This window comes from Periophthalmus magnuspinnatus, chromosome 8, assembly GCF_009829125.3.
Source record: "Periophthalmus magnuspinnatus isolate fPerMag1 chromosome 8, fPerMag1.2.pri, whole genome shotgun sequence".
Taxonomy (NCBI): Eukaryota; Metazoa; Chordata; class Actinopteri; order Gobiiformes; family Gobiidae; genus Periophthalmus; species Periophthalmus magnuspinnatus.
The window spans coordinates 1218035-1357421 of NC_047133.1; the positions used below are offsets into that span (position 1 = coordinate 1218035).

At 44.4% G+C, this 139387-nt stretch overlaps 4 protein-coding genes across 5 annotated transcripts; 3 read left to right on the forward strand and 1 right to left on the reverse strand.

The window, feature by feature from the left end:
- Positions 1-18602: 18602 nt before the first annotated feature.
- grin2ba (glutamate receptor, ionotropic, N-methyl D-aspartate 2B, genome duplicate a) lies at positions 18603-93931 on the forward strand. Its single transcript, XM_055223464.1, has 15 exons — positions 18603-18797; positions 51487-51630; positions 53081-53351; positions 57566-57758; positions 69989-70103; positions 74024-74232; positions 74709-74880; positions 78627-78780; positions 79207-79332; positions 80410-80639; positions 80724-80884; positions 82066-82253; positions 84757-84995; positions 91736-92619; positions 92701-93931. Exons 1-15 carry the CDS (start codon positions 18603-18605, stop codon positions 93923-93925), a joined length of 4506 nt encoding a protein of 1501 aa, XP_055079439.1. The 3' UTR covers positions 93926-93931.
- A 14920-nt stretch (positions 93932-108851) lies between these two features.
- Positions 108852-122139, forward strand: tcf20 (transcription factor 20). Of its 2 annotated transcripts, none has more exons than XM_033971509.2 (6): positions 108852-109395; positions 110836-118461; positions 118542-118635; positions 118748-118811; positions 118898-118998; positions 120920-122139. In XM_033971509.2, the coding sequence occupies exons 2-6, from the start codon at positions 111772-111774 to the stop codon at positions 120949-120951; spliced, it is 6981 nt and encodes a 2326-aa protein (XP_033827400.1). In that variant the 5' UTR covers positions 108852-109395; positions 110836-111771; the 3' UTR covers positions 120952-122139. The 2 variants fall into 2 exon arrangements, with proteins under 2 accessions (XP_033827400.1, XP_033827401.1); XM_033971510.2 differs by having other exon boundaries at positions 118748-118797.
- Positions 122140-124541: 2402 nt separating this feature from the next.
- Positions 124542-127799, forward strand: LOC117374630 (germ cell-specific gene 1-like protein). The gene is made up of 6 exons (XM_055223762.1): positions 124542-124584; positions 125327-125623; positions 126739-126786; positions 126855-127019; positions 127090-127201; positions 127340-127799. The coding sequence occupies exons 2-6, from the start codon at positions 125329-125331 to the stop codon at positions 127797-127799; spliced, it is 1080 nt and encodes a 359-aa protein (XP_055079737.1). The 5' UTR covers positions 124542-124584; positions 125327-125328.
- A 542-nt stretch (positions 127800-128341) lies between these two features.
- LOC117375272 (epithelial membrane protein 2-like) lies at positions 128342-132256 on the reverse strand. The gene is made up of 5 exons (XM_033971563.2): positions 132112-132256; positions 130666-130753; positions 130107-130215; positions 129188-129328; positions 128342-129113 (listed from the first exon to the last, which is right to left on the reverse strand). The coding sequence occupies exons 2-5, from the start codon at positions 130741-130743 to the stop codon at positions 128953-128955; spliced, it is 489 nt and encodes a 162-aa protein (XP_033827454.1). The 5' UTR covers positions 130744-130753; positions 132112-132256; the 3' UTR covers positions 128342-128952.
- Positions 132257-139387: the final 7131 nt, after the last annotated feature.

Sequence of the window (139387 nt, forward strand, 5' to 3'; positions counted from 1 at the left end):
GTCTACCTCAATCCTAAATCAATACTGTTGTAAATATCCTCCAGTAAATCACTTTAGAGCCCGGACGTCACGTGACCACATTAGACATGGACGCCATGTTGGCAGGAAGAGTTAGCGCCAAAGAAACGGCAACAGGTCGTCAGCTTTTGGTGTTTATTGTTAAGAGAAATGTAGATCATCGGGTTAACTAAGATTGTGATTTTATTTTCTACAATCAACATTTCCAAGCAGTCAATTACGCCAACAGTGTTTTTTGAAAAGCGTTCTCTTCAAACCGCTCAAATGAACAGACTAATGGGTCGTACTCGAGCCTGAGTCAGTCTGTGAACTGATATGAGACAAAGGTTTAACGATTCTCCAAATAAACTCTGGGGGATCTGTGTTTGTTGATGGAATCGTAGGAGCCGTATCTGTCGACGAGCCTCTCACATCTGACGTGTTTTGATGAGATTGTCCCGGAGAGTCGAGCACACGTCCCCCGTCTCAGAGCATCGGCGTCGTTAATGTTCCACGTGTTTGCGAACGCTCTCGGCCCATTAGAGCACGGACACGAGCTTACGTCGAAGTGCGTCCATTTTATTGGCAACAAATCCACTTGAATCAATGTGAAAATGGGCCATGATCAGATATAAAAGGGCCTTTCAATAATTCATTGGCTCTGATTAGCGCGGCCTGAGCTCAGTGTGTATCAAAAAACCCTGAGAAAGTCGTCTCTTCAGAAGTGATAGAAGTCTGTGTTTGGGAACAAGCGCTCGGCGATGAGGTTAGCTCTGTCAATGTTGTGTGTAAAGCCCACCAGTCAATTAAATATGAAAATTACAATCTGTTACCCCACAGAGAACACTTAATTATTCAACATATTTTAATTAATCATTTACGTCGAGTATGAGCAGCACTAATATGCCACACTGAGCTGCCCTCTGCACTCCTACAGTTCATAGAGAAGTTTAATAATCCAGTTTGGGGACAGACCTAAGGACACGGTGTTGGTCCTGTTTTTTATCGGTTCTTTTAAATCACGCTCGTTAGATGTAATGAATGGACTGTGCTGGGCCTGGACAGAGGTCACGTGCGGCGCTGAAGGCCAGGGCGCTTTTATTTGAGCTCGGCCGATCCAGATCCCGGTGTAACTCTGTGTCCACTGTGTCCCCCTTTTGCACAGAGCAGCCCACATCACAAACGCAAACAGCTCGTGTCTGTGAGGAGGAGAATCAGAGCGAGCAGCACTGCCACGTCCAAAGAGCTGCGTTACCCTCCTGACCCTCGAGGATTTTTACCTGAAGCTGTGAGTCTCAACACTTTCTTGATTAACGACATCAATTACAGGTCAAAACTGAGATGAATGTTTAACCCTTGAGTGTTTCCTCCCAGTAAAGTTATGCAAAGTTCCTCTGGGCTCAATTTGACCCAGTCTTTTTCTCTTATAACTCATAAAAGCCATAAAATAACATACTTTTTATATAATTTGGGGTTTATTTCAGCCTGACTTCAGACTAATGTACTGATACCAAAACATTTTATCTATTTTTTTGTTAATTTTGGCTAGTAGGCCGCATTTTAGTAAAAAAAATGTGCATGTTTGTACCTCAAAATCTCCTGTAACTCTTAATTTCCATCACTGTACTGTGTTTGTCAAGTGTTTGTCAAGTGGTGGAAATCAAGTTGAACTGAGTTATAAGTGGAAAAAAAGTTGTAAATTTGAACTTCCAGGTAACTTTTTTTAGACAATTCCTATTATACAATCAACTTTTTTTTTTTTTTTGTGGATAGAAATCATCAAAATGAACAAATGCCCCAATTTTCAACCCATTTTGATGAAGAAATGACCGAGTTCTGCTGAGACAGAGCTGCTTTTGGGCTCATAAATTACCCCAGGACGACACGAGGACTAAAAGCGTCTCTCATTCTTAATCTGAGACGCTCTTTTTCACAACATCTGTATTTCCTGCAAATCCAGCGTGCACGACTAATGAGGTTTGCACGTAGAAAGGTGCAATTCAATTAATCATAAAGAAGAAAAGGCATCTCTTTGATAAATCACGGTTGGTCAGAGTAAACAAACTGCTGCACAGGTGACGTCTGCGGATGATAAAGACTGACGTTATTCCCAGGACACTTGACTCCGGTGCTCCCAGCTGATTACTCTCATACATCTGTAAACTCATTTTGAGGATATACTTTGCGGAGTTTGTCTACTTTGGGCCATCTGTTTGTTAAAGGGTCTTGGTCAGAGCGTAGGAAAGCGTCTGTGCAGTGGACTCGGTCAAATACAGACGAATAAATAAGACGAATAAATAAATAAATCAAATGTGTCGAGATGAGAGGCGCAGAGTGCAGTTTTTTAGACACGAAGAGAAGGAAAAACAGTTGATTTTGTTAGAACACAGCCCGTTATACAACACATTTACAGGATATTAGGTGATGAACACACTAACGACTCTCATTTGAACGTTTAAATGTGCTTTTTCTCGTGTTTGCAGTGGCGCCTTCCTCAGTCTGAGGCTATGAGAGGGAGAGAGGAGTCCCAGGCTGCACCATCATGCTACTTCTGAGACGCTGGGATGAGACTTTGGCCGGCATATCACGAGGTAGGACCGCGCCGAGGTTTACGCAGCTCGCCGATCCCGGTCCAACAGTCCAACGCCTTATCTTCTCACACCACGCACCTTTTCTCTGCGCCGTGATGAACGATCGGAAACTCTCTGAGCCTATTTGCTTTCTATCTCGTGCCAGGTTTTCGCTCGGGGGTCAGGGCGGTGGTTCAAGGTTGGCGCTCGCTTAAGAACGGTTTAATCCCGGCTCTTTAGCTCAGTTCGCGGTTTGATCAATGGCGTGCGTGGTGCGTGGACGCTCGACCCGGCCCGGCCCTCATCGACTATCGGCTTCATTTGCATGGCTTTACGGGCATCGATCAGGCAATTAAAGGATTTGTCCAGGGAGATGTTTGCGACCGTTTGGGTGCAGATGTCCGCTCGTTATCTTTGAGGAGGAGTCGGACGAGATGAAGAACGCGCTCATCTTCGTATCGGCCGTCGAGCTCATCCTTCTCTCGCGCGTTTATCTCCCACTTCTCCACGTCCCGCTCTCACAAAAATAGCACTTCTCCACAATCTTTCATCCCCGAGTCCCATTTATCAGAAGCGACTTTTAAGAACTTTGGCGCAGAGGAGCAGGAATGAGAAACTAATTTTCCCTTTTTTTGTTTGGGTTTTTTTTGATGGACGCGGGCGATGGGGAGGCAGCGATAGGCGTCGAGCTGCAGCAGCGTTACAGGGGCACAATGCGGCCCGGGAGTGTGCAGCCTGGTAATGAAGTGTCTGCGCCTCAAAGTCACACAGGGCCTCACTCACGGAGCTGCTGCTGCTGCTGACTCCGCACATTCACCGCTACGGCCTGACGTCACGAGGCATTACCATATAGATGAATTAACAGAGGCCCTGAATCTCATTAGCTGTTCCTCCCTTTTAAAACCAAGCATTTTACTTACTATTCAGGTCCTGTCTTCAGTTAAAAAGCACTGCGTAATAGGTGTAATCATTAAAAAAGACATATTAGAATATTAATGTCTCGCGAGCAGTTTAAAGGCTTTATCTCCAACCTCTGTGTACCTTTCTAAATGGGTTTTTGACCTCTCATTATATCATTTGGCCTGTGCTTCTATTCAGTCTTATTAATTAAACGCAGCGTGGCTTTTCTACTCCATTTTCTGTCAAATCCAATGAACAGGCTTGGAAAAAAACACGTTAGAAAAAAAAACATCAGTCACTTTTTCCCTGTTTTTCAACGCGTTATGGAAAGAAAACTTCAGAATTTTCTTAAACCTTTACACAGAATGTTCTTGTGTCGGAGTCGTCGTCGTTTGGAGTTAAAGTCGGACGCTTCTACTTTTCTTGACTTTTTTCTTGGATTCAGGCCGTTGCTGTTTGGTTAAACCCGCAGCGTGTCATTCAAAACTCGAGGTTTTTTCCACAGAGGGAACTTTAAACTGCCCCTGCCTCGTCCCGGGCCGTGTTTAGTGCTTGGCCGCTGTCCCCATTCACAAATAAGAACAAGTTGTGAATACTTGAGCTGATACTGTTCCAAATGCGTCTCTCTGCTCCGCTACGTTTGTCCTCGTCAGCATTTCATACCCTGCCTTTCATTTTTATCAGTGTTTTCCGGGAGTTCTGAAGCTTGTCCAAGTAGATTTGAGCTAAATAGAGGCAGGATACTGTTGAAAGAGACTTGTAAGACTGTGGAAGAATGTGTGTTTTTTCTGTAAATTAGGTTGTTATGGATCCTAGATGGAGAACGGAGGGATTACACAGACATATAGACACACGTAAAAAAATAAATGCAGGATAAATATGTGTATCCTCCTGGACCTGGTGTCTTCACATGTGGACAACACATTTTGGGTTGTCTAGGCCACAATGCAAATGGAAGAACAGCAACAATGCAAACATGTTCAATTATGTTCAATTATCAAATTTTTTTAGAGTTTAGAATGTTCAGAATATTTATTATTATTATTATTATTATTATTATTATTATTATTATTTATTTTTATTTTTATTTTTATTATTATTATTATTATTATTATTATTATTATTATTATTATTATTTAGTTATTTTTTTGTTAGTTATTTTATTTTATTTTTTTATTATTAGATATTTTTTGTTTGTTTTGTAAAGGTACATGTCTCCTGCTCCTCTCAGCAGCAAAAGGCACAATTGTTGTTTCTCATTTTGTTTTTACTCAGGACAAATGTTGTTGTTTCAGGCTCTTAATAAACACTTTTTGCAAATCATTATTCAAATGTTTTATCAAAATAATTAAAACGTGGAACGAATGTCCTCATCTGTGGACAGTCTCAGAAATGACATAATGTAAAAAGATAATTCTTAGTTTTCACCTCATCAGCCCAAATAACAACGTGAATAAACCCATGAAAGAGTTTGGGTCTCAGGAGGTTATTGTAATAATGTGGAACATAAAAAGCAAAAAAACTCTCCGTGTGCTGCCTGTTCTCACAGTGAACCCCGATTAGAAAGTTACATGTTTAATTTTATGTTTTATATGACGTTAAAATGTAAAACTTCTTTCCTCCATGTTTAAAGTAGCAGCATTAGGACGTGTTGGACGTGTTTATTTCATACGGGACATTCCCAGGGGCCTCTGAGCACATGGCATCACATGTTTGACTCTGAAACCTCACGCGGGTCCTGTGTTCAGGTCCCATGTGCAGGTCCTGTGTTCAGGTCCCGCGTTCAGGTCCCGTGTGCAAGTCCCGTGTGCAGGTCCCGTGTGCAGGTCCTGTGTGCAGGTCCCGTGTGCAGGTCCTGTGTGCAGGTCCCGCGTTCAGGTCCCGTGTGCAAGTCCCGTGTGCAGGTCCCGTGTGCAGGTCCTGTGTGCAGATCCCGCGTTCAGGTCCCGTGTGCAAGTCCCGTGTGCAGGTCCCGTGTTCAGGTCCCGTGTTCAGGTCCTGTGTTCAGGTCCTGTGTTCAGGTCCTTTGTTCAGGTCCTGTGTTCAGGTCCTTTGTTCAGGTCCTGTGTGCAGGTCCCATGTTCAGGTCCCTTGTTCAGTTCCCGTGTTCAGGTCCCGTGTTCAGGTCCTGTGTTCAGGTCCCGTGTTCAGGTCCTGTGTTCAGGTCCTGTGCAGTGGCATCGATCGCGTTGCAAACAGCTGATCAATATGTCTTCACTCTTCTGGAGCCACAGCGCGGGGACATAAGTCACCTGACTCTGGCCCTCGCTCTCGCTCTGCACTTCCAGCGTTTGCTTTGGTGGCGTCTGTTGTTTCTTGGCTTGTCGTCGCTCGCGGCTCCGAGAAACAGATCGCGGCGAGTGATCACTTGATTAGTTGATTGACAAAATGTATCTGACAGCTGCTTTTTAATTGATGGGCTGGAGTCTGTGGAGGTGAAATATCGGCCCGTGAGCTTTTAAGACGGCGTTTTCAACAGGGGACATGTAAACGTGAGGATGTCGTGTCGCGGGTTCACGTGTCACAGTGTGTATAATCTTTATTCTCTCATTTATTTCCCTCGCACTTGTATTTTATGTGTGCGACTTTACGAGGCGGTGTAGTGTAGTGTGTAAAACCCTCACATAAACGTTCACATCTGTGCAGCTCGAGCAGGTAAAACGACCGCGGGCCCGTGAGCTCCACTCTCATCCCGGGCTACACCTAAAGGTTGTGTCGTGTTGTGAGCGCGCTGAGTGATTTGTTTCGCCGCATATGCCACAGGTCAGCACATTCGAATCCGCTCCCCTCCCAGTCGACCGGAAACTCTCGTGCCTCGCGGACAAACCCGTGTCAGAGAAGCAGAGAAATCAGGATTTGAAAACACACCGCAATGTATCGAGCAGAGAGAGAAGAGGTGGGAGAAGTACTGAAACATTTATGACACTGCAACGGTTGTTTTTTCAATCTTTCAAAAGAGAATTACGTTATATTTGCAGGTGATTCCATCCGTTTGTGGCCACATTTTAGCACTTTTCATTATCTTACCATCAGATAATCCAAAAATATACATGGATACTTCTTTTTTTTGTCATTTTTCCTCCTCGTGTTGGTCTGTTTTTTGTAATATCTTTCGTGTCCTTGTCCGTGATAATTGCTCCAGTTTCTTGCAGATTTGCTCTTTGTGGAAAGTTCCATTTGTGCAAAGGAAACTTGATGTAGAGTCTGTTCTAACCTTCAGTTTTTCTGCACCGCTCCAGTGGACACAGCCTTAGGTCTAGATTCTATATTGTGTTTGAGAAAAAGAAGGAGTCGGTGTCACATAGTCGTCTTCCAGGGGCTGGTCGGACCTTGAACTGTGAGTCTGTGAGTGTTTTGTCAGCGTCTGTACAGGTGAAAGGTCAGATCTGGGCGCAGACCCTGTACAGTTCTGGAGTTTGTTCTGGAGTTTGCTCTTTCAGTCTCTTCGTTCCCAGATGTTTCCTCTGAGCGTTTGTCTTTCTTCCTTTGACATGACGCCTCTCACTCACTTTTCTCACACAGTATTAAAAGTTATTGATCATCTCGTTTTAAGGAAAAATGTCCTCCAGGAGACGTCCCAACGGGAACCTAATGCCTCCCTCAGGGACTTTATCCAGGGGCTGTCACAGTGTTTGATGTGCAGAGACGGAGCAAACTGTCCCACAAACAGATACAAACACAGAGGACAGTAGTTTTTTAAAAGTCCTCCGTGCTCATGGACTGTGCTCAGGGAAACGTCTGTAAAGATAAAGTTTTCACACATGTGTTTATGGATCGACAGGAGCTTTGGTTCTGCAGAGTTTTCATGTTTCTCCTCATGTCGGGGTGGGTTTTCTTACACAAAATCTCACACAGATGGTCCCTGGGCTCTGCGTCGGGCACGTTGCTCCTCACAGGTCGGTGCTGGTGGTGGTGGTGGTGGTGGTGGTGGTGGTGGTGGAGGTGGAGGTGGAGGACGGGTCAAATCCAGGAGACACATTTTCCTACAAAGACCATAAATTATATCTTAAATATCTGTGCCGTAGACACACACACATATATATTTCATGGACATGTCTGATGTGTGTGTGGGTGTGTGTGTGTGTGTGTGTGTGTGTGTGTGTGTGTGTGGGTGTGTGTGGGTGTGTGTGTGTGTGTGTGATGTGGCCGATGTGACGGTGACGGTTTGTCTCACAGAACGTGCTCAGGTTCATATTGTGCCGCTGCTTCATAATTAAACTCCTGAGAGGTTTTGTGATTTAAACATGAATCGTATCGTTTCATCTGCAGATGAATCATTTAAATGAGTCGATTCTGCAAAATGTACGAACAGGACGAGGTCGTCACAGGCCACGCCCCTCCCAACGAGAGACTTAGACCAAGACACAAGAGGAGAGAGGAGGAGAGGAGGAGCAGAGAGGAAGAGAGAGGAGGAGAGAGGAGGAGGAGAGAGGAGGAGGAGAGAGGAGCAGAGAGGAGGAGGAGCATCCCAACAAGAGACTTAGACCAAGACACAAGAGGAGAGAGGAGGAGAGGAGGAGCAGAGGACAGAGAGGAGGAGCAGAGGACAGAGAGGAGGAGAGAGGAGGAGCAGAGAGGAGGAGAGAGGAGGAGCAGAGAGGAGGAGAGAGGAGGAGCAGAGAGGAGGAGAGAGGAGGAGAGAGGAGGACAAAGGAGGAGAGGAGGAGCAGAGAGGAGAAAGGAGGAGGACAAAGGAGGAGAGAAGGAATCTGAGGAGCAGAGAGGAGGAGCAGAGAGGAGGAGAGAGGAGGAGGAGAGAGGAGGAGGAGAGAGGAGGAGCAGAGAGGAAGAGAGGAGGAGGAGGAGAGAGGAGGAGAGAGGAGGAGGAGCAGAGGAGCAGGAGAGAGGAGGAGCAGAGAGGAGGAGGAGCATCCCAACGAGAGACTGAGACCAAGACACAAGAGGAGAGAGGAGGAGAGGAGGAGCAGAGAGGAGGAGAGAGGAGGAGCAGAGAGGAGGAGAGAGGAGGAGAGAGGAGGAGCAGAGAGGAGGAGGAGCATCCCAACGAGAGATTTAGACCTGAACGAAATACACGAGAGGAGGAGAGAGGAGGAGAGGAGGAGGAGAGGACAGAGAGGAGGAGAGAGGAGGAGAGGAGGAGCAGAGAGGAGGAGAGAGGAGGAGAGAGGAGGAGAGAGGAGGAGCAGAGAGGAGGAGGAGCATCCCAACGAGAGATTTAGACCTGAACGAAATACACAAGAGGAGGAGAGGAGGAGAGAGGAGGAGCAGAGGACAGAGTAGAGGAGCAGAGGAGAAGAGGAGGAGCAGAGGACAGGATAGAGGAGTAGAGGAGGAGCAGAGGACAGAGGAGGAGCAGAGGAGGAGGCTGGTGCTGTTGCTGCTGCAGTAAAACCTCAAAAAGACGACAGGAGAAGTGGAGGCAGAACAGACTCGCTCTCGGTGCTTATCTTGTTGAAGTCTCTGCTGTAGTCGCTCCTCCTCTCTCGCTCCTCCTTTCTCACTCCTCCTCTCTCGCTCCTCTCTCTGTCCTCACTGTTACATCTCCTTCTCCTCTTCGTTTATTTCCTCCTTCCATCCTCGTCTTAATTAAACTCCTTCTATCATTCTGTGTCTGATTTAAAAGGCTCACATGGCCCTAATGTCACTGTCAGACCAGGCTAATTTTGCAGCACTGGCCGTTTTCCAAGAGCTTTTCTGTCCTTCAGCCAATATCTCTCCAGCTTTTATCCATCACCGATATTTCCCGATGGAACCTCCTCCTTTTTCAGAACATCATGTATCACGGCGTCGACCCGCTGCAGACAGAGCCCAACCCTGGACGCAGCGCTCATTTTCAGCAGCGCGTCTTCTGCTCGTTGCTGCTGAGACATCGGTGCTTTCTCCATGTCGTTTTGGTCAGTACAAAGCTCCGCCCACAGTGTCTTTAGAACGCGCTGGACTGGCCCCTCCCCCCTCGGCTGGACCCGCTCCTTTTTCGTGGATGAGGCTGCGGCGGGTCGTCATAAATCAACACGCTTCCACTGGCGCTATAAGGCTGGTTTTTAATTAAAACTGTGAATCAGTCGAGTCTGATTATGAATTGTACTCCTTCTGAATAAAATATACAGCGCTCACTCCCTTTTGTCCGACGGCTCCTCTTCTCCGCTCGTTTCTATTTGCAAATTCGCACCAGAAGTTTGGGAAAAGGCCTCGGTCGTCCACTGTCGCTGAAGGTTTTGTGCCACGGGGTTAGCGCTTTTTTTATTAATAACCAAAGCTACAAAGTTTTAGCGCTAACGTTAAATGATCAGACGCCTCTTAACGTCTCTCAATCCCTCGTTTGCATCTTTTCGTAGCCTGAGACGTGAATGTTCTGATCAGTTTTGTGGAGAAACACGTTGAAAATGTGACCCAGAGCAAAACTAGAGACTGTCAAAGGAAATAGATCGACTTATCAACAGGTAATGTGCAAACACTTTGACTTAAACGTTGCTCTTAAAAGTATTACGAGGCTATTTCTCATTATTATGGCCTTTGTATCGCGCAAGTAGGAGCGACACGGCGGTGGAGGATACGGGACGAGCCGAGTCTGTGGAGCCGCGGCGCAGGAGCAGGAAAGACTAACAGAACAGAAATTCAATCTTCCGGCTTTGCACAAACAAACTCATGAATGATAATGGCTCGTTAATTGAAGCTTCTCTTCGCTGACTGTGGCGCGGCAAATGGAGTCCTCCGGGTCGTCATGGCGACAGGCGCGGTCTCCTGACCCGAGCCCGAGTCAGATCGTCTTTTACGCGCGCTCCCCGCCGCCGCCGTTTGGTTATATTTGCGCTCATGAATATTCAGCGGTAAACATTTGGCAGATACTGTCAGTAAACCTGGCCGTGTTTGCACCAAGCGCCGTTTTGATACACATTTATTTGTTATTCAAGAGAGTTCACTCTGATAGAGCTTTTGTGTGTAATTATCCACGTTATTCCACTTGCGAGTCATTAGTTCAGACTAATGGATTGGAATGCTGTTAATAATGTAATTTAGTGTATTATGTAAATGCAGGTAATCTTTTCACTCAAAGACACTGTATAGATGTTGGATTTGCCCTTTAGAGGAGACGCTTTAAAACAGACGGGATTCTTTTGTGTTGGACGACACACACTCACACACACACTCACACACACTCACACACACTCACACACACTCACACACACTCACACACACTCACACACACTCACACACACTCTGTGCAGACCAGACTTTTGTATCTGCTGCTGTCGGAGCCTGATGTGCTGCTTTGTGTGAAACAGTTGATTGACGGACTGTGATTTTATTATAAAGTTGTACAAACGTAGAAGCAGTTACTGTCTAAAGATTTACTTTGACTTTGAAAGATAAAATTCTCTTTAATACAGAGAGAGCAGCTTGAATTTACAAGTTATGATCTGTTTGATCCTGAACAAGGTCCTTTACTTTTAAGAGTATGTGCATTATGTAATATATTATGCATCGCTGCGCCTCTTAAAGCCTGTTTGCTCCAGAGTCATATTAAAGTGTATCGTATGAGAGCGTTTCATATCAGAACGAATCGTATCAGAGCCTTTCACGTTAGAGCCCGTCGTGTCGGAGCAGCCGGGGTGAGCTCGATGCTTTGGGGTCGGCTCCTCTCTCAGGATGAGTGTTTTGTGGGATTAAATCCAGGGGACATTCACTGGAGAGACTCTCTTAGATGTCATTATCTCTATAGGGAGTCTCATCATCATCTGCTGCACAAACACACACTGCTCTGGAGCCGTGACAGCCTGACGTCAGCAGGAAAATAGTGATGAGAACGCAAAAAAACACCCGGATTCAGTCTCTGTGAGCTGTGAGCGTCCAAACTGTTGCTGCGTGTTTCAGCATCGCGTCATGTATAATACACATAAATCATAAATGTCATAGAGCTGTTCCTGCAGAAACACTTTAAAATAATTAAAATGTGTAAATTTAGTAACAAAAATCAATGATCATGACTTTGAGGAGCAGTGAGATCATGATTGTTCTGGATCGCTGAGTTTGTCGACTCAGATCATTTTCTGTGTGTGAAGAAACAAATCTATTTTAGTGTGAAGCTTCTCAGCTTTGGTGCAGACTGACCATGTGTTTGAAAGTATTTATATGAAACACTTTCACTGTAATCCTGTTAAACACAGAATCCAAATGTGAACACATGGCCAGAACGGACGATTCAAGACTTTATGGACCCAACATTTAGACAAAGCTCTGCAGATAAATGATTGTGGCGGGTTCATAAACAGTGATGCAGTTTGTCTGCTGTATAGACCAGACTCGCTCCTTTAATAAACTCTGCACAGAGAGAGCTGCAGCTCGGCCACAGTCGCGTGTTGTTTTAGGGAAACATACAGACCAGCCTAACCTCGCACACACTTGCACACCCACTAATCCAAAAAGGCAGACCTCTGTGCCAAAAATAACAGCTTGGAATGAGATTGACGGAGGTGGACAGATTATTGTGGCTCTAATCTGTGAAAAGCTGACAATAAAACACATTGAAAGTGATTACAGAGCAGTTATTGGCAGTGAGGTCACCCGATATATGCTTTCCGTCGCATACGTGCATTCTCCAGGAGACGGCCCCGTAAACTGTGTATCACACACAAACATGAGAGATGTGAAATAAGGATGCAGAGAAAAGAGAGTGACAGATGGATTTTTGCGCTGAAGCTGCAAATGATCCAAAGCTTAAGCATCTGCAGTGTGCGTTGGTGTAGGTATAAATAAAACATATCCCTTTGAGACATCGTGTCCAAGCGTTTATCTCCCAAACTGTTGTCACTACAAATTAGTTAATGTCACATGTTTCAGAGTCTTCATGTGCACGGATGATTTTTGTTCATTTGTCCTCTCCTGATGAGAGGGTTCAGTGTGAGGCGGGGACGAGCTTTGTCTTCATGTCTAAATCTCTGCAGCACCAGTGCATCCTCCGACAGCCGCAGGCGCTCGCCACCGCTCAACAGCTGCCACGTTTGGGAAACGACAAGAAGCACTTCTCATGGCGACTTGTCTCAACAGTCATTTAGCCGAGAGTGTGGGGCTCTGGCAGAGAACGCTCTTCCTTTGAGTTGTGTCCTGTTGGAGCGTCCATGGATGGACCAAATGCTGCTCAGGACATCTGTCCTCCACATGGACAGAATGTGTGTGCTGTGCTTACTCACAAGGAGCTAATCACCAGAGGAACATGTGACGTCATTCAGATCTACTGCAATTCACAAAGAGCACGGAGGGAACTGGGAACAAAGAATGACCCTCAGACTTTGTAAAATGAAAACTTTGGTGTTAAGAGTTGCAGTAAACTCATTTTCATTTCACATCTTGCGTGTTTAGACGACGTGCTGCTAACGGGTCACTAGCAAAACAGGCTGCGTTTGACCAAAGTAAGACCCTGTATCAAAATATAAAAGATAATATCATCTCATAAAATGGCTCCTTAACTTGGGCCATATCCCTATAAACAACAGAAAAAATATATAAAGACTTGTTTTTTGTGTATCATTTCCCAGACTAAAGTTGAGATGACAATGTTAATCTATTCCCCTTAAAACAAGAGCATGTTCTCAGTTTAGAGAGCTGTCGGAGGATGTCACTGCTGCAGGAGACGGGTCAAAGACGACTCCGGGTGTTCATCATGGAGGCAGACACTTGACATATAAATAAAGCAGAAGATGTTGTGTGCAGAGGCGTAATCACAGCCCTGCACAGGAAGTGTCTGTGCCCCTCTGGGCTGTGCTCCCGCTGCTCCAGCTGTAATTATCCCATACAGGACAAACATCTGCGCATCAAATCTTCACCAAAGCTCAGGTCATATGCATCACCGTGTGTCTGAGTCTACGTCCAGAGCAGGTGATATCTGCCCCCGCTGTCCAGGTGACGCCGTTTATCACCTGTCAGGACACGCTCAGGGACAAACGACGAGCCTGAGCCGTGCAGCCTTAGGTCGTTTGGTTTCGGACGGTTCTGATTTAAATAAAAGGATCTTTATTTACTATAAAAGTGCAGCTGGGTCAAATAATCTGTCAATCTCACCTTAATTTATCTTTATCTTTATCTTAATTCCACTGGGTACAATTTAAGAGAAAACCACATACATTTATTTGCAGATGATGCTGTTTTAGGTGCAAAATGACACAGTTTATAGTGAAATCCTGCTGAAGTTAAACTCCAAAGGCTCCTGTGTAATGTAGTACACACCAGGACAGGAAAAGACGTGAGATTTCATCCTTCAGGGAGAACGTCAGTGCAGCCTGGGCACACGTGGGCTTTTCCTGAGTTTTGTTCATTTCTGTTGCTTTTAATGAAGTTGAGCTCAGTTAATTTTTGTAAGTGACTATTATTTTTCCCACGTTTGACCACAGTGATTTGAAATAAATTGTGGATTGTAAATTGCGTCGTACTTCAGACCAAACTGGCCAGCGTCCCCACACTTGTCATAGTTGTTTCTTCTCATTTACTCTCTTGAAGTTGTTCTTGGAATAATTCGTGCAGGTCTGAGCAATTTTTAATCTCATATTGGCGATAAATCCCTTGTTTTCACTTCATAAATGCAAAAGTAAAGGGTTTAGTTGTGTCTATGTTTACTCCATGATCAGTGCATGAGGAGCGAGCACATCGGAGGCTTTTTAAATACATTCTGTCTGCACCGAGCTCTTTTATCTCAACTGATACAGCAGAGCAACTCATTGTGACATTTTCATTTCAATTAGAAAGAGAAATGAGAGCTGTGCTGGCTTAGCACTTAAGATAATGTACATGGCCCATAAAGTGTTTAAAGTCGTCCAAAGAGGTACAGAGACAGTCTCTTTCACTACAATCTCCTTCTGTCCTCCTAAATATCAAGCCAAGCCGTAAATGTGAGAAATTGCCAGTTGCCTTTGTCCTCCAGTTTCCATGCAAATAGCACCATTGACAAACCTGACACTTGGCACATAATGAGAGGGTGCGAGCACGCCAGAGAGACAAGTGGGAGAATTGAGCGGAAGTGTTGTTCTGAGAGACAAAATGATAACATGGAGACTTCTGCTACAGTCCAGACCCATGGAAGGATTCGGAGAGAAAGAGCAGATCACAAACCTCTGGTCAAACCTCCGTGGAAGGTGTTTAAAGGGACCGGCGCGTTGGTTTTTACGCCACAGTTTAGTCGTGGCTCCTCTTTTCACCGGTGAATCAGACACAGAATAAACAGATGATCACGTCAGTCTGTCCGGAGCATCAGGTGCATCTGCTGGTCCACTTGTTTCCGTCGTGTAAATGAGTGTCAGCGTGTGCACGTACGACACATCCAAACAACCCCAGCACCTTCCTCCACAGACGGCGGCCCTCGTCATCACCTTTATTTATTCGATCTCCTCAAACGCACTCACATATCACTCCACCTTTTCTGCTGCACGTCTCTTATTTCTGAGTAACGCTGCTTTTCCAGACTCCGTGTCCAGCTCGTCTCATCAGTATGCTGCGCACTGACCTGTGCTGTGGCCGGTCACGTCTCCAGGGCACAGGGGCTCGCTGTCTTCAAACGGTACCACGGACTAAAAATGTTTTTAATTTCACTACGGGCAGTCGGTTCAATCTGCTTCAAAATGAAACCTGCAGTGAAACAAATATTAGCCCTTTAAGGTTATGGTTTTTTTTCTGCTTTCAAGACCTAAAAACACACAAAGAAGAACCTCAGTGAGCGCGGTTTGCAAACATGAACGCACACACTGTTCTGTTGAGCTTCAGAGTTTGAGCTGTAGAGTTACAAAGCCGTTGCGTTACATAATTTGAGTTGTTGCATTACCTAGCTGTTGAGTTACAAGGCCATTGCTTTACATAGTTTGAGCCGTTGTGTTACTTAACTGTTGTGTTACATAGGCGTTGAGTTACATAGTTTGAGCTCCTGAGTTACATACATGTAGCCGGCGAGTCACATAGTTTGAGTCGTTGAGTTACCTAGCCGTTGAGTTACAAGGCCATTGCGTTACATAGTTTGAGCTCCTGAGTTACATATGCATAGCTGTTGAGTTACAAAGCCGTTGAGTTACATAGTTTGAGCCGTTGTGTTACATAACTCTTGCGTTACATAAGCGTTGAGTTACATAGTTTGAGCTCCTGAGTTACATATGTGTAGCTGTTGTGTTACATAGTCTGAGCCGTTGTGTTACATAACTGTTGTGTTACATAGCTGTTGAGTTCCAAAGCCGTTGTGTTACATAGTTTGAGCTCCTGAGTTACATATGTGTAGCTGTAGAGTTACATAGTTTGAGCCGTTGCTTTACATAACTGTTGAGTTCCAAAGCCGTTGTGTTACATAGCTGTTGTGTTACATAACTGTTGTGTTACATAGTTTGAGCTCCTGAGTTTCATAATTCAAACATTTCTCAGTTCAACACTTTTATTTCTTCTCAGCGTTCACGTGTCTAAACGCTGTGGCGTGTATTTGACACACACTGTCCACGCCTTAATTCCACAGAGTGATTTATGGCGAGTCGACATTAAAATACTAAGAGGAGAGTTTATTACGGGGCCATACCGGGCGCTTCATGCCTCATATCGCCTGCTCCATCAACTTTTCACTACAACAGTAAGAGCTCGCCTTGACGTTCATTAATGGCTGTTCCGCCGTTTATCGTCCATTAGGGCCCACTCAAACTTGGCGTTGTTTGGCGGTGCAGCTAACTACCTGTAACAACATGTTCTTACATTAAGTGGCTGCATCTCGTTGCATCGGTCGCACACATTATTTAAAATAAAAAAAACATTTAATGAACCTGTTTAATTCCGTTTGGTTTAGATGTTGCTTGGTATCTAGCGTGCGTGGCGGCGGCGGCGGTCTTCTGGGTGATCTGTAGTCCGCTCATGTGTAACTGATATGGATGCTACGTGCGCTAGTGCGGCTAATGGAGCAAATGGTGGGTGAGACGTGGAGGCGAGTGATGGGAGAAACGGGGTCGGTTTGTGTCGTAACCTTTTACTTTCCGACGCACCTTTCTCTGGTTTCCTGTTTGAATCTGTGAGACTTCTGATTGGACGTAAGGCGGCGTCTGTAGTTTCATCCTGCGGGGGGCGAGAGCCGTGTTATGACGGGCGGCGAGATTGTAGATGAAGTGTTTGTGTTCACGGAGTCCGCTCTACAGAACACCAAGTCGCCCCATTTGCTTGATCGATGCTTATTGCTCTGTAAGTGTATCGTTCTGTCCGTCTCTGCGCGTGCGTCTACGTCTATTTTAATTGTTGCCATGGAAACAGAGTGCTGCCACAGTCCAGAATCAATGAGGGCAACGCTCTCGCTCCGCCATGTCCTGAACTCACTCTTCTCCAATGTTTCATGTCACACTTACATCAAACCTTTCTCCACAGACATATTCAGGTTCAAGTCAGTCAGTTCTGCGGTTACAAAAACATATAAACAGATTCAAATGTTGTACTTTTCTGTTCTGCATCAGTGTTATTCTGGGAAAAGTTAAAAGTTTATACATCAGTAATGAAAAACTGTAGGTTTTTAAAAGAGGAACATGACTTTAAATGGGCGTCTTTGTAAAATGAACCATCTGAACACTCCAACAGGATTATTTTTAATAGAATTATATTGTATTTCGTTTTGTTATATATTTAGCTTTTAGCCAGCCTGATTAATCATTTTGTCTATTCCCCACTGCAAAGGACAAACTCTCTGAGAGTCTGATCTCATTATAGAAGTGGAATTCTCCTTTGACCTCAGAGACGAACAAAATGTCCCAGAGTCTGAAGAGGTTTTTAGAAGGAAAGGCCCAATCCTTCACCTCCATTTTCCTGATGAATTTAAAGCTATTTGTTTTCCCCAAACAGCAGTTTTGTCTTTGCTGCGGCACAGACCGTCTCATAAAAGTGATGGTCATATTCAAATACTGGTTTATCATTAAAACACTGTGAGGTTCTGAACAGCAGCACCTCGTCTTTCTCTCCTCACACAAACTCTGCTCCTACTGAGTGAACTCCTACACAAACTATATGCTTTTAAATTGAGCAGGACATGCACCCGCCCACTCTTCACATAAGAATAAAGCCCTGCTCATGTGGTTTACGTTTGGTCAGCAGTCAGTGTTTGTGAACTGCCTGTAGTGGAGAGAGTACCCGAGCCCGGCGTATTACTCCAAGCACCTTCACCGTCACTTATTTAATCAGTTTGATGGTCCGTCAGTTTGTCTGTGTCACTCATCTGACTCCAAACTGTTTGTCAGTCAGGCGGCGCTGCACACAGCTGACGCTCGTTTCATTCGCTTGGATTTCTGCGCTCTGAGCTCCCTCCACTCCCTTCTCTCTTGACAAGGAGCCAGTTCCTCATCTACAGGGAGAGTTTACATCCTCCATAATATATAGTCATTTTGCTGCTAGCAAACGTTCACTTGAATTATTGATCCATGTGGGATTGTACATAAACTGTATGCATCATACTACGTTACACTGGATGTGCTAATGCACTATTCATGTGAGTCATGTGTGACCTCCACTCTCATTCTTTACATCGGCTCTAACTACGTCTTGTCCTCAGTTTCCTCTTTCTTCATTTTCTCCTTATGTTTATTTATGTTTGACAACAATTCACAACATGCATGAAGATTCTTCATGCATCATTATTATTATTATTATTATTATTATTATTATTATTATTATTATTATTATTATTATTATTATTATTATTATTATTATTATTATTATTATTATTTCTATCTAATCTACATGAGCCTGTGTTAAGTTGTGTGTTTCTGTTCTGTGCAGGAACTCCTTTCCCGACACATCATGCCCGTGTGTGGCAGCCTCTGCCCTTTGCCCCAGGACGGAGAGAAGAATGGGGACCACAGCTCGGACCGCTCTGTCCAGGAGCACCCCCCACGGAGGCTCTGGGCCCAGCGCTGCTCCCGCACCCTGCTCCACCTTTCTCTGCTGCTGCTGCTGCTACAGCTGCCTTCTGCCTGCTCTTCTCGAAGAGAGAAGGGCGGAGGAGGCGGCGGCGGTGCCCAGTACATCCCTATTCCCCAGCCTCCGCCACACCACATGGCTCTGCCCAACATCCTGCGCGGCCTCAGCATCGCTGTGGTGCTCGTGGGCAATTCCAGTGAGGTGGCGCTGGCCGGGGCTCGGGAGAAGGAGGATTTCCTCCACCTGGCTCCTAATGTGGAGGTGCTCACCATGAACGAGACCGACCCCAAAAGCATCATCAAAAGCATCTGTGATCTGATGACGGAGCACTGGCTGCAGGGCGTGGTGTTTGGAGACGACACAGACCAGGAGGCCATCGCTCAGATCTTGGACTTCATCTCGGCCCAGACGCACATTCCCATCCTCGGGGTCCGCGGAGGCTCCTCCATGATCATGGCCGCCAAGGTAGGCTCATCTCTCCCCCCGAGCTCAGCTGTGTCTCACATTTACACCTCACAGGGTTTGTCTGCACAGTATTAAGCACCATCGTTTCTCTGGAACCAACTGTGTCTAAAGCTTCTGTGCGGAACATTTACATAATAATCATAATGCTGAGTTTTTCAGAAGAGCTACACAACCTCACATCACAATCACATTTATGTACAAAGTCATGTGTGCGATTTCTGCAGATTAGAAAAGACACTGTGGTTGTTTCTTCTTCGTCGTGTTGTTGTGTTTTCTTTTCTGCTTTGGACATAGATGTGTAGAAAAAAACACATTAAAAGGACCATTTATGCAAAAATGGCACAAAATCATCACAAAACTTGGCCTCATGCACAATCTCCAGGTTTTAATCAGGTCGTTATGTAAAAATGCTGTTTGCTCATCATCAGCTGTTGTATTTGTATTGATCCATGTTTGAGTCACTCTGTTCTGTATTTAAGGCTCATTTATATTTAACCTACTAATTTAAGTCCTAGACTAGACTATTCCTAGACTTTGGTGTTTTATAAAAGGACTAAAAGTGCAGAGTATGGGCCCTTTTTGCTGTGAGTCCCTCCCTTTATAAATACATTTTGGTCAGAATAGCAGCCTCCTCGCTGCAGCACATTCATTCACTGACAGAGGCAGAATAACACCGGGCTGTGCTGACGCCAGGGGCAGGATCAGCTGGAGATTGAAGCAGAATTCCGAGCTCAGTTCTGGCTGTTGACGAGGCCTTGTCTAATGGGATAAAACAATCTGCTGCTGCTTTATCAGTGTCGCTGTGAGACTGGGCCTCTTTCCACAAAAGCATCTCATGTTTGAGACTTTTCACACAAAATGCATTTGAACGCCGCGTGTGCGTGTGAGTAAACGCATCAGCCTGAGTCCTGTATGAGCAGTTTGCCTGAGACACGCTGGTGTCAACAGGTCGTGGGCCCCGCACAGACAGGAGTCGATCTGACAGAGAGGAGCCAGCGGCGATCACTGCTGCTCCTCTCTCTGTTCTGTCTCATCAAAGCTCTAAGAGCAGTGTGACCACAAGTCCTCCTCCTCTGAACGCACACGCCAAGTCTGCACCGTGCGCTCTGTGCTCCAGTGTGGGACAGATATGGACAAACATGGTGTAGTTTTACTCATGTGTCACGTGTAAACTTCAGAACAGGGTGGGTCTGTCAGGATAATTATTATATCGACTTATCGCTCGGTGGCAGATGTGGGGACAGTTTTTATTGCAGGTCATTTTTCTTTGTTTTAATGTTGGACTTTGTGTCATTTTTCTGTAGTGTGAGATTTGAGCTGTGGAGAGCTGCATAAATAACTTGTATGACTCATTATAAATAAGTGTTTCATTCTGCTCTTTATTTATTGTAGCATAAATTAGTTTCAGTATTATCGTTTATCGTCTGTGTTTTCTGGAGTAATACATCACACTTCAGAGTGTGTTATCGTGACGGGCCGAGTGTGTTGGCTCAGTCAGATGAAACTGAATTTGTCCTGTAGCTGTTAGAAAAGATGTTGAGTTGTTGGTTAGAGGAAAAGTACTCGCTGCTGTCAAACACAAAATCACACAAAATCACACAAAATCACACAGAATGACACAGATCAGCGTCGTTCAGCCTCACACACTCGTGACTTTCACCTGTATTTGTGGGCCACAGCCCCACGAGCCGTGAGTCCTTAAAGGTAAAGTATAAATCTGCCCCTGCTCCTCGTTCATGGCAAACATTATGTGTAAAATTTATGTTTGTATTTTATCGCCGGGTTCGCCGCATTGACGTGGGACGAGGTGCGAGGGAAACGCGGGGGCGGCTCAACAGTATCGTTCATTAAGTGCACGTGGGCCCGTCGTGTGGCACAGGTTTAAATGGATTTCCCCCCAGCGCAGCCCGGAGCCCACCTCCCCAGAGAGCCCCCACCCCCCGCCGCCCGCACCACGACCCACCAGGGCCGGGCTGCGCTCTCCAAACGGATTTGTGTCCGCCTAATGGGCTGAGACGGTGGAGTGGCGAGAATACGATAGAGTGGGATCACACGAAGAGGGAGGGACAGAGACGGGAGGAAACTGTGGATGTTTTAGCTCCAATAAAAGCGCAGAGGAAGTAGAGACTGTAGGATTAAACTGAGCAATTATAGATTAGATGCAAACTGTAATGACGACAGGGCACGGCTTCTGTACAGAGGTTTAGCAAAAAAAGAAGCGACGACAAAGGATTCAAATCAGCGGAGGTGCTAGAATGTTCAGGTGATGTTTAGATGTCAAAATGATTCAACAGAAGCAAATACAGACGTTTTGATTGAACATTTTGCAATTTTTATTTAATATTTTTTCTCTCTTTGTTGTAGATTTTGAGGTTTGACACTAGAATTACACACAGATGATAGAACCAGACAAGTGCTTCAGATTTGACTAATTATTTGCATTTAAAACGTCAGATCTCAGAAGGTAAATTTATCCACACCAGTTTGTGATGTAAATCCTTTTTTTATAGTACGACATAAGATTCAGAGCTTTTTTTTTTTTTACGTACCTCCACTTTAACCCAAGAGTTAAGATTTTAAAGATTTTTTTTTTACACTGAAGAGTTAAATTAGATAAAAAGGCTCCAGGAAGTCAGAGCGCTCCAGTCCTGTAGGAAGATGGATGATGGCAAAGATCACAGGCATCTGTCTCAATGAATGAAGGGTAAATAAGAAGCGAGTGAGTGCACAGCAGTGTGACGGAGGAAGAGGAACGTCAGGGCTGGAGTGGAGGAAAAAGCTCAGTGACGTACAGCCTGTGTTTGAGGAGAACATCTCCCAGTGAAGGATGTGAAAGAGAAGCCTCCACTTTGCCCAGGAAATCACACACTAAATACAAGTGGAATGGAGGAGGAGAGAGATGGATCCAGCTGTAAGCACATCTGTACGGCCGAGGAGGATAAAGAGCGGGAAGAGGAGGCAGGAAATGCAACCTTTTCACCGGACTGTGAATGTGTGCGAGAAAACCACACAAATCCACTGGAAGTCGGACTGAAATGTGACTTGATGGAGCCAGAATTCTCGTCATGATCTTATTTTGTGTCTGATTTATTTCACGTTCAGGATCCACCAAAATAATTCATCTCGGCTCAGCGTTGGTTTTAACGTAACGGCGACATCCAGAGTCTTTTGAAAACCTCAGGACTTTCTGCCTTAACGTTTATTTGTACAGTTAAGGCCAGAATGTTTAAGTTTTGCTCAGTGTTTACCCGACGTGACTGAAGCCTTTGGACGCTGTTTTTGCGAAGGCCATAATCAGCTCCATCTAAAGCTCCGGCTAATGCTCACATTATGGAGACACGGACAGCCTTTTTCCTCCGCGGCTCTTTAAGGTTGGGCTTTGTCGTGGTACAAATAGCTGTAGTTGTCGCTGATCACCCCAGGGCCGCTACATAATATGAGCAGTGAGCTAATCCAGGAGCGGAGGTTTCACCGCCGCAGATTAGGACACAGATAGCATCCACTTGGAGAGGGGCTTAATTGTGAGATTGCCAGCAATTAATGAAAAAAGGAGAAGGCGGCGGCTCGATGACCTGAGGGAATAATGTGCAGCTGTACGTAAAACACACACACCGCCCACGAGCTCACACACACTTTATAAAGAGGAAGGTCAATGGATGTATGAAGAAGAGGAGTGTGTGAGAGGAGTGTGTGTGAGAGGAGTGTGTGAGAGGAGTGTGTGAGAGGAGTGTGTGAGAGGAGTGTGTGTGAGAGGAGTGTGTGTGAGGAGTGTGTGTGTGTGAGGAGTGTGTGAGAGGTGTGTGTGAGAGGAGTGTGTGAGAGGAGTGTGTGTGTGTGAGGAGTGTGTGTGAGAGGTGTGTGTGTGAGGAGTGTGTGAGAGGAGTGTGTGAGAGGAGTGTGTGAGAGGAGTGTGTGTGAGAGGAGTGTGTGAGAGGAGTGTGTGTGAGGAGTGTGTGTGAGAGGAGTGTGTGTGAGAGGAGTGTGTGAGAGGAGTGTGTGTGTGAGGAGTGTGTGAGAGGAGTGTGTGTGTGAGGAGTGTGTGTGTGAGGAGTGTGTGAGAGGAGTGTGTGAGAGGAGTGTGTGTGTGAGGAGTGTGTGAGAGGAGTGTGTGAGAGGAGTGTGTGTGAGAGGAGTGTGTGAGAGGAGTGTGTGTGAGAGGAGTGTGTGAGAGGAGTGTGTGTGAGGAGTGTGTGTGAGAGGAGTGTGTGTGAGAGGAGTGTGTGAGAGGAGTGTGTGTGAGAGGAGTGTGTGAGAGGAGTGTGTGTGAGAGGAGTGTGTGAGAGGAGTGTGTGAGAGAGGTGTGTGTGAGAGGAGTGTGTGAGAGAGGTGTGTGTGTGAGGAGTGTGTGTGAGAGGAGTGTGTGTGAGAGGAGTGTGTGAGAGGAGTGTGTGAGAGGAGTGTGTGAGAGAGGTGTGTGTGTGAGGAGTGTGTGAGAGGAGTGTGTGTGAGGAGTGTGTGTGAGAGGAGTGTGTGTGAGAGGAGTGTGTGAGAGAGGAGTGTGTGAGAGGAGTGTGTGTGAGAGGAGTGTGTGTGTGAGAGGAGTGTGTGTGTGAGAGGAGTGTGTGTGAGGAGTGTGTGTGAGAGGAGTGTGTGAGAGGAGTGTGTGAGAGAGGAGTGTGTGTGAGAGGAGTGTGTGAGAGGAGTGTGTGAGAGAGGAGTGTGTGTGAGAGGAGTGTGTGAGAGGAGTGTGTGTGAGAGGAGTGTGTGAGAGGAGTGTGTGAGAGGAGTGTGTGTGTGAGGTGTGTATGAGAGGAGTGTGTGAGAGGAGTGTGTGTGTGAGTGTGTGAGAGAGGTGTGTGTGAGAGGAGTGTGTGAGAGGAGTGTGTGTGTGAGGTGTGTATGAGAGGAGTGTGTGAGAGGAGTGTGTGTGTGAGTGTGTGAGAGGAGTGTGTGTGTGAGGTGTGTATGAGAGGAGTGTGTGTGTGAGTGTGTGAGAGAGGTGTGTGTGAGAGGAGTGTGTGAGAGGTGTGTATGAGAGGAGTGTGTGATGTGTGTGTGAGAGGAGTGTGTGTGTGAGAGGAGTGTGTGATGTGTGTGTGAGAGGAGTGTGTGTGTGAGAGGAGTGTGTGATGTGTGTGTGAGAGGAGTGTGTGTGTGAGAGGAGTGTGTGTGTGAGAGGAGTGTGTGTGAGGAGTGTGTGTGAGGAGTGTGTGTGTGAGAGGAGTGTGTGTGTGAGAGGAGTGTGTGTGAGAGGAGTGTGTGTGAGAGGAGTGTGTGTGAGGAGTGTGTATGTGAGAGGAGTGTGTGTCCGAGGTGTGTGTGTGTGTGTGTGAAGTGTGTGTGGCATCAGCACAGCCCCACACACACTTTGTCTCTATATTCCGTGTCTCTGGACACACAGATCAGCTGAAGTGCTGGACTTGGTCTTATGTCCAAACAGTTTGTGTTTTTTCACTGTTCAAACTCGTCCATGTCCTGAGCCTCAGACGAGGGGGACACTTTAGGGACACTTTAGGGACACTTTGGGGACACTTTAGGGACACTTTAGGGACACTTTGGGGACACTTTGGGGACACTTTAGGGACACTTTGGGGACACTTTAGGGACACTTTAGGGACACTTTGGGGACACTTTAGGGACACTTTAGTCCTTTGTGTGCTGCATTATGAACATGCAGAGTCTCCCTCTCATGTTGAATTACTTTTGAACAGTGTCCAAGGAGAATTGTTGGTAATTACTACATCAGTTTGATTTAAGCTGAGTAATTAAAGCTCGGTCTTCGTTTGGGAGGAGTGTGTCGTCTTTGTGCGCGTCGTCTTTGTGGGGACGTTTCTGTGCACTGGTCTGTGCAGGTGTCATTATGTTTGAGGTTCGCTCATCGTCCTGTGGGGTTTGTGCACAGACAGAGCTCACGTCCAAGAGTCACACACGACCCGGACACACAAACAGGAAGTGCTCCAGTCCAACGTTATAATGTGAGAGGCCGAGGCAGAAAACAACCAGGACGAGCTCCAGAACAACGGAATGTCATAACATGGAATTTGGCACAGAAACAAAATTTTATATGGGGAGATTTTTTTTTCCTGAATTTTTTGAAATTTTGCATGAAATTCAATAATGGGAAACTGATCAAAACATTGACCCCTGAGCCGTTTGTGTGAAGAGGAGCAGGACGTCACATGTTCTCCATCGTTTATACACGTCTCACTGCACAAAATGTTGAACTTAAAAAAAATACCAATCAAAACATTTATATATGGATTTTATTTGAAGTTTGATAAAATAATCAACATCATGGAAATATGACAAGATTCAGACGTTTTATGTCATTTGTGTAAAACAGTGAAACTCTGCACTGGTCTGAGGACGAGTGGGACACGCCTGACGCCCCGTGATGCTCTATGACCTACAGAACACGCTAAAGTATCCACACAACACGCTAAAGTATCCACATGAGTACCACATGGACATATCCACATGGACATATCCTTATTCCTTATTGTCCCTATCCTCGTCTCACCTGATGTCACGAGCTTCTGTTTGTCCCAGATTAGAACAGGACGGCTCAGTGTGTCCCCCTTTTCCTGGAGAATGAAAAAAAAGCAGCGAGAGAAGAGAGAGAAGAGAGAGAAGAGAGAGAAGAGAGAGGGAGGACAGAGAAAGTGTGAGGGAGTGAGAGGCTTAAATTTATGTGTCCCAGTCTCCGTCCCTTTTTAAACTCGGCTCATAACTTTATGTCTGACCCTCGGCTGCAGAAAGGCTTAAAGTTCATCCTCACATGTGATGAAATCTAAAGTAAAGTTTGTGTTTCGTTTGTGTTTCATCTTTGTTTCGCTCACACTCTCTGTCCCGATGGGGCGTGTCCCACATCAGAGCTGCTTCAACACCTTTTCCACGTCTCAGTGTCGGGTTTTATCCCCAGTACGACTCTGTCCTTTGGTCTATTTAAACACGGGCCTTGTCTGCGTCTCCTCCGTCTCCTCCGTCTCTCCTCGTGGACCGTACCTCTCCTCTTTGGCGACACCCTTATTAGCTCCGCCCTAATTTACACGGAGCGGACAGAGCTTTCCCTTTGCGGCCCCAGATCCTCCGTCTCCTCGTGATTTCCCGGCCCCGTTGTGAAGCGGCGTCCATCTTGTGGTGACGGGTGCTGACTATGTCCTGTAAACAAACTGTCACAGCTCCAGCCTTTTCGACACTCTCTCTGTGTTCCTGCGAAATTATCATCGAGCCAGACACACACACTCACCGCACGGCCTCCAGAATCCTCCAGAATCCTCCAGAATCCTCCAGAATCCTCCAGCATCAGAGCAGCGTCCCACGATAAACAATCTTCATATTATTCTTCTCAAAGTTTCTATTTTACATTGAAATTCTCGCTACCGTCTGAGTGTGTGTTAATAACAAACACACACTTTTAATTTGAGTTTGTGCCAGAACATAAAGGAAAAATCCAGGTGAAATGTAGAACAAGCTCCTCTTTGTTAAGACCTTCAGATAAATATTGCTGTTTTGTGGTTTGTGTTCTGTTCTTCACATAAAAGGCTTCAGGTTTTGCTTTTATTTTGTTTTATTTGTGCTTTTTTTCCTCGTCTTGTTTGTGTTTTTTGCCCTTTCTTTGTTCGGAGTTTTCTCAGCTGTGGCCTTGTGTTTGGGATTCTGTTTAAAAGCAAAAAAAAAGAGCGGGTGAAGGTGAGACTCAATGAAGCGTCGCACGGGCAGGTGAGATGGAAGGATGTGGGAAAGGAAAAGGAAAGACTGAAGACCAGAGCGTGTCCCGAACCTCAGACGGGATGAGCTGAGGTAAAAAAACACACGTCGAATCTGCAGATGATGAGCAGGCGAAAAGACGATCCAGTTCTTAAACGTTTCCGTGGCGCTCGTGTTTGTGATTGTTGACGTTCGGTGTGTGTGTTCAGCTCCAGGAGGGTCACACACCAGGACGCGCGTGTTCATCTGAAAATAACTAAGGATTTTACACAAAAATCCACCGTAGCAATGAAGTGGAGAAAAGATGGTTTTCCACAACCTCATTCTGTCTGGCTGCGTCTCAAAGAACCTATTTTTTGTCTCAGCTGTTCTTTCTGGTTCTGGCGTTCTCCCCCCCGCTCGCTCTTTCCCACGTCATGTGAGTCGAGCTCCTGTGATGAATGTAAATGTTTGCCCTCCCTTCGCTTGTTCCTCTAAATTACAGCAAATACCACCTCCTCTTTATCCTGCATTTAGCCCCCCCACACACACACACACACACACACACGTTCTGAGAGACACCACAGACACAGACGTGACTCATACGTGACAATAACTCAGACGCTTCCAGCAGCGTTCATCCTATACATACTTTTGGCCCACTTGGCTCCATCCTGGACGCACCGCCGCCGTTTAAGGACGACGTTTACAGGACGACGTTTACAGGACGACGTTTACAGGACGTCCACACTGCACAGTCAGAAAACTGGACGTGTTTCTGTCACGGCCTTAAGTTCTTTTCATTGTTTGTGTTTGTCTGTTACACTGTTTGGAAAAAAAAAAAAGTCTCCACCTGGATTTAACTGAGCGAATAGGTACGAGTCAGGTCTATGTTCAGCAGAGTGAGGTCAGCTGACACCTGAATAAACTGAATGACCAGGTTATTACATCAGGGGATTTTTGGGCAGATTCCAAGATGAAAATGACACGATTCAACGAGATTAAAGTGTGAAAGAGAGAGACAGAGAGAGAGGGAGAAGAAGGGAGAGGGAGAGAGGGAGAGAGAGAGAGAGAAGCAGAGAGAGAGGGAGAAGAAGGGAGAAGAAGGGAGGCTGAGGGGGAGAGGGGAGAGAGAAAGAGAAGCAGAGAGAGACAGGGAGAGAGGGAGAAGAAGGGAGAGGAAGGGAGGGAGAGAGAGAGAGATGGAGAGTGAAATCGTGAAGGAAGAGATTGCAGACCAGAGAGTTGAAAGAAGTTTATCTGATCAGATGAATGAAGTTACAGAGCAGCACATGTGTTGTGTTTCAGAGGAGTTTTCCAAAACTTAAAGCCTTTTCCAGGTACTTTCTATAGGAGGCAGGTCTTATAAGGACTTAACTCATTTTACACACTGTCCGTACAAGGTCACAAAGGGATGTATGGTTAGCTGTTTACAGAGAGGGAGAATACGTCACTGAGAGACGCCTCCAGTCACTAAAAAGATGTATTGCTACGCCTCTTGTCAACCTGAAGAGGAAAACCAGTATCATGTGACCGAAGCGAAGTGGAGACATCCTAAAATAAGTTTTGTGTCACATTCCTACAGAGAAACAAGTTCACCTCAGTGCTTAAGACACAAAATAATCAACACAAGGTTTAAAAGTAAAAATCATGCTTTCAGAGAGAGAGAGAGAAAGAGAGAGAGAGAGAGAGAGAGAGAGAAAGCAGAGAGAGAGAGACAGGGAGAAACAGAGGCAGGGAGAGAGATGTGCAGGAAGAGAAAGAGGGAGAGGGAGGGAGAAAGAGAAGCAGAGAGAGAGAGAGACACAGAGAGAGAGCTGCACAGAGAGAGACAGAGACGTCATTTTCACACATGGATCGTCCACCACAGAGTCCAGACCTTAACCCCAGTGAGAATCTTTGTGCTGAAGCTTTGAGCAGCGTCAGACTCGACCATCATCAATGAAACAGGAGAAACATTAATGCAACACTGGATGGAAATAAATCTGTGACGATGAAGAAGACGGAACAACCAAATATTAGAGTGTGAGACCTTTTTTTTTTTTTGTCCAGACAGTGTATGTTTCATGTTTGTCCCTGAATCTGAGCCCTCGCTGATGATTGGACGACTGTTCCTGAGCCTGGCCAATCACAGAGCTCACCTGCAGCCGCCTCCCTCCATTTAAACAGATTCAGTTCACCTGTCCAGTCTGATGTCCAGTGTGTGTCCAGTGTGTGTCCAGTCCGCTGTCCTGTGTGTGTCCTGTGTGTGTCCAGTCCGCTGTCCTGTGTGTGTCCAGTCCGCTGTCCAGTGTGTGTCCTGTGTGTGTCCAGTCCGCTGTCCTGTGTGTGTCCAGTCTGCTGTTTTGTGTGTCCAGTCTGCTGTTTTGTGTGTTTGTGTCTCTTTTGTTATGTCATTAATGTGAAAGTGACTTTGTTTTGAGACACTTGACTCTGTGTTTATTTGTTTGTATTAAACTAGTTTCTTCGTTAAATTTAACCTTTGTTTCTTTTATTTAAACTTTCCACGTACTTTCTGTTTAAGTATTTTAGATTCTACAGCCCTGCTCATTAAATTACTTTTTACTTTACCATTTTCCATCCTTATTTTTTGTTTCCTGACCCTGAATGAGGCGTAACAACTATTCAGCTCACACATGAACATCTGCTTGTGCGTGCGCAGTACACAACAGAACAGTCTGTTCTATATTTACAGCTTTGTCCTTCTTTTTGGTCATAGTCCTCGATTAATACTGCGTTAAAATAATATCCTAGAACAAAAACATAAAAAACGTTATAAATTCCCCAAATTATCAGTAGAATGTGCCACTTTCTTAGTTTTTTCTGTCAGTATCGTCTTACATTTTGTCAGAGTCGTACATATTGTCGTTAAAAGGTTGTAATATATAACGCGGCCATAAAGTTTGCATAAATGTACACACAATTTATCTCTAATGGTTATTTAAATGAAGCCAAACTCTCCTCCAGGCAGAAATAAACTGTTAAAACTCTTAAAAATAGCAGATAGTTGTGCGTCTTTGTGCGTCTTTGTGCGTCTTTGTGCGTCTTTGTGCTCCATACATACAGATGGATCACAGTGAGTCTAAAAATACTGTGTGTGATGATTGTTGTGTGCAGTTGTACCTCTGGAGATATTGTAATCATCAGTCATGTGTTGTGTATCACTATGCTAACTATCAGGGGTCATTATCATCAGCGTCAGGAGCCCCCCCACCCGCCGCCGGGCCCCCGCCGCCGCCGGGCCCGGGGTTGTGTGTTTGTGTCACATCAGTCCTGTGTCACACACTTTTGTCGACCGGACACAAAGTCAAACAGACGGAATGGACTTTACTGGACTGAAGTGACCGGAGTCCACAGAGAAACAAAGAGTTAAACAGATGAACAGAAGTGTGTCGTTTATTTTGACTGTGCAGACGCCTCACCACACACTTTACACACTTTACACACTTTACACACTTTATACACTTTATACACTTTACACACTTTACACACTTTATACACTTTACACACTTTACACACTTTATACACTTTACACACTTTACACACTTTATACACTTTACACACTTTACACACTTTATACACTTTACACACTTTACACACTTTATACACTTTACACACTTTACACACTTTATACACTTTACACACTTTATACACTTTACACACTTTACACACTTTATACACTTTATACACTTTACACACTTTATACACTTTACACACTTTATACACTTTACACACTTTATACACTTTATACACTTTACACACTTTACACACTTTATACACTTTACACACTTTATACACTTTACACACTTTATACACTTTATACACTTTACACACTTTATACACTTTACACACTTTATACACTTTACACACTTTATACACTTTACACACTTTATACACTTTACACACTTTATACACTTTACACACTTTACACACTTTATACACTTTACACACTTTACACACTTTACACACTTTATACACTTTACACACTTTATACACTTTACACACTTTACACACTTTATACACTTTACACACTTTACACACTTTATACACTTTATACACTTTACACACTTTACACACTTTTGTCACACAGAAATCAAACCACCACTTTCTTCACATCCACTGCTGTGCACGTGTTATTTTCTTTAGCGTGTTATTTTCTTTAGCGTGTTATTTTCTTTAGCGTGTTATTTACTTTAGCGTCTTATTTTCTTTAGCGTGTCATTTTCTTTAGCGTTAGTAAATCGAGACATGAGTTTTCTGCGCTGCGAGAAAACACCTCACGTTACTTCTTTATATTCATGGCGATACTGTACGTCTTCAGTGTTTACACGTTAAAGCCATGGCGAGCGTCGCACACTTTGTAACACAAGACCACACCCACTGCGCCGTTCTTTCACCCTCCCGCCGTCCGCACAACGACACAAAACTCTCCGAGGCGACAGAGCGCTGCGCAAAACCATCTGATCCACGCAAACTGTAAACCATGTCCTTCTGTTCGCTCCAGACCGTGTATTTCTTGCTCGTTTTATCGTGATTTGTGATCGATTTGTTCTTTTGCGCGTCTTTTAAAACAAATTTACCCGCGCGGACTCGTCTGTTAATGGGACAGACAGGTTTTCGCCCGATTAATTCTGCAAATTTCCACTTTTTTTGACTAAACGCGTTCGATAATCTGACTCAAAACCTGCGCGATGTCACACAACGTCTTCGCTGTTCGATCTCGCATTGTTCCCCAAACGGTGCCAAGGTCGCCGCGTTAGATAAGAAATAAAAACAGCGACAGAACCGACCTGCGGCGGATCTCACCTGGTTGTGGATGAGCTCCGCCGCCGCTGCCGCCGCCACCTCCAGCGCCGCACATCTGATCAGAACCACAACATACAGAAGTGTAGCTGGGGCTTTATCTCGCCGCGCTGCCAGCCTCTGAGATAAGTGTCCTGAAAAAGAGAAGTGAATTTGTATCTGCGTGTGCGATTAGATTTTGTGCGCTCTCCGGCATGATTTATACGACCACACAAAGCCAAAACGCAGGCTGTACATTATACTCCTCGGACTAAAAAGGCAGCGCCGAGCCACATGAGCTTAGCATATTATTAACCGTATTATGATGTTGTGTGGTGTCAGCGCTGTGCCCGGATTCTCCTTTTTATACTTCATTTTGTGTGGATATTTGTTAGTTCGGATACATACTGTGTGTAGAAGTTCGTTCAGTCCCTGCGTTTATTCCATTTTATGTAATTTTGATGAGTAAACAAAGATTTCTTCTTGCACAGATGCTCTTATGGATGATAAACCCGCCTCAGACCGATATAAAGACTGTAAAATTAAATAAAATGAGTGTTACAAAGCGGACGAGCGAGTGTAACGTGGGCTGATGTGAGACAATTTTTATTTATTTTTTAATCGTTTGGTAAAGTGCAAAGTGCTTCAAACCTCCGTGTGTCTCTCATTTGCTCTTTAAAACACTTAAACCTCCATAAAATCCATAAATCTAATAAAAAAATAAACAATAAATATATTTAAAACACATAAACTCTTTAAAAATGACCGACATGCCTCCTCTACGGCGCAGGAAACAAGCAAAATAACATGTTTCTAGGAACAAGAACGTGCGTAAACGTGTTCGGATTTTCATTTATCTGCTCATTTTCAAGTGACATTGTGGAGAAGCTGCGCCGATTAGGAGGCAAACTCAGAAAAAATCCCAATTAATACGATTTATTACAGCTCACCGTGGTCCGACGTGTTCAAATAATTCATATTTGTGCTCAACTTAAGCAAAAGAAACTGAGGAAAACGTTTCGGCAGGACTTTGCTGCATCAGTTTAGCGTCATTTGTTGCAGCTTCTCTAACACAGGAGACGTGCAGCCTGCAGGAGATTTTGTCATCTCCGCCCTCACTCCCCTGTATCTGTTTGTGTCACAGACGTTTCTCCTCATCCTCTTTTCCCCACATTACCTACAGCATCAACAGCAGTGACAGTGTTTGCCCGTGTGCAGGTCTGGAGCGCGCCGGAGCACCTGACCTAAATGCATGTGAACAGGTTGCTATTCGCAGCGTTCACCCTGCCCTGGAGCAGCGCCTTGGGAAAGTAATGATACGCTCTCCAAAGCTGCTGGCGACGCTCAACACCTCAATTAGAAACTCTAACAGCAGCGTTTGAGCAAGTCTTCAAACATTTTATCTGCAAGTTACACAGAAAACGAACTGTCCTCACGCTAATCATCGTAAGAACAGAGAAATGTACAGTGTGGAGCGTTTGAGCCCCGCAGTGGAAAGTGGGTTATCGTCTCAAATTGCCTGGAGCAGCAGAGTGAGAGCAACATGCCTCCTGCCTACAGTAATATCAACACGCCGTCTGTGAGACCGAGCCCTCACACGTCGAATAAGAACCGCACCGCCGCCGTAGAGAGACAGAATAAGTGTATTAGCTGTTTAAAGACGTTATTATTATTCAGTGAACTCAGTCTCGTCTCCTTTGTGCTCTCAGACAAAATAAGTCCTCATAAAACGCTCTCCTTCTGCTTCTCTCTAAACACGAATCCTTGAAGCGTTCGCCTCTCTCCTCGCCGTCGCTCTGACCTTCAACAATCTGCACTTCTGACTAGCTTGGCGCGTTATTGATTTACAGTTTTCCCTTTTCACCCGTGGCCATATGCATGTGCTCCTGTTCACGGGGCGTCCCGCTGGTTTCTCAAATGTAAATGTTGAGCTTTAGCGTAGACGGAGCAGAGCGGCAGGTGCCAGACACATTATCCATGATATAGACTGTGTGGGCAGTGGGTGGTGCTGCTGGTGGTGGTGCTGCTGCTGCTGGTGGTGGCTGGATGCTGAATAGCTGGGCAGGAGCACTGTGTAGGAGGCAGTGAGGGTGTGTAGTTGATGTGCAGCGTCTGTGAGTGTTTGTGACTTGTGTTTTTGTGCACCCGCTCCATATACAAGCTCTGAGTGGCGTTCTTTTTTTGTTCCGCGCTAATAGCATCCTTAGCAGGTCTGTTACGATGAAACCATGTTGCCAAGGAAACGCAGCCCGTCTATGTGGAGCTGGAGTGTTTCACAGCATCAGCATCAGCAGCAGCAGCATCTCCTCACCCTCCGTCTCCTCGTGTGTGTGTGTGTGTGTGTCAGTGGACGTATGTGCCATATATGTCCACTGTCCTGTCCATCCCGACGAACACCAAACACCGACAGGACAGCGGCGAGGACGTGTGGAGTGAGAGGCGGCCCGGAGAACAGCGAGCCACGCGGCGCCGCACGTTGAATCCGAGTGTGGGAGTTGAATATTTAGTGGTAAAAAGTGAGTGCAAAGAGATGGTGGGTGGAGGGATGGATGTACGGATGTGTCAAAAGCACCGCGACAGGAACCGGCAGTGGATTTAAGTGCAGCGAGCAGCGAGGCAGAGTGCGGTTTGAATGTCAGAGTTATGTGTTCAGACTCATCCTTTCAGCTCAATATTACATAACTAACAAATTAACACGGACGTACGCAAATACAAACATGTGCAGACGCTGTTCATCTGGATCTACGAGGTTGTTTAGTGTTTTTTGAGATTATTTTTCAGACCAAACTTTAGTTTCTTCTTCGGGAAAACTGCACCAAAACCTGCTGCGTCAGCTCTCCTCCTACAAAAAAGCATATTACTTCTACCGTTTAAGAAGTATTAAACCGTAAACGTTACAAATATTTCTACAAACGCATGACGAAGTGACTCTATGAACATGAATCCTGGCGGAAAAATCACCTGCAGACAGTTTACAGTGAAAGAATCCTTAAATAATACCATAAATTTCAGACTATAAGCCGCGACTTTTCCCCCACGCGTTGAACTGTGCGGCTTATTTATAGAATTTTACCGGATAACGGCCACCGGGGGGCGCTCTCTAGCTGTAAACATAAAAGTGAGACAGACGTGGGGAAAGATTCTGCGTCTAAAGAATTCACTAGTTTTGATTTTGAACGGTCATTTTGCGCATCATGGAAAACACACGAAGAAATGGATATGACGCAGTTTTTAAGATAAAGAAGGAAATAGAGCCACTGCACGTAAGTTTGACCGACAAAGAAGGAAATAGAGCCACTTCACGTGAGCTCGGCGTCAATGAATCCAACTCGGTCGATGTAAAAAAACGACAAAAGGAATAAAAGCAGACGTCCGTGTTGGTACAGATTTATTTTCTAAACCTGCAGGTGTGTTCATCCCGTGTTGATGTCGTGTCGATGCCAATTTTCAGGCACAGTTTTTAAAAAAGTGTGTCCGTGTATCGTCTTTCCGTGTAAATATCTCACGTTACAATATGAAAACCTGCGGCTCATATTCAGGTGTGGCTCATATATGAACAAAATTGATTTTCTTTCAAATTTAGCTGGTGCATCTTATATTCAGGTGCGGCTCTATAGTCCCAAATTTAAAACGCAGTTAAAAAGTCGTATAGTCCATGCTAAAAAAAGCAGAGAGAATGCAAAAACTGGGTGAGAAAAGAAAAAGCAAAGAAAGAGAGAAAGCGTCGGGAAGATTGATTATGTTCCGCTAAGTGCTTTTGGCGTTATTGGAACCACACTGTCCTCCCAAAGCAACGCAATCTGAATTAACTTTGGAGAAGGAGAGTGATTGAGGAGGAGAGACGGAGATGGCAGGAACGAGAGAAGACGGGAAGGAGAACAGCAGGACGAAGGGAACGAAGGGAACGAAGGGAGGGAGCGGCTTCCACCAGACGGAGGAGAGAGAAAGAGTCGAAAGAGTCGCAGTCTGGAGGAAGAGCACGAGATGGAGGGAATAAGAGGGTTCAGAAGTAGGACAGATGTTAGGACAGTGTGAGACAAAGGGAAATGTGACTTGTTAGATAACGGTTTGATCGTCTTTATGGACCAATCAGGAGGAAGGATTGAGTCACTAACAGGTGTCGTTGAAGAGGAGGAGGAAAGATGAGACGTAGAGACAGAAACTACAGACAAAACCACCATCTTCTCTGGAGGATTTTTATCTGCAGACGTTAAAGGGACATAACTTTTTTCCTGGTTTATCGCAGGGTTTATGTTCTAAAAATAACCCGCAACAGGCGAAATCCGCGAAGTATCAGCTTTATTTTTTACATTATTCTCTCTGTTTTTGTCTGTAAAACCCCTCACCACACACTTTATACACTTTTCTCACACAGGCGTTAACATTTTCTCACATTTCTCTCTCGTTTAAACTCTCTCAAAGTTCAAACCTTCGTAGGCGTCTTTGTCGGTGCAGAACGTTTCATCGACGTTGTGGGTTTTGTCGGGGAGAAAACAAATTGCAAACGTACAGCACTTCAGAGTCACACAACACTTTAACCCTCTGGTGCACAGTGGTCACAGATACTAAAACAGAACTTTCTCTTTAATGCGTTGGTTTAAATGGTGAAACTGCACATCAGCCTCTAGAGTGCTCTCTGCTGCCACACTCCATTGAGCTTAATTCAGTGGTCAGTTGGTGTAACTGCAAGTAAATGTCCTCTGGTTTTCTTATTCAGGCCTAAACTGTGTTGAAATTTCCCCCCAAAAAATGTTGAAATGTTTTTCAAAGCATAAAAAGAAACATGTGTGTGTATATTTACAATAGAACACAAGTTAACTCATTTTTACAGGCAGTTCACAATGTTGTTTCATGTCCTGAGAAGAATAAAAACACTTCAGAAAAAAATCTTGACCAAGGCTTTAATAATTCATACATCAGAGGATTAAAATGATTTTATGGCTAAAAAAAGAACAAAAGTCTGAGTCATTAAAGGGTTAAACTGAACCTGTGCTGTTTTTTCACATTTTAATAGAGTAAAAATGAGGTTCAGTGTCTTTAAACTCGGATCATTTAAGCTGAATTGACCCGTCGATGTTAAACTCAGCGACACTCCACCCACTGACGGGTCTCGTGCCGTTTATTGCGATTGGAGAGGAGCGACCCCTGACCTATCGACCGCACGCCACAAACACATAAAGCAAACATTATGTCACGCTTCCCCGTGCGTGCCGAGCGCATTACACTGAAGAGGATGAGGCCTGATGGAAATGAAATGCCACTGATGGAGCACCTGCCTCTTTAGTCTAATGAGGGCTCAGCTGATCCTTTATATCGCTCAAAGATAAGACCAGAGCAGGAAGAACCTCCACAGATTCGCCGATAAAACCATTTATCATTTAGTTTAAGCGTGACATTATGTAGCTTCTTTTACGTCACATGTTTCCGAGCGCGTGACTCCGGTGCGTTTTGCCTCAGCTGTTTTACTTTCACCTTGGCGAAGCTTTTTTTTTTTGGTAAACGCACCTGAACCGTGGACACAGATGCGCCGTTTTCTCCGAGTTTAACACAAACGTCTTTTATCAAACAGATCTGAAAACGCGACGGGACGAAGGAGAAGTGCTTTTCATTTGTGTGACACGTTTCTCCATGCATTAAAAAAAGTATTTGTAGTATTTGTTACCGGCTACAATGTAATCCTAACATCACAAAGCCTATTGGACTGATAAACCTACAAATCTTCTTTCTTTTTTTTTTACTCGGAGGAAAAAAAAAACAAAACACGGATTACCTCGTGCGGCTGAAAACATAACTCTAAATGAAACAACACGACTCGACAGCGACAGATTATGGTCTGATCCACTGATTGTTGCTTCAGTTAATTGAGTTATGCAAAGTTAAAGAGATAATTTGACTTTCATTAAAGCAAATGTTTGGAGTCTGTCAATGTTACGCTGCATCGTTCAAACAAGTGGCTGGTAATAACACTCAGAACTCTTCATTTGACCTTTCACCAGTGCACCTGCCACATTAACAGTAACAGTTTTTTATTATATTACATTTCAGCTACAATAATATATTTGAAGTGTGATGAGACGACACAATAACCACAGCCTGATAATCCCATAAACTAAATAAAACACTAATGAACCTCAGAGTAAATAAAACACTAATGAACCTCAGAGTAAATAAAACACTAATGAACCTCAGAGTAAATAAAACACGTGTCGCTCTAATAAAGATCGTGACGTCTGATTATTTAAACTCCAAACGACAGAGTCAAACTGAACATTTAGACTAAAGTGTCGCCTTAAAAGCGGCGGATGACCCCGTTCTTTCGCTGTAGGACACTTGTTGTAGGACACTTGTTGTAGGACACTTGTTGTAGGACACTTGTGTTGTAGGACACTTGTTGTAGGACACTTGTGTTGTAGGACACTTGTTGTAGGACACTTGTGTTGTAGGACACTTGTGGTAGGACACTTGTTGTAGGACACTTGTGTTGTAGGACACTTGTTGTAGGACACTTGTAGGACACTTGTGGTAGGACACTTGTGGTAGGACACTTGTGTTGTAGGACACTTGTTGTAGGACACTTTGGTCTGGTGCAGTCTAATCCCATCTTCATGTCCCCTCACTCACTGGACGGGGGCCAGGCCGCTCCATAAACAGCGTCGCCGCGGCTCTTCGGCCGGTGGGGCAGGCGGCGGTGCAGGCGGTGGGGCAGGCGGTGGTGCAGGCGGTGGTGCAGGCGGTGGGGCAGGCGGTGGGGCAGGCGGCGGGGCAGGCGGTGGTGCAGACGGCGGTGCAGGCGGCGGTGCAGGCGGCGGTGCAGGCGGCGGTGCAGGCGGCGGTGCAGGCGGCGGTGCAGGCGGTGGTGCAGGCGGTGGTGCAGGCGGTGGTGCAGGCGGTGGTGCGGTCCATTGTTGTACCTCAGTGTGTTACACAAAGCACACACAGCTCCGGCCCCTTTACCTGCTGTGGCGTTGGTCCGGGCCGTGGTTCTGCTGCTCTTAGTTTGACGGGTCACATTCGTCTGCAGTTCACACGTGTGGATCAGACTCAGCTCTTTCCTGTTGTGCGTTTGCTCGTGTGATTTTCGTGTGTAGTTTGTTCTTCTGGACGTTTCCTCTGGAGATACTGATAAATACTGATACTGTATTGCACTGGATAAAAGCACTGTGCAATAAACACGATAATGCAGCGTGAAGATGACAGATAATGTGAAAAACACAATCACAATATAAAGAGAATAACTGAAGTGTGTTACATCACACACACACACACACACCCACACACACCCCCACACACCCCACACACACAGACATACACACACACACACAGACATACACACACACACACACGGTTCTGTAGGTTTGAGTGTTTTTTGCAGTTTGGCTGTTTTCAGTCACTTTACTTTGCTCTTTACTCTGCCAGTATTTTTGTGCTGATAAATGAGGCCAAATTTAATGATTTTTCCCAGATTCTGTCATTTTAATTAAAATTTACTGCAAACTCACCCACAGCCCGTCTGTTTTTATGATAAACACAGACGTACAGTGAACACAGACCCGCGGTAAAGACAAACCTGTGGTAAAGACAAACCTGTGGTAAAGACAAACCTGTGGTAAAGACAGACCTGTGGTAAACAGACGTGCACTAGAGGAGTATAGTGATGTCTGTGCAGTTTTCTCTTTGCACTAAACTGTTTAAATAAAGATATAAATATATTCTTTCTGCAGCAGGTTGAACAAAACTAAATATCCGCGTCTGTGTTGGAGATTTAAGGCCGGTGGGAGTTTCTGGTCCGTTTCCTGCTGTTCGGGATTTAAATTTCTCTCACAATAACTTCAGGACGTGAACTTTCATCTGACAAATGATAAAATAATCTTTGAACAGGCTGCAAGTCTAACAGTTTGTTAAGTCATCGTTTTATTGTAAAAATTCAGTGAAACGTAGAAACATTTGAAGCTTTTCCGAGCTCTACATTTATATTCCGAGTGTCCACAGATGAACTCCTGGTGTCTCGTTCTGTTTTAGTGCCAGGACCTGTCACTTTCAGTCTGTCCTAAAGCTCGTCTCTTTGGTTGAATCTCGTGTTGTGAGTCGTTGGTTCCAGGATGTGTGTTTTGGGTTTGGTTGTGAGACAGAGCGGTTGTGCGTTGGTTGTGCGTTGGTTGTGCGTTGGTTGTGCGTTGTGCCACAGGCCTGTTTCTGGCACAGCTGGTGTGTTGAGCTCTTGTGCACAGGTGCGTGCTCTGCGCTCGCGGGCTCCGGCTCTCATCTGCGTCCCGGTGCACGCCGCGGCAGAAGCCTCGTGTGCATCCATCCATCCTCGAGTGGAGCCTCACCGCGAGGAGAGGAATGGCCGCCGCACCTCCACCGCGGAGCTGCTGCTGCTGCTGCAACCGACTGTCAAAGAGCAGAGAGGGGGAGGGGAAGGTGTGAAATCACAACCAGAGCTCAGAGCGGCGAGGAGAGCCGTGCATCAGACGTGTTTATGCATCTGAAATCACACATGAAAGGTTAATCGCCCCGTGAAGGGTTTATACTGATGTTCACCTGCAGACAGTGACCCGAAAAGTCTCATCTTCACCAATCAGAAGAGTTTGAGGCAGTGCCCTGAGCTGGATGTGTTTATTTACAGAATTAACTGAGTGTAAAATGTTTATTAGAGGTTAAATTTACAGTATTGGATCTGGATTGAGAACATTCTGTCACTGTGCAGAGTTTAGAGTTTAGAGTTTAGAGTTTAGAGTTTAGAGTTTAGAGTTTAGAGTTTAGAGTTGTGTCTTTAATGTGGCTCTGAATGAGGTTCCTGAGCTCGTCCACTTGGAGCTGTGAGTTTTATCGATACAGTTTTGTCACGTGTCTGTCCCTGTTGTGTCTGTCCCTGTTGTCCACACGTCTCCTCTTTCTCCTCGTTCTGCCTCACAGGCTCCTGTCCGTCTCATTTGAGCTGCGTCGTTTAAAGGCCGTGTCCAGATGTGTGAAATCTGTTGATTGATGATGACACTGATTTTATGGCCACAAGGCGCAGAGTGAGACCAGGGGCCCGTCCACGAGAGGAGGGGGACGGGGGGACGGGGGGACGGGGTGTGTGGAGCAGAGGGTGTCTATGGGTGAGGCTCAGTGAGTGCCCTGAGGAGTGTCCTGATGAGTGTCCTGTTGAGTGTCCTGATGAGTGTCCTGTTGAGTGTCCTGAGGAGTGTCCTGAGGAGTGTCCTGTTGAGTGTCCTGAGGAGTGTCCTGAGGAGTGTCCAAAAGAGTGTCCTGATGAGTGTCCATAAGAGTGTCCTGTTGAGTGTCCTGTTGAGTGTCCTGAGGAGTGTCCTGATGAGTGTCCATAAGAGTGTCCTGTTGAGTGTCCTGTTGAGTGTCCTGTTGAGTGTCCTGATGAGTGTCCTGTTGAGTGTCCTGTTGAGTGTCCTGTTGAGTGTCCTGATGAGTGTCCTGATGAGTGTCCATAAGAGTGTCCTGTTGAGTGTTCTGTCGAGTGTCCTGTTGAGTGTCCTGTTGAGTGTCCTGATGAGTGTCCTGATGAGTGTCCATAAGAGTGTCCTGTTGAGTGTCCTGATGAGTGTCCCGTTGAGTGTCCTGTGGAGTGTCCTGTGGAGTGTCCTGTGGAGTGTCCTGTTGAGTGTCCTGTTGAGTGTCCTGAGGAGTGTCCATAAGAGTGTCCTGAGGAGTGTCCTGATGAGTGCCCATAAGAGTGTCCTGTTTAGTGTCCTGAGGAGTGTCCTGAGGAGTGTCCTGTTGAGTGTCCTGAGGAGTGTCCTGTTGAGTGTCCTGATGAGTGTCCTGAGGAGTGTCCTGTTGAGTGTCCATAAGAGTGTCCTGATGAGTGTCCTGAGGAGTGTCCTGATGAGTGTCCTGAGGAGTGTCCTGTTGAGTGTCCTGTGGAGTGTCCTGTTGAGTGTCCTGAGGAGTGTCCTGATGAGTGTCCTGAGGAGTGTCCTGAGGAGTGTCCCAATGAGTGTCCCGAGGAGTGTCCTGTTGAGTGTCCTGTGGAGTGTCCTGAGGAGTGTCCTGAGGAGTGTCCTGATGAGTGTCCTGTGGAGTGTCCTGTTGAGTGTCCTGAGGAGTGTCCTGATGAGTGTCCTGAGGAGTGTCCTGTGGAGTGTCCTGATGAGTGTCCTGAGGAGTGTCCTGAGGAGTGTCCTGAGGAGTGTCCTGAGGAGTGTCCTGTTGAGTGTCCTGTTGAGTGTCCTGAGGAGTGTCCTGAGGAGTGTCCTGAGGAGTGTCCTGTTGAGTGTCCTGTGGAGTGTCCTGAGGAGTGTCCTGATGAGTGTCCTGACGAGTGTCCTGTGGAGTGTCCTGAGGAGTGTCCTGATGAGTGTCCTGAGGAGTGTCCTGTTGAGTGTCCTGATGAGTGTCCTGACGAGTGTCCTGTGGAGTGTCCTGAGGAGTGTCCTGAGGAGTGTCCTGAGGAGTGTCCTGATGGAGGCTGGTGGTGCTCAGGGTGGTGTTCATGTTTAGACTCTGCTCCTGTGACACAGAGGGTGGAGGATGTGGAGGAAGAGTCAGGTTTGTGTTTTCTTTAAGTTAAACATAAGTTTAACTCATAAAAACAATAACTTTTATATTTGACGTCACTGAGGGACAGAAACACAGACACAGAAGCAGCTGCAGACTTTCCTCAGGCCGTTTACCGTTTTATTCACAAAAACATCACTTTAAAATCACAGTAAAAACTAAACTGAAGGTTTTCACTTCACTGCATTTATAACATGGACACAGCAGATAAACTGTAAACTGAAATAAAACTGTAAAATAAAATAATAAAATAAATCCACATAAAGTCACAGTTTGCAACAAAAGTGAATCTGCAGCTCGTGGTGAGGATCATGTGTCTCTGAACATCACACAGTCACTGATCTGTTCTAAAATGTGGATTAAAATATTTATAACGTAATAAAAAGATTAAAATATCTGTTTAAATAATATTGGCCATGAATTTACACTTAAAATACAGACACTGCATAAAGAAGAAACCAGAAAGAAAATATCGTCCACGTCCTGGTATCGAAGCTCCACCAGACACAGAGGAGCTGAACCCAGCGACGGGCGAGGTACAAGCAGCAGAACCACGCGCCGCAGACTCGTCCCACGCGCCGCAGACTCGTCCCACGCGCCGCAGACTCGTCCCACGCGCCGCAGACTCGTCCCACGCGCCGCAGACTCGTCCCCGTCAGTGTCACGCCAATAAAGACGATTTGAATGTTCATTTTCCTCCAGCCAATGAGACGCCGCGTTCTACGAGTTTAAACGCTCTCACATTCACCCCTGCTCTGGACATTTGGTACATCTGTCCACAGAGTGTCCACAGAGTCCACAGAGTGTCCTCACAGTGTCCACAGAGTCCACATAGTCCACAGAGCGTCCTCACAGTGTCCACAGAGTCCACAGAGTGTCCTCAGAGTCCACAGAGTGTCCTCAGAGTCCACAGAGTGTCCTCACAGTGTCCACAGAGCATCCTCACAGTGTCCACAGAGTGTCCACAGAGTGTCCACAGAGTGTCCACAGTGTGTCCTCAGAGTCCACAGAGTGTCCACAGAGTGTCCACAGTGTGTCCTCAGAGTCCACAGAGTGTCCTCACAGTGTCCACAGAGTCCACAGAGCATCCTCACAGTGTCCACAGAGTGTCCACAGAGTCCACAGAGTGTCCACAGTGTGTCCACAGAGTCCACAGAGTGTCCACAGAGTGTCCACAGAGTCCACAGAGCATCCTCACAGAGTCCACAGAGTGTCCACAGTGTGTCCACAGAGTCCACAGAGTGTCCACAGAGTCCACAGTGTCCACATAGTCCACAGAGTGTCCTCACAGTGTCCACAGAGTCCACATAGTCCACAGAGTGTCCTCACAGTGTCCACAGTGTCCACAGAGTCCACAGAGTCCATAGTGTGTCCACAGTGTGTCCACAGAGTCCACAGTGTCCATAGTGTGTCCACAGTGTCCACAGAGTCCACAGAGTGTCCACAGTGTCCACAGTGTGTCCACAGAGTCCACAGAGTGTCCACAGAGTCCACAGTGTCCACATAGTCCACAGAGTGTCCTCACAGTGTCCACAGAGTCCACATAGTCCACAGAGTGTCCTCACAGTGTCCACAGTGTCCACAGAGTCCACAAAGTCCATAGGAGGAGTGGAGAGGAGGAGGAGGAGGATAAACAGGGTGGTCTCCTCTGACAGTGACTGAGAATCGGCCTTTATGATTTTGCCAGGAAAAGAACAAGGAGCATGTGTGAAACACTCACTCCATCTCACTCTCACTCCATTTCACTCTCTCTCACTCCATTTCACTCTCTCTCACTCCATTTCACTCTCTCTCACTCCATTTCACTCACTCTCACTCCATCTCACTCTCACTCCATTTCACTCTCTCTCACTCCATTTCACTCTCACTCCATTTCACTCTCACTCCATTTCACTCTCACTCCATTTCACTCTCTCTCACTCCATTTCACTCTCACTCCATCTCACTCTCACTCCTGTCCTCTGCTCGTCCCTCACTCCTCTTTTCTCTGGGCTCCGTCTCGATTCTTTTTGTGTGAACTTGGTCCTGGTTTTGGCTCCTGAGCTCGTCCTGACGTATCAGATCTGCGGAGGGGCGATGCAGATGTTCTCAGTGGATTTGGATCAAGTGTGAGACGAGTGAGAGTAATCAGACTGAAAGAGTCACAGAAAAGTGGAAGAAATAAATATATAAATAAATATGAAGCTGGAAATGATCTTTGTGGTAAAAGATTCAGTTTATTTCATTTCACTCGTGTCTCAGGTTCAGAAAAAAGTTTGATTTACCGAGATTTAATGAGGCAATGTGAACAAACTGTGTGTGTATGTTACTGTGTGTGTGTGTATGTGTGTGTTGTGTTACTGTGTGTGTGCTGTGTTTGTGTGAGTTGTGTGTTGTGCGTATGTGTGTGTGTATATATGTGTGCGTGTTGTGTGTGTGTATATATGTGTGTGTGTTGTGTATATATGTGTTTGTTGTGTGTGTTGTGTTACTGTGTGTGTGTTGTGTGTGTATGTGTGTTGTGTGTGTGTTGTGTTACTGTGTGTGTTGTGTGTTGTGTCTGTGTATGTGTGTGTTTGTTGTGTTATTGTCTGTTTCTCTTTTCTAAAAGTTGTTCATATTTTATTTATTCCGTTTCTTCAGAAAATGCACAAATATGTGATGATAGATTTTTACATAATTTATTCTCTGGATGTTCGTTTGAAAAGTACATTTGAAAAGTACATTTGAAAAGTACATTTGAAAAGTACATTTGAAAAGTACATTTAAAAAGTACATTTGAAAAGTACATTTGAAAAGTACTTTGTGCTAAACTTCTCTCGACGCTTGAAGGTTTAAAGTCTCGTTTATACAAACGAGTTCATTTTTAGAGACGAGAAACAATAATGTTCAGAGAAAAACAGGAAGAAAAAAATGTGTTTAACTTTATGAAACAAACAGCAGCAGGAAACAAACTGAAACTGAAACAGAAACAGACTGAAACTGAAACAAACTGAAACTGAAACTGAAACAGACTGAAACTGAAACAAACTGAAACAGAAACAAACAGAAACTGAAACGAGGACACAGAGTTTTCTTTTGTTTAATCCACAGTTAAATCTTAAATGAGACTAAATGGTTTTAATGTTTATTTTGACTGAGACAAAGTTTTAAATGAACCTCATGGGTCTGTGTAGGACACTGTAGGACACTGTAGGAGACTATATGAGACTGTAGGAGACTATATGAGACTGTAGGACACTGTAGGGCACTGTAGGACACTATATGAGACTGTAGGACACTGTAGGAGACTATATGAGGCTGTAGTAGGCTGTAAGAGACTAAAGGAAACTATAAGAGACTGTAGTAGGCTGTAGGACACTGTAGGAGACTGTAGGAGACTATAAGAGGCTGTCGTAGGCTGTAGGAGACTGTAGGAGACTCCTTCCTCGCCTCTGAGAGGACAGAGGGGACATGGGACACATGTAGGCCTGTTTACATCAGCCAACAGGCCTACGACACTGTGTTTCTTCACTGTAGTAAAATGATAAAGTAAAAAAATACTAAAGTATTTGTGAAAACCCACAGTTCCACATATTTCCCTCTGACTCAGTGTAAAAGTGTCACATGTGAAATAAAATCCAAAAAGTAAAAAGGAGATTTAAAAGCTTGAGTTCTGCTGCAGAGACTTTATATATTTATATACTTTATATATTTATATACGTTATATATTTATATACTTTATATATTTCCCTGTGAGTTTGCCGCTCTTTTCCCAGGATGCACTGGGTGGATTTACAGTTGTTCACGTTCACTCGTCTCTTGGTTTTGCTCATTTTCTCATTACATTTGACACTTTACTTCTTTGGTTAATGCAGTTTATTTTCACTTTTTGCTCCCAGAATGCACCGCGGTTTACGACACGGTGAACGTTACCGTAAAATACTGTTGGAATTTGGCCGTTAATTTCGTTTTTGTCTCTGAAACAAAACAAAGGCGGATCTTACGGAAAGTTTAGCGTTTATAAAAGTTTGAGCCTCTGGACGGTGAAGTGTTAAATGTGCAGATGTAACAAACTAAAGGAATAAACGTCTAAAAGGATAAAACGGGAATCATCAGAGGATAACGGCGGGTGAGACGGGCGTTAAAACCGCGCCGGGTCAGGATATTGAAATCCAGGGACACGACGGCGGCGGACGAGACGGCAGAGGACAGACGGCGAGAGCGCTGGGGGATAAATGGATTAATAAAAGCCTCATGTGGCCCAGGTGCCCGGGGCTCAGATCTGGACACACGACAGGAGCGGCGTCCGGGGGAAGGCGCCGTAGAGGTGACCTTTGACCCTCTGCTCCAGGTTTACCACAAACACAAAGCCTTTTTTTTTCATTTATCAGGTCAGATCGAGCCAAAAAACATTCATTACAAAACAATTTTATCCGTTCTTTTCCGCATTAACAGTTTCTTACAATCCTTTCACAAACGCTCCTGGCAGCTCTGCGCCGCCGCGTTGCCAACACGTCCAAACTTCAGCAGATTTACAGCTCCTGAAACGAAACGCACGAAGAGAATTCCCCCAATGATACGTTTAATCCGCCGTTATTGAGTCTCACAACATCAGATCTGTGCAGAACCTCAAAATATTTATTATATTTGTCATTTAGCAACAAAACAAAACACAATTCTATCATTTTAAAAGTGTTTTTATTCTTCTTTTCTTTTATTCTCTCTCTTTGTGAACTGCCTGTAAAAATGAATTAACTTGTGTTCTATTGTAAATATATAAGCACATGTTTCTTTTTATGCTTTGAAAAACATTTCAACATTTTTTTGTGGGGGAAATTTCATCACAGTTTAGGCCTGAATAAGAAAACCAGAGGACATTTACTTGCAGTTACACCAACTGACCACTGAATTGACCTCAATGGAGTGTGGCAGCAGAGAGCACTCTAGAGGCTGATATGCAGTTTCACCATTTAAACCAACGCATTAAAGAGAAAGTTCTGTTTTAGTCGCTGTCCACTGCAGTTAACACCTCAAATGCTCAAAATATAAAACACATCCCTTCCTTTCTTTATTTTTCTTGCTTAACAGGCGACATCGTATCAAAAAAGTCAGTTGTTATTCACATATTTCACGTCTCGATTGCTCCGATTATAAATAAACGACTTCACCGACTTTTCCCTCGGCCTCAGTCGGACGCGGAAAAAACAAGAATAAAAACTTCCGACCGTACGGGCTCCTTAGTGACTCGTCGGCTAAACATAGAGCAGAAATGGGCCATAGAGAAACAATCTGCGCTCGCACACATCTCCGCTTTCGATCGCACTAACCGCCGTCGCTATTGTCGGACTCGAGGTGAATAAAGACGCTCCAAAAAAAAAAAAAAAAACTGCTCCAGAATCAGCCAAAAAAAAACCAAAGACTCGCCACGTGCTATGTCAAAAAATAAGTGCTCCGTGCTGGAAAAAAAGCCCGTTAATTAGACGATGGCCTGACAAATGTGGAGGCTAATTAAGCTCGTATGTGTTTGATTAAAGATAAGTAGGCTGCCAGGATAAGGCGCGTCGCAATGAGGCGCTGAGGGGAGGACGCAAAGGTTTAATTGAGGTGCTGAGATAACAACCGGGGGAATGAAGACCGCATCTTGTCACGGGCGAGTCATTTTTCCACATAATAACATCCCCTCCGCACTACAGTTCCCATCAGCCATTGCGGCGCTTTAAGTTCAAAGGCAAGTTAGAAAAAAAAAAGATGCGTCGCCAAAAAAAAAAAGCTCCCAGCAACAGACGCCATCATCCTCTCTCTCACAGGGAATATCTTTACGGCTCAGGCTTCACACTTTTAAACGGATCTTGTTGCTTCGTAAATCGGAGTCATATTTTTTTTTATGGTTTAAGCGATAAGCCTGTGTTCCACGTCAGATCACACACACACACACACACACACACACACACACACACACACGAGCCAGATTGAAATAAACACATGACGGACGTCCGAGGATACACATGTAGTAAAACATGTAAAAGCTGAGAGATGCGTGTCTGTGTTTAGTGTGTGTCGTGTGTGTCGTGTGTGTGTCGTGTGTGTCGTGTGTGTGTCGTGTGTGTCGTGTGTCGTAGCTCTGAGGTAACACACTTTACTTTTAGGACTTTTGCTCATGTTTATGTTTGACCTGATAAAACGCCTCCCGCTCTGGTTTTCAAAGTGTTTTATTCTTTCTCTCTGTTGGTGAAGCGTCATGAACGTTTTATAAAATCTGAACCAAGAGACGCTTTGGAAAATCTGCACCAAACTGGACACTTTATAAAACTACTCACTTTAATAAGTGACGTTTGTTCTGATGTTGTTGTTTTTAAGACTCTTTTATTTTTAAGCATCTGTTTTAACTTTACACATTTTACACATGCACTTATTTGTATTTATAACAGATACAGTTATACTTTTAAAAAGATTATTATTATTCATTATGGACGCGTGGGACGTGTGGACGATGTGTCTCACTGATGTGTCTCAGTGATGTGTCTCACTGATGTGTCTCTGTGTTGTGTCTCACTGATGTGTCTCACTGATGTGTCTCACTGATGTGTCTCACTGATGTGTCTCACTGATGTGTCTCTGTGTTGTGTCTCACTGATGTGTCTCACTGATGTGTCTCACTGATGTGTCTCTGTGTTGTGTCTCACTGATGTGTCTCACTGATGTGTCTGTGATGTGTCTCACTAATGTGTCTCACTGATGTGTCTCTGTGTTGTGTCTCACTGATGTGTCTCTGTGTTGTGTCTCACTGATGTGTCTCACTGATGTGTCTCTGTGATGTGTCTCACTGATGTGTCTCTGTGATGTGTCTCACTGATGTGTCTCACTGAGTTATTGTCTTTTTGTGAGTGAATGTCTTTGCAGAGTGTCTTTCTCTCGTTGAGACGCTCGAGGGGGACGTGTCTCTCGGGGACACAGACCTTTAGACTGTGGAGCACACACTCATTCACAAAACTCAGCCTCAGCTCAAATACTTTTTTATCTTTTGTGTTTTGGTCGGACACACGTTTGATTTAACATAAACATTCACAAATATAAAAGTCCATTTTCTGTCCCGTGCTGTTTTCTTTATGCATTTGTGTTTGTTTAGTCGTAGCCTGAGCTGTGTATTTTAAGGTCACAGTAGAACGCGCTGATGTAACTCGGGGTTCCTCAGGGCTCTGTCTTTGCCTCTTTACTCTTTATCTCTTTATCAGTTTGTCATCTGCTTTTCATACACCTCTTTTCCTAATTCCTCTGTCTCCCTTTTCCATTTTCTCTTATCTGTTCCCCCGGTGCAGACTTGTCTTCGCTCGTATCGTTCCATCTGGATCTCTCTGGGCTGTATTGTGTTGTAGAATATTGTGTGTACACAGCGGTGACGTCAGTGGACACTGTTCCAATCTGGTCTGGCGTGCGTCCTGAGCCTGTCCCGCTGACTGGCCGGCCTCTCCGTGCACTCACCTTGTGCCAACGGAGCCGCTAAGTCTCGCCCGGCTATAATTGGCGCGTCACAAACGAAGCCGCGGTTTCCACTGTGAGATTTGCACGACTGGGGCGGGTTCAAGCTCGTTTCTGTTCGTCCGCTCGCCGTTTGCTCGGGTTAACGTACGCAGACCTTCAGCGCAGAGTAACACCGCGTTTTAATAAAGCTTTTACGTACGGGGAACAGTCACTGGATAAAGAACGCAAGAAGAAAAGCCAAAAACTCTTTTATTTTCTTTTAAAAAATTCAATTATATCTTTGCCCTGGCAGTAATTCCACTCGCACAAATGGGACAGCGGCGCCCGAGGATAGAGACGGACGAGGGACGGGCGCGAATGAAGCAGACGACTCCGAGTTGAGAGAATAGTTGTGCTGGATTTTTTTAAAAAGGAGTAAAATTAGAGGTCAATGCCGTGACTTGGACAGTAACTAAAGAGACACAAGGCGCACGGATGTTTTTATTTGACGTTTTCGTATCAGATTAAACCCGTTTCTCTCCGTATGACGCGCTGTTGATCCAGTGTTTTGCTCGTTCCTGCACATTTATCGTGTCTTTACGTCTTTTTCATTGCAAGTTCTCTTTAAATTTTACTTTTAGGTGGTTTCTTTAAGTATCTTCTCGGTGTTTTTCTTGATCCCGCCTCTGTAGCTCACACATATTCCACTATTTTACACTCGGACGTCGGCGTAAATGGTTGAAAAATGTCCGTTCTCGTATTTTAATCTAAATATAATTGTTAATATCTTTCATTAAACACACACAAATCATTATCACGCTCTAATATAAATGGTTTTGAAACACTGGAGGTCACTGATTGAATAAAAAACATTTACATTTTGGTCATTTTTAATTAATTCCGAATCATGTCGCTGTAAAATCTTTAACGTCACACCTAAACAACAAACCGATCTCGGATAATGACGTGTTTTTTCGATCCAGGACGTTACTTTTTGGCGTTCTCTCCGCACGCCGCTCTCACACTACAGGCCTGATCTCATTAATGCAGAAACAAGGTAACGGATCAGCTCACGCTCTCCCCCGGGACGCCCAGGTTACACTTTGATGTTGAGTGAAGAGCAGACAGCGAGAGCCTCCCGAAAGCCACGGAGATTTAAGCAGCTGCCTAAACGCCGGAGCTGTCAGATACCGCTGATTTTTTACAATAAAACATGAAAAAAAAACCTTCCCATTCACAAGAGAAACGGCCTGTGGTGAAGGTCTGACTCACACGTGCAGCCACAATAACATGTCGCTGAAGTCTAGACTCATGTTTCACACCTCCTCCTCCTCGTCTTCTGTCCCGCTCAGGAAACACTCGGAGCAAAGAGGGATTTAGACTTTCCAAATATTCTGTTGTGTACGTTCATTACCTGATGTGTTCTGATGATTTTGCGTCGCTAAACAAGCTTCGTTTTACGTTTTAAACCACGTGTCGCCGTCCACAGTTGTATTTTGTTGCGTTAAAGTGGACAATGTGAAAGAAATTTACTTTATGGAGCTTTTTTTACTGTGTTATAACGTTGTTCCTTCATCAAAAACACGCCTGAAGTGTTTTTTTTTATGCCGTCCGAGCGTGTTTGGGTAATCTAGCGATCTCTTCTGGGCATCATTTGGACTCTCTTTGGAGTTCGGAGCCACGAGTCCACGTCCTCAGGTGTTTTTATTAAATATCGAAAAGCAGGAAACAAATCAACGCGCTACAACTCCACAAACCCGATGCAACGTGCAGCGGTTTCATTAAAGGCACGCTCTGAAGGGGGAGCTGGACTCAAGAGCGTAAAAAAGCAAAACTTATTAAACATTTCCATTCATAAATTCATAAAACTGCCATGTGTTATCAATTAATCCTGCATAAAAGCGTGACCCTCCCTCTTTAACACACCAGTTCCCTCGTATTGCCGTTGTTTTTCTCTCTTTTCTGCACATATTTCTCGCATTAATCTTTAAATATTACATAAACACAGTGACTCAGGACACGGGACAGCTGCTGCACTCGCTCTTCAATTAGAAGTTCACGTGAGGCCACTACCTCGGCTTTGTTATTGCTCTGCTGTAATAAAACAAATTACAGAAAATGATCAATGTTATCAAGGACAGCGCACACTTCACCGCGGCCGCCCCTGTGTACAAGCTTATTAAAAAAGTCATAAAGACCCTAATGAAACTCATGACCAGCATCAGCGAGTGTCCCGCGCTCTGAATTATGGCCACGCCGACGTTACCCAGTCGTATCTACACGTTTGGAGCCGTTATACTGTTGCGTAATCCTGCTTTTCTGCTGTTTTTTTTGTGTTTTTCAGGACGATAACTCCATGTTCTTTCAGTTCGGTCCCTCCATCGAGCAGCAGGCGTCCGTCATCCTCAACATCATGGAGGAATACGACTGGTACATCTTCTCCATCGTCACCACGTACTACCCGGGTTATCAGGACTTCGTCACCAAGGTAACAGCGCTCACACACACACACACACAAACGCACACAAAGGCAATGAAACTGAATAAACCTTTTCTTTCGCCGCACAAAGACTCACTGATATCGGGAATTGAAAGAACATTTTACTCCACTTGATGGTTCCCCAAACTCTCACGGGCCTTTACAAAAAACTAAACAAACTCTGACACTTTTCAGCAAATCGCCAAATTGCGGCGTCGTTAAGTATTTCACTCTCCGAGGCGTGATGCTCGTTTGCGGCGCACACTGTCGCCGTGTCCCCGGGAAACACGGTCGCACCGATGTGTCAGAGGAACAGTGTCCGTCAAATCACCGCGCGACGGATGAGACGAACCCCGACGAGGAAGAAGCAGGAAAAACAAACTGAAGATGGACTGAGGTGTTATTTTATAGAAGAATAAAAGTCAAATAGAGAAGGTTATTAATTACCCGCGATTTACTCTCTCCACAGGCCGTAAATCCTCACTGAGCAATAAAAGTTTTAATGTAAAGTAATGCAAACACACAGATTTATAAAGTTTAAGGGCGGGGGATAGGGATAAAAGTGTGGATTTTGATCCTTTTAATGACTTTATCTTAGCGATTCATCAGAATTCATCATCAAAACGTGAAGAGATTGTAAAATGTGCACACCAACTGGAGAAAAAGGTAGAAATAGTGTCAAATTGTGCTTGATATAACAGAGAAATGGTGATATATATAAGCACGTGTGTCAAACTCAAGGCCCAGGGACCAAATGCGGCCCGTCACGTCATTTTATTTGGCCCACGAGATGTAAATTTAAGAGGTGACTGTCGTTTTAAAATAAGTCTGTGCATCGACCATAAACTAATGACATTTTCCAACAAGTGTAACTGAGAAATATTTGCAAATAATGATCCAAAAATGTTCAGAAAGAGGAAAATCGTCTGCGAGAAAAGCGAAGGTGAAGACGAGTTTGTGCTTCAAGGAGAAAAACCCGAGTCTTTTTTGTGTTATGAGGCGGGTTGGTTGTGAAAAAAGTACAATCTACGTCAGCATTTCGACTCCAAACCAACGTTATCCTTCAAGAAAAACAACACATTGTCCAATAATTAAAAGGCTGTAAAGGGCTGTTTTTGACTCTGATACACACTTTTAAAAATGTTTATGAGGCGATACAAAGATACACAGACATTTTGAATAACTAATACATACAGAAACAGTTATTTGGAAAGTTATAAAGTAGTTATATTTATTTTAGGTGACATTTTGGTTACATTTAGTGACATTTACGCTGCCGCACAGTCACATCGGACCCATTTTGTCGATGTGGCCCTGGTCTAAAGGATGAGGTTTGTTTTCATATCGTTTTTACACTTTTCCAAACTGATACAAGAACGATCAAAAAGCTTTAAAGTTTTATTACGTGAGATTTGTATTTCCCCCCCATAAATCCCCGTTTCGCTGCTTGTTTTTCCAGATCCGGAGCACCATCGAGAACAGCTTTGTGGGCTGGGAACTGGAGGAGGTTTTACTTCTGGACATGTCCGTGGACGACGGCGACTCAAAGATCCAGAACCAGTTGAAGAAGCTGCAGAGCCCCGTGATTCTCCTCTACTGCACAAAAGAGGAGGCCAACACCATCTTCGAGGTGGCGCACTCCGTCGGCATCACGGGCTACGGCTTCACCTGGATCGTGCCGTCGCTGGTGGCAGGAGACACTGATGTAGTGCCCGCAGAGTTCCCCACAGGTACGTCGCCGCTAATTAACTGCTAATTAATTCATGCTTTTCTCGCTACACGTTTGGTCCAGGTCTGTGTGAAATATTTAAACCTTCCATTGTTCATTAACCCGGCGAAAAAGAGATCGATGGCTTTAAACGGGGACGAGGAGGAAGCTGGAGGATGATCTGAATCCCGTCGTTTGATCGTCTTTGGCCCGAGTGTTTCTGATTGAAAGGTTACGGCTCTGCTTTACTCAAGTACTGCTGCTTCAGAAAACTCCACGCTCCTTCATTCTAAACCCGCACGCCGCTCCTCCAGGGCCGTTTAATGCTCTCTCGTGTCTCCAGTGTTGGCTTTGGAAACCTTTGCTACTTCAAATCTTAGTTTAGTTCTGGTTTTAGAGTTCTGGGTTCTAAAATGTGGTGTGTTTCTCTGTTACGTCGCTTCCTGGTGTGTGTTACCTGTTTGCGAGTTGCTATAGGTCTCTTCTTTTATTGTGAGCTCCCAAACGCTTAGTATTCTGTGGACTAAAAGCGTCTTCGTTGGCTCTGTCCTGCTCACGTTGGTTGTCGTCTGTGGAGTCAGAACCGTGGCTCCTTCACAGTTGTTGGACGGTTGTGTGAAGTGTAGCGCACTGGTGGTTTTGGACGTCAGAGTTACAGAGTTAGAAACGCGGATTCGCTCATTGGAGACGCTGAAGACCTGGACGGCGAGTGAGAAAAGCCCCTCAGCGTGAACCGTACAGCTGGGAAAAGACCAGGGTCCGTTTGTGACAGTTCAGAAGAAGCGAAGTGACTGCGTTTAACTAAAATAAAAGCGACAGAAATGAAGAAACGAAGGGGGAAAACTCCCATGTGCACAGTTGACCTGATTCTCCCTAAAAGCCTGACCTGTCCTGCTTTTCTATCCTCTCAAACAGAAGCTCCTCCTCCAGATAAACTCCATTTACTTCAGGTGCAGCAGGTACAACTTCAGCAGGATCATCACACACTGTGGACATACGAGCGGCTAAGTGCATTAACTCATCACAAAACACACAAAGACACTGAAACAAAAAGAAAAAATAACTTAACCCAGTTCTCCCTCCGCACGGTCCGGCCCACGACCCAAGGCTTTAAAAATGTCACACAGGCCACGCCCCCTCTGTGTCTGGACCATGTGGAAACTCATAAATAAAATAAATACAATAAAATAACAGGTGTGTGGGGATTGAAGTAAAGATAAACTGAAAAACTAAACAAAACAAACCTGGGAAAGTTATGATTAGTTGGACAAATTACTGAAATAAACAAAATGAAGGTGATTTTCGAGGGACAAACACACATTTTATCACTTTATCACTTTATCACTTTATCACTAAATATGGTAAATGTTCTGTGGCCTGTGGCTCGTCCAGGTAAGAGTCTGACCTTTCCCCATTAAGAGTCTCCCTCTGCATCTCGGCTGGAGGTCATTGTAACCTTTGAAGGTCAGAGCGGGGACACAGAAGTGACACAGAAGTTGGGGTTGAATAACCTCTGCGCTCACACAACACACTCTCCCGGCGCAGACGGACGGGCTTTCAGCTCCTGGGGGTGGTCCCAATCTCTTCAGAAAAGGCCAGCTCTCAACGGGAGACAAACTTTAGCTCTCAGCGCCGCCGGCTCCTCACAACTAATGGAACTTTTCACAACTGGAACCTGAGAAAAGGCCGTATATTTGTGGCGGACGCGGCTGATAATTTGTTGTGTTGATTTGCAGTGACGGGTGGATTTTACCTCTGCCCGTCCTCAGCAGTTTTTGGGATCCTGAGGTTGTTGTCCGGCTCGCGCTCTGTAACTCAGAGCCTTTACCTCGGCTCTGGTATCGACATCACGGATGATTTACTCTAAATGCTTGTGTGTGTCCTGGGATTGTGTTTCTGTGTCCAGTGTTTGTGTGCGTTTGGCCTGATTTGGATTAATCTGCCAGACAAAAGGCAGTGTGTGGTTTAGTGCGTCGGATCCGAGTTGTGTGATGTTTACCTCGTGTGTTTGTGTCAGTTTGTCTTTTCTAAATTGGAGTTCCAGTCTATAAAGTTTGATCTATCACCATCTCAGTTATGTAAATCAAAGCGCAACTTTCGTGTTGATTTATGTCGGCACGGTGATGATCGTGACTCGCTCGGCGCCGCTCTGGGGGGAGGGGCCGAGCTGACGGACACACGGATCGTCTGAACTAACATTGAATTATCATAGGATGAATCATAAGAGACATGATGACAGACTGTGGGCTAAATGTCAACGATGAAAGATGTGACAATAATACCAGGCACATGATGAGCACCTATAGTCCAACGTAAACTGATACACACAGAGTCGACGCACAACAGCGGCGTTAAATCACTCGAACCAGCGCACGCCATTACTGTAGTGACATGAACAAAACAACTGGTGAAACGCTCTGGCTGAAGCGTCTTTATGTTCATTTGGTTATTTATTGTCTCAGGTATAAGATGTTCTTTTATTTGATTTAGAGCGTTTTCAGTGACGCTTTTCCTCCTCCGGTTCATCTTATTCCCTTAATTCTATAAATATTTCCCACAAAAAGTGTCCGAGGGCCTGTGATGAAACGCTGGGGCCTCGTGGTTGTGTTTTTTCCAGGTCACAGTGCAGTGTGTGAGTTGTGTTGTGTGAGTTGTGTTGTGTGAGTTGTGTGAGTTGTGTTGTGTGAGTTGTGTGCTTGTGTGTTCTCTTCGTTCACCTTCGCTCGTTTGTGTAGCACTTGATGTTCTTCTCACTCTTTTTCCTGTTTGATCAGAGCGGCTCACTCTCTGTTACAAAGCTCTGCACAAATGACTCTCACTGACAACTTCTAAAAATACCTCATTCAAATTTTACCTTTTGTGTTCACGTGTGTGACGTTTCCGTGTTGAAGCACACGTGTGTCAGGCCCGTGTCCTCAGATCTGTCTCTAAACTCTTCTTCGTTCCAGTTCCTGGTCCACACTTCAGTGAGAGGATGAGCTCCGTCTAAAGGAGCAGAAAGGAGCAGGAGACAGTGTCAACAGTGTGTGACATTAGATGAGGTCCTGGAGGGTCCGAGCTGTCAGCGGTGAGGCCCCAGGAGGCCCCAGGAGGCCCCAGGAGGCCGCAGGTTACCAGGACGATTGTCGATTTCAGCCACTAACACAGGAGCCGCTGACGTGAGCTCAGAGCCTCTGTCCCACAGAGACGAGGCCCGAAAGAGCCACAGGAGAGCCACACGAGAGCCACACGAGAGCCACACAAGAGCCACACGAGAGCCACAAGAGAGCCACAAGAGAGCCACATAAACACGCAATAAACACACATAAGGACACAATAAACACACATGGTTTGTCAGAGTTTTGACGACTTCAGCCGTTTCTCGAGGGCCTTTGTTTATTGGACGAGTGTCGGCCACAGCTGGACAGAGGTCAGAGGTCAAACTGGACGTGACCTTGACCTAGATAAATGTTTTGTAGTAACATAAATATTCAGACGAGTGACTGAACCTGTGCACCTGAGAAATATGAACTACACACACACACACACACCCACACACACACTCACCCCCCCCACACACACACAGACACACACACACACACCCCGACACACCCCGACACAGACACACCCACACACAGACACAAACAGACACAAATGTCCGCTGAGTTTGAGCACATACATTCTCCTCTGGGATAAGCAGTGTGTGTGTGTTGATGTGTTTGTGACGATGTGTTTGTGACGACGTGTGTGAGACGACGTGTGTGTGACGACGTGTGTGTGACGATGTGTGTGTTGTCTACGTCTCATTATTCACTTATAGACCTGTAATGATCTTAATTAATAATCCTACTTTCCTGACCGTGCCGTGTTGTTCTGTGATCAGTTTATGAAGCAGCTCGTCCTGAGAATAAACCTCAGACTTTGATCAGACTCATGTTCACTGTTGACCAGATACTTCTGTATTTGCTGCAGTTTTTCCTCAGTGCACATATGTGTGTCCCCCCCCTCCAAACGCAGAGAAGAGCAGGAAGAGGAACGGGCCGTTTGTTGTCCAGAATGGGGTCGTACTTGTTGGAAGGGCGCGCTGACGACACAGTTCAAGTGAATTAGTGAACATTGACAAACAGAGCTGGACGGGGCAGATAAACACAGGACGGTCAAACACACACGGACAGATGGACAAACACGGCCGCGGCGATAGACCCTCGGCCGCTCCGACACGTGACTCATCCGCACTTTGTGATTGTCCCGTTCCAGGTCTGCTCTCCGTGTCCTACGACGAGTGGGACTACGGTCTGGAGGCTCGAGTCCGCGACGGAGTGGCGATCATCACGATGGCCACCTCCACCATGATGATGGACCGCGGCCCGCACACGCTTCTCAAGTCCGAGTGCCACGGAGCTCCGGACAAGAAGACCCCGATCTCAGGCAACCCCAACGAAGTGCTCAGGTGAGGCGCACGTTTACGTTTGTGTTTGTGTCGCTGCGTGTGTCGGTTTTTTTGTGTTTCTCAGTTGACTTTTCAGCTCAAGACGACAAATATACAAAGGTGGAAGTTAAAAATACTCGGTGAAGTTGGACAGTCTCATTTGTCCCGTATTGGTCCTGAATGAGACGCTGCTAAAGACACTGATTAATGAGGATTTAAAGCTCCACTCAGCAGCTTTTCAATACGTTCCTGGTCCAGCTGGTGTAAAATCACAGACACAATAACAGAGCAGCTGCTGACTCGCTCACAGACTCCACCTTTATCCTCTGTCATCATCCACCCGCCGCGTAATAACACCCTCCGCTCGCTCACCCCCATCCCCGGGAAAGTCAGGCCCCGCCCCCTCAGCTGTCCGTCTCCGCCCCGTCTCTTTTGAACGGGTTGTGAGCCGCGGCGCTCGCTGTCGCTTTGGTCCGTGCGCCGCCTAATTGGTCCCAGTGGTGTTTGAGCGGGAGAAGAGTAGCCCCCGTCGTGCCGCGCTTCAGAGCTCGCCACAGCGGCGCGTACGCAGCCCGTGTCAGCCCTCCGCCGCTCCGGGGGCCGCCGCAGCTCGGGGATTTGCGTTTTTTTTGTGTTTTTTTTTCTGGGTTTGAAAATAAAAGAAACAAAAGAAACAGTAGAGTAGCTGCTGTCACCGTCTTTAAGCTCAGAGAACATGAAACACTGAGGAGCTCGAAGGTGGCGTCCTTTCACCGGCGCCGCGCTCCTCCACGGCGTCAGAGTTTGACCACAACAACCGCGTTTGACGAAATCCAGGTTGTGTAGTTTGTTTGTCGAGGCGGGACGAGACTCGATTTAAAAAAGGATTAGACGAGAAAAGAGACGAGATGACATTTTTATATCGCTGTCCGTCATCCGTCCATTTTGTTCCTCTTATCCGGGGCCAGCAGAGGGCAGCGGTCCAACCAGGGACTCCCAGACTTCCCTCACCCCAGACACGTCCTCCAGCTCCTCCAGTGGGACCCCAAGGTGCTTCCAGGGCAGAGAGACACAGTCTGTCAAGTGTGTCCTCGCGATGGGACATGTAAATTGCACAATCCACTTCACAACTTTAGATTTATTTAATTTAATAATGATTTGATTTTTCACTCATCTGTCGCTTCTTCCAGGTTTTACAAAGAAAAGAAACCGACTTATAAATTAAAAAAAAACATCTCGTCTCGTCGTCGTCGTTACACCAGAACATCTCAGAGCTCAGGGAGAACGTTTCATCCAATAAACGATTTACAAATTCATCGTAAAATGGACAAAACTACAAAAATGAGCTTCACTTTCCACTTCTCCAGCTCACAGAATGTTTGTTGTTGTCATTGTAGCACAGATTTGGGGAATTACAGCTTCTACGACGGAGATTAACTGTTTTTTGGGGGTTTTTTTGTTGTGTTTTTTTGTTAAATTGACAGTCACACAGTCTGATGTAGCTCCAGGTTTTGTCCCGTCTCTGTTTGTCGTAACGGGACCAAAAAGTGCAGAACTCAGGGCAAGTTTACAGTGTTTATTTACAGTCAGACGAGTACAGGACAGACCGGCGAGGAGCCGGGGAGAGCCGGGACAGGAACAGGGAGTAACCAGAACCGGAGACAGGAGACAGGGAGTAACCAGAACCGGAAACAGGAGACAGGAACAGGGAGTAACCAGAACCGGAGACAGGGAGTAACCAGAACCGGAGACAGGAGACAGGGAGTAACCAGAACCGGAGCGAGAGACAGGAACAGGGAGTAACCAGAACCAGAGACAGGAGACAGGAACAGGGAGTAACCAGAACCAGAGACAGGAGACAGGAACAGGGAGTAACCAGAATCAGAGACAGGAGACAGGAACAGGGAGTAACCAGAACCAGAGACAAGAGACAGGAACAGGGAGTAACCAGAACCAGAGACAAGAGACAGGAACAGGGAGTAACCAGAACCGGAGCAGGAGACAGAAACAGGGAGTAACCAGAACCGGAGCAGGAGACAGGAACAGGGAGCAACCAGAACCGGAGACAGGAACAGGGAGTAACCAGAACCGGAGCGAGAGACAGGAACAGGGAGTAACCAGAACCGGAGCGAGAGACAGGAACAGGGAGTAACCAGAACCAGAGACAGGAGACAGGAACAGGGAGTAACCAGAACCAGAGACAGGAGACAGGAACAGGGAGTAACCAGAATCAGAGACAGGAGACAGGAACAGGGAGTAACCAGAACCAGAGACAAGAGACAGGAACAGGGAGTAACCAGAACCAGAGACAAGAGACAGGAACAGGGAGTAACCAGAACCGGAGCAGGAGACAGAAACAGGGAGTAACCAGAACCGGAGCAGGAGACAGGAACAGGGAGCAACCAGAACCGGAGACAGGAACAGGGAGTAACCAGAACCGGAGCGAGAGACAGGAACAGGGAGTAACCAGAATCAGAGACAGGAGACAGGAACAGGGAGTAACCAGAACCAGAGACCGAGTGTCTGGTCCCGGCTCCTGTTGATTGTCCCGATGCAGGTGCGCGCGGGAGGAGCCAGGAACTCCGCCCAGCTCCAGGTTCAGGCAGGTGAGGGAGGGGAAAAACATAAAACTCTCTATATCCACATATTTGTTCTGTTTTGACACTGGTTCAAACTCTGGGCCGATCTTGTGACACATTCGCTCTTTTTCCCCGTGCCCCGTGCCGTCGTCGCGTCACGTTCCTCCGCATTCGCCCCGAGCGTCACCTTTCGCCCGCTCTAAGACGCCACGCTCTCAATCCGTCCCGGGCCGAGCTCTCAGAAGTCGTTTCAACTCTCCGTTTGACTGAAGCTCAGCCACGTTCCCGTCCTCTCTCCTCCTCTCGCTCTGTTGGAGTGTCGCGTTTTTTTCCCATCGTTTTGGTTCCACCTCGTTCCACTCTTCCTCCTCCTCCCGCGGCGTTTCCTCCTCCTTTCGCGGCGTTTCCTCCTCCTCCCGCGGCGTTTCCTCCTCCTCCCGCGGCGTTTCCTCCTCCTCTGCCGACACGAGACCTGCACTTTTCTAATGGACTTAGCCGTGTCCGTGATTAGATCAGCGTGGAGCGTGGTGAACGTCCTTCGCCCTTCGCCGCCTTAACGAAATTTGTTTGGTGACGGCCTTTGTCTTCAGCGGCGCCGTCGAGGTTTGAGATCCATCTGCAGGAAAGTGGCGGACGGTTAAAGGGAGACGCTTTTGATTAAGTAACTGGAGGAAAAGGAATGTTTTTCTTTCTTTTGGTTCGTGTTAAATGTTTGACTCTTAGCTTAAGCTCGTCTCATCTATTTTTCACCGTTTTATTTTTTATTTTATTACGTGTTTAAAATCTCACATCACCACAATTATCGATAAAAGACGAGAAGCACAACAGCTGCGTCTTTTTAAGTAAAACTAAATCTGGAATATTCAGCGTTTTGACATTTTCTCTTTTGGAAAAATGAAGATAAAACTGTGTCACTGAGAAAAAACAAAAGTGAATGAATGATATTTGGACAGGACTACGGCCGTCGAATGTGTGGAAAATCAGATACTAGTCAATGATAAAACGAGTATCGATACTGTGTAGTGAATCGATACTGAAAAAGTCACAGTCACAGGACGAAAAGGAATCTTTCACGAATCTCAGGAATCATTTTGAGCTGAATCAGACACACAGAGTCTATACCCAGTCCTTTACCCTCTTTCTTTCCTCCTCTCTCCCTCGCTCTTTATCCTCGTTCTTTTACCTCCTCCCTCTCTCACCATCCCTCCCCTTTCTGTGTCTCCTCCTTCCTCCCTCTCTCTCTCATCTCCTCTTTCCTCCTCTCTCCCTCTCTCTCCTTTACCCTCCCTCCTCCATCTTCTCTCTCCTGACCCTTTCCCTCCTTCTTGTCCTCTTTCTCTTCTTCTGAGAGTGAGTATAAGACACATAAACCAGGACTAAACGGGGACTAAAGCAGGACTAAACCAGGACTAAAGCAGGACTAAACCGGGACTAAAGCAGGACTAAACCGGGACTAAAGCAGGACTAAAGCAGGACTAAACCGGGACTAAACTGGGACTAAACCGGGACTAAACCAGGACTAAACCGGGACTAAACACCGGGACTAAACACCGGGACTAAACCAGGACTAAACCAGGACTAAACCAGGACTAAACCAGGACTAAACCAGGACTAAATCAGGACTAAACCAGGACTAAACCAGGACTAAACCAGGACTAAGGCAGGACTAAACCAGGACTAAGGCAGGACTAAACCAGGACTAAACCGGGACTGAACCGGGACTAAAGCAGGACTAAAGCAGGACTAAAGCAGGACTAAACCAGAACTAAACCAGGACTAAAGCAGGACTAAGCCAGGACTGAACCAGGACCATGAACCTACTGGACACTGAAGTTCACTCAGATATAACACACATGTGAATAAAACACAAACTACTGCGATAAAAGAGTGTTTTTATTATGTCTGTGGTATCAGAATTGCTCATGAGTATCTGAGTATAATGAGTATCTGAGTATAATGAGTATCTGAGTATAATGAGTATCTGAGTATAATGAGTATCTGAGTATCTGAGTATAATGAGTATCTGAGTATAATGAGTATCTGAGTATAATGAGTATCTGAGTATAATGAGTATCTGAGTATAATGAGTATAATGAGTATCTGAGTATAATGAGTATCTGAGTATAATGAGTATAATGAGTATCTGAGTATAATGAGTATAATGAGTATCTGAGTATAATGAGTATCTGAGTATAATGAGTATCTGAGTATAATGAGTATAATGAGTATCTGAGTATAATGAGTATCTGAGTATTATGAGTATAATGAGTATCTGAGTATAATGAGTATCTGAGTATAATGAGTATCTGAGTATAATGAGTATAATGAGTATCTGAGTATTATGAGTATAATGAGTATCTGAGTATAATGAGTATCTGAGTATAATGAGTATAATGAGTATCTGAGTATAATGAGTATCTGAGTATAATGAGTATCTGAGTATAATGAGTATAATGAGTATCTGAGTATAATGAGTATCTGAGTATTATGAGTATAATGAGTATCTGAGTATAATGAGTATCTGAGTATAATGAGTATCTGAGTATAATGAGTATAATGAGTATCTGAGTATTATGAGTATAATGAGTATCTGAGTATAATGAGTATCTGAGTATAATGAGTATAATGAGTATCTGAGTATAATGAGTATCTGAGTATAATGAGTATCTGAGTATAATGAGTATAATGAGTATCTGAGTATAATGAGTATCTGAGTATTATGAGTATAATGAGTATCTGAGTATAATGAGTATCTGAGTATAATGAGTATCTGAGTATAATGAGTATAATGAGTATAATGAGTATCTGAGTATAATGAGTATCTGAGTATTATGAGTATAATGAGTATCTGAGTATAATGAGTATCTGAGTATAATGAGTATCTGAGTATCTGAGTATAATGAGTATCTGAGTATCTGAGTATAATGAGTATCTGAGTATAATGAGTATCTGAGTATGATGAGTATCTGAGTATAATGAGTATCTGAGTATGATGAGTATCTGAGTATAATGAGTATCTGAGTATAATGAGTATCTGAGTATGATGAGTATCTGAGTATAATGAGTATCTGAGTATAATGAGTATCTGAGTATAATGAGTATCTGAGTATAATGAGTATAATGAGTATCTGAGTATAATGAGTATCTGAGTATAATGAGTATCTGAGTATAATGAGTATCTGAGTATTATGAGTATAATGAGTATCTGAGTATAATGAGTATCTGAGTATAATAAGTATAATGAGTATCTGAGTATAATGAGTATCTGAGTATAATGAGTATCTGAGTATAATGAGTATCTGAGTATTATGAGTATAATGAGTATCTGAGTATAATGAGTATCTGAGTATAATGAGTATAATGAGTATCTGAGTATAATGAGTATCTGAGTATTATGAGTATAATGAGTATCTGAGTATAATGAGTATCTGAGTATAATGAGTATCTGAGTATCTGAGTATAATGAGTATCTGAGTATCTGAGTATAATGAGTATCTGAGTATAATGAGTATCTGAGTATGATGAGTATCTGAGTATAATGAGTATCTGAGTATGATGAGTATCTGAGTATAATGAGTATCTGAGTATAATGAGTATAATGAGTATCTGAGTATAATGAGTATCTGAGTATTATGAGTATAATGAGTATCTGAGTATAATGAGTATCTGAGTATGATGAGTATCTGAGTATAATGAGTATCTGAGTATGATGAGTATCTGAGTATAATGAGTATCTGAGTATAATGAGTATCTGAGTATAATGAGTATCTGAGTATGATGAGTATCTGAGTATAATGAGTATCTGAGTATAATGAGTATCTGAGTATAATGAGTATCTGAGTATAATGAGTATCTGAGTATAATGAGTATCTGAGTATAATGAGTATCTGAGTATAATGAGTATTTGAGTATAATGAGTATCTGAGTATAATGAGTATCTGAGTATAATGAGTATCTGAGTATAATGAGTATCTGAGTATAATGAGTATCTGAGTATAATGAGTATAATGAGTATCTGAGTATAATGAGTATCTGAGTATCTGAGTATAATGAGTATCTGAGTATAATGAGTATAATGAGTATCTGAGTATTATGAGGTATATGAGTATCTGAGTATAATGAGTATCTGAGTATAATGAGTATAATGAGTATCTGAGTATAATGAGTATCTGAGTATCTGAGTATAATGAGTATCTGAGTATAATGAGTATAATGAGTATCTGAGTATAATGAGTATCTGAGTATTATGAGTATAATGAGTATCTGAGTATAATGAGTATCTGAGTATAATGAGTATCTGAGTATAATGAGTATAATGAGTATAATGAGTATCTGAGTATAATGAGTATCTGAGTATTATGAGTATAATGAGTATCTGAGTATAATGAGTATCTGAGTATAATGAGTATCTGAGTATCTGAGTATAATGAGTATCTGAGTATCTGAGTATAATGAGTATCTGAGTATAATGAGTATCTGAGTATGATGAGTATCTGAGTATAATGAGTATCTGAGTATGATGAGTATCTGAGTATAATGAGTATCTGAGTATAATGAGTATCTGAGTATGATGAGTATCTGAGTATAATGAGTATCTGAGTATAATGAGTATCTGAGTATAATGAGTATCTGAGTATAATGAGTATAATGAGTATCTGAGTATAATGAGTATCTGAGTATAATGAGTATCTGAGTATAATGAGTATCTGAGTATTATGAGTATAATGAGTATCTGAGTATAATGAGTATCTGAGTATAATAAGTATAATGAGTATCTGAGTATAATGAGTATCTGAGTATAATGAGTATCTGAGTATAATGAGTATCTGAGTATTATGAGTATAATGAGTATCTGAGTATAATGAGTATCTGAGTATAATGAGTATAATGAGTATCTGAGTATAATGAGTATCTGAGTATTATGAGTATAATGAGTATCTGAGTATAATGAGTATCTGAGTATAATGAGTATCTGAGTATCTGAGTATAATGAGTATCTGAGTATCTGAGTATAATGAGTATCTGAGTATAATGAGTATCTGAGTATGATGAGTATCTGAGTATAATGAGTATCTGAGTATGATGAGTATCTGAGTATAATGAGTATCTGAGTATAATGAGTATAATGAGTATCTGAGTATAATGAGTATCTGAGTATAATGAGTATCTGAGTATAATGAGTATCTGAGTATGATGAGTATCTGAGTATAATGAGTATCTGAGTATAATGAGTATAATGAGTATCTGAGTATAATGAGTATCTGAGTATTATGAGTATAATGAGTATCTGAGTATAATGAGTATCTGAGTATGATGAGTATCTGAGTATAATGAGTATCTGAGTATGATGAGTATCTGAGTATAATGAGTATCTGAGTATAATGAGTATAATGAGTATCTGAGTATAATGAGTATCTGAGTATAATGAGTATCTGAGTATGATGAGTATCTGAGTATAATGAGTATCTGAGTATAATGAGTATCTGAGTATAATGAGTATCTGAGTATAATGAGTATAATGAGTATCTGAGTATAATGAGTATCTGAGTATAATGAGTATCTGAGTATAATGAGTATTTGAGTATAATGAGTATCTGAGTATAATGAGTATCTGAGTATAATGAGTATCTGAGTATAATGAGTATCTGAGTATAATGAGTCTTGTCTTTAGGATAAATCAAGTGTGAAATTTTAGTCTCATGACGAGGACAGGACCGACTGGGACAAAGGTCTGCAGAGACCAGGGACGTCCACGTGTGTGACTGAGCTTAACAGCAGTTTGACCTGAGTGTGTGTGTCTGTGTGTGTCTGTGTGTGTCTCTGTGTGTCTCTGTGTGTGTCTGTGTGTCTGTGTGTGTCTCTGTGTGTGTCTGTGTGTCTGTGTGTGTCTCTGTGTGTCTCTGTGTGTGTCTCTGTCTCTCTGTGTGTCTCTGTGTGTGAAAACCTACCTGTACCTGTGCAGAAGTCTGTGATTAGAAGTAGGTCAGGATCCTCCCTCTCTCACCCTCCCTCTCTCCCTCTCTCACCCTCCCGCTCTCTCTCTCTCACCCTCCCTCTCTCCCTCTCTCACCCTCCCTCTCTCACCCTCCCGCTCTCTCTCTCTCACCCTCCCCCTCTCCCCCTCCCTCTCTCCCCCTCCCTCTCTCCCCCTCTCTCACCCTCCCTCTCTCACCCTCTCACACCCTCCCCCTCCCTCTCTCCCTCTCTCCGCTCTTTTTCACACATCCTTTTATCTGTCACTAACTCTGAAGACTTTATTTATCCTCACACCTGCGTTTCTTCTACTTCTATTTTTATTGTTTTTCATCGTTTCCCCTTTGCTCTAAATCCCTCAGCTGTCAGTTTTCAAAATATTAGTTTTATTAGTTTTACTTTTCAGGCGTTTGGAATAACACAGAGTCTAATGTGTATTTAATGTGTTATAATCTGTATTAAATGTGGAGCTGTGCAGTTATTTGAATTTAAACTGAGATAAATGACACGTCTCAGCAAAAGACAAAACACAAAATAAAAATAAAATATAAAAGTGACTGATATTTGCGTCTGCTGTCGGACTCAGGATGCTCTCAAATCTGCTGGGTGCATATGTGAACATAAACTTGAACGTGCACCAAACTGACACTTCCCCCACACTCACACGTGAACCTGCGGCGCATGTGGTGCTGCTCCACGCCGCGGCTCCAGCGCCGCCATATGGGGCGTGTTATCATCACTGTATAGATTCTGTATCGTTACATCCATTAAATACATTGTGTGGTAATTGCTAAACAGTGTAATTCATGATTAACTCATATCAGGGTTAATTTATTAAAAACGGCTGTTCAATATTCACACGGCTCGTCCATTATTCACTCAGGACATGGTTCAGTTCTATCTGTGTCACGGACGGAGCAGGAAACTCTTTGAGTCGCTCTGATTTATGGCAGAAAGAGAAACACATTCACTTAAATGTATTTGCTGATGAATGTGCAGACGTCATGGAGCTGTGCCCGTACAGTCCGGTCCTCTGACCACAGTCCGGTCCTCTGACCACAGTCCGGTCCTCTGACCGCAGTCCGGTCCTCTGACCGCAGTCCGGTCCTCTGACCAGGTGGAGACGGCGGTGGCGGCGGCGGTGGTGTGAATGTTAAACACCAGCTGTGCTCTTCTGTACAGATGGAACCAAACAAAACTACACTGTGGCTTTGTGCCAGTGCGTCATGTGTGAAGTGTTCCTCACATGCAGCCTGCCTCCAGCCAGCGTCTCTGGGAATGCGTTTATTGGCTTCTCTAACACGGCGGGGAAGGCGGTGAAGTTGTCATGGAGTTGGGAACAGGGCACTTAGCACCAGATGCCCCGCCGGAGCCGCTCAGGAGGCTGTGAGGAGCCACACGAGCCTCGATACTGTACCAGACTGAAGAGCGCTAAGCACAGCTCTCATAATGTCCCTGTTCTGTTTCCCTTTGAATCCCACCTCTCTCCGCTCTCTCCCTCTGTGAGATTATCGTCGCCATGGCAACGCAGCTGATCAGTTGTGGCTGCCATGGCAACACACACATGCTTGTGTTTGTCTCCGGTCCCGCTGTCAGCATATGTACGAGGATGTCACAAACACATAAACAATGTTCCTCTGCTACGATCTCTTCTCCAGGAAAGATTAAAGACACTGCAGAGATTTAAAGTCTAATACGGCACATTCTGACTCCACTGTAAGGACACACTCTGCATCGCTCTGTGGAGGTGACTGAAAATTAAATTGTTTAATTCATTAAACAGAGGTTCAGAATTGAACAATGGGAAATGTTAAAAGAAAATTAGCACAACAAAAGAAACATGATGTTTGTTCCATTTTGTCACTGGATAATTTGATCTTTATTCAGAGACGGAGCAGAGACGGAGCGTTTAAAGATGGAGCGTTTAGAGCCGGGCGTTTGGGGCCGGGGCGTTTGGGGCCGGGGCGTTTGGGGCCGGGGCGTTTAGGGCCGGGGCGTTTAGAGCCGGAGCGTTTAGGGCCGGGGCGTTTGGGGCCGGGGTGTTTAAAGATGGAGCGTTTAGAGCCGGAGCGTTTAGGGCCGGGGCGTTTAGGGCCGGAGCAGAGCCGGGGCGTTTAGGGCCGGGGCGTTTAGGGCCGGGGCGTTTAGGGCCGGGCGTTTAGGGCGGGGGCGTTTGGGGCCGGGGCGTTTAGGGCCGGGGCGTTTGGGGCCGGGGCGTTTGGGGCCGGGGCGTTTAGGGCCGGGGCGTTTAGAGTTTGATCTGCTGATGCGACGTAAAACACATTTTTACAGCAGAAGAATCTTCACACACTGCACAAAGAGCTGGTCAAAATGAGGGCGGAGCTTAAATCCACACGACTTCACCCTGAACAGTTCTGGGGTTTTGAAGGTTCATTAACTCGTCGTATATGAAGTGCACCGCCACCAAGCGTTTCCATGGAAACAGCCACAGCGAGGGGGGGAGGGCAGCAGAGAGAGCGCACATGTGGTCTGTCACTGAAGACACACAGGTACACAACATACAGGTACACAACACACAACACACAGGTACACAACGTTCAACACAACACACAAGTACACTGTACGAGGCTGACAGGAACAACGCTCCGTCACACACACATCACGGCAGCTCCTCTCTTACACACACACTTCTCTCACACACACACACACATCACGGCGTCTTCTCTCTGACTCTGTTGTGTGTTCTACATTTGTGTGTTCTACATTTGTGTGCGTTCAAAGAGTCTAATTTGGGAGTGTAGTAGCAGCGTGTTTGTGTTTTTCTTGACTAAAGTCTCTTTCTCTGATGATAATGAGACGCACACACTCGATTCTCCACTGGCCTGAACTGAACAACTGTGTCGAGTTCAGTTTATGCAGCAAAACATTTTAACCAAAATCTATTCACAATATTTTATAATCTGTATTCAAAACATAAACGTTGTAAAATCCTATTATAGTCTCATTTATAATAAGCCTCACTGTTGTGTTTAATAATCTGTGGTTGGACTTAAGATCATGAGGAGTTTGTTTGTCACAGCCTCAGATTAAAATGATAAATGTTTATATAATAACAAAAATAATAGATCTGTAGTAACACAAAATAAAACTACTCCAGAGAGAAGTTACAACCTCTGGAGTAGTTTGTACAGGTACATGAGGCAGTTACACGTTCTCTCGTACCTGAGGCAGTTACAAGTTCTCTCGTACCTGAGGCAGTTACATGTTCTCCCTTTGAGGTAGTTTTTAGAGGGACCTGTTCACTTACACGTTCTCTTTGGGTTTGTTTTTACATTTACCTGAGGCAGTTACACGTTCTCTCGTACCTGAGTCACTTACACGTTCTCTTGTTTTCGCAGGTACCTGAGTAAGTTACACGTTCTCTCTTTGGGTTTGTTTTTACAGGTACCTGAGTCAACTCTTGGCGTTTGTTTTCGCTAGTACCTGAGTCATTTACACGTTCTCTCGTTCCTGAGTCACTTACACATTCTCTCTTTCCTGACGCAGTTACACATTCTCTCTTTCCTGAGGCAGTTACACGTTCTCTCGTTCCTGAGTCACTTACACGTTCTCTCGTTCCTGAGTCACTTACACGTTCTCTTGTACCTGAGGCAGCTACACGTTCTCTCGTACCTGAGGCAGCTACACGTTCTCTCATTCCTGAGTCACTTACACGTTCTCTCGTTCCTGAGTCACTTACACGTTCTCTTGTTTTCGCAGGTACCTGATGAATGTGACGTTCGAGGGGCGTAATCTGTCGTTCAGTGAGGACGGATACCAGATGCACCCTAAGCTGGTCATCATTCTGCTCAACAAGGAGCGACAGTGGGACAGGGTGAGACCACGAGACGTCCACACATTTATCTGTTTGTATTTTTACTCTGGATGACGTATAAAAACACTCAAAACACTGCCCTGTTCAACCAAATCCTTTTTAACCCTTGTTGTTTTCTTAATTTCACGCTAGTATTTGTATTTATCTTATTACTTTGTACCTTTATCCGTCTTGTCATAGATATTTACCAAACTTAAACGTTTTAGGTAAAATATGTCAAAATATGGATGAGATATTATCAGGCTGAGGGAGGTGCCCTTGAGCAGGACGACAGCTGAGCCGAGTAACACGACGCCGAGATGCGCCGTTCGTTTTGAGAAAGTCCACACAGATTTTCAAAACGTTTGTGAGAAAAGGTTTTATGGCTGTGGAAAGTTTGCCCGTCTTAAATTAAATCAGTAGCTCTCAAAGAAACGACCGTGTACCAATAATGGACCTATTATGGAGCGGTAATAGAACGGGCTGTTTTAGATTATAATTTGTACCGCGCTGTTTACCTCGCTGCTTTCACTGGAAATCGAACATATATATTTTTTATTCTTATACATGGAATTAATGAACAATCTGTATTATTCAGTTATTTCAAAATGACAAAGACGCTCTTGAGACATGTCCTCCCCTCCTCCTTTCCCTCGTCTTTACTCCTAGTATTTCCGTCTCTAATCTAAATTCTGTCCTCTGAATCGGGGGACAAGGTGAACGTCTCCCGTCCCGACTCCCTTCGTCCTTTCTGTTCCTCTTCTTTTCTCCTCTCTCATCCCCCGGTTCTCTCACTCATGTTTAATTCTCAGTTTGACTCGTGCTGCAAAAGATACCGAAGTGTTATGTCCACGCCGTTGTGTCCAGTCCTGTTTAGTCCCCCGCAGGCTGGTTTGAGGTCTAAATCCCTTTTTTTTTTTTTGTCATCTTCTGCTCCTTCGTTCTCTTTCTTCGCTCTGTCCTTCACTCAGCCCGGCTCTCAGATAGAACAAGGCCCCATTGTGCCCCCGGGGATACACAGTGTTAGCTTGTCCACTCCGGTTTGTTCGCACGCCCCGGAGCGGAGTGTGTGTGCGCGTTTGCATATTTAAAGACCGCGCAGGCCTTATTTTACACGCCGGGCCCCGCCTCCCGTTACACGAGCGGGTCCAATTCGCTGATGGTCCGGGTCTTCGTCGTCCAGCAGCTGCAAAACAAAGTGACCGGTGGATTCTGGAGCGAGACAAAAAGTGAATTTCTACGTCACATGAGAATTAAAGTTTTCAGGGGATGAATAGTGACCCTTAGTGACCAGTAATGATTCTGAGGAACAAGAGACAAAAAAGAAAGTCTCCACCTGGATTTAACTGAGCGAATAAGTACGAGTCAGGTCTATGTTCAGCAGAGTGAGGTCAGCTGACACCTGAATAAACTGAATGACCAGGTTATTACATCAGGGGAGTTTTGGGCAGATTCCAAGATGAAAATGACACGATTCAACGAGATTAAAGTGTGAAAGAGAGAGACAGAGAGAGAGGGAGAAGAAGGGAGAGGGAGAGAGAGAAGCAGAGAGAGAGACAGGGAGAGAGGGAGAAGAAGGGAGAGGAAGGGAGGGAGACAGAGAGAGAGGGAGAAGAAGGGAGAGGAAGGGAGGGAGAGAAGCAGAGAGAGAGAAAGAGAGAGGGAGAGGGAGGGAGAGGCAGGGAGGGAGAGAGAGAGGGAGAAGCAGAAAGAGAGAGACACAAAGAGAGAGATGCACAGAGAGAGAGAGAGACATGGAAGCAGAGAGGGAAAGAGAGAAGGAGAAGAAGGGAGAGAAAGGGAGAGGGGCGAGAGAAAGAGAAGCAGAGAGAGAGATGGAGAGAAAGAGAGAGAGAGAGACAGGGAGAAACAGAGGCAGGGAGAGAGATGTACAGAGTGAGAAAGAGAAGCAGAGAGAGAGAAGCAGAAAGAGAGAGACACAAAGAGAGAGACACAAAGAGAGAGATGCACAGAGAGAGAGAGAGAGAGAGAGAGGAAGAGATAGAGGGAGAGAGAGAGAAATGGAAGCAGAGAGAGAGAGGGAAAGAGAGAAGGAGAGAGGGAGGCAGAGGGAGAAAGAGAAGAAGGGAGAGAAAGGGAGGCTGAGGGGGGGAGAGGGGAGAGAGAAAGAGAAGCAGAGAGAGAGACAGAGGGAGAGAGAGCAAGAGAGAGAGAAAGCAAAAGGGAGAGAGAAAGCAGAGAAAGAGAGAGGGAGAAACAGAAACAGGGCTAGAGATGTACAGAGAGAGAAAGAGGGAGAGGAAGGGAGAGAGAAATGGAAGCAGAGAGGGAGGGAGGAGAGGGAGGCAGAGCGAGAAAGAGAAGCAGAGAGAGGGAGAAGCAGAAAGAGAGAGACACAAAGAGAGAGATGCACAGAGAGAGACACAGAGACGTCATTTTCACACATGGATCGTCCACCACAGAGTCCAGACCTTAACCCCAGTGAGAATCTTTGTGCTGAAGCTTTGAGCAGCGTCAGACTCGACCATCATCAATGAAACAGGAGAAACATTAAAGCAACAACTGGATGGAAATAAATCTGTGACGATGGAGAAGACGGAACAACCAAATATTTTTTTTGGTGGCGACTTCTTTTTTGTCCAGGCAGTGTAAATTTCTAGCACGATACATAAAATGGCTTCGATAGTGACCGACTTAGACCAGGTTTTGACGCAGTGGAATCATTATTCTTATTATAGAAAGTCGATTCAAAGATGAGCACATATTTTTATTCAGTACTAGTGTCACTGATGATTCTCCTGATCACAAAACAGTTAAAAGACTCGAGTATTTGACAAACAAAATACACATTAATCTAAACTCAGTGCAGCAGTGAATCATTTACACGACGTCGGTGTGCGCGCATTTAGAAATAAAATCGAAACTCTTACTACCTCTTAACCAAACTCTCTCTAAAGTTTATCTCAAATTAAAATGCCCTGAAGAACACTTTTCTAATTTAGCTGCTTCTTCACTTCAACTTTGAGAAGCTGCGGACTTGCATTAGCGGCGGTTCAGAGAGGAGGCTGGAGGCATCGTGGCGTCTCTCTCCTAATGAGAACCACTGTACTCTAAGTGATGCCTTACAGCTAATACTATAATGTACCAAAGCCCGCTATTACCGTGTGTTTTAATGGACATATAAAGCACCGCTATTAGTCAGTGAAAAGGACGGACCAAACATGACGCCTGACACCACGAGGAGGAGACGTTTTAGATTTAAGAGTGGGTTTGTCTCATTCATTTGGCCACAAGGAGTCTTCACGTGCTTCTGTGACCTCGCAATTGATGGTTTTCCGAGTGGAGTTTGCGTGTTCTTGGGGGGATTTGGTCTCGTTTTCCTTTATAACTTAAGACCAGAGCAGCGCGGGTTCAATCCTTCCACTGGGTTCGATCACAGGACGGGCCAAACGCTGAGAAGATCGAAGAAAAAAAATGGTGTTTTGAGTGTTTTCGTTCCTCTTACAATTTTCTCGTTTTCATTTTTCTCGTGTCCTTCTAGTTAACCTTGCTTCCCGTAACTAATAATCAAGATTATACTAAAAATCTGAGAGCTGCTGTTGTGGAATTTCTAATAGTAGAAACCTTAGAAAATATAAAATCAACAGAGAAGTCGTCTTGAATCAAAAGTTAGATTTGTTGAATTAGTTGTGCGTGATCGTCAAAGAGCTGTTGTCTCTAATCGCGTCGTCTCACCCTCAGCTTTATACCATTAAAAACAATCGTACTCGTTTAGTCTAGTCCAAGTCGCTCAAGGTCGCTGGACACATCGTCTCGTCGGCTAACGGACAAGCGTAATAACAGATAGTATCACTAAGGTTAGGTCAAACAAATCCATTAACAACACAACTAAAGACTCGGGATAACATCGCTTCCTGTTAACCAAGCCTGTTTCTTTATTTCCCTGCTCATAACGTCGTCTGTCCTACTTTCCTCGGCAGGTGGGTAAGTGGGAAAACGGCTCTCTGTCCATGAAATACCATGTGTGGCCTCGCTATGAACTGTACGGGGGAGCGGCGACCAGGGAGGATGACCACCTGTCCATCGTGACATTGGAGGAGGCTCCGTTTGTCATCGTAGAGGACGTGGATCCGCTCAGTGGCACCTGCATGAGGAACACCGTGCCCTGTCGCAAGCAGGTCAAAGGACTGTAAGGCTCTCTACTACTCCGACTCTTTTGTATGTTTTATGTACATGAGTTTGTGTTGATTCTCTTTGTTTACACATCTCGTTTTATGTGCTTTTAGTTCTATATCAATCTAAAACAGTCTCCAGTCTGTTAATCAACATTCTGTCGCGCTGGAAGTTGAATCTTGGACTTTTTTAACGCTCAAATGTAGTGTTGACTTGTGCGTTTAAGGTTATCACGTTGTCAGAATCTTTCACTGACCCACGTCTATTTAAAAGTGCAGAAGCGAACACCTGGCAAGTGCAATATGGTCCGCGATGACGCTAATGTCCCACGGCAGCTCGGACAGAGCCAGGAGCCCAATGAGCTCACACCTCATCAGCGCCAGAGTGACAGCGCCCCCTCTCGCCAAATCACCAGCGCAATTAACGCCAGGGGTCATTTCAGACAGGAGCCGCTACTTAAACGATTATCTGTCTGTCTCTGTGTCTGCGCAGCAACGGGACCAAGGAGCTGGGCATCTACATCAAGCGCTGCTGTAAGGGATTCTGCATCGACATCCTCAAGAAGATCGCCAAGACCGTCAAGTTCACCTACGACCTTTACCTGGTCACAAACGGCAAACACGGAAAGAAGATCAATGGGACGTGGAACGGGATGGTGGGAGAGGTGAGGACACGGGGGACGGGTTCACTGATCTATTTATCGTGTTTTGTTTTGTTTGTTGGCAAGAAACGGGTAAAAAAAAATGAGAAAAAAATCAAAATGAAACTGACTGCTTCGCTGATTTCGCCTATTGCGGGTTATTTTTAGAACGTAATAAACGAGGGGACACTGTACACACTGGATTTGGTAATGCTGCATCACCGTTTTGGCGCAAATTAAGAAACTAAAATTGAAAACGCTGCTGTAAACTGGTTGTTTAGGCCATAGTTCAGGACGTACATCTTTCACACGGAGCTTTGTTTAGTTCTATCTTTAGTTTCCACAGAGGCTGAAGCCTGAAGGGTTGATTTCCTCTTTGAAATGTGTTTTCGTACCTTGAATTATGAGCTTTTTTTCCGGGTCAAGCCTCTGCCCGGCAGGTTGAACACTCGTGTCGTCCGGGCTAAGCGCCTCACCCCGGGCCTCACTCAGCTGTGACATTAGGATCCTGAACATTCTGTAATGGCCACAGTTCTGCAGGTGCGCCGCCTGTCAGCTCTCATGCTTCAGCCGCCGCCGCCCGCTCGCCGTCTGACTTTGGCCATTTGTTAATGAAGGGAAAGACAAACAGATCAATAGAACCCCAAAGGTCACGAGGTGGACAGGCTCTCCGTCCATCCTCCTGTGGACGAGGAGGAATAACCTTCAAATATCCCACACATTATACCAGAGAAATATTTAATGTACACGAGCATTTCATATGTTACATCACGTCTTCATGTCCGTCGGCCCGCGGTCCGTCGGCCCGCGGTCCGTCGGCCCGCAGTCCACGCTGGAGAGGGCGGGTTTATAATGACGTTTATAATAATGTTTATAGTAAAATCAGGCTAAAAGTTTATCAATGTCATTCTCTTCCTTCTCCAAAGGGTGAAACGTCAGTAATGACAACGACAACAATAACAACAACAATAACAACAACGACAACAACAATGACAACAACGACGACAATGGACAACAACGACAATGACAATAACTACAACAACGACAACAATAACGACAACGACGACAATGATGACGACAACAACCATAATAATAATAATAATAATAATAATAATAATAATAATAATAATAATAATAATAATAATAATAATAATAATAATAATAGCAGGAGGTTGGCGTTGTCTAAGTTGGTGTTTGGGACCATCATATTTAAACAGTCCTCTGTTCAAAGTGCAGATAGGAGACTGTTGTAATGTACTTTTCTTTCAAACCTTCTCCACTTTGCTCCGTTTCTGCTGTAACTGGATCAGCTCACGTCTTTGTGGGTTTGGAAGTGGGCCAGGGCTCAGTCTCTTGATGGAGTCGGACGTAGACTCACCAAACCTCTGCGGAGCGCTCAGTGAGGTCACATGACTCTGAAATGTCCCGCTGACCTGCGCTGGACGTCTCCAAACAAAACAATTAGAGGCAGTAGACTTGATTACATAGATTCCACATCACTGACAGAGGCTCATAAAGACATTCCAGCCGCGAACGCACAAACTCTCACTCTCAATAACACCCACGTGGGTCACTTTCACAGCGCTGCAAGAACAAGGTGTGGGAGGGAGCTGGAGCGAGCCAAACTCAGAGAGAGGAAGTGAGTGCACTGCTGGACGGACTCGCTGGACGGACTCGCTGGCTTTTCCCGGAGAGACGTTCACTCACTCACTCACATTACAGTCCTACAGAACAAACACAGAGCTGAAAATACCTCCACACACCATCTGAAAACCTCAAGTGCACCGGGGCTCATACACACTCACGCAAAGCTCCTGTCCCACTTCTTCCACATGGTCTCGGCTCCTAAATTTGGGGCTAAAAATACCACATTTACAGGTAGAAGAAGGAGGGGGCAGGTAAAGGAGCAGGAGAGTCTATTTGGAGCAGTCGTGACCCACTGCAGTGACCCATTTTCTTCCTCCTTATTCTGTCGTTATTCTGTGTCCACTTCAACTTCTCTGGGATGGACTCACGTTGCTTCCAGCTGCTTTTTTTGCTCTTCATTTTCTAATTTTTTTCTGCCAGAAACTCAATTCAATCGTCAAACCCCTTTAAGAGAAATGAAATTGACGCCTGTGACAATTTCAAGATGCAAAATATAAAAAATCTGGTTACGTTTTTAGTGTTTTTAACCTAATTCTACTCACATTTACTGTTAAAAACTAAATAAAACTTTGCTTAGAAGTTAAAATTTCTCTCCAGCTTTTGAAAAACTTGTCTCTTTTGTCCATTTTACAGTTTGTGAAAGAGTAAGACGAGTTAATCAAAGCGAGGGAGCGAGTCCAACTGTCGTATTTGTAAAACTTTGAGGAAAATCACAAAAATGAAGCAGTAAAAAATTACCCTGAGACAAGAAACTGTCACCGAAAATTTGAGTTTAGTGAGATCTAATTTTGACTGAAGATTCTAACTAAAAAACAGCGCCACCTCAAAATCAAAGGGGCAGAGCCTTTTTTCATGGTGGACACTTTAAACTAAAAAGGTACATGAAGCATTTCGAGACAAAAAAAAAGTTTATTATGACCACATCCTGAAGCTCACAGGGCGTCGGCCATTTTGGGTCAAACTTGAGATGTTTAAAATCTCGTCTTTGTACTTTAACGAACTGTCCTAGAGTTTTGATCCGACATAATCCAAACTACGGCAGCATCAGGACAGGTCTGGGCTCAAAGGGAAGTTAAAAAATGTGAGCAAAAAAGGACCACACCTTATTTTAAACATGAAGGAATCGAAATATCCAGATGTGCCTCTCAAACTTTAATGAACTTGTCCGAAAGGTTTTATCTGACGGACTCCAAACCATCACCAGGACATATGTGGAATAAAAAGGTTGTTAAAAGAATCAACATGAACCTCAGACTGTGGTCATGACGAGATCTTAACGAAGCGGCCATTTAGAAAAACATAAAAATCAGTAAAACATCAGATTTAAACAGACCCAATTGTGTATTTGGATAATCTGGACATGATGATGTGGGCTTTGAGTTGATATCTTTAAAAATGACTCTTCAGCGCCCCCTATAAAGTCATAATGGAAGGAAAAAATGTTTTTGTCATAGACTGAAGACATTCGGTGCACCCCCTGTATGTGATTCTGAACAAAATCCCAATGAAGACCTCACATCTGCAGACAGGGAAGTAAAATCATTTAGTTTGTTGTAAATCAATGAAATTTTGTACTTTGTTCTCTATGTGGCCGAGTGAAAAAGTCAAAAGGTGAACATTTTCAATCAAAATATGCAACATGTACAAACTCTAACCTCACACTTTAACAAACTTGACGTTGGTCTTTTTATCTGACAAAGTCCAGACTGAAGCAGCGTCATCAGGACATATCAGGGATAGAAAGTTGTTAAAACACTTTCCATAAGTCTCAGGGTGTGGTCATAACGAGCTCTTAATGAAGCTCGAAAACATAAAAATCCTTGTAACTTTTGCAAACATTGTCGGCTTCAGACAGACCCAATGCAGCATTTGTGTATTTGATGACTTGGACATAATGATGCATGAATTAAACTTCCATCTTTATCTCCAGTGCCCCCTGCAAAGTAATAATGGGATGGATCCATTTATCTCCAAAGTGACAGCTGCAGTTTTGAATCACGTTAATCATGAAAGGCGTTTCCCGGGTGGCACACTTCCCTCTGAAGCTCTTCTGCGGTTTTAAGGGTCGCAGGGCCCTTTATCACTGCTTGCAGCTTTAATTTTCTTGTTTCTGTGAATTGTAGGTGGTGGTAAAGAACGCACACATGGCTGTGGGCTCCTTAACCATCAATGAAGAGAGGTCAGAGGTCATAGACTTCTCCGTGCCCTTCATTGAGACGGGCATCAGCGTGATGGTCTCCCGGAGCAACGGCACAGTGTCTCCTTCAGCGTTCTTAGGTGGGGACTGTCCCTCTGAGCGCAGGAGGGGGGCGCTAGAGGGGCTCAGGCTCAGACTCTTTAAAGATTCACCACATCCATAAAACGTGCGTTTGTCGTGTTGTGAATGTGTGACATGCGGTTTGATGGCAGTTAGACGCTCGCTCTGCTGTATTTCACTTCCAGAGGGGCACTTGAGTACACAAAAATATGCTCTGCTCCACGTATTTATTCACTTTTTGTCTCTGTGCCCTCTGCTCTTACATTTCCCACTCCTACTCATTTTCTCTCACTCGTCCTTCCTCTCCTCAATCTGCTGCACAGTATTTGCATATTTCATATTTCTCTAACTTTCTTTTTTGGTTCTCTTTCTCTTGTTTCTTCTCCCTCTCCATGTCGTCTGTTCTTCGTGTGTGCGGCGCCCTCGCGGTGTGCGGCGCCCTCCAGAGCCCTTCAGTGCTGATGTGTGGGTGATGATGTTCGTGATGCTGCTGCTGGTGTCGGCGGTGGCTGTGTTTGTGTTCGAGTACTTCAGCCCCGTGGGCTACAACCGCTGTCTGGCTGATGGTCGAGGTGAGCTCCACTCTCACGCGCCGTCACAGTTACCTGCTGCTGAAGTAAAAGTACACGTCCCACAGCGGCCGTGTACTCATCATTACATCATACGACACTTTCCAACGTCCTCTGAACATCAGCTGCAGATCTGTGTTTCTCAGGTCCACTGCACAGAACTGCGAGATGTTTCCTGTGTTTTTATCTCCTATTTTACAAATAAGTCATGTTCATTAAAGTCTCCGTGCCATAATAAGGACACTTCTGTCTCTTGAGTGAAATATGCTGTTTGCAGTGAGCTGTGAGCCATAAAACAAACTGTAGTACGTCAGTGGGCGGCTCAGTTCTTAAGCAGAAGTGCGGTGTGAGTAATGTTGCGGAAGGCGCAGGTACAGGCTGATTGCAGATTAATGCTTTTGTCCTTAACGTACTTTTGAGTTGCTTTAGAGTTTTTCATTCACAACGATTAGCAGAGACCGTGTGCAATCACCGAGCGCCTCATTCAGACTGTCCTCCTCCACATCAGCCTCTGTTATTCACAGGTGTCTCTAAACACACAGCTCGTACAGACTTTCTTAATAACACTATTTGCATTTATTTCCATGTTTCCTTAAATCACACGTCAGCCCTGACAGCCCAGTTCTGGTGATGTGTTGGATCTGTGCAGCCAAAAAGATACGAAACGAAGGGAAATAAAAAGGGAAAATCACTGTCTTCCCGCTGCTCCGTCTCTGATGTGGCTAAATATAACCATGTCGATCTTATTTCATTTCCCTCTTCCTTCATCACGTCCTGGAACAAATGTGCTCTTCCTCGTGTCTTTGGTGTTTTAATTCCTGTGGCGCTGGAGCTGTTGGAGTTCCAGATTTTTTATTTTTGCACTTACAATTAATAAAAATTTAAAAAAAAAGTATATTATAGTTTCACTTAGAGGCTGGAGATGTGGTAAAGCCGAGTTTCAAAGAACAAACACTTATGTTACGTCCTCCCACACAGGCCCGTTTCTCTCGTACCCACACACTTATTGTTCTTATTGAGAGGTGCTGCGTCGCTGTGCTGCTGTTCGTGGAGTCTAACACTGTCCTGTCCTTCTCTCAGAGCCGCACGGTCCGTCCTTCACCATCGGAAAGGCCATTTGGCTTCTGTGGGGTCTGGTCTTCAACAACTCTGTCCCGGTGCAAAACCCTAAAGGCACCACCAGTAAGATCATGGTGTCCGTGTGGGCCTTCTTCGCTGTCATCTTCTTGGCCTCGTACACTGCCAATCTGGCTGCGTTCATGATCCAGGAGGAGTACGTGGACCAGGTGACCGGTCTGTCCGACAAAAAGGTAACGACGAACGCTCGGCCTTTTCGTTTTTAACAGCACGGCGCAGTAACGTGGATTTTTAACGTGGATTTTCCTGTTATTTAGTTTCAGAGCCCCAATGACTTCTCACCCCCATTCCGGTTTGGCACGGTCCCCAACGGCAGCACCGAGAGGAACATCAGGAACAACTATCCTGAGATGCACTCGTACATGACCAAGTTTCACCAGAGGAACGTGAACGAGGCGCTGCAGAGTCTGAAGGCCGGGTACGAGCTCCTGTATAAAGCACAGTCTGATTTAAACGCAGGAACATGAACCCACCACGTCCGGGCGGTGCGTCTGTAGCCTCTTCTCCTCTGGGACGGTTTGGTTCGGCCGTGTTGGGTCCGTCTGCTGCGGCTCGCTCCTGCTCTGTTGTGTTTCGATGCTCCGGGTCCATTCGCAAAAAGACGTTTAGTAATTCACAGTTTGTTGCACTGAGACGTGGGTAAAACTAGTGTAAAGTAAATATAAAATGACTTCTGGTTCATTTATTTCACTTCTTCTCCTCTCTGGAAGCTGGTGGGACTCCCTAAAACCTCGGCGTTTCATCCGGGGCTGGACTTCTATTTTAATCGTGGCAACCCCCTTTTAAACAGTGTTTTCCTCTTCACCAGTGCTGCCAAAAAAACAGACTTTTTTACAAGACACAGCTTAATTTAGACCTCAGCCAATAACAAAAACACATCCAGCTTTTCTTTGACTTTCCATTGATCCATCAGGGCGGCACCATTTTCCCCCAAACACAGTAATAACAGTCACTTTGAAGTGGTTATGTTCACAAATACTCACAAATCCAGATTTCTGACAACATGTTTTGTATAATTTGGTTAAGTGTGGAGCTTTGGGACAGGTTTACTGAGGTTTGGCAGAGAAGAGCTGTAATTTAAAAAAAACAAGTGATAAATAAAGGTATTAACTGTATTTAACAGATTAAAAATACTGCTGATGTTGCCGAACCTTAATATTTGTTGTAATTACATCTGCTGATTATGAAACTCTCCGTGGAAAACTCTGCACGCTGCTGTTAGTTTGATTTGACTGACAGGAAACGAAATGCAGAGACTTTAGTCCCCTCCAGAGTCCAGACCCTCAAACAGCACGGCACAGTTCACTTTACACAGAAGAGACACTTTTGGGCCGTACCAGTCCAGTCCAAACTGAACCAGAGGAAACGAGGCTCATGGAAACCTTAAAACGGGTCTGAACTATTCTCTCTCTACTACAGTTTCATCAACTTTTCCTCTCAGTTGTGCTCCAGCTCCAGCCTTTGGCAAACGGAGCGGAAGTCTATTACACTTATCAGCAGCTTAGCACTATTTAGCAAGTTAATTGGACCGGTGAAGCTGCGATGTCGTGCTTCTAAATGGTAATTAATTGTAACCTATATTTTCTCTTTTTTCATCAGCAAACTAGACGCCTTCATTTACGACGCCGCCGTCCTGAACTACATGGCCGGCAGAGACGAGGGCTGTAAACTGGTGACCATCGGCAGCGGGTACATCTTTGCCACGACGGGATACGGCATCGCTATTCAGAAAGAGTCGCTCTGGAAAAGACATGTGGACCTGGCCATTCTGCAGCTGTTTGGAGATGGTGAGAAGCTCCGTCTTTTACTGTTTTAAATGAATGCACCTGTAAAACATCTACGCTCCCCTCTGCACGTGTGATAAATGTATAATCTGTCACAGAAGCGTCTCACGTCTGAAGCAGGTGCATTGTCTAAACACATTTAATTAGTCCTCTGGCTCCATTTTAAAAAGACAACGTTTACAGCTGTCGTGGAAAGTTCCGTCGCTTCGTTTGTGTTTCTAGGAGCTCGTTTGGAGACAGTGTGGAGTTGTAATGTGATGTTGGATCGTGTTGTTGGGGCAGATACTTCATGATAGAAATGGCCTTTTATGGGAGAACGTCCAGGCTCTCCAGGGCTTGTTCTTTTCAAACGCACTTCTTTCCTGTCATCTTGAGTAGCAATATTAATGAATCTGAGAGCGAGCGACCAGTGAAATGTGCTGGAGCCAAACACTATTCACTTTATGTGAGAGTCTTAATTATACACAAATGTCACTGCTGACACCTCTGTTTCCACAGCCGTGTGGCGTAATATCCCATTTTAATATACACTACATGACAACCAAGACAGGACAATGCAATCGAAGTTTGATGAGCTGTAACTAGTTTAGTTGGGTCTGATCCAGTGTGTTTGAGCATCCAGAACCACGGGCCCTCAGGGGCCCACTATACTGCGTCCCAGTTAGGGGTGCCAGCATAGCTCCTGGTGCATTTTGACACCGTGAATATGGGTCAGCCTCTGGCATGTGCTGTGTGAAACAGACACAAATGTTGCACCATTTTATTTATATCAGCCTACATAGAGAACACTAATGAAGAACTGAGAGGAACATACAACATACAAACATACAACATACAACATACAACATACAAACATACAACATACAAACATACAACATACAACATACAACATACAAACATACAACATACAAACATACAACATACAACATACAACATACAACATACAAACATACAACATACAACATACAACATACAACATACAAACATACAACATATAACATACAACATACAACATACAAACATCACTATTATGTCACTACAGAAGCCTCAGCAGCTTTGACACAAACACACGTCGTGTCTCAACGATCTCAGGACGTCAATGTCACATGGACACGCCTCAACACGTCCTGTTGTCCTAGAAAGTCCACACAAAGTCCACACAAAGTCCACACAAAGTCCACACAAAGTCCACACAAAGTCCACACAAAGTCCACACAAAGTCCACACAAAGTCCACACAAAGTCCACACAAAGTCCACACAAAGTCCACACTCACAGGCACGAAGGAAAATACTCTACAAAACCTCTGTGTTATGTGATAAATAAAACAGAGACAGTCCAGCTCTGTCTGTAGCTTCTGATTTTAGATTTGATGCTTCTTGAGGCTTTAACTTGTTGCAGTAGGTCTTGTTCCAGTAGGTCTTGTTCCAGTAGGTCTTGTTCCAGTAGGTCTTGTTCCAGTAGGTCTCTGTTCGTACCAAAGCGTCGTCGCCACAGTCGGGCTTGTTCCAGTAGGTCTTGTTCCAGTAGGTCTTGTTCCAGTAGGTCTTGTTGCAGTAGGTCTTGTTGCAGTAGGTCTTGTTCCACACTCGGGCTGATGTGCAAACACAGCAGCAGACTGGATGATTAATTAAGCGGCGTCTGTCCTGCACCGGTCGGCTTTGATAGAGAGTGGACTGTGATGAAACTGAAGGTGACCCACAAAGAGCGGACCGGCTCGGGGACCGGCTCGGGGACCGGCTCGGGGACCGGCTCGGGGACCGGCTCGGGGACCGGCTCGGGGACCGGCTCGGGGACCGGCTCGGGGACCGGCTCGGGGACCGGCTCGGGGACCGGCCTTCTGCGCGGCTCCTCCTCCTCGCACATTCCTCATACCGTGTTCTGTGGCACAAATGGCGGCAAATAGGATCGATGTAATTAACATTTGACCAGTGGCGTGTGTGTCTCTTCCTGTTCTGCTTCTCCTCGGCAAATATCACCCCTGCTCCTTCCCGTCTGTGCGCCTCCTTCTCCCTCGTCTTGCATCATTCTCTCTGTGTCCTCCAGTTCCATCTTTTATTACATCATTCTCCTCACTCCTCTTAAAGTTTATGTCTTAACAGCCTTTAATTCAATCCCTCTGTAACGTGAAGCTCGTCGTTGTCGTTGTTCTGCTTTGTTTTGATTAACTCCAGAGGCTGATGTTGTTTCTGTTGGTCGGTTTCTGTCGTGTTTTCTCATAAGACTGTAGGATTTATGGAAAAAGCTCAAAAATACGATTTAAATTTCAACTTTAAAGTCTGTTAAAAGTCGCGTTTTATTGGGCTACACTACATTTAAGCCTCAAACTCTTTTCTTCTCCGTCTTTTCACCAAGAGAAATGTCTAGACTCGTGATAAAATGTGTGATATCGATACTATTTCTATGCCACATCACTCGTTTCTGTTTAAATCTCAGAGCTGAAACAGTTTGTAAGTTGTGTTTGTCTCTTTTTTGTCGTTGCTGATGGTTCGTTTCTCTCCTTTTAGGTGAGATGGAGGAGCTGGAATCCTTGTGGCTGACTGGAATCTGCCACCACGAGAAGAACGAGGTGATGTCGAGCCAGCTGGACGTGGACAACATGGCTGGAGTGTTCTACATGTTGGGCGCTGCCATGGCTCTGTCGCTCATCACATTCATCTGCGAGCACTGGTTCTACTGGCAGCTGCGCTTCTGCTTCATGGGCGTGTGTTCAGGACAGCCGGGATTCGTCTTCTCTATAAGCAGGGTGAGAACGGAACTTCATCTCGCTTCATTCACAATCCTCATCCGGGTGTTATTGTTTTTTATTAATGGACTTTTTGAAGGCGTCCAGTGACACGTCCCCGATAAATCATCCACTGTGTTTTAAGAATAGTACGTCCCAATATCAGGACAATGACCAGGGTTGGACAATTTGTACACAAAGTAATTCAGAGAGCTATACAGAACAAGAAAGACATTAAAATCACACAAATCAAAATGGAAATAATCACAAATAATCATCATAAAATTAACATTAACTTCCTGGTTCTAGACCTGAGCACAGGACACGTGTGTGAAGTACTTCCTGGTTCTAGTCCTGACCCGAGCAGCAGTGTTCTGGATGTTCTGGATGTTCTGGATGTTCTGGATGTTCTGGATGTTCTGGATGTTCTGGATGTTCTGTTCTGTCTTAACCTCCTGAGACCTGGTGTCCTCATCTGTGGACAACACATTTTGGGTTTTTTAGGCCACAGTGCAAATTTTTAAAAGAACAGCAACAAGAACATGTTCAAGGGAATATTTATTTATTTATTTATTTATTTATATTTATTTATTTTTATTTATTTATTTGTTTTTATTTTTTTATTTTTTGTATGTATTTTATTTTTTTTATTTTTTGTATGTATTTTTTATGTTGTTTTTTTTTTTTTTTTTAATTTAATTTGTATTTTTATTTAAAGGCATATGTCTTCCTGCTCCTGTCAGCAGCACAAATGAGACACATTGTTCCAAGAGGCACAATTGTTTCTCATTTTGTTTTTTACACAAAATGTCTGTGTTCAAGCTCTTAATAGTTTTTGCAAATAAAGTCCTGCAGGAGCTCGGGTCTCAGGAGGTTAAGTCTCGTTTGGAGAGTCCAGTGATCAGGACGTTACAGTCGTCTAACCTACTGGACACAAACGCAGGATAAGTCTGAGTCTGTTTTTTTTAGGTGGTAAAAAGCTGCAGATGTTATTGATTTGATGTGACTAATTAAATTACCACTAATTAAACTAAACTAAACTAATAAAAATCCTCTAAAATACACCCCAGCTGCTTTTAGAGTAAAAAAAAAAGCTCTATTTGTCCAGAAAATCACCAGAGTTACAAGTTATTCTCCTCCGCAGAGCTCAAAAGCACCACAGAGGAATCACAAGCACAGAACTGTCCCTTCACACGACAACTGCGACATAACGACGTGTCCAAACAGCACGATTAGCAAACGCGCTGATCTCAGAGTACTACAAACATGAGCACGCCGAAGCACTGATACACGCGTAAAACCAGAGCAGAGCCGCTAAACGGATATTCAATTATCTGCACTTATGATAAGAAGCGTGAGGAAGAATCTGCATATTTCCTCATGTGTTGAAACAGTGAGTCCTCCCCATGTGCCAGCGCTGAACCGTTACGACCAGAAAAGCCTTTACGGCCGCCTAACGCTGCTTCTGATGGGTCATTTTTACGGCCAATCAGCTTCTGTAAAACCTCGTCAACGTCTGGTTTACTTCACAAAACAAAGGAAAAAGTTTACAGCTCCAGAATGAAACGAGAGAGTTTGACGTGACGGAGACCTGCAGCAAAACACAAAACAGTAAAAATAACAGATTACACAGAGGAAAGAGTCGTTACTTAGATCATTCGTTACTTCCAAAATGATACAATATTGAGACTTTTCGTGGATAAAATAGATAAAGTAAATGTTTCTCCAGACGTTTCCCTGTGAGTGAAATATTCTATTAGCTGAACATTGTAAACAAAACGGTAAAAACACAAGATAAGTTTAATTTCTTCTTCTGCTGACCTAAAAAATGTTCATCTAAACGACGTCTCCATCGTTAACTCACCTTCACGATTCCTACTTGACATTTTCCGCTTCCCTGCTCTTGAATGCTTTGTTCTGCAGCGCTGTTAAAGTCCACTCGTAAAGACAAACCGCCTCCTTTTGTTTTGACACTTAACCAGGCTTTCCTTTGTGTCAGGAGGGTAAATATTTACAAAATGTTGAGCCGAAATCAATATTTCACTCAACAGAAGTGAAGCACAGGACTGGAGCGGGTAGATTACTGGATCCCGGGAGACCAAAGTCACCCAGAGGTATTTGATTTGCATTCCAATTGTTTTGACATGGCTCCGGTGTAATTCACTGTGGCTCTGAAGGTGAACCGCTGCGGGCCAGAGCACGTGGCTAATTTACAGCGCAGAGTCACACCGCGCTCGCACTCTCCTATAACACTTGATATGCTGCCTCCTTCTCCACAGAGCGAGGCTACGGCGGAAAACCCAGACTCACACGTCCCGTCTCCAGCGCAATATTCTGCTCCACTGCCCAACTTTGATTATTTCTGTGGTGTTAATTTTATGCCGCCTTGTTTACGCCTGTGTCCTCGGCTCATTTGTGTGAAAGATGCATAAAATATCGGTCGGTGAAATGTCAGCTGACTTTTCATTCCCGCAGACAGGCTCGGGTTTTGTTGCTTTTGATTATTACATCATTAGAATATGTACGGCCCGGTTCCAGCCGTAATTATGCTTTGTGCAACATTCAGTGAACGCTCTCATTTACTCAAATGACTTTTGTCTTTACAACAATGTGACAGCGGCGTGTGTGGAGCGGTGCAATCCTGTTATTCAGTATGTTAAAATATTCAGAGAAGGTTCATTATCATAGAACCTGGAGCGAGAGATGGACCTGGGACAACAACAAACGCTCCGGCTTTGTGTAACGCTTAGCCCAGAATTCAAACACAGTATAAGAGTTATTTTAGTCTTTAAAATGTCACGATTCACCTTTGCACTGTAGGACTGAGGACGTATTGATCAATCATGATTTTCAGTTCAGTTTTATTTAATCGAACTATCAAATTCCAGCCACAATTGACTCTTCATCTCCTGCTTTTCCTGACAGAGGTTTGGCTGAGTCCTGGAGTCCAGAAAACAAACCTGTCCAATGTTTTTTTTAATAAAGAAATGAGTCTGAATCTCTGCGTTTTCAGACAGTGTGATTGACAGGTGGATCTGCCAATCAGAGACATGTAGAACAGAAAAAATAAAACACAGCAGACGTCTGGAGAATCATGAGCGAAGCATAAAACTCTTAATCTGAGGTGAGATTAGTTTGATTTTATTTGTAAATGACGAGTGACCAATGAGCTCCTTCGTTTGTTCGGGCTGGAGACGTGAAGGAGGCGTAAGACTCGACTGATATTTACACACGTGGACAAAGAAAAACTCACAATAGTCACAGAAATAACCCGAATCTGACAAAAGTAATAATAAATAAAAATTCTATAAAATTTAACCAGTGAAAGTCAGACATTGCTTTTCAAACACGTTTCAACAGAATTATTTAAAAAAATAAACTCGTGAAACAGGCTGGACAAAAATGATGGTTCAATTAATTCGAATTTTTATTTATTATTACTTTTGTCAAGTTATTTCTCTGACCATTGTGAGTTTTTCTTTCATTAACCGAAGGGAACCAACAATTTTGTCGACGTGTGTAAATGAAAAACACAATTATCTTTCTGGATTTGTCAGCTTTGATTAAAAAGACCCAAGATTATAACGACTGAATATCACTTTTGATTAAAATTGAACTACAGTGCTCCCTCGTTATTTTAGCAGCTTTATTTTTTTTACATTACTCTCTCTGTTTTTGTCTGTAAAACCCCTCACCACACACTTTATACACTTTTCTCACACAGGCGTTAACATTTTCTCACATTTCTCTCTCGTTTAAACTCTCTCAAAGTTCAAACCTTCGTCGGCGTCTTTGTCGGTGCAGAACGTTTCATCGACATCGTGGGTTTTGTCGGTGGAGAAAACAAATTGCAAACGCACAGCACTTCAGAGTCACACCGCGATCCGACGTTTACGTGCGTCCGACTCGCTCCACTCCTCCTCGGGCGCTCGTGGACGTCCTTTCCTCTGTTCTCACACGGTCCATTTCTTTTCCGCCGCTGCTCTGCCTCCACAATTGATTCTGCTGTTTTAATTTCACAGCGTAATCCAATAAACGTATCACCGCAATTAACGCTTAAGCCCTCGGTGTAAAAAATGAAACATCTGTCACGGTCGGCCTGCGTCACGTGTCGTCGGACAAAGGTTTAACGGTCTCCTCCTCTCTCCCCCGGCTACCTGCTCCCGCCGCCCCACCTGCACCGCGCCGGCTAATTAATTATATTGATTTAGCTGAGAACAGTAAATGTATTAGGGCGGTAATTACTCCTCACTTCATGTTATGCCAGTCCACACACCGAGTTGGACACTGCAGACGTCCTGAATCCTGCGCACACAACAGCTGTAGGAGCTAGAACCAAATAAATGAGAACGAGCAGCTTCAGCCCGTCGTTATAATGTGAGTCTGCAGAGTGAACTCAACATCTAGACACTGATCAATGTGGACGACTCAAATCCTCTTTGACTTTCTACGTTATTCTCCAAATAACCTCCAGCTCACGTGTTTAAACTCAACTGTACTATTTATTTTATTGTACGTGGATAAAGTAGTTAGTTCTCATTGTGATTTTATACTGTCATATTGTGTTGACTTTCAATATTATCAAGAAAACAAATGATCTCCTTTGCTTAAATGCTTTGTTAAGGGTTTACGTGCAAAGTCTATGGAGGACGAGCGTCTTTAGACGAGTCAGTGTTTCCTCGCCGTGTCCTGAGCGTTCATCCTGCACTTTGAGCCACTTTTGAGTTGAGAAGTCAGAAATTTTGTTGAAATAAGCCTCTCGTCAGCGTGTTTCAAGTCTGTGATCTCAAATGTAAAGGAGATAAAGGCATTTGACGTGACTTGACATTTTATACATCTTAATTTGGTTAAATATGAAAGTAACAGTAACACTAACAACTTTAAAGGGAAACACTAGATTTTTAAATAGACTCCCCAGATTATTGCTCCCCTGAGGCCCAGTGACCTCACACGAGGACGTTACACTTATACCAGACAGAAGCTCAGGTCTCAGGAGGATAAATATTGTGCCGTGAGGTGAATATTGTAATAATCTTCTGCTGATGTGGATGTTGCCACGTCCCTGGTCTCCCCTGTCGTCTCTTACACTCTTTAGACACACAATACTCTTTAGACACTCTAAATACTCTTTAGAGTCTAAAGAGTATTTAGAGTGTCTAAAGTTTAGACACTCTAAATGCTCTTTTGACACTCTTTACACACTCTTTTGACACTCTTTAAACACTCTTTACACACTCTTTACACACTCTTTTGACACTCTTTAAACACTCTTTACACACTCTTTTGACACTCTTTACACACTCTTTAGACACTCTTTACACACTCTTTAAACACTCTTTACACACTCTTTAAACACTCTTTACACACTCTTTAAACACTCTTTACACACTCTTTTGACACTCTTTACACACTCTTTTGACACTCTTTACACACTCTTTTGAAACTCTTTACACACTCTTTAAATACTCTTTACACACTCTTTTGACACTCTTTTGACACTCTTTAAAGGGTTACAGAGCCAGTCATCTTTGTGTAGAGCACAGTGCACTAAACCACTTTGACAAATGTCGGTGTTTTACTTTCTTCATCTCTGCTGATTATTTATAGCGTCTGAGAAAGAAAACATCACCACATTTTAAGGTCAAAACCAGCCAAGGAGAGACGATCTGACGACTGGCCAAGCCGCAGAAGGACAGATGACTGTAGGACAAAGCAAACAAAAGGAGAGAGTGATAATTATGTAAACTGACGGCACAGACGAGATGCCACATTCCAATAAGCAGCGGGGAAAAGTGCTAAAAGCTCGCAGGTGGGAGTGTGCATTTATTTACATATTTCACAAATGCTCTTCAATCCGTCGCTAGTTGTGCTCCCCTCTAGACAAGCTCTACACACTCTGCTGCTAACAGAGTGTGAAATGATAAGAGGTAAGTAATGCCATTAGCCGAGCGCTGAACGAGGGATGAGTGTTTGGTGCAATGCAGATTGTCCATACAGCTGAGCTAATTAACTGAAACCAGTGTCCAGGGACGAAGAGCCTGGGTCAATGAGTCATATGAGCAGAACCAGAGGAGGCGGGGCCAGAGTGTAGCAGCTGTTAGCGAGAACGACCGTTCGACAGGTGCCTGAACTTTGACCCCTGAGCAGAGACTTGACCTTAACACTCCTAAAGGGTCACGCAGGGTCATCTTTTTACTCAAACGATGACACATATTTACTATCACGACTGTCTTGAAAAACAAAGTCAAATCTTTTTTTTTTAAATTGATCCAATTCCTGGACGTCCCATCAGTCAGGCCCTGTTTGTTTCCCCTTCGCTCTCATTTTTATCTGAATATTGTATGGTACATCACTGAATGCAAATGGAGCCGTTTGTCTTGGTGTCAGAGGACGGTGGAGACGTGTCTCTCAGGGGCTGCTGACTGTGCGGAGGAAGACGCTCTGCTACTGAGGTGTTTAATAACTGCCCCAGGATATTGTTGGGCTGAATTCTAATCATATTGATTCAACGTATTGACCAGTTGGACTCAGGGTTTTTTACAGCCCCTGTGCCTTTATCCATCATGTGCCGTCCCACTGCACTGTCTGCTGAGCGCTGCTGCTGCTCAGAGCTCAGGGTCCCTCTCAAAATATAGGACACATTTATACTGTTCTCACTCCTGCTCTATCTGCAGGATACTGACAGCTTTAACTCTTCTAACTTTAGTCGTATGCTTCTTATTAAATCTTGAAGTGTAATGTAATATTCTGTGTTCTTCCAGGGCATCTACAGCTGTATCCACGGAGTGCAGATTGAAGAGAAGAGCAGCTCGGCGTTGAACTCACCGTCGGCCACGATGAACAACACTCACTCCAACATCATGCGGCTCTTACGCACTGCCAAGAACATGGCGTCGCTGTCCGGGGTGAACGGCTCTCCTCACAGCGCGCTGGATTTTATTCGACGAGAGTCTTCTGTGTACGACATCTCGGAGCACCGCCGCAGTCTGGCCGGACACTCGGACTGTAAACCCCCGTATCTCCCTGAGGACAACATGTTCAGTGACTACATCAGCGAAGTGGAAAGGACGTTTGGTAATCTCCACATGAAAGACAGCAACCTGTACCAGGACCACTACATGCACCACCACGGCTCCTCTATGGCCCTCAGCGGGCCTCCTCCGGGCAGACCTCACAGTCTGGGCAGTGCCAGCTCTCTGGAGGGGGGCATGTTTGACTGCGAGAGCCTGGGAGGAGGCGTAGCCCCCATCTTCACCACACAGCCCTGCTCAGCCCTCACCCACAGAAACATGAGTAAGTTTGACCTGCTTTCACAGACTCCTCCTTCCACCCAGGGCTTCAAGAGTGCCTTGCCCGATGTCTATGGCAAGTTCTCTTTTAAAGGCGGGGCGTCCAGCTCCACGTACATCCCGGGACATGGCTACTGTGGCGGGAGAGGAGAAGAAGACGGCAATATTCGCTCAGACGGATCGGACATTTCCACTCATACTGTTACATATGGAAACTTAGAGGGCAATGCCAAGAAACGTAAACAGTACCGCGATAGTCTGAAAAAGAGGCCCGCCTCAGCTAAATCCAGACGGGAGCTGGACGAGATTGAGCTCGGGTACAGGAGGAAGCCCTACCACATAAGCCACCATCACTACCACGGCCACCGATCTATCTCACCCCCACCTGTCCTGCCTTCAGAGCGCAAAAGAGGAGGGAACGATGGTAACGCCTTCCTCTTCAGGGAGAAAGAGAGTGTTCGAGACTTTTACCTTGACCAGTTTAGGCCCAAAGAGGGCGTCCCTCAGTGGGAGCACGTGGACCTAACCGAGGGCCCTGCCAACAGAGACGGAGGAGTCCCCACCTGCACCTCGCTGGTTCCTGTGGACGACTTCCTCAAAAGTAAACCCAAAAAGCCTGACCCAAAGACTGCTGGCTCTGGTCTGGCTGGGGGAGAGTGGGAGTGCAGAAACTGTCGAGGCGGAGGGGGCAAACAGATGTCCGTCCACGGGAGCGGAGGGTACGGCGGGATGAGCTGCGGCTCCTCGGCGGGAGGCAGCCGGCCCAGCTCCGCTACGTGCATGCGCTGTGAGGGCTGCAAAAAGACTGGGACACTGTATGACATCAGTGAGGACAACAACCACATGTTGGAACAGATGGGGGGAGGGCAAAGTGGGGCAGCTCCTCAGTCCCAGGTCCAGAGGAGAAAAGGAGGCTTTGGGAAACCCCTTCGACGGCAGGCCTCTTACGACACATTTGTGGACCTGCAGAAAGACGATCCAGAGGTGATGAGCAGCCTGATCGGAGGACTGGGTGAAGGGGGAGGTATGGGGGGAGTGGGCATGGGAATGCTGCCCCCGCCCAGGAGCGTTAGCTTAAAGGAGAAGGAGCGCTACATAGAGAGCGGTAGTCCTTTTGCGAACATATTTGATCGACACGGCGGCTCAGAGCGGGACAGGGACAGAGACCCTCTGTTTTACGGAGGGGACAGGGGCAAAGGGCCGGGCTCTCCGTTCGGTCTGTTCAGAGGGGACGAGGGACCCCATCGACGCTCCATTGGGGAAAGAGACATGCGGGACAGGTCCCTCATGGAAGGAGGCTTCTCCTTGTCCAAATCACTGTACCCTGACCGGGTCAACCAAAACCCCTTTATTCCCACTTTTGGTGACGACCAGTGTTTGATGCACGGAGCCAAACAATATTATATGAAAAAGCAACAGCAGCAACAAGCCGCCAAAAACAGTCGAGGCGACTTTAGGAGCCAGCTGAGCACCACATCCTACGGACAGGCCTCTGCTCCGTCTGGAGTCATGTCGAGCGTTACCCCTCGTTTCCCCAAAGAGCTCAGCCTGGGGGGACTGAACCACCACGGCTCCATGCTGGGGGTCGGCCCCCCCAGACCCTTCAATGGAAGCAATGGCCATGTGTACGAGAAACTGTCCAGCATCGAGTCGGACGTGTAAGAGCCGTCAGAGCGGGGGGTGAGGGGAATAGACTCATAAGTGTTAGATCAGGGATGATTCCATTAAACACTGTCCTCAGTCCCAAGGACCAGACATAAGACGAGGGGGTCACGACTTCTGTACACGGCTCAAAAATCAGGACACCCCAAGGATCTGTGGGACTACTGCTCTCTCAGAAACGGCCAAAGCTACTTCACTTTATCAACATGTCATTCCCTCATCTCCTCACTGGACGTGTGACGTGAGACGTGCTTCACTCTGAGACTGTGAACGGCCCATCTGAGTGTGCACAGGAGTGTGGTCTGTTCACTCCTCCACAGCCATCACCACTTTCCAATGAGAAATACAATCATGAATGATAATAAGATCTTTATTTAGAAAACAGGGTATAAGAACAACAATAATTGTGAATTGTGACGTTAGCATTGATAATAATGATCTCATTGGTCTCTTGTTTTCTGTCCGGTTGAACTTATTTCACTGTTTTAGTACGTGACATGTCGTGCCCGCCCTACAGCCGCCTGACGGTCGGCCTTAGTTTTAACACAATCCACAAAGACTTGTTTTCAGTGGAAGTTTTACTTTCATGCTCATTCTATTCTTTTGCTTCTTAAGAGAAATGTGATTTTAAACGTTTTCGATCCTAGATCTGTTTGTTTGTACACTCTAAATGAAATGCACACTGGACACACTTTTGTCACTTGTTTTACTGTGAAATGTTTGGTCTGAAGCTGAAGATACTGGAGGGAGGATGTGCCTTAACGGTCTCCATGGATGTTTCCTCCAGGTCATATATGGTCCAGCTGCAGCACAGAGTCCACCTCCTGTTTGCTCCATGTTTATGAGCCTAAACTGCAGTAAATATTTACTGCATACTCAAGAAGCTTAAGGAGGAGCTGCTGCTACTGCTGCTGGCACAAAGCTCTTTTATAACTTGGTAAAATAATTTCCTATTAGTATGGGCAGCCTTTTATGAAGCTGTCACAGACAGTTATTCAGGATGTCGCACTGTCACAGAAAGACTTGACTGCACGGCAGCCTACAGACCACCTCTTTTATTCAGGTTACATGACAATAGTCACTAGGCACTTACTTTGTTGGGCCTCTCACTTGTACCTGGCAGAAGGCTTCACTATTCACTCATGAAAGCAGTGGAAATGGCGCAGTGTTCTTTGTGAGGACAATGTGTGTGTGATTAATATGCAGTGTGCTTTATGTAGGCAGGAAGCTACCGATGTGTAGGAGATGATGATGATAAACGCACGAGCTGAGGAGGATGTCTTTGCCACCAGGCTGTAATACTGACTCTGCTGGAAGCAAGGCGGCCATTTTGTAAAAAGCTTTGTGACTGATGGAGTAAGCCTTTCAGGCTGGAGAGGCTCGTTTATTGCACAGGACCGCTACTTAGTGTAGGTTCAGGCGCTCTATAGACATGCCTTATCATCCCCCGCCCCTCCTGTCCCCAAAGCGAGGATGACTCATCGTATTACTGTACTGAATCAAGAAGCCTCTATTAGTTATTTAAAGGTGTTGATCTATGATTAGCTGCCAATGTCACGAGTTCAAGGGCTGCAGCAGATTGTGCAGGAGTGCTGAGTCGAGATTGGAGCCGCTGGAACGTGCGCACGTCTATCACACGTCCCATCTAAACGCACTGTATATTAGGTGTGTGAGTGTGAGCGCGTGGAGAGGAAGCAAATCACCACAGATAACGGCTGTTTTTCCCCTTACTAACCCGCTGATAACTATTCATAAATTCAACAGCCTCCTCGGCCCTCGCTCCGCAGATAACACTGTCAAAGTGAGACTGATGGAGTTAGCCTTATATCAAAGCGAGCCACCCTCCAAACACCGCCAAGAGTCAATCTGTGGAGTTTTATATGAACAAAGTGGAGCTTCAGGTCGGCCATTATCAGCATGAGACGGACGGAGGGAAACGACGAGGAAATAAGAACGAGACGGCGTCAGTGTCAGCATTAGTTTGTGAACTTTGTTTGTAAATAATCTATTCTGCTCTTTTCACTTTGTACAGTAAAACTGACAGACAGGATGTACCTTTCAATATGTTTTACAGCAATTTAAGATATAAACAAAATACAATAAAAAGTACAAAATACAAAAATATGACAACAAAAATATGCAAAATATAGTTAAGACACAAACATTACTAATCATAAGTGATATAATTGAATCTTTTTTTTGGATTTCATGTTTACTTATTTATGATAGTTTACTGATCCGTATACTGACTTTGTTAAGAATGATTCTGTTTCTTATTTTAACTCTAAAGTTGACAATTGAGGCTAATTTGCTGTAGGTGTAGACGTTTGGTGATAAACTGGAAAAACTTTAGTTCTAGGAGTAAGTTACCCAAGAATTGTGTTAGATTTTTAAGATAAGCTACTCTTAATGCTTTTTCAGATGAATCCAATTATCTACACATTTATGTGATACAGTACGACGTGTATACATAGATGATATATCATATAGGGGCAGTATATTGTGATTCTTCTTTTTAAGCAGCAATCCTGACTTAAGATCACTTTTTGTTGCCAATTATTTACCAGGGCTCTACTGGTGACTGCACACAAACTCTAGAGCCATCTGTGGCCCGGCCTATCCTACTCTCGTCCTGTTTGTTTGGGATAGACATCACTGTGCTAATGAGAATAAAACACGTATGTGCACATACGCTCCTGGCTCACGCTGGAGTCTGCCAGTGTCCGCTCTGTGCCACCGCTGACCGCCTCAGCACAGTACTGTTGAACGGAGTGTGCCAAGCCATTCACAGCTGAAATGCATTTGTGCAACCCCTTATTAAAAGCAAAAACATTAGCAGATCGTTTGCTTTGTCTTCAGGGGACTCGGCTGCTGGAGCTGCGTTTTAGCTCATCTCTTTGCTGTATGACACTTTTTTACTTGTGTTGCGGCGCTGTGCTTGTGTTGAAGACGAGGAGCGTGGCTGGACGCTGCAGAGGCTCTAGTTTGGTCCTTGTCAGGATTCATCTCCTCATGTTTCTTCTGTGACGGTCAGGGCCTGGTCAGACACCACTGCTCTGATATTGTGTTTAAAATAGGACTCCATTTGAGAAAGTGCAACAAAGATAGATACAAGAATAAAATGAACTCTGCCCCTTGTTTTGCTTCACTTAAAGTGACTCTGACCAGGCAGTGAATCAACAGACCGTCACAGAAGAACCACGTCTGTTCACACTCCACACGTGTGACACTGTTCACAGAAATACACTGTGTTTGTTGAGCTGAAGAAGCTCATTGATCCTCTGAGTTTCTGTGGACAGTCCACTTTCTCTGAGGACATACTTGTCTCTTGCTTTGCTGAATAGTTCCTTGTCTAAACTCATACGTCGATGGGTTTAGACATCTCTGCTGCAGCTAACATGAGTGTCCAGCGCGCGGCGTGAGTGGACATGTACCTGACACTGTGCTCTCCGTGCGCTCCCTGTGGGCCTCCTCAGACACAACACACATTTTCATTCTGCTTCTTTTAGAGCCAAATAAGTGTGTTGTTTTTTTTCATCCACACAAGGAGCGTCCTTGGGGAGTGTAAGCGGGCAACAACATCCTGAAGTTGGTGTGTTTTTCTTACAAACGGGGACCAAAAACAGCAACACTGGATGAAGGACGCTCTGAGTAACTTTTGACATGAATGCATCTCCCATCACCGCGGACTGACAAGAAAAAATACTGTGAATTCTTATTTATTTCTATCGATTTGTAAACACGTGTGTGCATTTGTTTGTATTCTGTCGATGAATAATTTGTACAGTTTTTACACGCTTTGCCTGATCACATAAGGGGTTGCTTCTAAATGTATTTCGCATTGTGACAAACACTCACATTCACTAATTAAATTACTGTGGGTTGACTAAAATGTATCATATAAATAGTATCAGTTGTATACAATATGATATACGTAATACTATTCTTGGCCATTCTTTTTCTCATTTTGTGGCCCTTTTCTTTGAAATAATGCCAAATTTTTTACACCATACGGAGAGAAAAACTTAACAAAAACAAATAATTGTACAGGTTGTGTAAATATGAAATACTGGGAATACCTTTCTTTTGTATGGAAATGAATACAGTAATCTCAATAACAGAGTTAACCACGTCATGAACCTGCAGAGACATTGTTAAGGTACTTCTAATAAAGATCATACTGATATCTACAATTATAAGTGCTCAAATAAGATTATTCTTTCTCTTTGTACATGATAATGAAAATAAAGTGTTGAGTATTAATAATAAAACTGTAAGTTTCATGAAAATGGTGTTTCTCTCTTTTTCTGTGCAGCTCTTTCATAATCGTCCCGGTGTCGGACGAGTAGGTGTGAGGTCGTTTGTGACGGGACGGTTTGAGCCGCGGGTTTGAGCCGCAGGTTTGAGCCGCAGGTTTGAGCCGCAGGTTTGAGCCGCAGGTTTGAGCCGCAGGTTTGAGCCGCAGGTTTGAGCCACAGGTTTAAGTTCAGGTTAAGTTAAAACGACTGGACTTGACTTTGAAAAACATCAGTAAAAGCTTCAGTTTAACTTTAGTTTAGTCTAAACTTTGGCCACGGAGCAAAATCAGAGAATCCAGATAAATAAAAGCTCATTATAGACGTTCAAACCAGCAGAAAACTCATCTGTGTCGCTGTTTCTCTCGTGTCTTTTGGTGATCGGAGAATAGTTTAAATAAATAAAACATTTGGAGAGCCATAACCTCAGGCCTGTGGGGGGATATGTCTTGCTCAAGGGCACAATAACATGAATGAATGAAAGTAAAGTGTAATTCTGGTCCACCATTAACCCTGTGAACACCACCCTCTCCATCTCCATCTCCACCTCCATCTCCTCACGTTTGTGCAGCCGGTGCTTTTCCAAACACATCACATGTCCAGGCCGGTGAGAGAAGGAGGGGAGGGGCCGACCCGATAACCACGGGCCATATGGTGCGTGTACGGTGAAGAGCCGGGGTCTGGATGTGACGCGATCCAACCCCTCTGGCCTCCACCAGACTGTCACTTTACCCTCACACTCCACCATCTCCACAGAATCTTTTTAGCTCCGTTAGCACAACAACAACAACAACAACAACAACAATACACATCAATATTCAAGGTGAGCTCATAAAGCACACGTCTAAATAATGCAGCCCGAGCCCCCGCCGCACGCCGACATTGAGAAGGTTGTTTATCTCTCGCCGTTCCAACAGTTGTGGCGATAGTGTAACACAGACCCCCCCTGCGCAAACGCATTTAAATGTATGAATATAAAATGTGCTTTCTGTACAAGGAGAACGAGTCAAACGTCCCAGAGGAAATCAAACGGAAACTGTGGCCATTTTAGTTTTGATGCTAACGTCTGTGGATCCTCTGCTGTTTTTTCACTGCAGATCAAAATGTGGAAATGTGGAACTATCTCCTGCAAAATGTAGAGTTGTGTTTTTTAAAAATGCTTTAACGCACACACAGATCTATCACTGCACTTTAGATTTAATGTTTATCGGTGGGGTTGTGTGTGTTTTTGTGCGTTTCAAAGGGCTGGTTTTATTGAGTCTAATGTGTTTGTGTTAAACCTGATGGACGGGCCGATGTCAAACTAACATCTCCACCAGTTTTGATCTACGCACCGGCAGCGGTTTAATCGTGTTCTACTATTTGTGCGTGAAATAAATCCGTACAAACAAAAAAATACAATGCAAATATGATTAAATTCAGCGAAGTGACGGGGTCTGGAGGTCACGTGACGGCACAGACCATCGCCTCAAACGCATGAAAGTTTGAGTCAAATCCAGACAAACACCACAAAGTAACAGAATAAAGACGAGAAAAAAATAAAGGAGATTTCATAGGCGTCTTGATCTTTAAATAAACAAATCACCTGCAGGTTTTGGGTGATTTGTTTGCATTTGTTTGCGCAGAGTTAGAGTTTGGATCATAGTTTAACCATCTAGAATCTGCACTTTTAGGTTTATCCTTTTAAAAATATAATATTCAAACACATTCAGCACCGAGAAAAACATGTATTTATATTTATATCCACGTGTGACTCTGTGATAATCAAATATCTGAACATTGTCCGTCCTGAAGTGCAGATCGATTCACTTTATAAACTTTTATGACCTTTTATGACCTTTTATGACCTTTTATGACCTTATGCATGAGCCGTTTTGGAGTTGACATTTTTAGTGCGGTGGATCCGTGTCGCATCAGGGAGAAAACATGTTAAATCTGCGACAAATCGATACTGCACTTTAGAATCGATACTGCGCTTTAGAATCGATACCAAAGCAAATCACATATTACGACTGACACGTGGATGTTTGTGGCTCTTTAACGGCTCAGTGATGCTCTGAAAATGATAATAGAGATTTCTTCTCTTCTTTTTTGATCCTACTTCTTCTTCTTCTTCTTCTTCTTCTTCTTCTTCTGACCTCGTGTGGACTTTCTCCCTCAGCCTCTCGCTCTGCTCCTCGCTCTGCTCCTCTCCTGCTCCTCTCCTGCTCCTCTCCTGCTCCTCTCTCTTCTCCTCTCCTGCTCCTCTCTCTGCTCCTCTCTCTGCTCCTCTCCTGCTCCTCTCCTGCTCCTCTTCCTGCTCCTCTCCTGCTCCTCTCCCTGCTCCTCTCCTTCTCCTCTCCCTGCTCCTCTCCTTCTCCTCTCCCTTCTCCTCTCCCTGCTCCTCTCCTGCTCCTCTCCTGCTCCTCTCCTGCTCCTCTCCCTGCTCCTCTCCTGCTCCTCTCCTTCTCCTCTCCTGCTCCTCTCCCGCTCCTCTCTCTGCTCCTCTCTCTGCTCCTCTCCTGCTCCTCTCTCTGCTCCTCTCCTGCTCCTCTCCCGCTCCTCTCTCTGCTCCTCTCTCTGCTCCTCTCCTGCTCCTCTCTCTGCTCCTCTCCTGCTCCTCTCCTGCTCCTCTCCTGCTCCTCGCTCTGCTCCTCTCCTGCTCCTCTCCTGCTCCTCTCCTGCTCCTCTCCTGCTCCTCTCCTGCTCCTCTCCTGCTCCTCTCCTGCTCTTCTCCTGCTCCTCTCCCTGCTCCTCTCCTGCTCCTCTCCTGCTCCTCTCTCTTCTCCTCTCCTGCTCCTCTCCTGCTCCTCTCCCTGCTCCTCTCCTGCTCCTCTCCTGCTCCTCTCCTGCTCCTCTCCTGCTCCTCTCCTTCTCCTCTTCCTGCTCCTCTCCTGCTCTTCTCCTGCTCCTCTCCTGCTCCTCTCCTGCTCCTCTCCTGCTCCTTCTCACTCACATTCATTTTTCACACTGGTTCTTTCATTATTGATGCAGGGGCAGGTGTGAGTCTTGGGGAGAAGATTTATTCAAATCAGAGGAGATTGAGCTAAATTGGTGAAGCGTGTTTGGTTTAAAGTTTCACCGTACAGCGACCTCTGCGTCCCGCTCGGGTCAGATCTGTTGACCCTCTCCGCCCCCACGCTTCTCAAAGCCCTGGAATTATTCTGAGGTGGGGGTGTAATAACTCGCAGGGTCATGGAGCGACCGCCGGGTTAAAAAGAACAGACGGTGATGGTCGCGGCGCTGCAGTGGCTCCATGAGTCCAGCGGAGAAGCCTCGTTTGTTGCCGTTGGTTTCTTCAGAGTTTACCCCCGGCTCCTGTCAGTGCTTACATCTGCGTGCGTTTAACAATTAACTGTTACCTAGCAACTGTAATCAGGCTTCTTTCCCACGTCAGGGCGGCTGGGAGAGGCGGTGGGAGAGCGTCAGCGCTGAGAGCGGACGTGACCGTACAAGGATGTGTGCTGATGTCATTTTACACAACATGGACGCGGCTGTTGATTTGGTGTTTGTCGTCTCTGTTCAACACTTTTATGGACTGGTACGAAGATGTAAAGGAGCTACCTGAAAAAAAAAAACATCAGAAGAAATACAAGAAGAGATTAAACTGCTCCAGACCTGACAGACACGGAATAAACTCAAGTAGCTCTCATCTTAACAGAGTGAAAGTAAAGTATCGGGCTGTTGTGGTGGAGAAGGAGCTGAGTCCAAAGGCAAAGCTCTCGGTTTATGTTCCCGCCCTCACCTGAGGTCACGAGGTCGGACCAAAAGGACAAGCTCCTCCTCCTCAGGGTGAGAGCACTCCCTCAGAGACAGGGTGAGGAGCTCGGAGTAGAGCCGCTGCTGGAGGGAGACTGTGCCTTTGGGCTGGACTGAGGACGCCCTGGGCCCCACCGGAGGAGCTGGAGGAAGTGTCTGGGGTGAGGGAAGTCTGTGAGTCTCTGCTCAGACTGATGCCCCCACGACCTCGGAGAAGAGGAAGAACATGGATGGATGGAATGTTAAATAGAAAAAAACTGCTGAATATTGCAACTATGGAAAGTGTTTACACATATGCATATGCACACACCACACACACACCCACACACACACACACCATACACATACACAGACACACCCCACACACACACAGACACACACACACACACACACATACAATATGCAGTGATACACACAGACGTACAGATACTTATAGATACTTTATGTCATATTGTGGACCGTGAGGGTCTGAGGGTCTGAGGTCTGAGGTCTGAGGGTCTGGACTCAAACTGCAGCTGGACGTGTCGGTTCACACTGTTTCACATCTGCTCCTCTGTTTCATCGTCTGCCGTGACCTTCACTCCACACGTGAGTTTAAAAAAGATCAGATCAATGTCAAATCATCATCAGGAGAGTTTAAGACGTGTGGGTTTAAATAGAGTTTATATCACAGACAGGAGACATGGACAGAGACATGGACAGAGACATGGACGGAGACATGGATGGAGAAATGGACGGAAACATGAAGACGTGGATGGAGACGTGGACGGAGACATGGTGGAGACATGATAGCAACATGGATGGAACCAGATGGATGGAGACATAGATGGACACATGGACAGAGACATGGATGGACACATGAACGGACACGTGGATGGAGACATGAACAGAGACATGGACGGACACGTGGATGGATAAACGGACGGAGACATAGACGGTGACATGAATGGGGGACGTGGACGGAGACACGGAAGGAGGCAGATGGACGGAGAGACGCGGACGGAGACACGGGCGGAGACAGATGGAGCGGCCGGGACGTCCTCGAGTGCGAGCTCAGTGTAAACGCCACAGAACAGAAGGTGAAAGGGAAGTGCTGAGAGGAAAGGGTTAAGGAGGAGAGCACAGTGAGACGGTTACCGCGGCAACAGCAGCTAGCGTTTTCTCTCTTTCTTTATCGATGCCTCGTCCTGAACACACACATACACACACACTCACAACACACACATACACACACATTCACATACACACCACACACACATACACACACAAACACACACACCAGCTCATTTTGTGTGCACATTTCCAACCTTCTCCTTGTGGTTGTGGTGTTTCAGATGCACAGAGCTTCAGCAGTGCGGCGCCTCGTGTGTGTCCGTGTGTGTGTGTGTCCGTGTGTGTGTGTGTGTGTGATGCAGGGACAGTGCTGCTCAGCGTGGACCTCGGGGCTTTTCGTCTGTGTTATTGTGTCACATTATTATTACTGCCATCATTTTTTAGTGCAGCACTTTTCACACACATTAAAATGGCCGCTCACCTTTCAGTTTTACTAATCTAATCTGCAAATATTATCTTTACAGCGGAAATGAGTGCAGTTTTTACATCAAATCCGCCCGTGCGCAATCGAAAAACACAACTGCAGACTGTTATTTTATGTAACGCTTCATAAATTTAACCTAATAATAATAATGTGTGATGATCAGTCTGGTAAAAGTAAACTGCGCTTTTCAATGGACGAGTTTAAATTATTTTTGTTATGTTCACGCCTCGCCCACGTTTAGGCTCACTGAACATCTCGGCTGTGGCAACTTTTTGCATCTCATTGTTGTACACTTACACACTCACACACTCACACACTTTTGGACGGTCCACACGGGTTACAACGTTTGATAAAAGTGCATAGAAATAGGAAAATGCAATGAATAAAATGAGTTTAGTTTAGCCAGAAGTAAATGTTTTGAAAGTGTGTGCGTCTCTGTGTGTGTGTTGTGTGTCTGTGTGTGTGTGTGTCGCTCTGGTCCACATGACAGGCGCCGCGGGGGGCAGTCTAAGGTCACTGGCACATCACTCTGGCGGTGACGAGCGTTGTGGGCCGTAGGTGTGGAGAGCTGTGTTTTGTGTCATGTTTGTGCAGCAAAAACGACAAAAACCACAAACAGCACCGCAACCGGAGAGTCGGGTTTGTGTTTTCTATTCAAATATTGTTAATTTCTACAGCAAAAGTTTGAATTCTTCATCTTTTTGTGACCTGTGGATAGAACAAAAACACAAAGAAGCAGGAGTCTGTGTTGTATTTGTCCCAAACTAGAAATAAAAGTGAGTTTGCGTCTGGGAGGGCATCAGGTACATCACTGAGGCCTGTGTTTCTCTTTCTTTATGTTAGTGAATGTTCTTTGAGACACTGAATAATAAACAACTGATTATTTCAAGTAAAAGGAGTTTTTTCTTGATTAAATCTGGTCCATTTTGTGCCTAATCTCATGATCATATAAATCTAACTCTTAATAATGTACAATTTACAAGATAAACACTGTCAAAATGTCTCAAAATGGACTTTAAATGTACAAAGTTTCCTCTAAAATAATTAAGTTAATCTCTAGGCTCAGGCTGTGTTTCTCAGACTGTGACACCTGTGCTCCTGCTGGTTTAAATGTGTTTTATTTAGAGACAGATCTATGAATGTTTGTCCTCCTCGGGTTAATTATGATTTAGAATGATCTTATCCGGGTTTGTTTTACACCATTTATCTTAGGGATGAGTTAAAGTAGTTCTGATTCTGATGTTTAGCTTTGATTTAAGTTTGATAAAGTTAAGGTTTTGTTAAAGTTTGTGGTTCTGTCTGGTTTGAATCTGGTGATATTCAAACAGAAATGATCTTAGGTGAAAGTTTCTCCACACAACATGCAGAGAAATTATAGCCAAAAATAGTTGATTAAGCTGAAAGTTTAGCTCAAACTTTCATAATTAACAAACATAAGTGTAGGTCCAACGTGTTCCCTCCATAAAAGTGAACACTCAGTTTTTAGAGAAAAGGAGTCCATCAAACTGAGAGTCCGGCACAAGGACGAGGACGTGATGAAGCCTGAGGAGGAGCAGAGCAGACATGGAGGACCCTCAAGACAAACTGCTTTAATTGCCCCAATCACTCACTTCACTTCCTGTTGTGCGTCGTGGATGATTTTGAAAGATGCTCCGTTTGTCCTTTAGAGCCTTGGTCCTCGTGCTCCAGACTCTGGACTCTGTGATCCACCTGAGGACGTTTTTAATAACACTCGTTACCTCAGAACAACGAGGCACTCAGCGCCGCGCTTCATGCCCCCCTTTACATGCTCTTGCACCTCCTGCCCCTCTCCTGCCCCTCTCCTGCCCCTCTCCTGCCCCTCTCTCGCCTCAGTTGCCCTCCTCTTGCCCCTCTCCTACTCCTCTTGCCTCCCTCCTGCTCCTCTCCTGTCCTCCTCCTGCATCTCCTGCCCTCCTCCTGCCTCTCTTTTGCCCCTCTCTTGCCTCTCCTGCCCCTCTCCTGCTCCTCCTGCCCCTCTTTTGCCACTCTCTTGCCTCTCCTGCCCCTCTTGCCCTCTCTCATGCCCCTCTCCTGTTCCTCCTGCCCCTCTCCTGCCTCTCTTTTGCCCCTCTTGCCTCCCTCCCGCCTCTCTCCTGCCCCTCCTGCCCCTCTTCCTGCCTCTCTCCTGCCCCTCTCCTTCCTCTCCTGCCCCTCTCCTTCCTCTCCTGCCCTCCTCCTGCCTCTCTTTTGCCTCTTCGTGCCTCTCCTGCCCCTCTCCTTCCTCTCCTGCCCTCCTCCTGCTACTCTCTCGCTCTCCATCCTGCCCCTGTATCCGTAGTGATGGAGGCTGCGGTTGCTAGGAGACGAGTTCAGTGCTTTGAGGGCCCGAGAGGCTGAGTCACTTGGAGAGAGAGCGCCCCCTTTTGTCGTGTTTGTGTCACTACAGCGGTGGAGTTTGGTGGATGGTGTTTCTGGAGAACATCAGACCTAGAGCCTCGTGATTTAAACGTGAGGCTCCAGGACGTGTTTTTATTATTTCTGAGGTCAAACAGAGAAGAGACAGAGGGACACAGAGACAGAGAGGACCAGCTCTGTGTCCAGGTCTGTGTCCAGGTCTGTGATGCTGCAGTGATGATGAGGAGAACATGAGGAGGAGCGTGGGAGAGGACGACCCCTAGTGGCACAGGTAAGAACAGCTGTTTATTATGGAGATGTGTCCTACAGTGAGACGAGGTTTAACTTTACTAATATCTGTGTGGAGTTAATCCTTCCCAAAAAACATAAATGAATCTGTTAAAATGATCAGACGTGTTTCAGTTACATAAAGTTCAGACCAGTGTCTTAATGAACGTTTCTCTATTTCTGGGACATATTGTTATTGTTTTGAATAATGAGGTCATCTGCATCAGGGTCAACTGAGCTACGGGTCATGTTCTGTCAGGTCATGTGCTGTGGGTCATGTTCTGTGGGTCATGTTCTGTGGGTCATGTTCTGTGGGTCATGTTCTGTGGGTCATGTTCTGTCAGGTCATGTTCTCTCTGGTCATGTTCTGTGGGGTCATGTTCTGTGGGGTCATGTTCTGTGGGGTCATGTTCTGTGAGGTCACGTTCTCTCAGGTCATGTTCTCTCGGGTCACGTTCTCTCGGGTCATGTTCTGTCGGGTCAGAGCTGATGGTTTATGTGAGAAAACAAAACGTCTAAAAAGTCTAATTATATTTAAATCCCGATTTCCTCTTTTTGGATGAACCTGAGGCCACAGAACATGAAGTTTTAAGACACGAAACTGAAATAAAAACATGTTTCATTTTGGTCATTTTTATTGCACAGAACATGTGTCTATAATGAGTGGGCTCGCATCTCCACAAACCTGACTCTTACCTGTCCTGGAGGAAGCCTCCTGCTTGTTTCCATGGAAATGCTTTTGCTTTGTCTATTTCCATAGTTTCAGTTTCCATGGAGAATGAAACATTATTTTAAATATAGATTTTCCGTAGAATCTCGCAGAAAGTTACACACTTTAATTTTCTGTAGATAATTCATTTATTTCATTTCATTTTTCAGTGATGCAGTGAGTCATGATAAAGTACAGACACATTTCCTGCTTCTTTTTGAGCCGTTGGTTTTGTCGACTTGTGTTCTGTGTCAGGTCTGTGTCAGGTCTGTGGAGCTCAGCAGCCTCGTGCTGATTGGACGGGCCTCTGTTTGTGTTACAGACGTTTTTATCTCATCTCCAGCCTTTTTACTTCGATCTCAGTATAATTACTAACAATGGCACCAACACCAAACATCTGAGCTTAGATTAAAGCTGCTGTGAAACCACATGTGAAAATCATGCATCACCTAAAATCCATCCAGAGTTAAAGCTCTGTGATGCAGTTGCTATGGCAACTGTGATAGAAATAGACGTGTATCTGCAAAGGAATGAAATGTATTGAACTGTTGTTTAGAAACTCAGAATCCGCCGCTGTGAGTGACAGTGGTCAGTTTACGGTGGCCGTGGTCATGTGTGGTGACTGCAGTTAGCATGTAGCATGTAGCCTGAGGTGTGTTTTTGTGCATATGCTCTGCAGAGCATTGGAGCCGCAGACGGGGCAGAGGCCACATCATTATGATGTGACCTCGTGTGAGCACAAATAAATGTACTGAGACAAGAAAACAAATAAGAGGAGAAGGATCCTGAGCCTCCATTACTCCCTCGCTCCATTGTTGTCATGGCGCCGTGTGTTTGTCGTGTCAAACATGGAAGAAACTGCTCTGAGTTTGAAAAAAACAAACATTATTGCACAGCCTGTTGGAGGCAGGACTCTGCAGGACTGACGTTGCTTTTCTTGCTGCCCACTGGCAACTTCTCAAAGGTCATAAGCCACTTACTGGTCAGTTATTTTCATCAGTCCATAGTTCACAGGACGACGCTACATTCTGAACTGTCCATCGTTTAATCCTGAGGGCGACGTCACAATTCTAGAACTTTTCACATAAATGAAGATTTGTGTTTAAAATCTGTGATGAAACTGTGATATGAAACATAACAACATGTTTCTTAGTTCAATCTGGACATTTTCACCTGCATCACTCCACAGAAACAGAGGCTCTCATTCAAACTAAGAGTCAGGTTTGTGGAGAGGAGAGCCTGCTCACTGTGAGGACTTAGTGTTATAAATACAAACGAAATAAAAACAAAACAAAAAACATGTGACTGTTGTTAAAAGACCTTTAACCCATTAGATTGATGGTCCCAAACACAAACTCATGAGGTGTTTTTGTGCCTTTTCTCTGGATATTTGATTAAAAGTGTGAGTCGTACACAGACCTCTCACCCCACCCCCTCCAACCAAAACAAAGCTGTGTGAGGTAACACGGGTCTAATAGTCCAGTGTGACGTCGTCTGTGTAAAACTGCACATATTTAAGGACTTTTACATGAAATGAAACAGCAGCACATCCACAGACACTGTCCCTTTATGATAATAGACAAAAAGAACAAAGGGCACACACTCAGACTCTTTTATTTTGACTCTGTTTTATTTCTGTGACTGAGACAAATGTTTAAGACAAACTGGAGGAGCTCATCTATGAAATAAAATATCAAAAAAAGGTTAGAAAAGGAGGAAGAATATGCAGAATAAGAAAAAAAAAAGGAAGAATATGAAGAACATGATGGAGAGGGAGGGGTGCAGGAACAAACCACTGTGCATTTACAACAACACACAAGCCACAAAACACACACAACACACACACACAACACAAGAGCAGAGTGCAGGACTGAGATTCAGCTCTGATAAAACAAACTGCGGGAATATGGACGTTTTTTGCGAAGGGCAGCGTGTGTGAGAGAAGAAGAAACACCTCCTGTGTGTGAGAGAGAAACACCTCCACCGAGAGAGGAGGAGAGAGGAGGAGAGAGGAGGAGGAGACACAGAGGAGCAGAGACAGAGGAGCAGAGACAGAGGAGCAAAGCCAGAGGAGCAGGAGCAGAGGAGCAAAGCCAGAGGAGCAGACACAGAGGAGCAAAGAGGAGCAGACACAGAGGAGCATAGAGGAGCAGAGACAGAGGAGCAGAGGAGCAGAGGAGCAGAGGAGGGGGCGGTGGAGCTGTGCGCGGACGGGACCCACACCAGCCTCTGTGATTGTGCTGTGGCTCTGTGTGGCTCTGTGTGGCTCTCTGTGTGGCTCTCTGTGCTTGTGGCTGTGGTTCTCTGTGGCTCTCTGTGGCTCTCTGCTCGTGGCTCATTGTGCTCTGCTCGCATCATTTCTGTCGCTGAGGACAAAAGGAGACACGGGGCTGTGCAGAAAGGCCCGGGCTGGTGTCGTGACGGGCCCCTCGGGCTCGTCTGGACTCTGGGCTGGAGAAAAGCAGAGGAAAAGGACTGAAGCCTGGACTTTCTGCCACAGCGGCGGGATTGAGTCACAAACAGCCTTTGACTGATCCACGGCCTTCAGGTATTTACTGTTAGCTTCAGCTGCGTAATGACTCTTTTGTGCTGTAATTCCATCACATCAGGACAGTTTGCAGTGTGAGATTGTTGGATTATTGGCAAACGCATGAACATAAAGATGTGAATGTGTGAGATGAACATCTGTGCTCAATCTGCTCTGTTCAAGAAGCTAAACGCTCCAGAGGCTAACACCGCTAGCATCGCACTGTTAGCATGTGCTAAAGCTCTGCTCAACAAATAAACACACAATAAACACAAACACACACACACACACACAGGCTCTGGGCTCGTTAAAACAGCACTGTGGAGTATTTCATGTGTAAAACAGGCTCCTGAAGCTCACGGCTAACGTCACAAAGCTAAAGATGCTAACACCCGGAGCAGAGGCTAGTCTCAGGGGCTAGTGCAGTGTGTGTAATTAATGCTTTATACTGTGTTTTATTGTGATGTGTGTGTGCTGTGTGTGCTGTGTGTGATGTACAGCAGCCTGTGTCCATGTCCTGTCTGTGTGATCTCTGCTGTGTAAACTCAGGACACTGCCCCTTTGTTAATCTGTCATAAACATAATGTGTCATTTATTTAGAGGAAACTGGACTGTGCAGTGTTTACATCAAGATTCAACAATTATCAGCTCAAATATGTAATTAATAATTAATTGTTGGAAATGGCCTGTTAAACTTGAGAAAAGCACAAACTGCACTGTTTGTACTGACAAAGTAAATAAACAAACCAGATCATTGTATGAAATGTGCAGAAGAGGCTCAGAGACCAGGTCACTGTCATAGACCTTTTGTTACTCAGCTTTTTATTATAACTAATAATAATAAGATTATAAAATGTCTATGTAATCCCTCAGTCATCCAGGTCTGATCCACAGTAAAATCCAAAGTTAAATCTGTAAATGGACAAAATGTTTTAGAGTGAAGACGTTTCACTGCTCGTCCACGTCTCTTCAGTTCTGGTCAGATTACTGCTGGACACTGCCTTATATCTGTGTGAAGAGAGGAACTAACTACACTGATTTAACTTCAGCTTTTACTAAGGTTATACATATATGTCCTATTGAAATAACTCTTCCCTGCACTTGTTTGCATGTGAAAAAGTGACCTTGAATGCCTCAAACGATCTTTCAACATATCAACTTGATTTATATTCAAGACGCTCTGTGGGCACATATTGCCTTTCTTGTAGAAAGTGCTGAACACAGTGCAGGAAATTTAAAGTATTAATGTCCAAATGCATTACTGTCCAGATAAATGGCCCTGGTAGTTTTGACTCACTTTCCCAAATTGTTTCCTCACCACAACAACTTTGGGTTGAATGATTTGCCATAAATTGATTTTTTTTTTTTTTAATATAGTGAACTCTGTTACTGACTAATACTAAATATACAGTAACAGTAATTAATTTAATGTATTAATTTTAAATGATCTTGTGTTTGCAGAAATGTGAAGCCCACACCATCTACAGGAGGAGGACTTATACATGGAAACACAGAAGAGAGAGAAAAACGGAGCTTGACTGAACTTGAAGTGGAATAAATGGATTACCCCCCTTTGGGAAATTGTTGCTATGGAACCAGGTAGAATTAAATGACATTCAATATCAAAAGGGAGCTAGGACGGCTAAATGCTCAAGACACAGAGAAAGAATCTGGCTGCGCAGTTGGAGAAAGTGAAACTCATGTATATGGACCAAAGACTTCTGCAGTCTAGATGAATGATGCAGAAGAAAGAACAATGAAAATGACAGTTTCTGAAACATAATGACCAAGAAAAATATTTTCTCTCTTAGCATTGTTTCATTCAAGAACTCAAGTCATGGAGTGTTTGCCCCTGGGAATGTTTTGTAGAGAGCTGTGCTTTGACCTGTTGATTCAAGTTCCTTCATTGTATAGCTCACGTGTGTTTGAGTCTGGTCGCGCTAAACCTTCTCATGAAAACATCTAATGGATTGCTTTTATGAACGCTCAGCGATGACACTGAGTCTGACTTTTTGCACAAAATGGTGTTGGAGCAGAATATTGTACAGTCCTAGCAAAGCCTGTACATTTAAAGACATTTAAGTACCACACACAGTGCCAAACCCTGTTCAGGCTGATAATAGTGAAGCTATATTGTTATTTGAGCTACAGAGTGACCAAGTGACAACACCAACACATAATCTATTACCTTTGGACAGACACACGTGCCCCGTCTGCCTTCTGTTCGTCATAGTGATTTGATTCTCCACTTTTCCTGTAAAATTAGTTTTTTACTGCTGGCAGTGCTGGGTTTTATTTATTCTTTTTTTTTTTGGCCACACAAATTCCACTTTTTTAATCCCAGACATTCCTTGCTATAGACTCTTAAAGACTTTATTGCAAACTTGGAAAAGGAAAATGCAGAATTTTTCAAACAGCCCTGCTCCGTCCTCTCTCCCGCCTGGATTTAGTGGGAGGGGTGGGGCAGGGCCTCCCTATCCCTCTCAGCCAGCAGAACCACAGATTTCCCCCAGGATGACAGATGATTATGCAGGGATGCAACAGCAGAATCTGCACAGAGGCCATTCCCATCCTGGTCAAGCCAGCCACATGTTAGCTTACAGCTCCAGGAACAGAGGAGCGGTGGAGCTGCCGCCGGGACACGCCAGCATCCACAGTGGCAACGCTAATAACCCTTACAGGAAGGCTCCCATGGAATATTATTTTTCAGTTGGTGGAAAAGACAGGAGCAGGACAATGGGGATGGGTTTTGGAGCAAGCTTTGGCTACCCCAGTATGGATGGACATATCCCTCACCAGTACAGACCAACTGGATCAGGCTCTACGCCGCCTGTTGGCCTCATGTCCCCTTACCCAGTAGACTATGGCGCCACATCTGGTACAGGTGGAGGCGCAGGAGCTGGCGCTTTCTCGCCTTCACACCAGTACAACATGGCTCAGAACCCTGCAATGCAGTCAGTGCCAAGTTCTCAAATGCAGCACCGCCAGCACGGGCAAACCTTTCCGTCTGTCCATCAACAGCATAGAAATTACCCTCAGTCTGGCCATAGGATGACCCCCCAGTATCCGCAATACTCCCCACAGGGCGGGGGTTCTACCGGGTCATCTGGAATGTACAGCCCCCCTCCACAGAGATATCTTGATGGAGCTGCCACTACCGGATTTGATCCCAAAATCAACAGTTCTCCCAGTGTGACTGCAGCTTCAAACTCTGGTTCAGTTGCTTCTAACAATGTGGGGCCAATGGAGAATGTTCAACAGAGTTACCACGCTTCTAATTATGCTGGATATTCCCCACAGACACATTCACTTCACAAGCAAGCCACACTGCAGCATCGCTCCTCTCAGCACAACTTAGGGGTAGGTTATGACAACTCGCTGAAGATGCAGCACCAAGGCTCATCTTCAGGCACAGTATATGCTAAACATCAGCAGCCCTCGAACCCCAGTATACCTCAAACCACATCGTTAGAATTAGCCAAATCCCCGATGCCTCCTAATGCGCAGCAAACCCAAATGAACCAAAACTTTAGTCCCATATCAAACCCCTCTCCAGCTGCTTCTGCTGTGCACTCTCCCAGTTGTAGCTCATCTCCTTCTCCTTTGATGGGGGTCTCAGAGGCGCACGGAAACCCCTCAGGTCACGGCCCGTCTCATCCTCCCATATCAAACCCTCGTAGCAACCATGGCCACGCCAGATTACTGCAAACTATACCCCAATTAAGCCCCACACCCAACTCCAATAGCAGCATCAGTAGTTGTGGTAGCAGCGGCAGTCACAAAGCTCATAGCAGGACTGGGGTCGGATGCAGTGTCCCTCCAGCAGCTCGCAATAAGATGGGTTTAGGTGGAGGGATTGGACAACAGGAGGAAAACCCCTCTGTCTACTCGTCATCTCATAACAAAATACAAGATTCTAGTTTAAATAGTCTTAATGCCTTGAGTTCCCAAGTTGCCAATTTACCAAACACTGTTCAGCACATGATTCTCACTGACACAGTGCTTTCTCAGAAAAGGGGAAAAGATGAGCTACTGGCTCCATCACAAACAAGGAGCAGAAACGCCAGTGCCACCTCTAGTACAAGTACTATTAAAGATGGCGGTGTGGGTGTAGAAGTTGGTCCTGAGGAAGAGCAGTTTTCTGACGAGGAACATGGGAGGCGGAGACAGATGAGTGGTGCAAGCAGTGGCTCTGAACCAACTCATCCTCCTGCGCCTCAGAGTCAGCAGGCGAGCAATGACCCACAGGCGAAAGACGCAGGGGAATTAGAATCCAAAATAGGAGAGACCGGTGTGAAGCCCCACTCACCTCCTTCATCAATCTCGTGTTCTATTCCTAACAGTGTTTCAGAACATCAGTCTGCCTATAATGAGAATGGAGTTTCTCTCAAGAAAAACACTATTATTATAAATGAGATTATGAAAAATGCAAATGATGGTCTGGAGAAAAAGCAGAAACTGAGTGGCCAAAATGTAGACATCAAAACACAAAATAGCCTGGACAAAGAAAGTAAACCGCACGCCACATCCAGATTACAGAATAGTGAGAGAGAAGAAAAGCACACGTTGGAGGAGCAGCAAAGTGCTGGCGGTGTAGGGGTTATTGTGTCGGCTCGGTCTGAAGCCAGTCTAAATGAAAAGAACAAACCAGAAACCATTGAAGAGAAACAGCCACGCTCACGGGACTCCAGCAACCATAATGGAGAAGAAGGTGTAGATTTGAGTCTTTCCTCCCATCAGAGATCACATTTAGGACTGCCTCAAAACCTGTCCCAGACTGGACCACAAAAATATGGCTACCCTGAATCAACATATGGCTCAGATTTGTCAATGAAGAACAGGGGCAGAGCGGGCCTAGGGGGTGTAATAGAATCAAATTCCAAATATGCAGGGTACCAGCAATCACAGGCTAGTTCTGTTGCAGAGTCGACAGTGAAGAGAGGACGAGGGCCCACAGCCGCTCAAGGAGATAACGCACAAATGCAGCAATTTCCAAGTCTGTTGCAGGAGGTACTTCAGGGTTATAACTTAGACCGACGTTATGGGAGACCAGAACAAGCGTACCCTGCCAATCTACAACATCAGTTTCCAAACAGACACCCATATGAAAGTATGCAGATGCAAAGTGATGTAAATAATGCTCTATTAGGTAGTTCTGAAAAAAACCTACATCCAAAACAGAGAAATGCTCATGAATCTGATTTTGCTGCAGAGGCTTCTGTAAAGTTAGAATCCTCTGGTGCAAAATGTTCTCAAAAAACTGAAAAAAATGAAATGGGTGTGTCCAAAAGTACTTTACCACACGCTGCAGATGCTCAACAACCACCACCAAAACACATAAACTTAGCAGACTACTCTCTTCCACAGAGAAAAGCGCTCTCTCATATATCTGCTCACTCCTCTGCTGTACAGGAGCTGCTTTTACAAGAGCCCGAGCCCCTCACAGGCAGCAGTGGGCAGAGTGAGGCTCAAAAACCATCCGGCTCTGTATTAGCTCCATCAGAGCGGCGATCCGTCATCTGTGATATGTCGCCCAACAGACGCAGCACACCAGAGAGGGACAGGGAAAGTGACAGAGAACGGGAGAAAAGTCAATGTGGAGCTTCTGTAATTCAACAGCCATTTTCCTTTCCAGCAGCTGCCAATGATGTGAGTAAAAAGGACAGTGGAGAGAAACTAGTAGCAAAAGTGGAGGCTGCGCCTAAAGAGGCAGATACAGGAAATTTCCTACCTATTCACCACACTGACCTGTCCAGGCGAGGAAATGTGGACGCACCTCCTGTGCCCTCACAAGCTCTCAGCACTAATCCTTTATCCTCTCCATCAAGACACCAGTCCTATTTACGAGGGATGGATTTATCAACTGGAAATGCCAGCAGTACTTTTCACGGATATACGTTTGGAGACATGAGAGAAGGCATGATGCCACGCAGCGCACCCCATTTTCCTTCTCATCATCCTTATCATAATTTATCTGGACAGAGCCAATCCGCCAATAAACTGATGTACCCCCCTCACCCACGCGCCCCACTTCAACTGCCACAAGACATGAATGACTGGTTCAAGGCAATGAGCAGGACACCTAAGGATGTAATGATGCAGCCTGGCCTGTCTCCAGGAAGACAAAAGGTTAGCCAGTCAGAGCAGAGACAGAGAATGATGTCACACACTGACATGGCTAGTGATAGATCATCAATGCAGAGCTCTTTCTACGATATAAAAATGTGGGAGGCGACCCACTCGGGGAGAGATGGAGAGGCCTTTTACAGAACTCAGCCCCCTCCCCTCGCTCCCCCTCCCCCACCTGTAGCTTCACATAACCCTGTTCCTCCAGAAATAACTCCAGTTTCCAATGCTGCAGAATTCAGTGCTTCAAGAGGCCCCACTGAGGAAACAAAACATCCTTGTCCAAATCCTGTGATCAGCACAGCTAAGCTATCAGCCGACATACACTCCCCCCCTCCCCAGACACAACGGCAAATTAAAGCTGGTGCTTCTGGAGACACAAATCCACTCATGCTGAGACGAAGAGTTCGCTCATTTATTTCACCCATTCCAGCCAAAAGGCAACTCCAGGATACACCCCAGCAGAGGGCAGCCACCGCTAACTCACATCACTCCCCAGGGGCACACTCAGAAACCAGTCATCACAATGAAGATGACTCATCCAGTTCAGAAATCTCATGTCCCAGGCTGTCTTCTCCTCTTTCCAGAGACACCTATTCACAAGCTTTGTCTCCGTCAAACAGTAACACTAAAGTCACACCTCCCAGGAAGGGGCGAGGGTTAAAGCTAGAGGCAATTGTGCAGAAAATCACACCAAATATTAAAAAGCCAGCTGCCCATACTGATGAGGAGCCAAATCATTACGCTAGCTTTTCACACCCAAATGAAATGCAACCATTAAATGATATACAGAACCAGGATTTGACCCATTTTCCTAAGGTTGCAGGAAGAGATGATGGATACATGGATGAAAGTCACACATTAAATGACATGATTCCTTTTCAAAGAGTTGATGAAGCTGGGCCACTAGCCCCATCCGCTTACAAACCTGATCCTCGACAGACGTCTCAAACAATGAAACAAAAAGACTTTGACTTTGGAATCCCAGCATCAGCCGCTGGGGACAAAGAGGATTTTGCTTTGCTTGGACCTTTACCTCCACCGCCTCCACTGCCAAGGCCAGTTCAAGGTTCACCGCCGCCATCTTCTTCTGCACTTTCAGACATCCAGCACTTCACCAATACTTACCAACAGCTCGAAACTAGACGTGGAGAGCAGTCTGCTGCAAACCTACTTCGACAGAAACTTCAGGAGTCTGGCATGGGGTTTGACGATTATCCTGGCAGTGACTATTATGGAACCACCCCCCCACAAGGACACATGCTGAGCAGACAACATCAGATGTCCTCTTCTAGGTCCAGTCTGTCGCCACAGGATTTGAAACCACAAGATAATTTGGTGCCAAAAGGCTATTTCCCTTCTGGCAAAAAGAAAGGCAGGCCTGTGGGGAGCGTGAATAAACAGAAACGAGCTCAAAACCAAGGCCAGACTTTATCACAGACTCCATCTCAAGCTCAGCCGGCAGCTCTCCTCGCTCCTCCGGCCCTGTCTACTGTATCTACACCTGTGACAATGACACCCCAACCGGCACAAAGCATCTGCAGCCCCGAGTCTGGAGCTCCTCCACTGCTGGAAAACAAAAACGCTACCCCCCCTCCACTGGCCCCTCCAATTCTGACACAGGTGCCCAAGGTCGACATGGAGAGTGAGGACACGCAGCCAGAGCTCGAGGTCAAGCCTGTGCGGCGAAGACGCAGAGGTGTGAAGGATGAAGATGAGCCTTTTGAGGCAGGAGGAAAACAGCGGAGGAGAAGGAGGGGAGCAGCAGCTATGCCACCATCACTGGCCAAAGATGACCCTGATGTACCTTTAAATGCTGGCAGGGGCCTTACTAACCGAGCGTGTTTGGATCCAAACAGGAAGGGGCCCTTTGTTCCACACATTCATGTAGAGAATAAGGTCCCTGAGATTGGAGCAGTGTGCACTATAATAAATGCAGAAGAGGACAAGATGAAAGGAGAACGGAGTGCCGTTGGAGGGAAGGCCAGCAGCAGTGGAATTGATTCTCTCCTGACTTCGGCTCTTTCTTCTCAGTTATCTCGGAGAGACAGAGAATCGGAAAAAAGGGAGACAGATGAGGTGGAAACAACTCTTCAGTCGGGCAAAGCACTTCCTTCATCTGGTTATGTTGTTTCAGGGCCTGTGATTACAGAGACCAATCACTCAGGCCGCCTGCTCTGCTGCCTCTGTCAGAAATGGGCAAACTATAAGAATCTCGGAGATCTCTATGGGCCTTACTATCCGGCTGAATATGTTACAAAACTCCCCAAGAATCAGCCCCAGGTTCGACAGTGTCAAACGGCCGCTGGCGCAAACAAAATAGGACCAAACTCAGAAACCAGCTCAAATGCTCTCAGCGCGATCGAAGACTTATCGACAAAAGATGTTGTACCTTATGCCAAACCTTCAAACTACAGTGACTACCCGCTCAGCCTGGACTCGTATCTGAGCCACACCGTTCAACCTGCTTTCCCAGCCCCACAGGAGGAAATGATGCACATTACGGAGAGATTCAGCAGCACTTCTCCCTTCCTCTCCTCCAGCACCAACAAACCCTCCCGTCTAAGCTGGGACATGAATCTCGACATCATGCATATTCCCGAACTCAAGAGGGAGCCGGACATTGAAAACGACCAACAGAAGCCGGCAGAGGAAACTCAGCTGCGCCCTCAGCATAGAAAACTCACCTCACACCCCCGCTTTAAACGAAGGCATAAGTCCAGCGAGAAGAACCCGAGGATGGTGCCGTCGAACAGCAAGGCCTCCCTGCCCTTCCAGCCTCCTCCTCCTGCTTTAGACTCTCTGGGTCCCCTGGCTCAGCTCGCTCAGCTCCCTCAGATGCCCATGGACCCAGAGGAGCTGTGGGTGCATGAAGCATGTATTATTTGGACCAGTGGGGTGTATCTTGTCAATGGAAAACTGTATGGCCTGCAGGAAGCGCTAGATGGAGCCAGAGAAACTGTGAGTTAACTTTGACCTAGTGAGCTTCGTTTTTGTCACATGAGTTGTCTGTGACCTGTGTTTGTTTGTTTTTTCCTTAGTGTTGTTCCTTCTGTGACATGGTTGGCTCAACACTGGGCTGCTACAGTAAAGGCTGTACACTCCGTTATCACTACCTATGTGCGATTGAAGCAGGTGAGCAGAGATCGTACACGTATATGTCAGAGATGCACAATAACAGAAACGCGACAACCTAATCTATAAACCGTGTGTATTAATATTAACCAACTAACCTTTGTCCATCCAGACTGCTCTCTGAATGAAGACAATTTCTCACTGCGGTGTCCGAAGCACAAGGTAAAGAAAGAGAGGTTGGTCACTTTTCTTTTTAGTGATTTAAGTCTAAATCCATTGACAGCGTTTCACTAATGAGTGTGGCTGATTTATTTTCCTGCAGTTTACCCCGAGCATCCGGCCATTCAAGTCTGTATACCTGGAGCAGTCAGAAAGAGGCTGAGAGACCCAGAGAGGAAAGTGATCAATTTGAGTATGGGAACTGTAAGTTTTAAAAAAAGAAGTCATTTATTATGCTATTAGACATAGACTGTTACGTGCAGCGTCTGTTCTACGCTCCATCATTGGCAGATATTTGTTTGAACTCACCACCTGACGAAAGGAAATACATAAAGCTTTATCTGAACACTTAAGTGCAAAGAGGAGACGGCGCTACGCTTGACTACGCAGCGCTGAATGACATAAACGTAGCTTTAAAAAGGGTTTTGTGTTAAGATAAAGCAGTGCACAGTGACTGAGTTTGGTCAACCTCTAAATTTAATGAGCAAAATGTATAAAAGTATAATAATAACACATAAATTTTACTGCATTTCTGTTGATTAACTTTGCACATTGTGGTGAAAAATGACTATTGGAGCCGCAGCTGCTCTGATACTGATAAGAAACGTGGCTACAAAACTGCGCCTGAACAGCTTCCATCAACCACAATCGATCGTTCGCACATCACATTCATAAAAAACACCGTTACAAACAACATTTATAAGTGATTTAGATGGATCTTGATCTTTAACATAACGTGTACGCTGCATAAAACTCTTAATCAGCTTTGAAAAGGAATAAAAATGCACCGATTGTTAGTAGAAATGTAAATATCTCTTATCAAGGTCAGTCTGATGTCTGCTCTGTAAAGTGTACTCCTCACAGTGTGTCCTTAGGTGTGTGTCTCTGTGTTTTAGTGAAATCTGTCTTGCTGCAGCACACAGTGAATTGGTTCGATCAGCTCTGACAAATGTTCATCTGTTTCATTGTTTGGTGGAAGGCTGCGTTCTCATTAGTGGTCCTTGGTTAAATGGGCTCTAATTTCAAGGCCTGAGCTGTTTGTGCCTCCTCCGTTAAGAAATTCCAGTTTAATTTCATGCAACAATTGTGCTGCTCCTTCTCTCACCTCGGCAGCTGTGCTTTGACGGTATTTATGCCACTCGTCACGTTCAGCTCAGTCTGTCTGCGAGGAAAATACACTCAGATATTCAGATATAGGTTACAGAATAATAATAACACATAATCTTTGAGAAACATAATTGTATTTCAACCTTTGTATTTCTTTATCGCTTGGACGAATGAGAGAAGTTTGACTGAAGGTGATGAAGTACTAAGACGTCTGTGTGATCCTTCAGGTCTGATCAGAGTAAAAGTAAAAGTAAAATCTGTCAACTGGACAAAAAAGGTTGAAGGAGTGAAGAAGCGAAACATCTTCACTAGGGCTGTGCAAAAATATCAAAATATCGATGTATCATATGTTTTAATTCAGTGATACAGTATCGATATCGTGGGCTGCTGTATCGATGAGTATTTTTTATATATTTTACCAAATTATTCAGTCACGGCTCTACATTTGTGTCTCGTTTAGAGGAAAGAGACTCGTTTCTGCAGAATATTTGACATTTGATTCCCTGTTTTGATGATTAAAATTAGTTTATTTCATATTAACTTTGGTTTAACACAGACTTTTATTCTCACAGTTGTTTTAGTCGATGTGTTTCGCTCCTTCAGAGTCGTTAAACTGCACGTGTCTCTGTAAACGTAAACGTGGAGCTCGTATAAACTGTGGGTGAATAACACACATGGAACAGTCTGATGTGTTTTTATAGTTGGTAAAATGCACAAAACAAAATGCACTTTGTTCTGTTCTTTCATCTTCAATAAATGGAAGCTAAATACAAAAATAAATAAAATGAATATTTATTTTTTTGAGAAAAGCGGTTGATCATCAAGTTCCCCGAAAGTCTTTATTTTTCACTGAATCGTATCGACCTTTTTTGTCCAGTTGACAGATTTTACGTTTGTCTTTTACCCTGAAGCGCTTAGACCTTTTCTCACGTGTCTCATTAATAAAACACATTACTGACCTCAGACTTTTTAGAGTTTAAGACGCTGCTAACCCTCAGTTATTGTGTGTTTTCTTCAGGTTGGTTCGGCCTGCAGATGTGTGACCAGTGAACTGGATTTCAGACTGTTCCAAACAAGAAAAGCATTGGACTGGCACATAGTAAGAGAACAAGGGAATGTACAATTTCTCAACGGGAATCTGAACCATTCACATCTAGGACTGCAAACCACACAACCACTTTTACAAGAATATCTACCCATGCAGGAAAACGGACTTGCAACACTGAGGAAAGGAAAAAAAAAAATTGCGGATCAAAAGTGCAACGAAGAACATTTTTGTAAAGGACACCAACTTGCTCTCTAGGCTTTATTTTTCACAATGCCCTTAAAGCTGTTGTTTATTCTTACCATCTGTATCGTCATGTAAACGTTGCTTTCAAATATTCTCATTACGTCCTGGGACTTTGTTGCACCCAGAAATAGAAAGAAGTATCCTTAAAGATGAGTATTACCTTATATTTGGACGTTTATTTTAGACCTTCTTATCATTTTGTATCCTCATCAGTATTTACTTATTATGATGAAATGGATGTATCTGACTTTTATTTAAATCATTTTTGCATTTTTAAAACGTTCATTCCTGGAGAGGGAGGAGTCTTTTTTTTTTTGGTGTCGATGGAATGTCAGGGTCGAGTTTTGCCACAAAGACATTATTGCCTTGCAGAATGGACATCTGTTGCCTTTCAGAATTCATGTGTACGAATGAGAGGTGAGTGTGTGTGAAACTAAACAAACTGCAAATATGTGGATTTTAAAAGTGTTCTTATTTTTCACCATTGGGATTCCTACGGTACAGATCACAAAAAACACAACGGACGCAACCTTATTTTTTAAGTACAGTTACGAACGAATGGACGGCGCGTTACTACCCGCCGCCTCGGACCGCGCTGATGGCATTAAGATGGACTTATTGACCCGCGGAGGAGCAGATGTTACAAATCGGAGGTTGTGGGACTAAACGTTTAAACACTTGGACGTCTCTTGAAGTGGGTGCGACTTTAATGTATTTGCGAAAACGATTCAAGGAGCGAAACTGATTGGGACTTAACAGAATTCATCCAAAAGAGAATTGCCATAAAACTTCAAAGTGAGTCGTTCATGGTGTTGTCTTTATTATTTTTATTGTTATTCTTGTAAAAAAAAAAAATCTCAAAGAAGACAGTTACACTATCAGACCCATGCTGTATTAGAAACCTGTCAATATGTATATGAATTATGAATACACTTAAAATGCTTCAACTGTGTTTCACGTTTTATTTACTGATGCCAAGTGACGGGTTTTACTTTTGACTGTTTGCTTTTTGTTCTGTAGAGCCAGGAAAACAGGCGACAAGTCAGAGGAAAGTGAAGTGACAGGGAGAAAGAAAGCTGAGGTGGAGAGAGTTGTGTCAGTATGTTATGTGCACTCTACCAGGTGAGCCACAGAGACACCCCAGATCATTCAGTCATGTGGGTCACGTTCTGAAAATAACCCGCAATAGGCAAAATCAGCAAGGTAGATAGCTTTATTTTTACAATTATTCTACTTTTTTTTGCTGTAAAACCCCTCACCACACACTTTATACACTTTTCTCACACAGGCGTTAACATTTCCTCACATTTCTCTCCCGTTTAAACTCTCTCAATGTTTAAACCTTTGTAGATTAAAAAAAAAAAGTACATTATTATCGAACGACTTGGACTTGGGCAGCACTTGAGTTAAGATTTGCCTTTATTTGTCCCACAGTGGGGAAATTCCAGAGTTTATTTGTGACTTTGCCAAATTTAGAGTTGATTTTATCCACTTTTCCTTTAGATTTCTTCTTTATTACTGAAGTGGAAATGATGTCGTCCACTTTTAAACCGGTTTAGCTCGAGATTGAACCTGCGATAGTCGCGTCGTAGACTCGGTTTAGATCTAGTGATGCTCAGAAAGACAAATCTTTACTTTGGTGGAACTTGTGATAAGTTTGAGAACCACTGATATAAACGAATACGTCCAGTTAAAAGGCTGAAAGAAACGGCCATGTTTGAAACGGACAGTAACTTCCACCTGGATTTGGACGGTTTGTGTATTTTTCTAATACAGTGGTCCCTGGTTTATCGCAGGGTTTATGTTCTAAAAATAACCCACAATAGGCGAAATCCGTGAAGTATCAGCTTTATTTTTTACATTATTCTCTCTGTTTTTGTCTGTAAAACCCCTCACCGCACACTTTATACACTTTTCTCACACAGGCGTTAACATTTTCTCACATTTCTCTCTCGTTTAAACTCTCTCAAAGTTCAAACCTTCGTAGGCGTCTTTGTCGGTGCAGAACGTTTCATCGACATTGTGGGTTTTGTCGGGGAGAAAACAAATTGCAAACGTACAGCACTTCAGAGTCACACTGAGATCCAACGTTTATGTAAATTTGTCTGAACACATTCTGTACTGGACAGGAGACACGGCACGGAGGAGACTGATGGACAATGGTCTACAGTCCAACAGCCAATCAGGACGCACGACACAATGGTCTACAGTCCAACAGCCAATCAGGACGCACGACACAATGGTCTACAGTCCAACAGCCAATCAGGACGCACGACACAATGCACGTTCATACACTGTAAAAAAAACAAAAAACATGTAAAATTGAGGTTATGAGGAGCAAATCACAATGTGCAAATGAACTAGACTCGTTTATATTTACAATTCAATTCCCTGGCGCATTATTATCATTATTATCAGTACTTATTTTTGTAGAACTTGCGTCTTCTGAGGATTTGCGTTCGGTTTAACTTCATTCCGAGCAGAGCAGGGCGATGCAACGATAAAAACATAACTGTGATTTGTTTTTTGTGGCGTTTTGATGTTTCCATGAGTTTGTTTTTTTGTTTAATCGGCCTTTTCGCTCAGTCACTTCTCAGTCATTTCTGTCCTTTTTGTTCAGCCTCCACCTCCGCTCTGAAGAGTGACAGGTGGATGTAACCAATCACAGCCAAGTATGGATCTGAAAAAGAAGCAGGCTTTAGTCGCATCGTGAAATACTGTAAACAAACTAAGAGTACATGAAGTGTAATAAAATCAAAAGTGTGATTTAGTCATAATTGGCACATGGAATATTTGGTGCTTGGATTCACTAATTCCCCAAAACTTGTGCATTTCTTGTAGTAATTATCATTATTTATTTTTTTATTGAAGACTTTTAACATAATAAGTGAAAGCCTTGTCTTTTGTAGAGTTAATATTAAATCCTTGAATACTTTTGAGCGGTGAAGTTTGTACAAAAGGACTGTCCTCGTAGTTTCACAAACACGTTCTAGAAATTTGATCAAAAACCTTCAGCACTTTAAAAAAAAAAAAGAAAAAGACTGAGCCAAACCAATCAGTTCTGTTCATTCAGTTCCAAGGTTTGTAGTCCATTTCTACACATTAATATTTAAGATTTCTGAGGATGTAAATGGGAGCGAGAGGGCAAAGGTGAGCGGACTCGAGTCGGATGAAAATGAAAGCAGATGGAAGTAACGTGTCTGTTTTGGATTTACACAGATTAAAGCGTGTGTTTGCGTGAGCGTATGTGAAATACTCTGAGCATTTTCACACGCCGGTAGAGTTCACCGTGTCTCCGTCCTGCGCTGATGCCGGGAGAGGAGCGAGCCAAGGAGGCGTTCACCTCCGCTTCGACAGGGACATAAAGTGGGCCACACGCCGCACTAAATTAGGTGAGTGCTTCTCATTTCTTGCTCTGATTGAATGCATTGCTTGACGTCAATTGCGAGGCTCGCAGCTTTGAGCGTGTGTCTCCTGGAGAGGTTCCATGGCGACTTTTTTTGTTCTTGATTTAGCCGTGCTGCTGCCTTCTCTCTAATTACCCGCAGTGTGCTGATTCTCCCACTCTGCTCACTGTCTGAAGGTGATTAGTCATGTAAAACCATTGGCTCCCTGCACCTTTTCTTTAAACACCTCGCTAATCAGAGAAGGCAGTCGAGCAGAAACACTTTGCCTTGGAAACCACTTACGGCTGCTTGTATTTTTAGGCAAACAGAAGAATAAAAGAAAGCTGAATGCTAAAGTTTAACAAGTGTCTTTCAAGTTTAGAGTTTTCAAAAAAGAATCAGACTAATATTCAACAGTGTTCAGTAGCTGTTTTTTATTTTTTTGAACTCAGACTAATGGAATGAAGTGTTTTATTTACCTTTTACTGTTTTTATTACAATTCTGAGTGATATTTAGAAGCAAACATCCATATCTTCAGTAGTAAAATAAAGAATAAAGAACAAAATCAATCAACAAATTACTCTAAAGCGTAACAGATTTGTCAAAATAAATAAGAGGAGAGTTAGAGACATTTACTACAGTTGTGACCTTTACGTAAAACACCTTATTTTTCTCAAATGTGATGCTCAAAAATGAAAGAAATGACAGATTATTAGAGGATGGGTGTGTAAACGTGTGCTTGTTCAGGCATGGCGTTCCTGCAGCAGATGCGCTCCCCTCGTCTGTCCTTCCTGCAGACCCTCGTGTCCCTGTTCCTCGGGACGCTGGCTCTGCTCTCGTCGTACTGGTGTGTGGGCAAACAGAAGGTGCCCAAGCCGCTCTGCTCTCCGACCAAACACAGCAACTGCATCCCCGTCCCAGGGCTGACGGACGACTCCAACGTCCAGTTCTCGTGGGAGACGGGGGACGATCGGTTTGTGTTCCCCGTGTTCCACACCGGCCTGTTCATGACGTGTGAGGAGAACATCTACACGGACGAATGGGGTGAGCTGCTCCGTTTAAGCACATTTTAAAACAATGTTAGTCATTTTTTTTATTAACCTCGGTTCATTCTGATTCATTAGAGACGAGTAACAGCACTGAACTTTATATTTATTTCAACTTCAGCTTCAATTTGAGTAAAAGAAAATCTATATCTTTATTTTTGCAGTATTACAATTGATGTTTTTTTCATTTTAACTCACATTTGCTTAAAAATATACAATATCTCTCTATGTTTCTGTGCTTATCCGCATGATTCTAAGGGATTTTCATGAACCCCACCCTCCTCCACCCTCCTCCACCCTTTAATAACGTGACCAATATCCTCAAGGTGACACGAGGATCCACAGTTTGAGGAAGTGAGGCCAGTGGGTGGACAGTGAAGTAGGTCAGAGGACAGTGCCGTAAGCTCCAGGTGTTTTAATATGTGTGAATGTGACGTGTTTGTGTCTGAGGCAAAGAGGATTTTCTGCACCTTTGTGCTCAGCCTCAGAGATTAAAATTTTAGACAACATGACTCAATTATGGATTAGAAAGAGGCGAGAGAAAGGTTAATAGGATTCACAAACATGCTCTCACCTCATTTTCACATTATTGGAAACAGATTGTATGATATAATTAGAATTAACTTATGATGTTTTAAAGGGTTGGACTCTGCTGTGGGGCCCCAGAAGCTGCAGGGGCCCCTACACAGCCAGAACATAAAAACAGTTTAAATTCAAATCAGACTAACATGGTTTTGTTTGCATTTACTTGTTTGTTTCTCATCACTCTACGATCAGTTATTTGTCCATAAAGTGAAAGTATTTCATATTAATCTGAGTAGTGTTAAATCTGACCCGGGGCCCCTGGGGTCACTGATAATGGGACTGTGGAAAAATGGACCTTGAAATGAGTTTGTGACATTTAGATTTCCTCCACAGCAAGAACAAGTCCTCCGTTCTTAAATATCATCTGCTGTTAGAAGAATCAATGCTCCCACTAAAGTCTGATGTTTATTTATTTTTTTAAGTCACAGAGAACTTGACTGAGGCAGATTAAACTCTTATTACTTATTTATTATTTATTTGTATTATTTGATACATTCTTCTCTAATCTTCACTAAACTGTCTTTTCAGAGGAGAAGTGCAGAGGACTGTATGCACTGACGCCCGGTTCAGAAAAAGGTACATTTTGCTGCTCCTGTGGCGTGTAGAGTGTGTTGTTGCTGTGTTGTTGTGTGTTGTGTGTGCAGCCATGATGTGGCTGTATCTGACCTTGGAGGTGATGTACATCAGTCTGCTGCTGCTCAGCTGTCTGCTGCTGTCTGCACAGCTGTGCATGGGGGCCTTTTTCCCCTCCACACAGCGCTGGGGCCAGCTCCTTAATGCATTCGCTGCAGTTTTCACTGTACTTGGAGGTATGACCTGAGTTATGTCAGCGTCGCTCTTGTACTTCTGTTGACCTTGATGTGTCTGTGCTGGTCTCAGGTCTGCTGGGCATGGTGGGCCACATGATGTTCATGCAGGTGTTTCAGACCACAGCTTCAATGGGACCAGAGGACTTCAAACCTCACAGTTATGGATACTCCTGGGCGTTCTAGTAAGTTCTGTGACACACACCGGTCCAGGCGTGTTACATTAGATGATCTTGACCGCTCGGCCTGTCTGACTCATTTTGGCTATTTCTGTATAACAAATGGTGCCGTGGCGTGTCCCTCCCGTCCCCGTGCGTCCTCAGCGTGGCGTGGTTGGCCTTCACCGTGTGCATGTCGGCCGGTGTGTCCACTCTCAACAACTACACCAAGAAGGTCATTATGGTGGGGCCCCGGCGCATGTCCAGCCTTAACGCCTGCAGCTTCAACTTTGTGGGACTGCCTCCGCCCGCCCCTTTATACACCGCCCCCCCTGTGAGCCTGGCCTGTCCCCCGTCTCCCCCGCGTCTCTCTCACCTGTCCCCGTACTATGAGCCTCCTGCCTCGGCTCCTCCGCCCGCCGCCTCCGCTCTCAGGCAAACACATTCACCTCACCTACACCACTCGCTGTCCTTCCCTCCTCCTCCGTCACAGACCGCCCCCGCGTCCCCTCGTCACCGCCTGTCTCTGCCCTCGCCCGCCCTGTCTGTGTCTGTGCACCTGCCACATTTTGAACATCGGGATATCTGTCCTGGGTATGAAGACGACGACTACAGCCCACTTTAATCTAAACGTTTCCTCTAAACGATGATGCAGCTGTACAAAAGTAATACACTCTGGAAAATGTAAGACCCCCACCCTCGGTACGAAGGAAAGAAAAACTGTGATTAAACCTGGAATCAGGACTAGAACAGGACCAAGTCTCCATCAGGACTAAACTGCTCCGTGTGAACTCTCATAAACTCATATAATCATGTCTTGTTGCCTTGTGTAAGCGTCAGATTTTCAAAGGCCTTTTCAGTTTCTGTTGTCACTGTCTTATATCAAGTAAAAATCACAAAATCTCAAGAATTCTATTGGTTTTCTGTCACAGCATTTTTACTATAGTTAAAAACAGTAGACTGGAGTTTTTCTGTGATGTTTCTCACATAAACTCTCTGTTTGCTCCACACACTCAACAGTTCTGTAATTTAAAAAAAACATGAGTGACTTTGTGAATTTAATCTAAACAGTTTCAGCATTTCAAGATTCATTCAATGTAAAAATGTAAAAATAATAATAGAAGACTTAATTTAACAAGTTCAAATCAGAAGAGCAAACATTGTTTGTGTATTAATGTTTAATATCTTAAAAACTATTGTATAAAGAGAACAGATCAGAGCATTACAAGAAACATTTTTATGTACATACACAATTAACTTTTGATTCTGCTGCAAGTGGAAATATGACATTAATGAAACAACACAGACATGTAAATAGCTCATTCTACTTTGTTAATTAAACGCTGGAATGTTTTAATTCAGGTAAAAGTTGAGTTATGTAACATTTTGACTCAAGTGAATGAAAATAAACTGATTTTGCTCTGTATAATCGTACAAACACACAGATACTTATTCATTACAAACAACACTCCATCTCATGTGAATGCAGAAAAAAAAACAACCAATATTGGACGTAAACTAATCTTTGATCTTCCGGAAAGTTGTATTTTTAAACTAATTTATGTGTCATGTAGATTTCAACGATGAAAAAATGACCCCTATACAAACATTTTACACATATGCAAATCTAAAATACCACAGTTTAAAGTGTTTAAGTCAAAAACATGAATAAATCTTAATTTAGTCTAATATGGTCAAGGCAAAAACAGTACTTTTGTTCTAAAATACTCCTATTCAGCTTTGAGGTTACATCCAGTGGTGGAGCCTGGTTGTTGGGATCACGCCGTCTTTTTACGTAGCACAAAGTAAGTGATGGAGGAGATGAACGTCAGCCCAAAGGCGATCCAGGCCAGGATGAAGGAGTGGCCGTAGGAGCCGAAGTTCTCATTGATGTGGAAGCGGTCTGTGTAGATGGAGGCTGCGATCATGATGCACAGGCCTGGAACAACGGCACAGAATGAATATTTGACAACAGAACCAGCCCGGCCCGGGACAAACCGAGTCGATACTTACAGGCGAGAAACTGGAAGATCCCGGAGATGGTGAACCTCTTGCCCTTGGTTAAAGTGAACAGCTGAGCGATGAACACAAAGATGCCCAGGATGGAGAATATACAAGCGAGCACGGAGCTGGCCTGTACCGCCTGGAGGTAGTCTGCAGGGGGCGCCAGAGAAAGGTGTGTCAAAGTCAATAAAACCAATTAAAGTAAAGCTCTTTGTTCAGATCTAATGGCAAACATCATGACATCAGCTGTGGGTGAAGTTACTGTAAAACTCTCGAGGATTGTGAAAGATGCTCTTTGTTTTATCAGAGTCTGGGAGAAACATTCCACAGTTTGTTTTGAGCAGCAGATTCAGTTTAGATTTAACGCTGACGGCTTTTTGTGGTCCAACCTGAGTCATTTATGGAATGTACACAACAAGCCACGCGATGATAACAGGATATTCATTATTTTAAATACTAGAAGAGGGTTAAATTTGTATTTTTATAAAAGCATCATAGATATTTCAGTCAAACAGATGTTAACATTAAACATTAAACATTAAACATTAAACACTTGAAAAACCCTGAGCCACGCCCACCTTCACAAATCAGAAATTACAATGTATTTTATCTATTTATTTTTTCAGTTTAGTATTTTAATAGAAAACTGATCCTTATTTCAAAAGTTTATGTAACCTTTGCCCTGCTGTGATTCACCTAAAACACAGAAACTGGATCTGGACTTTATCTGTATTTTTAAACACAAACTGTGAAAGTTTATATGAGTCGGCTCCAGGTCCAAACGTGCACAAAACAAACTGTTTCTAGAGATGTTTTTTCTCACAATATTTACGGTCAAACTGATTAGTGCAAAACTATTTTATGCTTTTGTGTAAAACATGAACTTTGACCCTGTGGCCTTTAAAACAGGTTTATTGTATAAACTTACCCTTTGGATAGTGAGAGCCTTCAGGCAGATCAGTTAAGTTCCACACCCCGTTTGTTAAGATCCAGCGTCCCCAGATATCTGTGCTGATCACGTCAGTCACCCACCACGCCTAGAGTGCAGAAAATGAAGCAAATATTAGACTTTATTTACATCACTTTGGTAGTTTTTGTACATTTATGGCGACTGGTGTGAACGAAACAACATTTCTTTATGTCTTATGTTTGTGTTTATGTTTTTCTTTTATGTTTAAGCTGAAACTTTGACTGCAATTGACAATGGTGACAATAAGCCGTCTGTCAAACAGAAATGTTAACTATTCAGCCCTGGAGATCAGAGCGAGCACTGGATGGGAAGAATGAAGCAGTGAGTGATGACAGAAAGGTGAGCTCAGCGCCTTCTCCTCTGTGCTGTCCCTCAGAGTGGAAGGACCTTTCTGTGTGGTCATTTTAACAGCCAAAGGTAATGGAGGATCTATGTTTAATCATGTCAAATGTTTAATTATTCAGTTTGAATGAGAGTTTGTGTGGTGTGCAGTGATGTGCACTGAAGTTTCTCTTACATTGTCAATAGTTGCCACCAAGAGGATAACAATGGCGATGATGTGCAGGGCAAAGATGGCAGCGAGGAGGATCAGCATGGTGGCTTAGCTGGTGAGAGGAGAAAGAAAAGATACAAAACAAGTCAAACCACTTTGCAACTTAGTGCAGCAAATGACTGCAAGGCCTGACTAATATTAGAAAGCACAGAGCGCATTATGATGAGGAGAAAAACAAGCATGCCCTCGAACAAAAAGCTCCACACCTCACATCTGCCAACGGAACAGAAGTCACTTGTGACGCATTTTATAAACACTTTGAATAGGAGATAAAAAAAAGAGAAACTGGCATCTACTCAGGGCGTGGCCTCCTAACTTCTAATTACTTACTCCTAACACGCACGCTCTCTACACAAAGTCTGCAAATGGGATGCAGTCAGTAATTCAAATTAAGATAAACAGTGTGTATATTTGTGCTTTAAAGCTGAGATAACGACATTGTGTCCAAAGGTTTGACCAGATGGAACCGGAGAAGCTGCATGGAGGGAAATTCATACAGTACAGATGAGTTTGGACACGTCTTTTCTGATGTCAAAATACACGCCACTCCTTAAAATAACTGTCGAATACCTGCCTCAGCGGCCCACACCCCGTCCCACCATTGTGAGGTCATTTCACACACACTAATTCCCAGAAAACTACAACACGACACCTGCAATTTTCTCCGAGTCCGTGCGCTCTGTCACAAGGGCCACACATGTTTCTGTTAGATCAGGAAGAGGGATTCTGGAGTTTGACCCACCCAGACGAGGACAAGCAGACTCACAGGGAGCTGCTGTCTGGGAAGGAGTTAACGGAGGTCACGGTGTCAAATTTAGATTAAACAATGATTATTTTACTTCAAGAACAGCTACAACAAAGAGTAATCCTGTTGTTGTTATTCGGGAGGTGAAAGAGAAGGTGCATCTGGAATGTTCTGGTTCTCAGACGTGCTGTAAGGAGTGGTCAGGGCTGGGTCGAGGATAAGTTTTTGCAGTTAATACCCACACAAACAAAGACAAGCACAACATTATAAACACACTTAAGTCCTATTTTGTCAACTTGAAACATACATCTTCTGTTTACAATATCCAAAACTTTAACGTCAAGGCAAAATCTTCCATCAAATCAGCTCAAATGCAGCTCCAGTGTGGCCTTCTCGAGAATATAAATGTTTGGTATAAATGGTAGTCGTCCAAGAGGCACACATGGAGGTAATCATGTGGCTTTTGCAAATGGAAAATAAACACATCTCCCAAGGCGGCCCGAGTTTAGCCAGGAGAAATAACCCACAATAAAGTTAGTTATGAGCCCTGCCAAGCTTCCACCGCAGCCACGAGGAAAAATGAGTAATGTGACAATCCAAAGCAGCGATACTCTCTGTAAACTGTGTATAGATAGAATTTAAAAAGAGTAAAAACAAGTACTCACTTTCTGCGTAGGGCGAGTGCCTCTCCTCAAGTCTAAATCCTTCTACTACTCGTGGATACTAACTTTCCAGCCTAAATGCACATCAGTAGAAGTTACCCATCCGCCCTCTTTTGCCCTGCCCTTTTTTTTACAGCCCACACCCCTCCCTGTCACTTGCTCCAGCGCGTAACCCTCCCCCTCCTCCTCCTCCTCCTCCTCCTTCTTCTTTTCCTCCACTACTCCACTACTTCCCTCTCCCCAGACCTCTCCCCCTGCGCTCTGCCTCACACACGTGCTAAAGTCACTTCCACATTTGTGCGAGTTTTTGCTCTCATCTCTTTGTCATTCGGCTGATTCCTCTTTTTTTTTTTGTTTTTTTTTTGCTCTGGCACGGCTGACTCACTCACTGGTGTTTTTTAGGGGGGGGGCAAAACCGACAACGAGGGGACTCCCGTGACGCCGGATGTGCGCGGCGCTGTGTACTACCGTTGCCATGGGGACAGACTGCAGCCGTGTGTAATCATAGTATCACTGTGTGCATGTAAACAGAGGCTACACAACAGCGCTACTGCGGTTCCCTCCTCGGTCGACACCCTCGGAGGGACTATTTTTTCCCCCCCGCTCTTGTTGCTTAGTGAAGAGTTTCAGGATGAAGGAATGTTGTTGGTTGCCGCGGCGACGGTGGCGGAGGGTAACAGGAGCACGAGAGAGAGAGAGAGGAGGAAGGAAATGTAAGGAGGGAGCAGCAACGAAGTAGAGGAAGACGAAGGGAAACGGGGGTTACGAGGGCGGAGAGAGAGTCGCCAAACACTTCCCAAATTGTTGTGAATTAATTTGTGATCGTTTGTGTCGTGGTGCAGTGGAGCCGGTGACGAAAAGAGTCGGAATAACTTTGAGGATGTGAGATTTCTAAGTCGACAGTCAGATCAGCTTCAGACTTAAACTTTTTTATTATTTATACTTTCAACAACAGTAATCACAACACTCATTTCAAGGCTCACGTGTTATTTGTTCAAAGATTAACATAACATTCTGGGTTTTGGGGACTTTATTGTAAGAGCCTGTTAAGTTCATTAATTACTTTTCATAAATAATTATTACATTTAGACACGCTCAGATCCAAGGATTTGAGTTTCTGCCACTTATTTTTACACACGTGGGTATTGTAAGCAGTAAACTCATCTTCATAAACATCCAAATATCGTTAAATGTATTGTTTTCATGAGTAAATCAGTCAATATTAGATAAACTAAAGTGTAAATGTTCAGTGTCTGTAATTAATTCACTGATTTGTCTGATCCCCGAGCGATTCACGAGTAAATATTTCTGAATTAAACTTGAAATTTAACCAGTATGAAAGTATGAATCTCGTCAAACGTTAGATATTAAACAAATAAATAAAGTTGTGTCTTTAAATTGTGGCATGACTCACTCAGAGATGTTCGACTTTAATAGACATTTCAGAATGAGAAGAATGTGGTTAAATTCCTGCAGCCACAAACTGACATCAGCTGGAAAAGACAACAGGACAAAAATGAGAAACACGAAGCAATGTTCAGTGTCGAGACAAGTCGTAGAAGAGCGGGGCGTGTTTAGAATAACATGAGAAAAACATAGAAATACAGTGGATCTAATGCAGAGGCGTCAAACTCATTTTCACCGAGGGCCACATCAGCAAAATGGCCGCCACCAGGGGCCAGATGTGACTGTGGCAGGATAAATGTCACTAAATGTAAACAAATGTCATGTAAAATAAATGTAACTACTTTTAAACTTGTTAAATAACTGTTTCTGTGTTTATTACTTATTCAAGTTGCAAATATTACAGATCTGTGTGTGTGAATTTCCTGATAAAGTGACATTTTTCTTCAGCTCTGCTTCAAAAACAGACTTTTTAGCCTTTTAATTATTGGACAATTCGTTGTTTTTCTTGCAGAATAACTTTTTAATACTTACCTCCATGTTTGGTGTCAAAATGTCGACGTAGATTGGACCGACCGCGCCTCATAACACAAAAAACACAGAGATTTTCTCCTTAAAGCACAAACTTGTATTCACCTTTAGTGTCTTTCTTGAAACTTTCTTCCACGCCCACAATTTTCCTCTTCCTGAACATTTTGTGATGATTATTTGCAAATATTTCTCAGTGTCACTTGTTGGAAAAATCTCATTAGTTTACTGTCAACGCAAACATTAAATCAGTGTAGACTTATTTAAAAATGACAGTCAAGCCTTAATTTACCTTCTCACGGGCCACATAAAATGACGTGGCGGGCCGCATTTGGCCCCCGGGCCTTGAGTTTGACATATGTGATCTAATGTATTATCTGAATAAATTTGCAGTAAAACAGTTTAGTGAATCGCTCTCACTGGATAAAGGCACTGAACTATCAACAGGGTTCATTTTTTCTTTCTTTTTAATTTTGTAAAACTATATTATTTTAAGACGTGCAGATTTCCAGACAGTCTTAAAGTGGCACTTGCTCGTGACATAATAAACAAGATGCAAGACATTTTTGTAGTCTCAAAGCGTCAGAGCGTCTGTAAAAACCAAGGCCAGTATGTGAATAACTGCACTCAAGTCAAATGATTTATAATACGGCACCTACAGAGAACACCGTGAGAATAAAAGAACGGCGTCTGACACAAAGCTGCACTGCGTTTGTGTTTTAACTCTCAAACGGGGCGGTGTCTCTTTAACCTGCAGGTCCACAGAGGTCAAAATGCTGCATTGTGATCCTGGTTAAAAATATTCGCAGCCTCATTTCATTTCAGCCGCTTAAAATAACGCCTTTTAATTGAAGCGTTTTATGTTTGCACTTGTCTGAAAGTCGACTGCACTGGTCACTTTGTTTTCCCATTTCCAGAACACACAGGTCGTGCGTTTAAACCTGAGTCCTCTTTGTGGCTGAGATGATGCTGAGGTCAGTTGATCTCTTCGTCATTTTGACAAACAAGTGTTGGTCAAAGGCAGCTGTGTCATGTATTACCTTGTCCAGGCCCGTGTGTTCTGAGCAGGCGAGGCGGGATAATAACACACTTTAGGATAGTTAATTTCCCACTGTGCGTTACCCACAGAGCAGAGCAGTGTGTTTACAATCTGCTGGGGTCACAAATGTCGCACACATAAGACTTTTTTTTTACTGTGTATTAGTTTATTCCATCTGGTTTAAGTGGACAAAGAAAGAGAAAAGTTAAATTGCAGATGAAGTTTTGCTTGTACCAAGGTCACAGTGAATAGAATCAGAGTGAATGTCTTTCCAAAATGCTGATTAAATAATAGTTTGTTTGTTTATTTTATCAAAACACCATTAAAAAAAACAGACTTGTATCTAAACCCAAACAGTCTAATCAGTTTAACACCTTTATGTCTGATTTACAGATATGTGACCAGCGGCGGGAGATGCAGATGGTCACACACGGTTAAGTACAAGTCTGATAAAATCTACAGCGGATACGAGGCATGAAAAGCGTCGAGAACATCCGACGTGAAGACCAGCCACACTGATGAGGCAGAATGTGGTCGGACCAGATCTGGATGGGCGTGTGGGCCCCACCTGCAGCTTGAAGTAAGCTCGATTTGTAATGTCACATAGAGCCTGATCTGGGCACTCCTTCAAAACTAATCCCACTGTGTAACTGTAGCAGGTATGAATGGAGCACATCAGGGGGAATAAGAGCAGATTAAGAGCATGTTTAAAGTTTACATCATTATGTCATTGCACAAATGGTGTATAAAGGTCTATTAACACTATTAGATCAGATCAGTGTGATTACTTCAATAAAAAAACTACTAAACAAACTGCTTTCCTCATCATCATTGTATAAAAATGTCAATAAAATAAAAACAGTAGCTTTTAAAAGAAGCTCCCAGCCCCGCGCTAAGTGCCTGAAGAGCATCAGATTATCTGAGCTTTGTCAAAATGATGTCAGTCATGTTTCAGATAAAGTTGGTTTGACGTGAGACGTGAGGCGTCGCGTGAAACACTTCCTTGTGTTGTACTAACTTTATATTTGTGTGTTGTGTTGTTGCCTCAGGACTGTGGATGTGAATCACCTCTGTCGCTTTAATCTCCTGAAACACAAACTCTTTCATGGCTTTAGTCATTTCTGTTATTTGGGCTGATTGGACCTGACGAGTGTAAAAACTAAGAATGATCTTTTTACGTTATGAAGTTTCTGAGAAAAATGATGTCCACATATGAAGACATTCTTTGTACGTTTTAATTTTGATAGAACATTTGAATAATGATTTGCAAAAACAATTTATTAAGAGCCTGAAACTGCAACATTTGTCCTGAGTAAAAACAATTGTGCCTCTTGGAACAATGTGTCTCAAGTGAAAGAGGAGCGGAGCAGGAGACATGTGCCTTTACATAAAAATAAAAATAAAAATAAAAATAAAAATAAAAATAAAAATAAAAATAAAAATAAAAATAAAAATAAAAATAAAAATAAAAATAAAAAAGAAATAAGAAATAAGAAAAATAAATAAATGAATATTCTGAACATTTTAAACCCTTAAAAAAAATTCTAACTTGGATATTTTTTTGTATTGTTGCTGTTCTTGTTGCTGTTCTTCTTTTTCTAAAAATTTGCATTGTGGCCTGGAGAACCCAAAATGTGTTGTGCACATGAGGACACCAGGTCTCAGGAGGATAATCCAGCTTATTTACATTTGTTTATACAGATATTCATGAATGTGCATTGTCCCTGGAGAAAACTGGCTGCACAAACACTATAATCGTTCATCTTCTTATCAACACAAATGGGAGAGTCACATTTCTCCATCGGGGCCTGGGACGGTTTGTCTTGACTCATGTCTTTCTCTGTGTCACGTCATAGCGGCTCACACTCTCAGGTCTGTCGTCTTCAGATTGACAGGAGGCCGGGCAGAATATGTTTTGTCCTGTGAATTCAAATATAAACCGTCAAATCGCACGCGTTCAAACTCCAGGAGACGACCAATGGAGACGCGCGCTCAACAAACAGCTCTTTGTCGTGCTGCTTTTCTGATCTGGACTGGAAAAACCAGAGTCATAGAGAAACAAGAACACTTATGATATTATCTCCTGCCAAATGTGTGCACCTATTAAAACCCTGGGGTGTGTTTGAAAGTTGGATTTCTTTTATATGGCACTGTTAAAAGAAATTGCCATTCCACCACATTGTGTTTTTTTTCCAAGTGACAACCCTTTTTTTTTCCTGAATTACTGGTATTTATGAACAAATCTCTTTTACAGACAACAAAAAATGAGCATCCGCCATGTCAAAATCCTTTAATTGAGGTGTTGGCGAGGAGCTGTTTCAACACAGAACCAGCCGAGCGGTGCCTTCATACCAGCGGAGTGAGCCCGACCACAAGATAAGTCACTCTTGCTTCACACAATGCCACGGCTCCCCCAGTGCGGTCAGCTGTCTAAAAATGATCATAGCTTCCATGTCTTGCACAACAAAGCACCCTGCCCAGAGATGTTTGATTCCCTTTAAAAATAAAACCCAAACTGGAGCGTGATCCTGCATTTAAGAGCTGTTTTGAAGTTATTTCGGCGCTACACAAGTGTAAGGATAAACATAGTTGGGGCTGTGTAGAAACGCCCCGAGCTAATTGTCAAGGATATAATTGAAAGTCGAGGATAATCCTGCCATTCCTATTGTCAAAATCTGGATGATGAATGAAGCGAACTGTTCAGGCACGTTCATGATATTATTTCTGCTCAGTCACTTTATACAAATATTATTACCCCACTTAAAAAGCATCATCGTGTTTGATAGAAAGCTGGAGGTTGTGACAAACGTTTGTGGCTCTAAAGACTCTCGGACACTCCATTTCTTTTCACAGAATGACACATAACATAATTACTCTTAGTTTAATCGTAACATGAATCAATTTAATGACCTTTCCACTACAGTGACTCATCTGGACTTACTTCATTTCCGCATCTAGGTGTTTCTCCCTCTTGTTTTTTGACCACAATGCCCAGCTTCCCCCACAGTTAATCAGAATATTATTTGCAAGGACACGATTTGAACCGTTTGTCATTGTATTCATGGATTTACACGCACGACTTTAAACACATCTAGAATTAATTTGTTTAGCTGTCGGGAGAATACAAAACGTGACACAATCTGCTCGCTGTCAGTCAGTTTTTGTGTGTGTTTTTTTTTTTTTTTACAGTCGTCTAATTGTCTTTTTCATGTTCTGTACAATGCCCGACTCTGGAAGGATGTGATTGGTCTGAAATAGTATAGAAAATTCTGCAGTTTGATGTTTTTGAAGGGCAAGTCCTGTAACTATCCCTCGAGCGGCACGTCAGTCAAACACACTTCCCCCCCCATTTACTCTGAATAAAAGAAAAAAAGAAAATCCTCGTATTTACAATAACCACCGCCGCTAACCTGTTTCCATGGTTACCAGCCAAAGGTTTTCATTCTTGATTCACTTCCCTTACCAAAATTTGACTCACTCTCGCATTACTACACTCTCTTCAAATTCCTCCTCACATGATTTTTCCTTTCTGCCGTGCCCCTCCTGTCTCCTTCCTTGTGCCACCCCTGTGTTTACTCCTCCACCCCTCCTCCTCCTCCTCCTCCTCTTCCTCCACCCCCCCCACATCCCCGTGTAGCCTTGGACTTTCAATGAAATCCAGATTCCAGACTGTACTCGCGCTCACTGTCTAAAGAAAACAAGTCCTGGCTGTAGCTAGGCAACTCCAAATATGAGTCATTGCATTGCCGCCGCGCCCGTTTCTAACCGATCATCCCTCCCCTCCACCTCTCCCCGCTTCACTTCAGTCTTCCTCATCAAACTGAAGCCGCTGCAATCATTCTCCCACAGTGCTTTTTAACAGTGCGGCGCAGGGAAGTCATCTGGTTCCAATAGCTCTCGTAGAACTGGAACTGGAAATTAATGGAGTGGGACTTTGCAGGTGAGGAACTGTGGGAAAATGACCCATCTGGCCCCGGTCGTTACCACCATGAGCCCGGTGCAATGGAGGATTTTGGCACCGTCTGTCAAAAAACAAACAGTGGAAGCCGTGTTTGCTTTGAAGCTCTTTACAAAATGTCTGTGTCCATATGTCCAGTGGTGCAATATTCATGATTAAGTCTCTTAGATGAGGTTTTGTTTTGTGTCGACTGTAAACAACAAGGATTTAAACGTAAAAATGCCTTAAAAAAACTACTTACATATCTATTCAGTCAATAGCACATTTAATATATTTATTTTAGAGCTGTTTTTATAGTCATTCTGTATTAAAAAAAGACATAAAAATAGTCTCAGTGATTATTTTTAGGC

Bases quoted from the DNA above. Each gene is read 5' to 3' on its own strand.
- grin2ba (XM_055223464.1), top strand. From the start codon at position 18,603: ATGAACGAGACCGACCCCAAAAGCATCATCAAAAGCATCTGTGATCTG. The intron at 78,781-79,206 runs GTGGGGACTGTC...GGCGCCCTCCAG, and splicing joins GTCTCCTTCAGCGTTCTTAG to AGCCCTTCAGTGCTGATGTG. The intron at 80,885-82,065 runs GTACGAGCTCCT...TTTTTTCATCAG, and splicing joins CTGCAGAGTCTGAAGGCCGG to CAAACTAGACGCCTTCATTT.
- tcf20 (XM_033971509.2), top strand. From the start codon at position 111,772: ATGCAGAATTTTTCAAACAGCCCTGCTCCGTCCTCTCTCCCGCCTGGA. The intron at 118,636-118,747 runs GTGAGCAGAGAT...TTGTCCATCCAG, and splicing joins CCTATGTGCGATTGAAGCAG to ACTGCTCTCTGAATGAAGAC. The intron at 118,812-118,897 runs GTTGGTCACTTT...ATTTTCCTGCAG, and splicing joins CACAAGGTAAAGAAAGAGAG to TTTACCCCGAGCATCCGGCC.
- LOC117374630 (XM_055223762.1), top strand. From the start codon at position 125,329: ATGGCGTTCCTGCAGCAGATGCGCTCCCCTCGTCTGTCCTTCCTGCAG. The intron at 126,787-126,854 runs GTACATTTTGCT...TTGTGTGTGCAG, and splicing joins GACGCCCGGTTCAGAAAAAG to CCATGATGTGGCTGTATCTG. The intron at 127,020-127,089 runs GTATGACCTGAG...TGCTGGTCTCAG, and splicing joins AGTTTTCACTGTACTTGGAG to GTCTGCTGGGCATGGTGGGC.
- LOC117375272 (XM_033971563.2), bottom strand. From the start codon at position 130,743: ATGCTGATCCTCCTCGCTGCCATCTTTGCCCTGCACATCATCGCCATT. The intron at 130,216-130,665 runs GTAAGAGAAACT...TCTGCACTCTAG, and splicing joins TGGTGGCAACTATTGACAAT to GCGTGGTGGGTGACTGACGT. The intron at 129,329-130,106 runs GTAAGTTTATAC...CGCCCCCTGCAG, and splicing joins AGGCTCTCACTATCCAAAGG to ACTACCTCCAGGCGGTACAG.